Genomic DNA, 106596 nt, shown 5'->3' with positions numbered 1-106596 from the left:
TTTTTTTTTTTTTTTTTTTTTTTTTTTTTTTACTTCAGGCCCTTGCTACTTGCCACAACGCTTGTAGTTGTAGCTGGCGCCGGGCCGCCGGCCAACTCCGCTCAGTCAGATCACTAGCGTCGGTTCTGGTGTGGCATTATTTTCTTACGTCGAAACTAGTACCGTGGCCCTATTTGGATCCATGGATCCATGGGTTATTTTTTAGCCATACCTCAAATAGCTCTAAATAGCTTAAAAGTTTCAAACAGGTGAGCTATTAGAGCATCTCCAACAGTCTCTCCAATTCTGACTCTCCAAATATCTATTTGGCCAACTTTCTATCTAATTTAGCAAATCAAATTCTTGTTTACTCCAACAGCCTCTCCATCTATCATCTCCATTACAAGTCAATGACAAATAAGACCTATATGTCAGCCTCAACTAACCTTCTTCCATCTTTTTTTCCCCACACATACTACATCTCCCTTCTCCCTCCAGTACTACTACTCCTTCCCCATCGGCACCCCTACCTCGTGCGGCGACGGCGGACGGCGCCTACCTCGGTGCGGCGACGGCGGACGGCGACGGTGACGACGACTTGCGTGCCGACGGGCGGAGGCGGAGGCGAGGCGGCGGGGCGACGGGCGGCGGCTCAGCGAGCGGCGGGGCGGGCTGAGGCGGGGCGACGGCTGCGGCGAGTGAAGGCCAGCGGCTGCGGCGAGCAAAGGCCACGGTGGGGCTGGCGGAGGCGGGGCGACGGCTTGCGACGGCTGCGGCGAGCGAAGGCCGCGGTTGCGACGAGCGGAGGAGGCGGGCTGCGGCGAACGGCGGGCGGCGGCGAGCGGCGGGGCGGGCGCCGTCTAAGCCTCCCGTAGCAATGCTCCTCCTCGCATCGCCTGGTTGCCGTGCTCGAGCTCTCAACGTCCGTAGCAGTGCGCCGGCGTCGATGGGGGAGAGACGGATGCGAGAGAGAGAGGAGAGAGGGGGATGGAGGAGATTGGCTGTGGGGCCCACCAATGGCCAGGCAAATAGACTGGCCAAATTTAGCTAGTGAGGAGGAGGATTTGGCCAGCCAAATAGCTTGGCCAGTGAGTTAGAGAAGCTGTTGGAGCTTGTTTTTTAGATAGAATAGCCAAAATTTAACTTAGAGAGCCATTTGGCTAAGCTCTTGGAGATGCTCTTACGGGGCTATTTGGAAATAACCCACCCAAAAAACTATCCTCCTCAAGGGGTGCTAATTGGGGCTATTTCGGGTGGGGTCCATTGGAAAAGTGTCCTTTCTCTCCCTCTCTCTCCATGGGAAAGTGCATTAAATACCAAAATAGCTCTTGGATCCAAACAACTTAGATCTATTTTATTAAAGGGCTATCTTCTTGTGCTAAAAAATAACTCTCAAAATAACTCTTGGCTAGTTCTCTAAACAGAGCCTATGTCCTGTTGTTTTCCGATTAAATACATATTTTTATTTCGCTTTAGGTTAGCATATTTTTTTATACTAAAATGTGTATTTTTTTTATGAAAACTTACTATTTTTCGAGTTTGTAATAATCAAAACTTTAAGGGTTGTTTGGTTGACATACCTACAATCCCACGTTGCCAAAGCGTGCCATACTTCTATGGCTAACATGGCTAATATGTGGCAAAAAAAAATGAAGTCACACTTCAACCATAGAGCAAACTTGTCTCACTTTAGTGCCAATGACATAGAACCCATGTCATGATGAAACAATCTTGTCATAAGTGCGATATGAACCGAACGAACATCTAACTTGGTCAAACTGTTTAACTTGAGCTGTGACATGGTGAGGCAAATTGTGATAGTGAACTAAACAACCCCTTAATAACTTTCTTGTTTCTGTGTCCTAATTTCACCTTCGGTAAAAACAGAGAACACGACCAATGCCCGATCTCCCTCCGCCTTTGACCTTGTCCCACACGCAAAGGCTGGCTTGGCCTACCTGTCCCCACCTGTGTGGGGCGTTTCCTCCTCTAGACACCCCGGTGCCCTACCATGACAACCCTAGGGGCTTTGCTCACTCGATGGGTGCCGTCACGTGGATCTCCGTGGAGGCTGCTTTCATATAAATAGGTGATGCATTAGGTTTTGATTATTCAGAAGCTTATCATCATAAAGATGAGCTGTTTAGGGTTTTCGTTCGTACCAAACTAAGCTAAGTGGTGCTCACTAGGTGCATAATGAAATCCCCACAAAAAAAAACAAAACAAATCAAGTGCAATAAATTTGTGGAAGAAGATCAAGGGCAAGGAACATGCCTCCTCATAAGGGAGCAGGCCAATTGGAACCCGGGTGCAGAGTTTAACCACTACCTCAACACCAATCACACAGAAAACGATAGAACACTTGATGGTGAAAATGTTGATATCCTTGAGTGGTAGAAAGAGAAAGAACGAATTCTTCCTGTGCTACCTCAGTTTGCACAGGATGCTCTACTAGTTCCATCGTCATCTGTCTCTTCAGAGCATGCATTTAGTGAGGCTAGAATAATTATTGAAGAATGGAGGTCATCCCTTGCACCTGAGACGGTTGAGGCAATCTTTTGCCTTAAAGACTGGATGGAAGATGATGCAAGGATGCAATGCGGACCAGAGGATTCAGAGATTGCCGATGCAGCGGCAGACGCGTTGGTGGAATTTGGCATCAACACTAATAGCGACGGTGTCAATCAAATTTAATAATTTAATATATGTAATAGTACAAGCAAGTTGTTCACTCTTTTCCTTACCGGGGGAACTCTAATAGGGTGTAAGTTTTTTTAACGAGGCAACAACTTTGTATCCATGTCATGAATAAATTTGTTTTCCCCCAATTTTTATGTCAGTTATTTGCGGTCAATGGGAGAAAAAAAATACAGTGCATATTTTTTAATTAGGTAAATCAAATCTTAGAATTGCTGAGCCGGCTGGGAAAAAAAAGTGTGTGGCCATCGTTTTCCCTATCAAAATTTCCCTCAATTTCAGATTACAGGCAGCAGTACTTGGTCACAGCCCATCAGCAGGCAGCTGGCAGCAGGTGAGCAGCGAGCTCATCGACATCGGGCATTGAGGCATTCAGCCATTCAGCTTGAGCAGCTTTGACTGAATGACTGCTTCTATTCCACGTGAGAAGCACGACGACGAAGCCGCACGCCGCCGTGATCAACACCAGCAGCAGCGCCGCCACCCAACCTCATCCCCGGCGTGCCTTCGCGGCGCGGTCCGCGCGAGCTGCTCCCGGCTCCACATGTTCTGGGCCGTGCTGGCACGGTACGGCACGACGAGCACGGCCCATTTTGGCACGAAGCACGATGGGCCGTGCCGTGCTAGCCCGGCACGGCTCTAAGTTTGGAAAAAGTACACCGAAGGTCCCTCAACTTGTCATCGAGATACAAAATCGTCCCCCAACCATAAAACCAGATATGTAGCATCCCTCAACTTACAAAACCGTTCACTTTAGGTCCTTCAGTGGTTTTAACCCCGGTTTTGTCCGACGTGGCGGTTGAGTCAGCGCGGGACCCGCGTGGGCCCCACATGTCAGACTGTCCACGTCAGCTTTCTCTTTCCTTCTTTCTCTCCCTTCCTCGTCTCTCTCTCTTCTCTCTTGGCATGGCGTGCGACGGGTGGAGAGGAGGTCTGGCGGTCGGGACGCTGCGGTAGCGGCGACCGCAGGTCCATCGCGCGGGAGCGCTGCTGGCCGTGTCCCGGCTGTGCTGCTCGTCCTCGCCGGCCGAGCCCTCGCCCACACCGGCCGAGTCCCAGCCGCGCCGCTCACCCTCACCAGCCGAGTCCCGCCCACGCCGTTCGCCCTCGCCGGCCGCGTCCTGGCCATGCCGCTCGCCCTCGCCGGCGCCGGCCCATGGGAGGGGGTCGCCCACCAGAAGCGAGAAGCTTGGAAGAGAAATGGGGAAGGGAAAGATTAATCCCTCGTTGTCGCCGCCGGCAGCGGTGGGTGGTGGCGATGGCGGTGCTCGGGGCGAAGGGGAAGGAGGTTCTCACGTCGAAGGACGGCGGCCGACGACGAGCGCGCAGGTCGAGCGCACCGGAGCCTCCAAGCACGGCTGCGGCGGCGCCATCGCCATCGCCGTCGTCGTCAGGGGCGGCGCCCTTGGGGACGGTGACGACGAGCTCGCCGTCGGCGTAGGTGGCGGTGGCCATGGTGGGGAGCGTGCATGGAGGGAGGCGGAATCACGACCGGTCGAGCTCGAACGCGGTGACGCCGTCGTCCCGACGACTTTCTACTCCCCACCGGCGAGCACTTCAACTCCTCCTCCTCCTCAACCCTCTCCGCCAAGCCGCGCGAGAAGAGGAGGACCATCACCGCGGCCATGCAAATCCGGTAGCTGAGCGGCGGGATCCATATAGCGGTGGCGGAGGAGGAAGAGATCGGGAGATTGGCCGCCACGCGCTGCTCCTCTCCTGGAAGCTGCCGCGCGCCGCTACCTCCTCACCGGTGAAGAGTCGGAGGAAATAGAGGTAGAGAAGGGAGAGGTGGATGCCGTCCCGCTGCACACCGCCGCCCTGCCACTCCTGCTCGCCCTCCACCGTCCTCGCCGCGTCGTTTCCCCATCCGCCACGCCGCGCCGCTTCCCCATCCGCCACCCCGCTACGCGGCGCCGCCCCTCAAGCCCGTCTCCTCAAGCGCTGGCCGCTGCCCGTCTCCCCGTGCCTCTGCCGCCGCCCAACTCCAAGGTTTCCCCCACCGGTGTCGCAGCCCTCACACGGCCGCAGCGGAGCTCCGCCGGGCTGCCGCTGTCGCGGCGCTGCCCTCCTCTCCCGCCGACCGGCCTAAGGAGAGAGAGAAGAGAGAGAAGAGGGGAGAGATGACTCAGCCTGACATGTGGGGGCCACGTGGGTCCAACGCTGACTCAGCCGCCACGTAGGACAAACCGGTGTCAAAACCACCGAAGGACCCGTTGTGACCGGTTTTGATTAGTTAAGGGACGCCGGATATCTGGTTTTGCAGTTTGAGGACAATTTTGTAACTCGATGACAAGTTGAGGGACCTTCGGTGTACTTTTTCCCTCTAAGTTTCACCCAGCTCTACTCCCCGCCATGGCAGCCCTAGCCCCTAGGGGCCTCGCTCGCTTGCTCAATGCCACGGCAATAAGTTTAGTTTAGGTCTCTCAATTTGTTTTCGAATCCAAAATTCGTCCATGCACCATAAAACTGGATAGGACGTATCCCATAACTTCCAAACCAGTGTAAACTAGCGCAGTTGATTGTTTCGCCGTGGTTCGCATCAGCCGACGCGAGTTCGACTCCTAGGGAGCGAATTTTCCTGTTGCCTCATCGGGATTTTTCCCCAGCTCCCAGGGATCACGTTTAGGTGGTCCCATTAGGGACTAGGGTACACAGGCGTGCGTGTTTAGTGGTATTGCACGTTTCCCGTGTACTTTGGCCTAGTGCCTCCAATCTAAATCCTATTGTGTGTTAGGGACACGGACGGATGTGTGCACGTGTGTTGTGGTATCTAAATCCTAGTGTGTGTTAGGGACATGGACGGATGTGTGCACGTGTGTTGTGGTGTGAGTGTGGTGTATGTTTGTGTGCGTCCTAAGTTGTACCCTCTCAAAATTTTCTTTCCTTCCCTTTCTCTCTCTCTCTCTCTCTTTCCTCCTTTATTGCATCTTCTCCTCTATCTCTTCATCTCTTAGTGACCGCGAGAAGCAACGCGACAACTCGGCCACCGGCGAGATCCAAGGCTGGCACCCCAAGCAAGAGAGATCCAATCACTGACAGGACCGAATTGCCGACACGAAATAGCAAGATTGGAGAGGGAACCCCCGAAGCCCCCACCCACCGCGTCCGCCGCACATAGCACCTCTGCCGGCAACAATGTCGAGTTCTCCGCAATTGCGCGTAGGGGTGCCAACGCGCCGTGCAGCGCTGTGTTTTTCTTGGATTTCGGGACGGCGTTGCTCCAAACCCCCCTCCTCTCCTCTCTTCTCCTCCTCTCCTTTTATGCGTTTGCGAAAAAAAATTCTTCTCCGCTCCCTCTTCCTCTCCTTTTTCTCTTCTCCCTCTCCCTCCTCTCCCTAAGAAGGGGGCACATCTGCTTCATCCCTGCTCCTTCAAGGGATGGAGAAAGAAGGTGAAGGTGGAGGTGGAGGGGAGCTCGTGGTCCACGTCCTGGTAGAGCGAGCCGCCTCAGGCAACGTTGACCACCTGAGACATCACACAAGCTTGTAAGAATGAGGGATTCTTAAAAAAAAAAAATCTGGAAAATCAAAGTTCCTTTGAAAGTCAGGATTTTTATGTGGTTACTGATCAAGGAGAGTATTTTAACCAAAGACAATCTAATTCAAAGGGGGTGGAAGAAGGGGAATGATCTGTGTCAGTTTTGTGAACAAAAAGAAACAATCCAGCATTTGTTTTTTTTGAATATCCTAAGATTTATTTGGAATGTTGTGATTTGTGCTTTTGATATGAAACAGATTAAAGACCTGAAGCACATGCTAAGTTTTTGGATTCAAACATGTGATAAAACCACAAAATAATTAATGTTAGTGGGTGTGGCAGCTGTAATCTGAGCTATTTAGAAAGCAATAAATAAAACCTGCTTTGATCATATTTTACCAAATAGTCCTATTGATATTCTTATAAAACGCTTGCTCTCTAATGTCGGATTAGGCCATTTTGCAGAATTCGAGGGAAAGACAAGGAAAGTTGCAATGGGGAGTATAACTGCTAAAACAAATAGTAAGTGAAGTTTTCAAGTCACAATTTGGATGGCGCTTTGGATAGTTGATCCTTCTGGTTTTTGGATAGTTGATCCTTCGTAGGTCTGAATAGCAGATGTGGGGGTCTTTTTTCAGGAAAAAACTAGCTTGTGCTTTAGGCACGATGTTATCCTCTGCTTTTGTTGAGCACCTGGGAGGTTTACCTCTGAGGTTCAGACTCTGCTCTTGTAAAGAATCTCTACATTTCTCTAATGGAAATGGAGGGCTTTGCCCTTTGCTTAAAAAAAAATTTATGTTTGCACTAAATTGTTATCAATCAATCCAAGAATCTCCATACACTCTGCAACTATCAACTAATCATTAGTTTTATTTTCAATTTTCACACGCAGATTAGTTTGGTTGAGTTGTTTAACTAACGCGTACTTTTCAATTTGACCTTACATGTTTGTGGAGTAATATATTTTATATTAATCTATATTGTTATTTTTTTAAAATCTTTTTATAACTATGTAGATGACATGCAAGCAACGAGAGGATATCCCCTCGAGGGATGAAAATACACATCCGAATAAACGGAAAAGTGTTTTCATCCTTTGAGGGGATATCCCCTCGTTTCGTGCATGTCACATAAATAGTTATAAAAAATTTAAAAAAAATTCACAAGATAGAGTAATATGAAATTTATCACTCCATAAACATGCATGTTAAAATTCAACTTTTACAATTTGTAACAAAAAAAAAGAACAAATATAACTGCGAATGTACGATAATTATTTTTAGTTTAATTTGTTGCAACTTATAGAAGTCGAATTTGACCTTGCATGTATGTGGAGTGATATATTTTATATTAATCTATGTTGTCAATTGTTTTTAATTTTTTTATAACTATTTAGATGACATGCAAGGAATGAGTAGATATCCCCTCGAGGGATAAAAAAATCCACATCCTGAATGAACTGCTGATCAATGGATGGAGGTGGGTACCTGGGCGGTTGGGCGTAGAGGAGGTGCAAGAAAAAGAGCTTGGGGGCATGCACCTTGTCATAGCAAAGTTGGCGGAGGCGATCGGAGAAGTCGTCGCGGAGTTGAGGGCGCGGTCGCACTTGACCTTGCGATTCGGACGCCACAGTTGTGAGTTGTTGCACTTGATGTAGGGGCGACGCGCTGCGGCAGCGAGGGCGTCGACGTGAGGGATGCAGCTAGCGACTGAGAAGTAGGCGTCGAGCGGTTCGTGCTGATGGAGTTCCGCTGCTGATGCGATCCCACCGCGGCGGTGCCTGCCTCCTCGCCCACCTCTGCAACCATCGCTGCGGCGGTCGAGCGCCCCAAGAGCACTAAGATGCAGGTTCCATGTGGGTTTTAATTTTTAACTTTTTTTTGCTTTTAATATCATATCAACGGCCACATCAGCTAAAATCTGGAACAATACTATCTTGGGACCTAAAGTGACCCGGTTTTAAAATATTAGCGACGCGTTATATCCGACATTCTGATTCAGGGAATGATTTTCAAACTCGATAACAAGATAGACATCGAGTGAACTTTTTCCTAAGATGAAACAGCTCAGCAAGCGAGCGAGGCTAAAACCCGCTACGCCCGGCGATCGGAGACAGGGACGCTGCGTGATTTATCGGCCGCGGTTTCCGCACGAAATGGCGATGTGGGATAAAGAATCAGGATCCGCATGTACTGGTACAGTAGTAAGCTTCAGCTCAGCGTCATTCCCTTCATCCATGGCCGGTCGACTGGTCGATCGAGCACTAGAGCCAGAGGATTGGGATTCGGTGACATTCCCCATGACATTCTCGGTGACATTGAATCACTGACATGTGGATCTAGGAACATGTGGGTTACACGTGTCAGTGACTCAATGTCACCGAGAATATCACGGGAGAATGTCACTGAATCTGCGTCCAGAGCCAGGGCCGGTCCTAGGACAGGGTGGGCAGCCCCCAGGCGTCAAGGGCCCACCAGCCAACCGGCCAAATACAGCTATACATGCTTGTATAGTTAGCCGCTTTGTGCTGTACTTTATTAGTTAATCTCTTTCCAAACCATGCGTCTCTATTAGTTAATCTCCTTCCAAACTATGTGTCCATCAGTCCATGTCATTAATTTATTTTTAGCACGTTATCATGCGGTCTATGCTTACATAGCATCCTGAATAAAAGAACCAGAATGAACTCATGGTAATTAGTGTCTTCGTATATTTATAGTCTAGAGAGCCTGACCAGTGAATGCGTGCGTACGTGCGCGTGGCCGTCCGGCAGGCGAGCATCGCTACAGCTCGCTGCCTGCATGCGATGATCTGATTAATCGCACGGGCCGAGAGTCCGAGAGGCTCACTCGCGAGGCCGTACATTAATTAATTCATAAATGATTAGTAATATAAATTTGACGGTGACAATATTTTTAAAAGCTACTCCCTCCGGTTTCTTATTTGTTGACGTTTTAGGCTTGGGATTTGGGACCTGATGAGGACTGCTAATTCTTGATGCTTTAGGATCGATTAGCCTGCTGGTCATCTTAGACCTGTTTACCCGCTGCATGCATGAATTCCATTAGAACAGATCGGGCCGTCAGCCCGTCTCCAGCCATCCATCTTCAGCTAGCTAGGCTGCTACATATGCATGCATGGACCCATAGAAACAGAAATTCCTTCCGAATTCAACTGTTAGTTTTAGCCATGATTTAAATATGAGGGGGCCATGGACAGGTGACAATAATAATAAAAAGCAACAAATACACACTTCAATTTTTTGATTGCACGCAAATAATTGAGAATTTTTACAGTACATATATGAGAGGTATCAAGTTTCTTTTACTGTAGATTGAAAAGCACAAAAAAAAAAGATCTTGACAAAACGAAGCAGCAAGCAAATATTCGATCTATATTGTTTATAAGTCTGATATTTTAAATAGTAAGCACTAATGATATATACTGAACTAATGAGATTAAAACCTTTTTTTGCGGTGATTTGCAAACAAGGATTAGCGAGAAAATATTTACAACAAATAACCGGCTTTAATTAGTTTGTGTGCATATAGTGCAGATTTTAAAACCAATCAGGTAGCACAACCCATGTCAGCCCTGGGCAAGACCAGCACACAACACACGACAACAATCAAAATTCAGAAGGCCAAAGCCCCATAAACTTACTTCGGTTGCCTCCCTTGGTAATAGAAGGAGGGCCAATTAGCGAATTACTAAATCACATTACTTTAATCAGTAGATAGGGATATAGAATTTTCATTGGGGAGGCCTACGCTCGCCCCCCATGTGGCTAGCTCAAGTAGTCAAGTACATGATCGATTCTATTTCACCTTTTCTATTGACTGTTTCATTTGATCTTAAAATATAGCGCAGCCAATTTTTTCAATTTAGTTTTCTTCCTATGATTTTAAGATATCTGCACGGATGCATTCACCATTTTAACGCAATGTGCATATGCTCATTGTGTATCTAAAATTATTTTACCCTACGTACATACAGTGAGCATATTACAATATTAATGCAGTTGTTCATGACACAGTACTTGCCAGCATCAACATATGTATGGCATATTCGTTTTTTGAGGAATTTCAAAGTATTTAGATTTTTAATAATTAATTCATATGAATGCAATTTGGTTTATAGGAATATAAATATACAAAAACCAAAAAATATTATTTTCCTATAAAATGTAGAGAGAAAATATAATTTGTTTTCTATCCACTCAAATCTCTTGAAAAATTCCTGTGGATTGAAGTGTGCATGCATTCCTATTCCTCCACTTTTGCTATTTCCACGGGTTGAAATTCCTTCAAAACAAATAGGCCCCTACTGATATAAATACATTTGATTACTTAAAAAAATATGTGTTCCGTACATTGGCCGTGTAAATCTATTTAGGGTAGCGTAGAGGCTGGGTTATATAGTCCATTCTGTAAAAAAAAATCTACTCCCTATTGTACTATATATAAATAAAATGGTACACATATACAAATACTATCATCTTCATTACTCCTTACGGGTTGATAATATTTATCGTTTTGGATATATAAGACTATATGCAAACTTTAAAAACTTTGACTATAAATAACATCTAAAATATTTGTCTTACAAATATGATGACCATATGTATAGATTAGTTTTAAAAAGTACTTCAATAAAATCAAATATTATATATATATATATTGATATTTCTATATATATTGTAATAAAAAGTAGTGGTTAGAGTTTTGTTTTGGAGATCATGTCTTTGTCCAAAATAAGTATTATCATCAGAGGGGAATAGTAGTTTTTCTGACCTCATTATGGTAAGAACCAAGATCAACGACATTCACATAACATAAAATGAAGCTAAAAGTGTCATCAAGGTTACATATAACGATAAAATTAGGGGACTTCATGAAACTGCACGAACAATTTTGCATGAGCATCTAATTAAATTAAATCAGCAAATGCATGCATGCGGTAAGCTGGAAATGAGAACACACGACTAATTGAATAAGTTAAACTCTATGCAAGAGAAATGAGAGGATTTCAAAGATTCTAAGTAACATCAGATTGAAGAATTATGTCTGGTATAAATAAAAATATACTTCATACCAATGTACAAATGATTTTCTGAACAATTTAAAGTGAGGAACCAGCACGCAAATATATAATCTGAAGCCTGAACTATATCATAGTTCTCCACTAATTCCAAGTGGAAAAATCTGAAGACAAGTTTACTTCAATACACAAGCTTTTGTGATAATGAAGAAACATTTTGTGACCCTAAAGAAAATTCTAATTAATTAAACCAAATGTTCAATGATTGTTCTAAAAATAATAATTTTGCTCAAAAAAATGTTCTGTGGTTTTGTAGTACTATACCAGTTTCAAGCAGCTGCTTATATATGTAAGAGAGTTTGTTTTTTCTGAAAATTGAAAAGAGTTTAATTTGTAAGAGTAAAGACATGTACTACTAGCTACTTCCTATGCATAGAGTTAGTACATCATATATTTCCGACAGGCACAAGATCAATGTTGATGCATTTCCTTATATCTTACTATTCAAACTAGATGGGAAGAATAAGCTATCCAAATGTATGGATCATTTGCGTGACCTGGATACAGAAAACCTGTCATTTGGTCTATTCCTTCTTTGCTTCGTTGATGTAGTAGTGGCCTTTCTTTGCTGTAAGTTTGGTATGACGTCATGCATATCCACATATTGCACACAACGCTTCCTTTTCTCTGGATAAATATATATTGAAAGGTTATGCACAATTAGACCATTTAGCGCCACTACGCGCCAGTAATAACAATAATATCAAAATGTGAATAGAGAATAAATTAACTAACTGTTTTCAGCTTCCTGGTAGGCATCATTTAGCTTGCGCTTTGTTGCCTCTAGTCGCAAATCAGCTATATTGGTGTTGTTTCTCTTCCCTATACCTACCTTGCAGCCTTCTAATATTGTTGCTTGCCTTTCCAACTTCTGAAACCAAATCACACTACTATTAAAGCCTTTCGAAGAATCACAACAAAGTAGTGATTAAAATATTAAATATGAACTTACACTCACATGATCAGGAAGTGGCTTTCTGACAACAGCAATAGGACGTTGTTCTGTTATGGCTATAGCATGATTTTGAGCCTGTTTTGGTTTCGTGCCAAGACCATGTTTATTCTGAGTTTCTTCACTAAATTTACTCCTTGATGTGTATTGACTATGTGTGGGTTTATTAGGCTTGGTTGTTACTACAGAAAACCTAGAGGCTGGCTTGATATGTAATCTCGGCCCTTGTGTTTTTCCTAGTTGTAGGTTTGTTTGTCTTAATGGCGGGGTTTGTTTTATTGGTAAACCATGGATTTTGGGGATAGTATTTACATTAGGATCTACCAGTTTCATCTGTAGATTTGATTGCCTCATTGGAGGACCATGTTGTCTTGATAAATCTTGCCCCTTGCGCAATATGTTTTCATCCATATTTGCTACAGGTTTTGCAATCTCCATCTTGTACCCGCCAAAACCACAATCATTTTTAGCATTGGGTATTAGACCTATTACATGATATGCAAATCCTATTAATCAATGAAACATAATATACTTTACAAAGGTTTGCAAGTGATAATTGTTGTACTCACTTTCGTCATCATCATCATCCACTTTATGTAAAAACTTCATGTAGTGGCAATAAAAGAAAATGGAAAGCAACAAAAAATTGATTAGCATCTTGTTCAAGAGCAAGATTATCAACATCATTCATCAATATGGAAAAATTAGTTGACAAATTATAGCTGCGTTAAAATGCACTATAGCTAAAAAAGAAGCATTTAATTTACATGTAAAATTACCTTAGATACATATTGCTCGGCAGTGGACTGGGGCAAAAAGAACGCTCCCACATCCATTGGTGGAGTTGGAAGGCCGAAGTCATCTTCCACGGTAGATGGATTTGATATGTCTGGAGAAGTGTCTGCAAATTAATAACAAATACAATATTATTCAGTTGTGTTGGGGATGCAAACCATTTCCATTACCTAAATAATATTATTTAGTAGTGTAAGAAACATAATTAATGGTTTAGAAAATGTTGAGACACAACACAAGAGAATTGAAGTCACCTAGCTAGTTTACCTGCATTTGCAGAAGAAGCTCCTATCCAGTCTGCAGCTACTCCTTTCCAGCCTCTGAATCACAGCAAATATGCAAGCAAGTAGGTCCAGGTGAAACACAGGGTAGCACCGAATGGGAACTTCAGTAGACATCACTAGCTTTATGAACATATAAAATGCTAGCTAGCTAGGAATAGTTAGCACAGTTGCAGCACGCATATATATATATATATATATATATATATATATATATATATATATATATATATATATATATATATAAACACACACACACACACACACACACGAACAATTGAACTGTGTAATATGTGAAAATTAAAAAAAGAATGATTTTATGGTGGCTGTAAAAGTAATCTGATCAAGCAAGCACCATAATTTTGAATGTAAATTTCTGTAGTACCAAATTTAGATTAAAATCGTGCTACTTCAATATTACTACCTAGCTTCTCAAGTACCATAGAAGTTTTCTTCTAAAATATTCCAGATCTTGCTAATCATCCTGCATACTCAAGCCAATCGCCCTTTTCTTTCTTTAAAAAAGGGATAATACCTCAGGTTCTATTGAAAGTTGAATATATGAGTTTAGCAAATGCATCACAGCGACTGTCATTTTCTAAAAAAAAAAAAATCACAGAGGCTGGTGTTAGCAGCTTCATGATGGAGCTCAGTAGCTCATAGAACTCAAAACCTTTTTCTTTCGACAATAGAATCCAATCTCGCCTTTACATCGAAGATGCCAACAAAAGCTCAATCTTACTACCAAAAGCTAAACCATTATATGCTAATCGCACAATCACAGGACATTGCCACACAAGAGTTTGTATTTACTATTGAGAGGAGTTGAGAATTAATCTACATAGTAAGGTTCCTTAATTTTACATCTCTAAACAGTAAACACAACCTAGTGAAGGAGAAGATTAATAAATAGCTAGCCCTAGCCTCCATGTCATGTATATATACACAGGTCGCAGACATTGCATATACTTAGCCATTCTGTTATTTTGGCAGTTGCACAAGTATATATAAACATCAAACTGGAATTAATTAACTAATAGTGCAGCGAACTTACTTGGCGAGATCACGTGCTATTTTGCATATTACCGGTGACCTATGCTTGTTCAACGGAGCAACAGCTTCTGCAATCTGAGTACTCTGCAAGAAATATAATCGGTGGTTCAAATTCTAATATCAGTAGAGCAAACGAAAAATAATGCTCATTTGATCTTGATGCCTTGATAACACTGCTTTAATTCAGAAAAAAAAAAGATCTTCATTTCGTTGCACTACGTACTACCTTCAGCACCGAGATAGACAGCCGCATGAGCTGCAGCCTCCTCAGACCGTCGAACAAAGTGTCAACCGACTGCAAATGGTCACAGAAATGAAGATATAATTAATTAATCAATCAGTGATATACTCTAAGAACATCCTCAATGCTATGTAATGAGTACAGCACTGGATGGATAATGGATGAAAAGTTTTGTTCTTTTCAATTTCGTTTCGTCTGGCTGATCAAGTGATGAACAAGAAATATATAGATAGATCACCTGCTCCTTGTAGTTGATGAGGATATCCTTGATGCGGAGCACCTCGTTGATCACCTGCGTATCCTCCTCGATCTCGTCGTAGAGAGCCTCGAGTATCTGCTGATCGATCAGCGAGGTTTGTGCCTCGGCGGCGGCGAAGTTGCCATCGTTGTCATCATGGTGATGGCCACCTCCGTCGGGGATGGCTGCTGGTGGTAGGCGATTTCCGGCGCCGTCGACGACCCTGCCGCAGGCGAGCGGCGCCGGCACCGGCACCGTCACCGGCGCGACGGCGAACAGCCACTCGATGATGCCTTGGCGGCGGCGGAGCAGCTCCCGCGGCGAGTCGGCGCCGGCGATGAGGATGGCGTTGCGGATCACGTCGTAGATGTCGGCGCCCCGGAACATCTCGCGCCACCTCTCCATGCCGCTTCCGGCGCCGCCGCCCTCCATTCCCGACGAGCTAGAGAGATCCTCGCGTCTATGACCTCCGAGCTCAGGCGGCCCGGCGCCGGCGGAGATCCCGAGCTAGCTCCTAGCTTGCTCTCCTCAAAACCTTACCCAACCCTAGAAAATCAAGAACCGGACGATCACGATCCCCCAAAAAATCAAGATCCCAAGCAAACCAAGCAGCAAAGAACAGCGAGAGGATCGTAGCTAGCAAGCCAAGATCGAGCCCAAGATCCAAACCCCCTAGAGCTCTCGATCTCCCGTTCCCCCAAGAACCCCCCAACACCACCCACGCAGTCGCTGCGACCCCTAAGCACCTAACAAATCGCGAGCTAATCACTCTAACTCACGTTTCCCTCGATCTCGCCCTCGCCGCTAGTGAAACGGAAGGGAATTAGGAGGAAGAGGACGCGCGCCTCAGAAAGCAAGCGACCTGATGAAAAATAAAAAAAGAAGAATAACGGCGCCTCGATCTCCGCGTGGTTGGATAGGCAGATAGCGACACCCCTACTCGACACACGGGTCACGAGACAAGCACGCGCGCGGCACGCACCTGTGGGATGAGGACGATGGGCGACGGCGACGGCGACGGAGGCGGTGACTACTCTAAGCTGCACGCTCTCGCCGGCCGGCGGTCGGAGAGACGGGCACACGGCGGTGGCGGCGGCGCGCGGGGGAGGGGGGGAGATGGGCGGGGGCGCGTTTGGTTTCGTTTTGGATTTTGGCGCTGCGTTGAATTTGCAAAAGACGATGTGCTGTGGGCTGTGGGCTGTGGCGTGGGGTGTGGTGGTGTCGTGATGATGCAAGAATTTAATGCGGCTCTATGACGCGGCTGGCTTGGCTATGAATGGAATGGACGGCAAAGACAGGGTTTCGGGGGAAGTTTTCACTTTGGCCCCTCAAGTTACTGCTATTTGAATCGAAAGATATACTCCATCCTTTTTTAAAATATTGTAAGTTTTGGTCTTTGATATGGTTGTAAAATAGAGGGGGTAAAATGATTTGATTCACTTCTCAGGGTGGGTGAGATATATGGCTGGACTAATTAAGGATATAATAAAGACAAGGAATGGTAGGGGGCAGTATGATGGGTATTTTGGGGCTAAAATTCACCTTTTACAAATATGAGGTTGCTATATTTAGGATAAATTTTAAAGGTCAAAAGCTATTACATTTTGCAAAGGAGTGATGAGGGCTACTCCCTCCGTTTCACAATGTAAGTCATTTTCGCATTTCCCACATTCATATTGATGTTAATGAATCTAGACATATATATCTATCTAGATTCATTAACATCAATATGAATGTGGGAAATACTAGAATGACTTAAATTGTGAAACGGAGGAAGTACTATATATCGGAATACCGTTGCAACGGTATAGCACGTCATCTGCATACCGACCGCGCTTCGCACGACGTGTGCTTTGCCTGAGCACGCGTGGACTGGGTGAAATACTCGAACTCGAGGGGGAAAGCTGTGTTGGTGGGGAGAGTCGGATCCGGCGCCTGCCTCCCCACCGGCAGCGGCGGCGATGCTCGGGATGCGGCCATGCTCGGGAGGCCTGCCTCCCCACCGGCAGCGGCTGTTAGAGTCGGCTCAGGGAGGTGGCGGCGGCGCGGGGGAGGGAGCGGCGGATCCGGCAACTGTGTTGGTGGGGAGAGCCGGATCCGGCGCCTGCCTCCCCACTGGCGGCGACGGCGGCGATGCTAGGGAGGGCTCTCGGCGATGCTCAGGAGGCCTGCCTCCCCACCGGCGTCGGTTCTCGGAGTCGGCTCAGGGAGGGGGCGGTGGCACGGGGGAGGGGGCGGCGGATCCGGCGGCTGTGTTGGTGGGGAGAGCCGGATCTGGCGCCTGCCTACCCACCGGCGGCGGCGGCGGCTCTCGGCGTTCGCGCGGTGGGTAGGGATGGATCCGACGGCGTTCGCGTTCATCTCTCGACGACGGTGACGAAGATCCAGTGGATTTGTTTCTGTGATGTAAATTGTGATGACATTTGGATTTGTTAACTGTGCTTGATTTGTGGATTTGTTAACTGTGATTTGTCATGCAAATTTAAATTGTGGATTTGGGAATAAATTTTTCTGTGGTTTTTGGGTGTGGATTTTTGGGGGGCGGCAGGGGTAGGTGGCGGCGGGAGCGGCCGGCGAGCTCGGGCGGCGATGCCACCGCCTGCGGCTAGGGTTTGTTTTTTTGGAATTTTATTTTTTATGTGATTTTTTCTCATCCGTGACGGGCCTACAATTTAGGCCCAATTGAGATTAGAGTCATCCGTGACGGGCTATAGTTTAGGCCCGTTTGAGATGAGAGTCATCCGTGATGGGCTTTTATGTTAGCCCGATTGAGATATGTGTCATTCGTGACGGCCGGATGCCCGATTGAGATATTTTACCACATCACTGACCTTTGCTCTGTGACGGGGGTTCTACCCGATAGAGATGAGGCTTGCCGCCCGTTACAGATGGCCAAACCTGTGCTAATGTGTAAACGGGGTGCTGGAGATGACGATGGCATTGTGGATCATGTCATAGATGTCAGCATTGCAAAACATCTTTTGTCACCTCTCCATGCTGTTGTTGTCCTCCATATGGATTCAGATCCCCACCCTCGACAATATCCTCATCGCCAAACCTCCGAGTTCTGGCGGATGATTATTTCTGCCGGGCACTTGGCACCGGCGGAGATCATAAACTTGCTCTCCTCGAAACCCTACCCACCCAACAAAATCAACAACCAGATCAATGATCCCCCTCTTAAAAAAAATCATGATCATGCAAATGACCCAACAATAAGATGGGAGCATGTAATACCCCGAATTTCGAATTAGTATATTTCGGGGAATATTAGAACAAATGCGCAAAACATTAAATTTTAAACCATTGTTCGATTAGGCGATCAGGAATCGTGGGCGCGTAGAGCTCGCCGAGTAGTGCAAAATAGACTATAAGTTTCTAGTAATCAAAGTCCGAACGAAGTCCCGGTGACCGAATTAATGTGGGACGTTCGATCTTCATTAGTCTTTCTCTATTTAAACAACAAAAGAAAAAAAGAAAGGAAAAAAAGTATCGCTAGCAGCTAGGGCTAGATGATGAGCCAGCTCGGCTCGGCTCGGTCGAGCTCGTTAAGATAACGAGCTGGCTCGACTCGGCTTGTTATCCTAACGAGCTAGAAGCCTAGATCGGCTCGACTCGTTTGAAAGCTCGAGCTAGCTCGTTTGGCTCGTGAGCCATGGGGAAAGAGAGAAGGGAGCTCGACGACGGAGGGGATGAGCTTGACCTCGTCGGCACTGCGAGCCCGAGGAGGAGCTCAACGACGAAGGAGATGAACTCGGGCTCGCCAACGACCATGGGGAGGATCTCGACGGTGGAGGGGATGAGCTCAAACCTCGCCAGTACTTGGGCCACGCAAAGGAGCTTGGTGGCGGAAGCCTCAAGCCTCCCGGCGACGGGCCTCTGCTCCACTCCGGCAGAAGCTGGCCTTTATTAAGTGCAAATGAATTTGGATCACAACTCAACAAACTCCACCTTGAGACAAATTCCTTCTTGTAGCTGAAACAATCCTTCACCCTGAACACAACAAAGACAAAAAACACTTTCGGCGCCAAATAGCCTCTTGGGCTAAACCACTATACCAACTAAGCTTGAGAAAAGCTCAAACTTAGCAACAGGAACAGACTTCGTCATCATATCAGCAGGATTATCATGAGTACTTATCTTGCATACCTTTAGCTTACCTTGCGCGACTACATCGCGAACATAATGGTACTTGATGTCAATGTGCTTTGTCCTCTCATGAAACATCTGATCTTTAGTGAGGCATATAGCACTTTGACTGTCACAAAACAAGTTAATTCAAGAATCAACTCCACAAAGCTCAGCAAACAATCCTTTTAGCCAAACTGATTCTTTGCATGCTTCAGCAGTAGCCATGTATTCTGCTTCAGTGGTAGACTGGGAAACAACAGGCTGCAATGTTGCCTTCCAATTCACAGCACAACTATCAATGGGAAACACATAACCTGTGAGTGACCTTCTCTTATCCAAATCTGCAGCAGAATCTGAATCCACATATCCAACAAGCCCTTTATCAGTCCTGCCAAACTTCAAGAAAGCATCAGCTGTGCCCCTGAGGTACTTGAAAATCCACTGAACAGCTTTCCAGTGTTCTTTACCAGGATTAGCCATGTATCTACTAACCAAACTCATAGCATGAGATAAATCTGGACGAGAGCAAACCATGGCATACATCAAAGAACCAACATCACTAGAATATGGAACTCTAGACATGTATTCTACATCCTCATCAGTACTAGCACATTGTAAAGCTGATAATTTAAAAAGAGGTGCAATAGGAGTACTAACAGGCTTTGCATCATGCATGTTAAAATGCTGAAGAACCTTCTTAATGTAACTTTGCTGACTAAGAAATAACAAACCAGAATTTCTGTCTCTAGTGATTTCCATACCTAGAATTTCCTTAGCAGCACCAAGATCCTTCATATCAAACTCACTACTCAACTGTTTTTTCAATGTAGTGATTTGTTCCTTGCTCTTGGCAGAAATCAGCATGTCATCAACATATAACAACAAGTATATAGGTGATCCATTAACAAATTTAATATACACACAGATATCAAATTCAGACCTCTTAAAGCCATGTGACAACATAAATGAATCTCCGCTCCACTATGGCAGAAGCTGGCCTTTATTAAGTGCAAATGAATTTGGATCACAACTCAACAAACTCCACCTTGAGACAAATTCCTTCTTGTAGCTTGAAACAATCCTTCACCCTGAACACAACAAAGACAAAAAACACTTTTGACGCCAAATAGCCTCTTGGGCTAAACCACTATACCGCTACGCTCCGGCCCAAGCCTCCCGGCGACGGGCCTCCGCTCCACTACGGCAAAAGCTGGCCTTTATTAAGTGCAAATGAATTTGGATCGCAACTCAACAGTTCATCTTCCTTTACTCATGTTAATGTATTCTCTTGCTATGTCCTTCGGTTCGGCCAATGAGTACGAACCAAGGAGTTATGTTCTTGCCATGTTTATAGGCTTGGCCATCATGAGTACAAGCCAAAGGAATTTTGCCTCTTTTGTTGTGTCCTTCATCTTAGCCAATACGTATGAGATAAGGAAGTTCGCTTCATTTGATAGCTTTTAACATGATTTCACACTTTTTCCTATGGTCCGACCAGATGAATACGGGTCTAGGAGTGGTTTCCATGCATACTCTTTTCATGTCATCCTACAATACCCTCTGATTTGGTCCCGTTAGTGGATACAAGCCTAGACGAGATTCGCTCTCAGGTTCAGTCCCCTACGAATGGATACAAATCACGGATACAAACATGAAATTTGCATAATTCACCATAAATTAAACAAGCACTTGCTTCGGTCACGCTCATGGCTTCAAGCCGTGTTAGTAGTGATACAGGCATAGTGATAAACAAAAATCAATTGAGCATATTAATTAGCACGCATATCTGCTAGTTTTGACATGTGTTCAGCCATGTTTCTCTAAATTAAAATAATGTGCCATTCACTTTGCCATGATCAGGAATAAGAAATAGATGCATGGTTGCACTCGTTTCCCCTGAGCACTTTCGTAAACTAAACATAAATTTTGCATAATTCTCCTTAAGTTAGACAAACACTCGCTTCGGTTACGCTTCACGGCTCCAAGCCGTGTGAGTAGTAATACAAACGGAGTAAAAATTAAGATAATTCAAAAGTGGCATGAATTCACTGCACCCATATGTTTGCTCGAAGCGATATACATTCCCTGCGTCATACATAAAGCGCAGTAAAAAAAATGATATTCATGCATGCGTGTTGTAGGTTCATAAGCCTCAAAAAAAAATAACTGACAAGGTTAAAACATAAATATATGCAAATTTCTGACAATATGTTGATAATAAGTATCAAATATCAAAGTGAACAAATACTCGCACGGTTACGCCTTCTGGTTTAGATCGCACTGGTAGTAATACATGTGAGTATTTTAAGAAAATCAGACAGGAGTCATATATGCTGCATATATTAAATGATAATACTAATTAACATATCCAGCTATATGTTATGTGCATAGGCTCCAGGAAAGCGAGTAATGTGCCATAAATACAAGCACTAAATTTCGCTCTACTTATATTATGCAAATACATCAAGCATGATAAAAATACATGCATGCGCATAAAAGCCGCTTCATAGCATTCAAATTAAATAAATGATAAAGTCATGAAACGTACGCCGTATCTAAAAATAGGGCGTCATCGTGATGAAAGAAAATTAAATGTCTAAGATATGCATCTGCTGGATTCCGCGCTTAGATCCTAAGGGAAATATACAAAAAAAAATATAATAGCATGTGCTAAAACATATACAGCATGAGCAAGGAGATCCACGCTCCCTGTATATACATAGACAAAAATGCCATGCCATCACGAACACCTGCCGGCAGAGTAAAAAACCAGAAATTATAAAATTACATAGGGCGTTCCATATTCTTGCATGTCCAAAATAAACATACAAATGAAAATCTACAGAAGATTCTACGGCTACGACATCTAGAGCTTTAGGATAGATTTTCCTTTTTAGCTTTATAGCGGTCATGTAATTTTATTCTATTTTTATGTTGGAATTCCTAATCAGGGGTTTTCTCTATGGAGATGTAATTAACAGAGTTTCTATGTAAATGTATGAATTCTGGAAGTAATGGACTCGCAATTTCTGATTTTTATTTATTTATTGCATTTAAATTAAATTGTCTCTAACGATTTGCGGATAACGGACCTACTATTATGGCTGTCCCGGTTTTCCTGTTGTCAATGGGCAATCTGAGTTGTTTTGTTTGGTTTTACTTGCATACTTATTATTCAATTGCTTGATATTATTAATCGTATGGCTCTGATGTTATGCTACTTATTCATGTTTCACTTTATATCCAAATTCACGATATTATTCATGTTTCATTATTTCAAATGTTTTATTTATATTATTCAAGGACCATACGTAGTCATGGGAGTGCAATTTGGATCTTTATTCATGATCCTTGAGAAGCGTTGATCACGCTTGCTCGGCTTACTGGTAATGCTAAGAGGATATTCGCACCTGCCCGGGAGGGAACTACTATCTTTTGACTTCTTTGGTTTAAAATAAAGTAAATCCAACCCTTCATATTGGTTTCTTATTGTATTAAACCTGTGTATGTTTTACTAGTTCAATATTGTACTTGCTGAGTATTATTTACTCACTCTTGTGCTTAATTTGGTTTTTAGGTACCAAATGATATTGATCGGCATGGAACGGGAGTAGCACCCCTAGACCACACAATATTATTACACACTATTGAAATTTAGTTTCAGACTATGTTTCTGATTAGCATAAGTTTTGCGTAGAACTTGTAAAGGTCATTTAAAGTTTTGGTCCTTATTTTCACGTGGAATTTATGGAGCTAGGATGGTTTGGATTGTGTGGATTATATCGTTATTGAGTTATCTTATAACTGCCTGTCGTTGATGTTCGTATTTTTAGGGGAGACTGCCGAAATTTCTAATAATTTTGGGAGTTAGTGGTTTTGAGTGTAGTTTTGGTGGCACTCTAGGTACGTGGTTACCTGGGGTGTTACAGAGCAGCTGGAATACTGGAGGCAAGACTTAGATTTTGGTGGAAGGAGGAATGACAACCATACTCTCTAGTGAGAATCTTGACTATGGTCAGGGAAAAACATGTTCCCGAGGTTTAGGAACTCGTTTGCGGATTTGTTGAAGGAGGAAGTGGACTGGAGTGAGCTGGTGACATTGAGGCACAAATCCGAGCAGAGGGACCTCATGATAAGGTGATGGGGAGGAAAGGGAAAGTCAGGTGAAAACCTCACCACCTCTGGGTGGTGCTGGTGGCGTGGTGGAATTGATGGATGTGGCATGTGGCACTATATTTGACTTGGCAACCAAAAATCTTATTTCCACACACAACGAGTCCATTTGCTTTGCGAAGTCATAACTCGAAGAGAGAATTAGGTCAATCTCTAGGGGCAAAATAAAATGCATAGTTTCAAAGGGAACTAAAGAATTAGACGGACGACAGACAAAACAGAAATAGAATTCGTGTATGCGCGCCTGCTTGTGCCACGTCAAAGACTTGTCGGAGATGAGCGATGGACAAAAATCCTAGTTGAAACACTATAAATTCTTATGATGCTCCCTCCGTCCTACAAAGACATCATCTATCCCCATTTCATTTGTCCCGCAACGACATTTTTTAGAGCAATCAATCCATTAGAGTTTCTTAAAATGGAAGACAAATGCATTGGGATTTACTAAGTGTAGGACAAATGCGTTGGTATTCGTTAAAGTGGATAACATTTGCATTGAAGTTTGGTAAAGTGAAGGGCATTATAATCTTTTTAATTTTGTATTAGCATGTGTAAAATGATGAAAAGTTAAGTCATTCTAGGATTGAGGTAGTAGTAGAGATGTGAACTTGTGATAAATGGATGGCAAGAGGTTTTTTTAGGGGAAAAAGATTTATTGGTTTAGTCGTTTAGCGATATTTTCACTTTGGCCCTCTCATGATATGGTGGTATTTTATGGTTTAGTCCTTGTGCTTCCAAAGAAAGACATGTATATTTTTCAACTCTTAAGGACTTTGTAAAATTCCACCGGAGATGGATTTTAATGTGAAACTACTCTCTTACTGATATGTTGCAGTAACGTTTGTTTAGTTCTAATTGTGCTTCCAAAGAAAGATATATATTTTTTTACTGAAATCCTATTTGTGAGTTAGTTACATGTCTAACATGGAATAGAATAACACCAACTTATTTTCTTGATATTTAATTTTCCCGCGTTCCAGTCCAAAAGTGTAGGGTGATAAAAAAGAAGAATAAAAGTGTATGGTGCACTTTTACATTCATAAGTGGTCATGGCACATTTAGGAGAACAAATAATCTAGTGTAATGGCTATGACTTATGAGGAGGCCAAAATACTTATGTTAGTATATTGAAACATACACCAGTTGTGCATGTCATGAGGAAACAACAAAGAAAGGCTGCCCAATCCTTGACTTACAGAAAAGATTTGTTAAAACAATGAACATATTGTACAAGGGACATGATTTTTCAAGGAAACATTGATCCTCCACTTAGGCGAGGAACCCACAGAAACTAGCAAATGCTAATGGAAATATTGTGCCCAAATCAAACTAATCCAAGGTTTGCTAACAAGAAAAGCCACACCTCTAAGGCGAACAAACTTGCAGCTCGAAAAAACACAAGGGCCAAGATCACATATCAACCCTTCTACGTCTAGTATACTAACAACCAATCCTAATAAACGCACTGGTACTAAATATGGATGCATTCAAGAGTCAATCTGATGAAGAAACTCAGAAGAAACACAATGTTTACATTTTCTGAACCAATCTAATGGAAAAACTCAGAAGGAGTCAATCTGAATATGTCTATGTAACATTTTCTAAACCATTATTCTGCTTGCACAATTAAATAATATTTTTAGGTCATGAAAATGGTTTACATCCCCAACACTACTAAATGATAATTTATTTTTAATTTGCAAATACTTCTCATAGAGTTCGACCATCATAGATATCCAACGAGCACACAAGGAAATGATTATGCATATCCAATGCTTATAGTTACTAATTATTCTAGCCAGATAGGAAAAATAAATTATCCAAATCTATGGATCATTTGCACGATCTAGATACACAAAACCTGTCGTTTGGTCTATTCCTCCTATGCTTCGTTGATGTAGTAGTGGCCCTTCTTTGCTGTAAGTTTGGTATGACGTCATGCATATCCACATATTCCACACAACGCTTCTTTTTCTCTGGATAAATATATATTGAAAGGTTATGCACAATTAGACCCTTTAGTGCCACTACGCGCCAGTAATAACAATAATATCAAAATGTGAATAGAGAATTAATTAACTAACTGTTTTCAGCTTCCTGGTAGGCATCATTTAGCTTGCGCTTCGTTGCCTCTAGTCGCAAATCAGCTATGTCGGTGTTGTTTCTCTTCCCTATACCTACCTTGCAGCCTTCTAATATTGTTGCTTGCCTTTCCAACTTCTGAAATCAAATCACACGACTATTAAAGCCTTTCGAAGAATCACAACAAAGTAGTGATTAAAATATTAAATATGAACTTACACTCACATGATCAGGGAGTGGCTTTCTGACAATAGCAATAGGATGTTGTTCTGTTATGGCTATAGCATGATGTTGAGCCTGTTTTGGTTTCGTGCCAAGACCATGTTTATTCTGAGTTTCTTCACCAAAATTGACTCCTTGATGTGTATTGACTATGTGTGGGTTTATTAGGCTTGGTTGTTACTACAGAAAACCTAGAGGCTGGCTTGGTATGTAATCTTGGCCCTTGTGTTTTTCCTAGTTGTAGGTTTGTTTGTCTTAATGGCGGGGTTTGTCTTGTTGGTAAACCATGGATTTTGGGGATAGTATCTACATTAGGATATGTTGTTTTGTTCCATAGGTTTGATTGCCTCATATTGGAGGTTCGTGTTGTCCTGATAAATCTTGTCACTTGTACACTATGTTTTCATCAACATTTGTTATTGGTTGTGCAATCTCCATTTTGTACCCATAACCACAATCATTTTCAACGTAGTGTACGTATTAGAACTATTACATGATATGCAATCCTATTAATCAATAAATCTAAGTGAAACATAATCTACTTTACAAAGATTATCTAGTGATAATTGTTTTACTCACTTCCATCATCATCGTCCACTTCATGCCGCAGCAATAAAAGAAAATGGAAAAGCAACAAAACGTTGATTGTAATCTTATTCAAGAGTAAGATTATAGGGACATTCATGTATATGGAACAATTAGTTGGCAAATTATATTGTGATGAAAAGCTCCATGGCTAGAAATGAAGCTTTTCATTTACATGTAAAAGTACCTCAGATACGTATTTCTTGGTAGTGAACTGGGGCAAAAAGAACACTCCCACATTCATAGGTGGAGTAGGAAGGACAAAGTCATCTTCCACATAAGATGGATTTGATGTGTAATCAAGTCACCGAGTTTACCTTCATTTTGTGTGTGTGTGTGTGTGTGTGTGTGTGTTTATTTATTTATTTATTTATTTGTGTGTTCTACACTATCTCTTATCAAATATGCATACTACAATTACAATATCTTTCAATGATCGTACTTGTCTAAACATTTTCAAACATGCATCCTTGGGAAAAAAAATATATGTGTGTAGTTTCTACACTATCTCTTAGATAATCGTTAATCTATGCCCTTAAAAAAGGAGGAAAAGAATGCTCAAATAACCGAATTTTTGTTAATTTTTTATATAATCAAAATTAGGATATTTCAACTAACTTAAACCAAAAATAAAGGAGGAATGGATAGGCAATAGTTGAATTAAAGTTTGAATGGCCAAACTGAATTTTGATTTTAGGTGGAAAGACTATTAAACATATAGTGGTTTTCAGGAAAGTGATCTGTGACTCATGGTCAAAATGTGGAATGGACATTTATATAGGGACTAAAAACAAAACCACTTAAGAGGTTACAAGGAATATCGAAAAATAATAGCGTATATGAAATAAAATAAATTGAATACAAGGCCTTAGAAACAAATTCTCCATCACAATCCATCATTACTACACATTTAGTTCTTAAAATGGAAGACAAATGTATTGGGATTTACTAAAGTGTAAGACAAATGCATTGGTATTCATTAAAGTGGATAACAAATGCATTGAAGTTTGGTAAAGTGAAGGGCATTATAATCTTTTTAATTTTGTATTAACGTGTGTAAAATGATGAAAAGTTAAGTCATTCTAGGATTGAGGTAGTAGTAGAGATATGAACTTGTGATAAATGGATGGCAAGAGGTTTTTTTTAATTAGGGGAAAAAGATTTATTGGTTTAGCCGTTTAGGGATATTTGCACTTTGGCCCTCTCACGATATGGTGGTATTTTATGGTTTAGTCCTTGTGCTTCCAAAGAAAGACATATGTATATTTTTCAACTCTTAAGGACTTTGTAAAATTCCACCGGAGATGGATTTTAGTGTGAAACTACTCTCTTACTGATATGTTGTAATAGTGTTTGTTTAGTCCTAATTGTACTTCCAAAGATATATATATATATATATATATATATATATATATATATATATATGTGTGTGTGTGTGTGTGTGTGTGTGTGTGTGTGTGTGTGTGTGTGTGTGTGTGTGTGTGTGTGTGTGTGTGTATTTATGAGTTAGCTATATGTCTAACATGGAATAGAATAACACCAACTTATTTTCTTGATATTTATTTTTTTCCCGCGTTCCAGTCCAAAAGTGTAGGGTGATAAAAAAAGAATAAAAGTGCATGGTGCACTTTTACATTCATAAGTGTAAAAAAGAAAGAATTGAATCTAGCTTGACTTTACATTGAAGATGCCGACAAAAGCTCAAACTTACTACGAAAAGCTAAACCATCATAAGCTATTCGCACAATCACAAGACATTGCCACACAATAGTTTGTTTTCACTATTGAGAGGAGTTGAGAATTAATCTACATAGTAAGGTGCATTAAATTTAAATCTCTAAACAATAATCACAACCTAGCTAGAGAAGGAAAAGATTAATAAATAGCTAGCCTCCATGTCATGTATATATACAGCTTGCTGAGATTGCATATACTTAGCCATTCTGTTATCTTGGCAGTTGCATAAGTTATATATAATAATCAAGCTGGAATTAACTAAGAGTGCAACGAACTTACTCGGCGAGATCATGTGCTATTTTGCATATTACTGGCGATCTATGCTTGTTCAACGGAGGAACAACTTCTACAGTCTGAGTACTCTGCGAGAAATATAATCGGCAGTTTAAATTCTAACATCAGTAGAGCAAACGAAAAATAATGCTCATTTGATCTTGATGCCCTTGATAACACTGCTTTAATTCAGAAAGAAAAATATCTTCATTTTGTTGGACTACGTACTACCTTCAACACCGAGATAGACAGTCGCATTAGCTGCAGCCTACTCAGACCGTCAAACAAAGTGTCTTCCAACTGCAAATGATCACAGAAATGCAGATGCAATTAATAATTAATAAGCCAGTAATATCTATCCCAAGAACATCATAATGCTATAATATCTAATGGATATAGAGGCCGGATTAATGAAAGATCCATTATGTAAAAAAAAAAATCTAATGCAACAGTACTGGATGGATTATGGATGAAAGTTTTTGTTCTTTTCAATTTTGTTTTGTTTGCTGATCAAGTGATGAACAAGATATATAGTTAGATAGATCGCCTTCTCCTTGTAGTTCATGATGATGTCCTTGATGCGGAGCGCCTTGTTGTTCACTTGGGTATCCTTCCTCGATCTCGTTGTAGAGAGCCTCGAGTATTTGTTGATCGATTAGGGATGACACCTTGCTGGCAGCAACGACGTTGGCATTGTCATGGTAATGGCCACTACCTCAGTTACATGCTGCTCAGCAATGGACTGGGGCAAAAACAATGCTGCCACATCCATAGGTGGAGTAGAAAGCCGAAAGCTAGTCATCCTTCGAAGTAGAAGGATTTGATGTGTTTGGAGAAGTATCTGCAAATCACAAATACTAACCATTTAGTTGTATTGGAAATGCAAACACATTTTCATTACCTAAGTAATAGTATTTAGTTGTGTAAGTAGAATAATAATGGTTTACAAAAATTTTAAGTACACATAACACAAGAGTATTGAAGTGGCCTATTTTACATGCATTTGCAGAATAAAAGTATTGCATGCATATCATGTAAAGGATTTAATATGTACCTCGTGCTGAAATGGTGGAGCTTCTAAGTACAATAGCCAAAATAATGAGGTGAATATTTCAAACCTACACCAGTTGTACACTTGCACATATGATGAGGAGGCAACAAATGCAGAGACTGCACAACCCTTGACAAATGCTGATGAAAAGATATTGTACAAGGGACAAGATGTGTCAAGAAAATAAATGTGTCTTCCACTTAGACAAGCAAACCCATAAAAATTGGCACGTGCTAATAGAATGTTGTCCCAAAGATTTAAGGATTGCTAACAAGATGAGCCCCACATTGAGGCAAAGAAGGCTAAGATTACATGTCACGCCCTCTACGTTTAGTGCATTAACTACCAAACCTAATAATCCCGTAGGAATTGAATATGCATTTATGTGTGTTTATTTATTTATATGTGTGTTCTACACTATCTCTTATCAAATATGCATCCTTAAAAAAAATCATAAATCACTTACAGTGTCTTTCTATGATCATACTTGTCTAAACATTATCAAACATGCATCCTTAATTCCTTAGAAAAAAATGTGTTAAAATTATGTAGGTGTGTGTGTTGTACACTATCTCCTAGACAATCGTAATAATACTTATGTGCATACCACCAATAATCTACTCCCTTGAAAAAGAGAAGAAAAGAATGCTTAAATACCAATTTTTTGTTAACTTTTATACAACAAAAATTAGGCTGTCTTGACTAGCATAAATAAAGAACGAATGAGACGAGGAAAGACAGTAGTAGAATTCAAATTTGTATGGCTAAACTGAGTTTTGATTTGGGTGGAAAGACTGCTAACATAATTATGAATGAGAGACAATATATTGATCCCGAGAGAAGCAATCTCTAACTCATGGTCAAATTGTGGAATGGTCATTTAGAGACTAAAAAGAGTTGAGGCATGTTTAGATCCATTTGAAATGGCAAATGGCAAAAGTTTTGGCATTGGAAAAGTACTAGTTGGTGTTTAGATGCATCCTAAACTTTTACCATTCTAGCACTTTTTGGTGGGGAGAGAGTGTGTGTGGTCCCAAAACACTTTTTGTCATAATTTGCTACTATAGACTAGCAAATGGCAAATGGCAAATTGCTAACTTTTGCTACTAGTGTTTAGATCCAGAATGGCAAAAAGTGCTCCAAAATGGCAAAACTTTTGCTATTTTGGAGGATCTAAACAGGGCCTGAGTGTGTTTCATTACATTTGAACTACACTTTTTGTATGAGTGATACTTTGTAATAATTGGTTGTAGCTCTTAAAAACAAGGAATAGAGCAAAATAATGTATATGAAAGAAATAAATTGAAAACTCAAGGGCATAGAAAAAATATCCTTCATAATCCATCCTTACTATACATTCAATTCAGTAGCTTCATATGTAGCTATTATTAGCCTATGGAGAAATCCTATAATTGGAAGCACTTTAAACACCCGTTTACCGCTTTAAACGAGATAAGAAACTGAAGTCTCACAAGGTTAATCCCTTCCTGGATTTACTTCTACCTTCGATCAATCAACCGCCAGTTTCGAAATTTTTTTGACCTCCGTACCCGCCCGCCCCCGCCGCGAGGCGCGAGGCAAGCAAAGCAGGCCATTCACGGTGACCCGGCCCACGGCCTGGTCACGAGTTGGGCCTACAAGAAAATATCGAAACGGCCCATACTTTATTGGGCCAAAACCACGAAATGATCTCCGCCTCTTCTCTCCCAGCCCATCTAGCGATTGAAACCCTAGCGAGGTTGGGTAGCGAGCGCACGGCGCGGCAGCGAGACGAGGTGTTCAACGCGGAGGTAGACGACGGCGGCGAGGTGGGGAGAGAGAAGATGCTTCTGGAGGAGCTTCTCCGGTGCCAGATCCAGGAGTGGTACCCCGCGTTCCGCCGCCACACCGTCCCCACCGTCATCCTCCCGCTCCCCGCCGCCTTCCTCCGCTACCTCGCCGGCCGGCCTGCCTACCCGGACACCGGCGGTGAACACCCCGAGGGCCGCGACGACGACGCCGAGCCGCTCCCCTTCTTCCTCCCGGCCATCACCTCCGGGCGCAGCGCGTTCCCGCCGGCGCACGCCCACCACCCCGACCCGGTCTCCCTCCTCGACCGCGACAACTCCGACCTCTTCTTCGACTCCGCCGACGATGACGACCGCGACGCCGACAGCCCGCTCAGGCCAGCCTTCCCGGAGCTCGAGGCCGCGGTTGACTCCGCCGTCGCGGAGCTCGGCGGCGCCGCGCTCCCCAAGCTCAACTGGAGCGCGCCCAAGGACGCCGCCTTCATGTCCGCCGACGGCACAATCCGCTGCACCTGCTTCGCTGAGGTCGCCATGCTGCTCCGCTCCTCCGACTGCGTAGCCCACGACCTCGCCTGCGCGCGCCCCTCCTGCAAGGACTTCGCGCCACCAGCAGGTGTTCGACGGAATGCTGCTACTGGTGCTGACGAAGGTGCTCGACCAAATGTCTACAAGAACACCAAGGACACTACTGAAGAGCAAACTGATCAACACGAGGCACTAGAGACTAGTGGTACGGGTGCTCCACCGAATGGAGGCGAGAGCAGCAATGATGCAGGTTCTATGAGTGATTCCAAGGAGAGCGCTGATAAGGGAGGCAACCAAAGTGCTGTGGACGGTGAAACGGATGATGCACCACAAGAAGACGTTGGAGAAGAAAGTAATTGGACGTGGGTCAATGATGGGTTCCAGTACTACCTTGCACTCCGAAAGTGGTACCCAGGCCTTCGTCCTGAATCAGAATTTCGATGCTTTGTGCGGCAGCGGAGGCTGATTGCTATGTCCCAGAGAGATCCATCGGCCTACTACCCATCACTGCCTGGGTGGAGTGCTGAGGTGCAACCGAAGATTGAGGCTTTCTTTGAACAAGTAATCGAGCCACAATTTGCTTCAGAGAATTATACATTCGATGTGTATGTGAGAGCAGATGGGCGGGTGAAGCTGATTGATTTCAATCCGTGGGGTGGGTATACCTTGCCACTGCTGTTTACATGGGAGGAACTTGAGCAGGAGGAGAGAGAGGAGGTGGATGTAAGAGTGGTGATGCAACATGGTGCTGTGAGGCCAGGATTAATGACAGCAGTGCCGTATGATATGCTGGATTGGGGAGAGGGCAGTGGCTGGGATGTGTTCCTGAAGAAGGCTGATGATGAGCTCAACAAACAGATGGCTTCATTAGGTGCCGATTCGTAATCGTGATCTGTAGGAACATGTTTGAAACTTTGAAGAGTCCAGTATGTCAATAACTTGAAGTGATGAATGCTGGTATTATTTCATCAGTTAAATACTACTGTAGCAACCACTGTAATCATGATGCTACCATGTTATTTCTTCAGAGAACTTCTGCTGTACTAGCTTACCAACATGTTTGACCTCTGAATGCTTCATGTAGCAGCTGTGACTTCGAACATCCAAGATATGATAACATGTGGCTGAATTTACAACAAACTTTTAGAAATGAACACATTGTCATTTTTGTGGTTTTCTCATGACTTCATCAATACTCCTGTCGTATCTACTTGTTTGTGTGCACACTTCAATTGAGAGCTGAAGCACTGGCTTTTATCTGAAAGTTACTAATTTCAGCTTCATTTTGATAGCTTGTACTGTGGACCTCAGGTGATTATATTAATTAGCTTTAATTTTGTTTTCTGAAGGGCATAGCCATTAATTTGATCCCCTGTCCTTACTTTTCATGATTGAATTGAGTTAGCCCATAGACAGGTTCCTGATGGTCACTCTTATTCATCTTGTTGCCATGTTTTTTCAATTGAAACGAGTGAAATAAGAGTTTTGTGGAAAGGCTAATCAGGAGATCTGGACTCACATTTTGATTTTGTAAATCATACTTTGCTAACAATTCAAACACATGGGACCAGATTGATGACCGTGTTTTTTTTCTTAGTTACACTACCACTACCAGCGCCACATTTCTTTGTAGCTGACAGCCAAATTTCCTACTGCCTTGGGGTTGGGAATTTCCAAATTTTACCCCAAATAAGAAAGATGGTGCTTTGATTCATGTAGGCTTGACCTTGATTTGATCTAGCTGGTCAGAAACACGGCCATTGTTGCAGAATAAGTGCATATGGTCTGCAGTTTTTTTCAAGGGAGCATATGTGTAATCTGTTTGTTTTGGCCTGTTTATCAGGCTGGGTGAGTAAAATTGCCTGATACCAAAAAAAATATCATAAGTTTTCTAGCTCTGTTGTTGCAAGTACTTTTGTAAACCTGTTTGTTTTGGCCTGTTTATCAGACTGGGTGAGTAAAATTGCCTGATACCAAAAAAGATATCATAAGTTTTCTAGCTCTGTTGTTGCAAGTACTTTTGTAAACCTGTTTGTTTTGGCATGTTTATCAGGCTGGGTGAGTAAAATTGACTGATATCAAAAAATTAATATCATAAACCAGCGTTCATTTGATCCAGTTTGCTGCTGCTGCTGCTTCGATCTGTTTCTGACCTGCTGCTGCTGCAACACAGCAACAGCCTGTAGTCCCGTGCGAAAGCTGTCTTTCGCTTCAATGATACACCACGATGTCAACCGACTAACCACATGGAGATATTTTTCTCTTCTTTTCTTTTGAAGGCCATCACATGCATGGGAAGGGAAGATGACGCTCTAATCCCTTGGTCATGGGCTCATGGCGACCAGGATGTACGGGCAGAAGCAGAATATCTCCCAATCTGGATATTATGTGGTCAAGACTCATGAGGTTACCAGGGTCTAAACTCAAAGGCCAGGTGACCTTAATAATCCTGATAGTCATCTACCAGCAGGGCAGCTAATATGCAGGTAATGTTAACAAGCTTATACAAGCCATTATTTAGCAAGAAACAAGATGGTTCAATAGGAGCCAATGAAGAGGGTCAAAAAGTTTCAGTTCAGTTACAAGATGGTTCAATAGGAGCCAAAGAAGAATCAGTCATTCAGTTGTTATATACTCCTTGTCCTTGGTCCTTTGGCAGCTCTGCATATCTGAACTGAATATATGAAACGGATACTTTGTCGGTAGAACAGCTGCAGAAAATCTGTTAGTCAAAATTTACGTTCTACTAATTATCAAGTTCATATCTGGAGGTTTACCTGTCCTTTTCGTCCTTTTCCCCCAAAAAATATTAGAGATCAAGGGCAGCTAAGCCGTGGAATCAACTGAAAACACTTGGGGAACTGGCAATGATTTGGTTCATGTTAAACAAAAGCATATCTACACATATTATCAGTCAAGGGCATATTCAGCTCCGCAGTAGTGATAAGCAGGTACAGATGCACGGAACAGATCACAGCTGTGCTCCATCTCCATGTCTTCAAATTCTATTATTTCCAATCCAGCCGCCGTGTCCATGTTACATCTGTGTTGCATCTCAATCCATATTCTTCTTTCTTTTCTTTTTGAGATGACAAAAACGAACAAAGCATTGGCTTTCCGTGGAACTGGCCGTGGATGCTGCTATCTTTTATCCCCAACATCATACCCAATAATCTCCCGTGTATGATTCCCCGATCAACTTTTGCAGTACTACTACTGCCCCTTTTATTTACAAAAAAATACGAGCAGTAGCTAATCGCATCCACTGTTCATACCCTAGGACATTTGCTGTTTGTCATGCACTGCTGTCAGAGTTAGGATAATGATAATAACAATAGTGATGTGCTCCTTGTGTGGAGTAGGCTGTGAACAAATTCCTCTGGCTGCGTGTCGATCAGATGCTGCACCGGGCTTGACATATTTACGGCCCTTTGAATCGCAGGGTAGAAAAAGCAGAGGAATAGGAAAAACACAGGATTCTGACAGGAATTGAAGTGTAAAACAGAGGATTGCAAAACACAGGAAAAACACAGGAATGGTCGTTTGATTGGAGCGCAGGAAAAACGCAGGAATCGGATGAGAGAGATAGACTCAAAGGAAATTTTCCAAGAGGTTGGAGCTCTGGCTAAATTTCCTCCAAAATCCACATGCAATGTGCCATTCCATAGGAATTTCATATGATTTGAAAAGCTTCAATCCTTTGAATCAAAAGGCCAAATAGGAAAATTTCCTATAGGATTTGAATCCTATGAAATTCCTATATAAATCCTTTGATTCAAAGGGGCCCTTATATTAGAGCAAGTTTAATAGGATAGCCCACTACTAGCTCCAATTCATCTTTAGCCAATCTAATAGCCAAGTCATACAATAGTTGCTTACTACCCTTAATAAATGGTCTCACATATCACATACGCATTGCGTTTTGAAATCCGTACTGCAGCTGACTACAGATCTGTAGCTCGCTGCTCTGCTCTCTTATCTTTTTATCTCATTAAAATATGTTTATAGCTGACTATAATAGTATACTATTGTACTTGCTCTTGTGCACTCCATGGATTAAAACTGGCGGACGTGCACCAGATCCAATGACGCGACGCCGCAACCGAAATGGATTCATCTCCTCTCCAGGACTCCAATGGCATCTCACATGACCGGTGCAAAAAAGTGCAGCGCTACCGACACTTATCGACGTGCCAGCGCGACGCAATATGCTCCGATCCGGGCCACTGCTGCTTGGCCACGCCACGACGAGGAGCCTTTATCCGAATATATATATACCTAAATTGCCCTTTGGTTATGACAACTTCGAGAAGACGTTATGATCTGAATCCGTGTCCAATTAAGATTTTCCAGTAGAAGTTTTTACACCGTTATCTCCTTGTACGTGTATTAGGATTTAGGAATACATATCGTACAAACATGATGATGATATGAATACTATATAGCTTATTCTTTTCGTCCTATAAAAAATAATTTATTACTGGATGTGACACAATTTAATACTATGAATTTAATATATCTATATCTAATTTACTGTATTAGAATGTGTCATATTTAATTTTAGGTTTATTTTTTTTTCTATTCTTTGTAGAGGGAGTACATCTCACTGTAATAGTAAACAAATAAAAATAGAAATGGACTTCGAAGTTCGAACCATAAAATTACCTGCAACCACAAGTGAACTGCGTGCAGTGGGCACTGGCACTCTTGAAATATATGGAGAACACCGTGTTCTTTTCCAGGACGCCACTATAAAATGAGGCGCGCCACTAGCTGAGCCCATCTTGTTTGCTTGCTTGCCGCTCTCAGCCTCTCTCTCGGCCATCACTCTCTTTAAAGCTGCAGCCAGCAAGCTCAAGAAAAAGGAAGAGATAGAACCGATCGATCAATCCAGGCTACTCCAGCTAGCAGCTGCAGCCTGCAGGCCACAATGCATCGACAGAGGAGGAGCATCTCCTCCCCGGGAGGCAACCTCTCGCCGCCGCTCCTCGTGGTAGCCGCCGCCGTATTCGTCGTCGCCGGCCTGAGCGCCGCCGTCCCTGGCGCCGCCGCGTACAAGAACTACACCGTCGGCGACGACAAGGGCTGGTACGACGGCCTCACCCACCCCGGCGTCGACTACCAGGAGTGGGCCGACGGCAAGAACTTCAGCCTCGGAGATTTCCTCAGTGAGTATACTTATATTTGTTTGTTCCATATGTTTACTGAATTCTTCTTCTTCTTCTTGGATTTTGTTTGCATTATGGTTCCTGTTATATATACTTTCTTCACTTCTTTATATTATACTTGAGAAGTTTAGTGCTGCTGCTTGTTTGAAGTCTGGACTCTGAAAATCTGAAACGAAATAATTGCACAAGAACTTGAGCATGGCAATCCATCAGACTGATTCTCGTAGTTGCAATATGTCCATCATGATCTTCATTTTCCTTGTTCTAGCCAAGCTTACCATGCAACTGAATACCTCAACCAGCTTTGGAATCTGCTTCCTCTCTGGCTCCCAACCGTTCATTGGGGGAACCATGCACTGTCATTATCAAACCGCCAAAAGTGTAGTAGTCAGTAGTCACCTTTCTCAATTTCATCATGCACATGGCTTGCGGGGAGAAGGGCAACGCACCAACATCCTATACTTAATCTTTCTCTGGTTGCTTATCCATCGCAATCTGATCATGTTATCTGAAGAACAATGTCACAGAAGAGTACATGGCACGCAGCAAGGAGCTAGTGTGATTTTCTTGGAATCTGAAAGTATATATATTTTTTACTATCTGGATCAATGATCGTCAACTGATCATTCAGATCCAAAGCATGTATACTTCTGTTCACTGGTTAATTTGCGTTAGAAAGACTGAACCGGCCGGTTTCAGTATAACGTGCCAACTGCATATAGCTAATGCGCTCTCTGTACCGACCAACCGGTGGTTGCACTAAACACATCATAAATTATAACCGTGAAGTAACAGAACAACAACTGAAGTCAACTTTCTCTGCTAGAATATATATTTCTTGCAAATCTCGCTTATTAAACGCTTCAACCATTTAAAAAAACACTTGCAAATATCCCATTTGAAATTAATTTAAGCTGGAGCAGTTTCTGTCTTTCTGACATGTTCGTTGCTGCTGCTGCTGCTGCTGCAGTATTCAACACGGACAAGAACCACTCGGTGGTGCAGACGCGGAACGAGACGCTGTACAAGAGCTGCGACTACAACGACTCCGGCCCGGACGACACCGTCGAGTGGTCGGCCGCCGCGCCGGAGTTCAGCAAGGACGCCGTCACCGTCGCCGTGCCGCTGCTCAAGGAAGGGAGCAGCTACTTCTTCTCCGGGAACTACGACGGCGAGCAGTGCGAGAGCGGCCAGCGCTTCGCCGTCGCCGTCGCCCACGGCCAGGGCCTCCCGCCGGACCTCCGCCCACCGGCGGCCGAGGCTCCCGGCCCCTCCTCCTCCGCCGGCGCCGCCGCCGACGCGCCGCCCACCTTCGACTTCAGCCACCCCAAGAACGTGTCCAACTCGCCGGCCGACACGTCGACGACCGCGCCGCTGGACGACGCCGACGACGCGCCGACCACCGGCGGCGCGGGTCGGAGTATAGCCAGGCTCGGGTCCGGTCTGGCGGCGGCGGCGACTCTGCTCTTCTTCGTGGTGCAAGTGTAGTTCACACACATGGGTGCTCACATGGCGCTTGATTAAGCTTTTGCGCCTGATTAAGTTATGGGATTTGTTTAATTTGTTGTAGTTTATTTTTTTGAGCTGTTTGAGTAGGAAGAGTGTTGTACACTATACCACCTGAGATGGAGTATATGATTTGCTTCTTTACGTGTAAAGTATTTATCTTTACTGGACGGTACAGAACGGGGCTTATCAGCATATGGCTAGACTGATCGAGGTATACGAGAGAGAAGATTTGATCATCTGCCATAGTAACTAGCTACGGATTCTTTTCTTTTTCAAACTATTTTATTTAGAATTCATAAAAAAACACACCTTTTTAAAAGGATTTGAGAATTTTAACCATGTCGCGCTCCGAATGTGTACACACCATGTCACCTGTCTCACCGCTCGCTCACGCCTGACCATCCCCCCTGCCGCCCTGCACACTTGGCTATTCGTGCATACTATGTGCTTGTTTAGTTATCAGTTTTTTCTTCAAACTTTTAATTTTTCCATCACATCAAAACTTTCCTACACACATAAACTTCTAATTTTTTTCTTCAAACTTCTAATTTTGACGTGGAACTAAACACAACCTATGTGTGACTATGGTCCTGTTTAGGGAGCTTAAGATTCTGAGAATCTGCTGGTTGGTAGTCAGCTTATGGGTTGTAGTTTATTTTCTGAATTCTACAACTAGAAATTCTAAGAATCTAGGTAACAATATGAACTGTTTAGGGGAGTTGGAGACGCTGGGAGAAGCCGCAGCAGCTAGAAGCTCATCCAAACATGCATTTATCCACACGTTGTGCACAGTGTTTCGCTAATTTGGCTAGCGACATTCGTCTACTACCTCAATTTCAAAATAATCAAACCACATCACATCTGTTATTATATTTATAATATTAAGATGTGTTACATTCCATACTACATTTGTTTATTTTGAAGCTGAGAGAGTATCTCCCAATAGATGAGCGACAACGTGCATATAGTCCAGTTGGCCACGCATCACAATATTCTTTTTAAATTTTTTAAAGACGGTATACTTTGCAAATTTTGAGAAAAATATATATTTTGAAAAAAAGAATCCTAGTTGGGTCTATAGTACTAGGCATTTGAGCTAAATCCACACTATCCAATCAACACTTGATTCAGATAAATAGGTACAGTTCAATTATATATTGAAGTTTCTTAAGTATAAATAAGTTGATTTTAAGTTTACAATGATTTAATACTTAATAGTCTGCGCTAATCACATGTCGTGTTTTTTTTCCACCAAGTGCTTAGTCAAGCAACCCAATCAAATGGGGCCTAGTCGCCTAGGTACTCTATATTGTTACAGGAGATAAACCCATAGAGTATCCAAAGGAATGAGTTTATCTCCAATTCCTTTGGAAATAGAAACCGAAAAATTGCTATTTAGCGATGCTGTATTTTTGACACACACATTAAGATGAAAACATATTTTTAGTGCAAACTTATTGTAATTCGAAATCAAAGTTTTTAAAGCCACTGTTAAAAGTTTCGTATAATCTATCATCTATCTATTATATACTAAAAGTCCATTAAACTTCCTACAAACGTTCTCAAGCCGCCACGTGGGATTCCTATAAACGCTCCTAGGCCGCCACGTGGCTCTGTTAAATCTAACCGTCGATTTTCACTTAAATTGGTGGACCGATATTTTAGACCTTTACATTAATTTTTTATAGCGAGGCACATTGACCCAGCGCCCGCCGCCCACAGGCCCCACCCCACATGCGCGTGTACGGTGTATCTAATCGATCGTAATTCAGAAACCGAAGCGTCGCGCCGTCGCAGGACTCTTTGTCTCTCTCCTCCTTGCCCTCACGAGTCGCGACGCCGACGCGATCAGTGATCTGATCAGATCGTGAGAGCGAGCGCCGCCAGGCCACGCGCGCGCGTCGACGCCTTGGCCGGCTGCTGCCGCTGCGCCTTGGCCGGCTTGGCCACCGCAGCAGCCCACACTGCCGCACTGGCGCCGTAGCCTGCAGCAGTCCGCCGCCTTGGCCGGCTGCCGCTGCAGCCGCAGTGCCGCACTAGCGCCCTGCTGCAGACCTGCAGTGTGTGCCGCCAATGCCCGCCCGCAGTGACGCAGTCCTGCACCAAGCCAAAAAAAAGGTTTTCTACTTTTTACTTTTTTTCAATTTTCAGTTTTGAAATTTTGAACTCTTTACTCCTGTGCATTGTGATATTAAATGATGGTAGCACTGATGCATTTACTAATGATGGTTGAGAAATAAGATGGGTGATGAGCTTTTGGATGATTGTATAGTCACATTCATTAAGCGGGATGTTTTCTTAAAAATGGAGGAAGAAGATATGATGAACACTTTCGCGGTCATTAGAAGGCGTAGACCCGATAAAAAGAAAAAATAGTATGGTAATTTTCTTTAAACTTTTATAGCCATGTAAGCTTCTTTAAGTCAAAATTTTAGGTAATTACTAATTTTATATGCTTTAAGATGTTTTATTAATATAGCATGATACACTTTTGGTCTATTCTATTATCTATACTTGTATACTTGTATAGTATATATTACCATCGTTAGATTTAGTATGTTTAGAAAAAATAATTAGGTTGGACCACCTATATTGTAAATCCTACATCCGTCACTGTCGTTAGTGGACCTGATATTTTAGGCTATTAGATTATATGTATTTTATTTTAAAGAATCTAACTCCCTTACTCTGTTACGTATTTATGTATACGGAAAAAACCTACGTACGTACAACTGAAGAAACCAATGAAGCTTACGTACCTACTGTTTGCGTCAAAAGAAAAAAAAACATTACGCACAGAATTATCATAAAATCAGTAAGCAAAAATAAACATATGTACTTAGTACTATTGGAAAAAAATTGATGATATTTAAAATAGGATTTTATATTATTTAAAGATAAAAGATATTACTTTATAAATTTACATAAATATCACCGTCGATTTTCATTTAAATTTGTGGACCTGATTGGTGTTTTAGAACATTAGATTAGATGTCTTAAAAGTCCATTAAACTTCCTAAAAATGCTCCTAATTCACCATATGGCATCCTACAAACGTTTCTAAGTTGGCATGTGATGCTCTAATAAATAAGTGAAATTATTAAAATTCTAAAATAACAAAACATATTTTCATTAAATTTGGTGGACCCATTATTTACAACCCTTAGATTAATTTTCAAGAAAAAAAATTTCTCTCCTAAACCCGGGCCCACCTAAGCCTGTATATATAAGTTACTTTTTTTACAAAACCGAACATACGTATATACACCTCCTCTTCCTTCAATTCATTTCTCCACTTTTTCACCTATTTCTTCTTCTATTTTCATGCCTTATTAGTTAGATAAGTAATAATTTTGTGTTAAACAGTTAAGCTTCTAAATCATACAACTAATTCTTGATCCGCGTAAATCTTTAGATTATTTACAACTACAGTTGAAGACCATATTTCACTGTAATTTAGCTTTGAAAAAAAATGTCATTTTGGTTTATATTTCTGACTTTTGCGTGCCATTCAAGCAATTATAAAAACATATAAAATAATGATAATAATATAGATTTTATCATCATGCATAACTTTATAATAATTAAATTAGGTCTACAATCATAAAAGTAAAATGAATATACTATGAGTAATGTTTACAAAATATGTTAGTTAGAAAGCAAAACTTATGCAACAAAATAAGCAACTATAACATCTAACTCACACTACTAATATTTGATGTACTTACATCTTTAGATTATTTTACATTTAAAGACCCATATCCACTGTAATATTGACTTTGAGAAGAAATATGTCACTTTGGGGCTATATTTTCTAATTTTTGTGTGCCATTCGAACAATTATAAAATTATAGAAGGATAATGATGTAGATTTTATCACCATATATGTCTTCGGAATAATTAAATTATATAACTACTCCCCCATTATAACATTAGAATAAGTCAAAATAACATTATTAGATTGTAATAGTGTTCGTATTTTTAATATCTACTGCGAATATACGGGAAAAGACAAGTAAAAACGATAGATTTTAATCAATCAATAAATCAGTTTTCAATTTTTAGGTACAAAAGTAATAGCAACTAAAACACTACAACCTGGTAAAAAGAATTATTACAATTATATGCACGCATAATCTCTTCCCTTCAACTCTTTCTTCCTCTCCTCACTCATTTAATTCCTTTGTCTCCTAATTTTTAACTAAGTAAAAAAACATCAATAATTAGAAAGCCAAATGATAATAATTCTAAAGTTAAATCATAATTTTAACTTATTTGAATTTTTGTTTTATTTATAATTAAATAGATAATTTAAGATCCATGTTAACCATATTTCACTCTATAAAGATGAAAATTCGTCATTTAAGTATAGACACCGTTCCTTTGCATGGTAACCAAATAGAAAAAAGACATACCATAATACAAAATGAAAATAAGTACTATATTATCGTAAATCATTGTACATCCTCTGAGCGCACTTAAGGCGTCACGTGTTATGCCTTTAATAAAAATAAAACTTTATAAATTGGAAGAAAAATCATCTGACCGTCGGTTTCTACTTAAATAGGTAGATCCATTATTTTCAACCAATAGATATACTTTTAAGAAAATCTTAAGCCGCAATGTGTTACGTCTTAAAAATTAGGAAAAATAACAAAAAAAAGTGAGAAAAAAATATATCATCGGTTTCACTTAAATCATTTAGATAAAATAGAAAAATTCACCCCTCCACTTCGCCCTCCCCCCCCCCCCCCCCCAAACATACGCAAAATATGACACTACTCGTCCCATCCCTTCTCGGCTTAATCTCTCCAATCTACCACTTCCTGTTTATATAGCCAAAAATAATCAAAATATTAAAACATGTCTTTATTAATTTATATATAAGTATGTAACAACTTGTATCAACTTAAACCTACGAGAAGGAGAACTACTTGATGGTACAAATAAAACACATTTATTAACAATATAGTTCTTTAGAATTTGTAAAAAAAGGCAAGTAAACATTTTATTAAAAAAAGGACAAAATGCCTTACTTCTAATTTACACTTGATTTGTTAGACATGTTTTCCAAACAAACTAAATCAAACTTCCTTCTATATAATAAAGAGATCATAGATAATTATTTATACAGATGTATCAAATATGATATATATATATATATATATATATATATATATATATATATATATATATATATATATATATATATATATATATATATATATATATATATATTTCAAACGCAATGTACAAATCAGGGTTGGAAATTTCGATCATTTCTGACCCCTCAGATACGATATTATTTCGGCCGAAATTTTTCATTTTTTAAATTTTTCATGAATTTTGGTAATATTTGTTTAAATTCAACTAAATTTTGTTCAAAATTTTGGAAATTTCAGACTGAAATTTCGGTATTTCGGTGATGCCCGATCAAATCGGCTAAACCGAAAAGTTTAACCCTGTGTACAATACATCTCTGCACGAATGCGCTGGCTACCTTCCTAGTTTAAATTCAAAGTTGTAGACGGTGAATTGAAATTTTATATGAAGTTGCTACTAAAATACAAAAGAAGTGTGTGTTGGCAACACAACTACGGTAATTAGCTATCCCCAATGTAAACAAAAAAGAGACAAGTTCACTTTAAGTATCTTAATTTGTCGCAAAGTCTAAAATTCATCCCTGAATTGAAATAACAGGTATAATTCATTCCCCAACTCACAATATCATGTCAATTTTGGTCCCTCGACAATACACTGGTTGGTTTGGTTGACGTAAAGAGTGGGACCCACATGGACCTCACATGTCGGCGGCGACTCTTCTCCCTCCTCTCCCTCTCCTTATCCTCATCGGTGAACACCTCCCCCACGTGGCTCGCTCAAGGGCACTCCACCTTGCCCTCCTCGGAACAAGCTGCTAATATGTCTGACAGATGGGCGGCCTGGCACGGATACAAAACCCCACTTAGAGCAGGTACAATAATGGGCGGTAGTAGATCCACGTAGGATTTTTCGCTGAGCTGGAGGAGAGAAGGGAAGAGAGAGAGAGAGAACGGACGGGCGACTAATTTGCCGCCCGGCTACACACGCGGCCCGAGGTCGTGGGGCCCGCAGCGATGGAAACCGTCCTCCCGCGCGTCGTCCTCTTCCTCCGCGGCCACGGCAGTCAGCCAGTCGTCCTCGCCCTTCTCCGCCGTTGTCACCGTCAGCCCGTCCTCGTCCTCCCGCGACAACCTTCGTCGCCCGCGTCCATCCCGTCGTCGTCGCCCGCATCCGCTACACCGCGGTCGCCGTCCTCGTCCGCATCCGCCACCCAGAGGCCACCGTCCTCGTCCTCAGCGGCTGTCGTCGTCCTCGCGCACATCCGTTGCGCCGTGGCTGCAATCCTCGCCCGCATCCTTCCGCCGTCGTCGCTCGCATCCGCCACGCCGCGACCGTTGTCCTCATCCTCAGCGGCTGCCGTCGTCGCCAGCGTCCATCCCGTCGTCTTGCCCGCATCCGCCGTGCCCCGCTGTCCTCGCCCACATCCGCCGCGCGCCCACGCCCCGTTGTCCTCTAACGCGCCCGTCCCGCCACCTCGTCCACGCCTGCAGCGGCCGCCGTCCCCGGCCACCACAGCCGTCGCCGTCTCCTGCGCCCATCCCACCCTTCTCCCGCGGTTGCCGGCCCTCTCCCGTGTTTGTGGCCCTCGTCCTCCGTGGCCGCCACCTTCGCCCGCGTTCTCCGTGGCTTCCGTCGCCGTCGCCGCCGCCGGTGTCCACCACACCCGCCGTCGTCTCCCTCGCCTCCGGCTGCATGCATGCGTTGGCTGGGAGCCTGGGACACTGCCTCGTCCTAACCGGGAAGAAAAAAGCTGAAAGGGAAGGATGGGAGCAAGAAAAGGAATAGAGGGATGGTGGGCCCATAAAATAAAAAAATATTTGTGTTGCAGTAAGTATAATATGTCTATTGTATCAGTTGGCTATAATGCTTACTCCAGATGATATGTCCATCTATTGCAGCCGATAGTTGGCTATGTTATTGACCTCGCTCTTAGCTACAAACTGAAATTGACAGGACTGTTTCGAAGAACAAACTAGAAAAATAGAAGAGACTGCTATTCTAAAGTCAAATCCCACATCTCGAATCAAGCAATCATTAAAACTCCCCTCCCTCCGAATCGAATGTATACACGCTCCGAATTCAAATCCTCCATTAATCCAAGCCAATAACATGAAAAAGCTCAAGAGGGACTTCAGAGATTGAGTAAACGCAAGCATACATGTTCTGAACCGAGCAACACAACGAGAAAAAAGACGGTGCTTTCTGAACCCAATGCGGCTCCCCGTCACGGTGGTAGTTGAGGACGGCGACCTGGTGCTTTCGCTGGCCCCACACAACCTCCCGCACCCCGGACACGGCAGTGCGGTCGGTGTCCGCGCGCTGGAAAAGCCTCGTACTACGCCCGAGCTGCCAAGCACCTCCCTAGCGGGGTACCCTGAGTGAGGCAAGGCCCATGGAGGTGCAAACGATGGGGTGGCCTAGCATGGCCGGGTCGGTCAGAAAAAACCTCCTCGAGAGCTCGTGTAGTGCCTACACCACCTAGCCCGAGTACCGCGCTATCAGCAAAGCCGATAGCCTCTGCTAGCCTCTCGCACGAGCGAAGAATTGCGTCTCCTTATAGGGGGGGGGGGGGGGGGGGGGGGCTCACGAAGGATGCAGTCCGGCTTAACACGTCTCCTAGCTGGCATAAGGAGGTAACGCTCCATATAGGAGCACTGTGAAAGGCTTCAGCGAAGCCGCTAGCCTCCGCTCCCGGTGTCCCCGAGGAAAGAGAGAGAGAGGGAGATGAGTTGCCACTAACATGTAGGGCTTACATGGCTCCCACTCACCACGTCAACCAAAACCGATCACTATACTACCTAAGGGGCCAAAGTTGACATAGTACTGTGAGTTGGGGTTTGAGCTATTCCTGAAATTTCAGTTCATGGACGAATTTTAGATTAGGCACAAATTTTGAGGGCCCTAAAGTAAACTTATTGCAACAAATCATCTTCTATCATACTAACGGGCTATAAATGGGCCGTGCACCATTGCTCTCCACACTCCAAAAACGGCAGCAAAAGCTGGGCTTCACCCACCGCGGAGTTAGTCAACCCCGGCCCATCCCAGCCCATCTATAGGCGGATTTCAAGCCTAAATTCTCGCCCAACAAACGCGCATCAAATCCTTAAAACCGAAGCAACACCAAGGCCTCTTTAGCCTTCCATCCGTCCCACCACTCCTTCCACCCACCCCTCAGATCCCGATCCAACCCCCCCTCCTCCGCTGCCCAGATCCAGCCGCCGCCGCCGCCGCCGCCGCCGGCGGGCGGCGTGGCCAGATCCGGCGCCATGGAGAAGCCGAGCACGCTGCTGGTCCACTTCGACAAGGGCTCCGCCGCCATGGCCGGCGAGATCAAGGCGGATCTCGAGGGCAGCGACGTGGCCGCCAAGGTGGACGCCATGAAGCGCGCCGTCATGCTCCTCCTCAACGGCGAGACCCTCCCCACCCTCTTCATCACCGTCGTCCGCTACGTCCTCCCCTCCGAGGACCACACCATCCAGAAGCTGCTCCTCCTCTACCTCGAGATCATCGACAAGCGCGACGCCGCCGGCAGGGGCCTCCCGGAGATGATCCTCATCTGCCAGAACCTCCGCAACAACCTCCACCACCCCAACGAGTACATCCGCGGCGTCACCCTCCGCTTCCTCTGCCGCCTCTCCGAGCCCGAGGTGCTCGAGCCGCTCGTGCCCTCCATCCTCGAGAACCTCGACCACCGCCACCACTTCATCAGGCGCCACGCGCTCTCCGCGATCTCCTCCATCTACCGCCTCCCGCACGGCGACCAGCTCGTCCCCGACGCGCCCGAGCTCGTGGAGCGCGCGCTCGCCTCGGAGCAGGACGCCTCCGCGCGCCGGAACGCGTTCCTCATGCTCTGCGCCTGTGCGCAGGAGCGCGCCGTCGCGTACCTGCTCTCCAACGCCGACCGCGTCGCCGAGTGGCCCGACCTCCTGCAGATGGCCGCCGTCGATCTCATCCGCAAGGTCTGCCGCTCCCCGAACCGCGCCGACAAGGGAAGGTATATCAAGATCATCATCGCCCTTTTGTCATCCCCCAGCACCGCTGTTGTGTATGAGTGCGCTGGTGCGCTCGTGTCGCTCTCCTCGGCGCCCACTGCCGTGCGCGCTGCCGCAAACACGTACTGCGAGCTGCTGTCGTCACAGAGCGACAACAATGTGAAGCTCATTGTCCTGGACCGCCTGAATGAGCTGCGCACCTCGCACCGTGATGTGATGGTGGATGTAGTGATGGACGTGCTGCGTGCACTCGCCAGTCCCAACTTGGATGTTAAGAGGAAGGTGCTGGATTTGGTGCTCGATCTGCTCACCGCTCGTAATGTGGAGGAGGTTGTTCTGTACCTCAAGAAGGAGGTGGTCAAGACGCAGGCAGGGGAACTTGAGAAGAGCGGTGAATACCGCCAGATGCTGGTGCAGGCGATCCATGCCTGTGCTGTGGAGTATCCAGAGGTGGCTGGGTCAGTGGTGCACCTACTCATGGATTTCCTTGGTGACACTAATGTTGCTGCTGCAGTTGATGTTGTGTTGTTCGTGCGTGAGATCATTGAGACTAATCCCAAGCTGCGTGTGTCCATGATCCAGAGATTGATTGATACATTCTATCAGATCCGGGCATCCCGTGTGTGCTCGTGTGCTTTGTGGATCCTTGGGGAGTACTCTCTCTCCTTATCAGAGGTTGAGAATGCTATCTCCACCATTAAGCAATGCCTTGGTGATGTACCGTTCTATACAGTATCTGAGGAAGGGGAGGCAACTGACTCAGCCAAGCCAGCACAACCAGTGGTGAACTCTGTTACCGTGTCTTCTAGGCGGCCTGTTGTTCTTGCAGACGGCACTTATGCCACACAGAGTGCTGCCACTGAGGCCATTTCTACTCCATCAGTTGCTCCTGGGTCATTATCATCGACCCAGAATCTCAGATCACTCATTCTGTCAGGCGATTTCTTCTTGGCTGCCGTTATTTCCTGTACCTTGACCAAACTTGTATTGAGGCTGGAGGAGGTTCAGCCCTCAATGGTTGAAGTGAACAAGGCTTGTACTGGGGCTTTGCTGGTCATGACATCCATTCTGCAGCTGGGACAATCATCTTACCTTCCACACCCAATTGATAATGATTCATATGACAGGATAGTGCTTTGTGTGAGGTTGCTTTGCAATACTGGTGATGATGTCAGGAAGGTCTGGTTACAGTCATGTAGGCAGAGCTTTGCAAAGATGCTTGCTGAGAAGCAGTTCCGGGAGACAGAGGAGATGAAGGCAAAGGCACAGATCTCTCACGCTCAACCAGATGATCTTATAGATTTCTACCACCTGAAGAGCAGAAGGGTAAGAGACCGAATTATCTCTTGTGGCTTTTTTTTGTGTGTGCATGCTGATAGCTTGGTCTCTTGAGGATAATTGGTAGAATAACCTGACACTGTAGCAATAATAACTTTGACAACAGGTTCACTCAAACATGAATGGATGAGTTATTTCACACTGCAAATTTAATAATGCAAAAATGCACTTGTTGCATTTTATCAACATTATGAAGCACATATCATGTCTTGTGTAGGGTTAATAGAATGTTCACTGCTATGCAAGCAAGCTCAAGTGTGGAATCCTTAGTGCTACTTTTAGTATCTCCTGAGTCCTGAGTACCTAAATTTGTAAACATTGTCTTGATATTTCTTTGTTTCCTGGAGCCTAATTACTGACATGAGTCATAAGATCAAAGGTCTGGGAAACACATAATATTTTTTCCCACTAATATGTCACTCAACATGTCTTAAGCAAGTTTTGACATCCTCATTACAGTGCGGCCCTGTTTTGTTTTTGTTCATTGTCTAATCCTTTTTGCTGCCATTCTGTTGTGAACTGGAAGTCTTATTTGAACATGAAAGTTTACATCAAATTATCTTGATATTTCTATAGTACTCTGAAGCTAGTTAATCTAGAGAATAAAGTTTTCTTTGGTTATAGGTAAAGCATGATATAACTTTAAAAGGTTTGCAAAGATGTTGTGAATGATGAACTACACTGTTGCTGCGTATGAGTTTTTCATTTAGTTTAATATGGAAGTAGTGATTCTTGCATGTTAGGTGTCGATCTGGTTGATAACCTTTCCTTTCCTGAGTGCAAGTTATATGCTGCCTTATTTATGTCTCCTTGTTTGTAAAATGTGACATTGTTTTTCCTAGGGCATGAGTCAGCTTGAGTTGGAAGATGAAGTTCAAGATGACTTGAAGGCTGCAACTGGTGGGTTTACTAAGGATGCAGATGATGCAAACAGACTTAACCGCATTCTTCAGTTGACTGGATTCAGTGATCCTGTGTATGCTGAAGCATATGTGACAGTTCATCATTATGATATTGTACTTGATGTGACTATCATTAACCGTACAAAGGAGACACTTCAGAACTTGTGCTTGGAATTGGCTACAATGGGAGACCTCAAACTTGTTGACCGCCCTCAGAACTACACCTTGGCTCCTGAGTCAAGCAAACAAATCCGTGCTAATATCAAGGTTTCATCAACAGAGACTGGAGTAATATTTGGGAACATTGTTTATGAAACTTCAAATGTGATGGAGCGATCAGTGGTTGTGCTAAATGATATTCACATTGACATCATGGATTATATCTCACCAGCAACTTGCGCTGATGTTACTTTCCGTAACATGTGGGCAGAATTTGAGTGGGAAAACAAGGTACATACTTATTCCTGCTTTGATATTTTGTTAGAATGAGTTTACTTTGCCGTATGTTATCCGCTCCAAGTTTTGTAGTCTATATTTGTTCATCTGTTTAGGCAGTCTCTCCTTGGCAGATTTCAATTTACTGAACTACTTTTGTATCTGCATTTCCATAGTTATCTGTCAAAAGTCTTTTTTCTTATACATGTTTGACGTATCATTAATCTGAGCCAACTGTTTATTGAGTTTCATGGACCACCAATTGTGATGCCTTGCAGATAAGTCGTATATTTCTCCAACCAAAACACAGATAGAAAACTCATGTTGGGTTGTAATTAAATGCTGAAATAATATCGAGCATTTCAGCTCCTTATCTCTTTGTGTAGTAGGCAAACCTTTTGAAAATTGTTCATTGTTAGTTTCTTTCTTTTAGTACCATGCATTGGATAAACAATTTTGTTTTCTGGTGAAAAGAACTTTTTTTGGAGAGTTACTTTTGCTTTTGATGTTGCACCAAGCACAGCTATGTTTCAGTTCATGTATGTTACGTTTGTTCGATACTTTGATCTAGTTCCTTTTGCTATTCTTGCTCTGGTTGTCCTAAAATGCACTGGAATTGTGATGCTGTGCACTATTTTTTTATGTGTGCATTTGTGAACTTCTGTTTGTGCATTATAACAGAAGAAGTTCTGGTTGTCCTAACACCTTTTTAACTCGATTTTGTTACCATTCATCAGGTGGCAGTGAATACTGTCATTCAGAATGAGAAGGAGTTTTTGGATCATATCATCAAGTCAACAAACATGAAGTGTCTAACACCACCGTAAGTTTCCTTTGTAAACTGTCCTTTCATGTTGACTTGCTGGCAAGAATTTCTCGCTTAACATGTACTTGAGTGTGTATTGTGTGTCTAGGAATGCTTATTTTAGGTTCCTTGACTATTACAAACCTCTTTCCTGCACATTACCATTTTTAAATTGCCTTGATCTTGGATTCAAAAAGCTTGGCTAGTTTACTTGACTCGAGGTAGGTAAAGTTTGATATGAACACGTGTACGGTTCTGAAGTTCAATGCCTGTTGATGGCAATGCTGGTAGGCCTGTTCTATATAGACGGTTCAACATCTACTAATTTCTAGACGAGAAATACTCAACAAAAAATTTGAGCTTCTTTGTCACATAATAAGTCATTATGAAATGAGAAGAACTGGATAACATTTCATTCCAACCATCAACTTTTAGTCGTGTTTGATATCCTTCCCATATGCTGTCAATGCCCATGCATGGATAGCAATGCCCATGTTGTCAAGCAATGTTTTACTATATTGCAGTGCAAGCAACTGTGTGAATCAATGAATTAGTTAGTTATGATTTTGAAGTAAACATGCATTCGAACAACTGCTTGTGATGCGACAGCATCGTGTTAGCCAGATAACTGGAAAACTGTTGTCCCGTACATTCCACTACTTGTCATATTAATAATATTTAACCACTCTTCTAATTCATAAACCTTATGCCAGGTCTGCGCTTGACGGAGAATGCGGTTTTCTCGCTGCTAACCTTTACGCAAAGAGTGTTTTCGGTGAAGATGCTTTGGTAAATATCAGCATCGAGAAGCAGTTTGATGGCAAGCTCAGTGGTTACATCAGAATAAGGAGCAAGACCCAGGGAATCGCACTCAGCTTAGGAGACAAGATTACCCTCAAGCAGAAGGGAGGCAGTTAACTGCCATGACTCTGTCACGGTTGTATCATCATTTTTAGTAAATTCCACGCTTTAGTGGGATTGAATTGTTGAGTAAAGTTCTTTTTTGTACAAAAGATCAAAGAAAGGAAAGAACCGGGATGATGTTCCCAGTTGGATAATGCTCCAGAGCTATTGAAGGACGACAAGGTTTAGTTCAATCCGGATTTGCCTCCTGTCCCTGTTATTGGAGTGTTAGTCTTTTTGATAAAAAGAAATGACGATGTAGAAATAGATGTGAAGTTTTTGTTGATTATTATTAACAGGCAGAGCAATTGGGGCCTTTGTGTTACGACCGCCTACCTTGTCTTGTGTTTATTTGTTCGGTTAAAGTTCAAAAGGAGGTATATCGCACATTCACACTTAATTGTTGTTTTCAATAATCCATTTGGGTTCGCTTTTGTTTTGTTTAATTTTCATGTCTTTAAACAGAACGTAGCAAATTGTTTCTCTTTCCATGTGATGGGATTTTCTAAGTAAGACATGGTGTGAGTTATGCGAGTTCGCTGCTTTGGTGACTTTATTGCCAGTGATTTCTACCATCTGTTGCCCCAGTTCTCGCCGCACTCCATACTCCATATAAGATTTGGGGAAATTTCAGGAAGCAGGAAAGCTGCAGAAACAATTTACTTTGGGTGCGTGTTGGATTAAGCTTTGGTGCGTCTGAGATTAAGATGCTTGATGATAAGCAAGCCAATGTACGTTTGATTAAAGAAACAGCAGGCGACATTCTGCGCACCCGCCAAACTTTTTGATATAACATACAATAACAAGAGAAAGCTAGGCGTCAGGCTATTTAAAGGAGCCCGGGTAAAGAAAAGAAAACATTGCCTGCCACTACATCTATCCATGATGCATCAGCCTCTTCCAGATTTCAAGCCACATTTCTTGGGCTGCAGACAAATGCTTCCATTCTCTGCCACCCCTCTCGCGTGAAAGTCTGATAATGTAATGCCATCACCATCATCTCATCTCATCTCATACATATAGGTTTGACGGACTGGCAATTTTAATTATCTTTTAAATTATCCCGGCCTAAACCTATCAAGATAACATGAATATATACACGCTTGCTCAAACATCAAGTTGAGTAGCTCACACGAAGTAGTACATTGTATTCAGTGGCTGCTGGTACAAGTAATTAACTTAATACTGCTTCATCTGGATCAAAAGCTCATAATATTTCTCAAATCCGAAAATCATCTACAAGCAGCTAGTAATCTCCTGATGAAGGAAACTGGCTAGCAACCAAGCCAATCATTGGTTACTTAGGTCGTAAACTATTGTGGTCAAAAATCTCATTTTGGGCCGGAAATGTGGCCACTTTCCCTCCATTCCCAAGCCACCACCATCGCCATGCCACTGTGTCGCTCGCCATATATATCGTCGCGCGCGCGCGCATCCAATCCATCCCATCGATTTGCACGCAGCCATGGAAGACCTCGCCGCCACCCTCATGTCGTCGTTCTCGCACCGGCACAGCGCGCCGCTCTACCTGTTCTACAACGTCGCAAGCTTGCCCAAGCATCACGCCGGCCGCGGCGGCGGCGGCGGCGGAGGAGGAGGAGGACGAGGAGGAGGAGGAGGAGGCTTCGAGTTTGCTACGGCGGCGGGCGGTAAGCAGCAGGGAGGAGTTGATGATGGAGAAGACGGCGGCGGCGCCGGGGTGCGCGCGTGCTCCAGCGACTTGTCGGCCGCGGCGTTCGCCGACGAGCTGTTCCGGGAAGGCGCGCTGCTGCGCCCGCTGAAGCTGCCACCGCGCCTGCAGACGCCCTCGGCGTCGGCCGCGGCCTCCGCCGCGACGTCGCCGACGGCAGCCAGCAAGGCGGCGTCGTCGTCGCGGAGCCCGTTCGCGAGCAGGAGGAGTAAGCACGAAGGCTTCGACCCGTTCGCCGCCGCGCTGGAGAAGGTACGCAGGGACGTCGCCGCCGCCGCGCCCATCCGCCGCGCGCGGTCGCTCTCGCCGCTGCGTGGCCCCGCGGTCGCCGCCGCCGCGCACCGCAAAGAAAACAACCCGTACGCCGCGGCGGCGCCCGCGCGCGCCGTCACGGCGAGCCGGCCGCCGTGGCGGAGGAGGAGGAGGGGCATGAAGCACCTGCTGTGCGGAGCGGCGATGGCGACGCGGCCGCACCGGGGGGACGGCGGCGGCGCGCCATACCGGCGGGGACTCCTGGTTTGCTTTGGGTTTTAAGTGTGTCCAACACACATGCTCTGGGAAGGTTGTTTCTACGTGGTGCTCGAGTGCTTTACTGTTTTCGTTTGTATTTGATGGAATTTATGCAAAAAAAAAAAGAGATGAATTTGTGTTATCTTTAGCATCCAAATTCATCATATTTGGCTTTACTGCTAATCCTTGTCAAACTGTATTAGTAACTGTAAAGCCACCGTAACTGCATGACGCTGGTGCGAAGGCAGTCCAAAGAAACGAGAAGATCGGTCATTAGCTAACAAAACAACTAATGGCTGGACCCACATGTCAGCTCGCTCCTCTTCATCTTTCCCGTTCTGAGCGTTCTCTTCGGTTTCTCTCTCTCTCTCTCTCTCTCTCTCTCGCTCAACTATTGTGTTTCTAACTTACTATTTGCCATCAATTAATTGGTAAGATTTTAAATTTAGATTTATAATTTTGCACTATAATTACGAGTTAAATCACAATAATAGTGTTGATTTTTGGGTGAATAACTAACATTCATTGAACTTTCGCTTAAGGATCATTGCGCACTGGACGCTCTAAAAATACCATATGTACATACCACATCATCTATGCATGCAAATTATATATTTAAGTGTCCCTTCTACCATTACGTTTTCAGATGAATAAAGAAAAACTATTGAGAAAAAAAAAGATTTTGGCCACCGGCAAAAAGATGTAGCATTGGTAACTAAAAAAATTGGCATTTTCCTTTGTTTCATGATTGCTTCTTCTTGTTTTTCCCTATGTTTTATATAAAAATGTAAGGTTAAAATGGACATTTAAATATTAACTTTACATGCATGAATGATGTGCCATGTCCACGTGGCATTTTAAGGGGTCCAAGGACTATATTAAGTCGCATGATGATCTTTAGGGACTTGTTTGGACATTATAAAACATCAAGGACTAATTAAACCCCTGAGCAAAAGTTGAAGGACTGAACAGGCTATTCACCCCTTTTTTTTATGATTATTAGGCCATGTCATCGAGAAAGTATGCATCGGGTAGCGAGAAAAGGTTAAATCGTTGGCAACTTTATGCATTGAGAAGAAATTATTGGATGAAATTAATATTGGTACCATTATCAATGACTTTCTCACCTAGAAATGTCAGAAGAAATTTTCGAGGTAACATATATAGTTTATTATATGTATCTATTAATTATTATTATATAGTATGATAAGAGTCTATATATATTTAGTTTCGCACTGAGGCTGAAAAGTCAGGACCGGCCCTGTCGCCACGGAACGGCGATGGCCAGCGGCGAGGTTGGGGGAGCTCGGGTTGTCGGCCTCTGCCTCCCTCCCGCGTCGGCGTGCTCTCCCACACCTCCCTCTGCGCCTAGCGAAAACGAACTCCCACGCCGCATGTCTCCTGCCCTCACTCCGCTACAACCAGTGGGTATTCTCCCATCTCCCACGAATTTTCACGATGTTTAGGTTGACCGTGGGTATTCACCCACTCTCACGAATTACAAGAGGAACAGTTAAAAACCATGAGAACAACCGGCTTTAAAATAGTAGATATAATCATTATTTAATACTAGTAAAATACGCATGCGTTACAACCATTATTGATAGGGTGGATGAAGTGACCCCAACAATTTATCAAAGCATCCGAATTTAACTATAAGCATCGACGACGTGTATAATTACTACAAAGATATATTTGTGTTTGGACAATCGCTCTATACGTCCGGGATGTGAAAGATGTTTGGGCATGTTGATTTAGCGTGGGAGAAACAGATGGGTGTGAATGACCTAGTCCTTTGTGCAAGATCGAGTTAACAAATGAAAATTTAGGTCGGGCTCATTAATTATTTTCGCATCACATCTATCTATTATATTATTAAAGGAATAGAAAAAGGAGCCTCCACGTTCGCTCTCATGGCCTAGAAATTCCTACATTAATCAGAGAAAAAGAAAAAGCAGAGTCCATATAGAAATATAATTTAGAAATAGTTGAAATTCGGAATTAAAAAATAAGGAATATTAGAACATGAGACTAGAGTCCATATAGGAATACAATTAGGAAATAGCTGAAATTCGGAATTAAAAATAAGGAATATTAGAAGAGGAGACTAGAGTCCATATAGAAATACAATTAAGAAAAAAAATAGAAATTCGGAATTAAAAACAAGGAATATTATAAGTAGAGTATAGAGTCCATATCGAAATACAATTAAGAAAAAAATAGAAATTTGGAATTAAAATAAGGAATATTAGAAGTAGAGAAAAGAGTCCATATAAGAATTTAAAACTAACTAAAATTTGGAATAAACATAATAAAATTAAAAGTAGAGTTTAGAGTCCGTATAAATATACAATTTACAAATAACTGAAATTCGAAATTAAGAAAAACATGGGAAGAAGAGTTTAAAGTCAATATAGGAATACAATTTAGAAGTAACTGAAATTCGAAATTAAAAATTAAAGAATATTGAAAGATGAGTTTAGAGCCCACATAGAAATACAATTAGAAATAATAAAAATTCAGAAATAAACATAAATATTATTGGAAGAAAAGTCTATGTAGAAATACAATTTACAGAAAATTCGGAATTAAAAAAAAGAAATATTAAAAGACGAATCTAGAGTCCATATAGGAATATATATAATTTACAAATAAGTAAAATTTGATATTAAAAATAATTAATAACTAACACGTATATAAAATACAATATGAATATGACACATTAGTAGTTTTGTGAAGTTATTGCAAAATTTAAAATTATATTTAAATATAAAAGTTTAATATATTTGAATAATATAATGAGAAAACATATATGCTATTATATGAGAGAAAATATAATGATGCTAGCCGCGCAATCTGCGCGGGCCACCATGCTAGTTTTCTTTTAGGAACGTCTATATATGTTTTTCACAATGGATTTTTTTTTTTTTGCGAATCACAATACAACAGTGCAATGCTACGCTCTATTTTCTTTTTCTTGTTGGTTTGCACCTCGCCATGTACACGTTGAGTTGGCCGGCTGGGCCACAGGCCAGCGCAAGCAGCTAATCAAGACTTGTCGGTTCATTTCTCAGCCTCCCTCCTTGTCTCTTGTCAGTGCCAAGAGAAAAAGAGAGAGAGAGAGAACGGAACCGTTTCCCCTAATCCCTTCCTCATTAGTAAAATCCGTTTGCTAAACCTAAATCGAGAAGAGTAGTCGTCGGCTGCTGGTTTGCCTCCGCCTCCTCCCATCCTCTACCATTCTACCTCTAGCCTCACATCCTCTCCACTCAAGGTCCGCGCTAAATCGACGGCGAGCAAGATGGAGTCCCACAGCGGAGGACAGCTAGCAAGACGGAGGCTAGTAAAGGGCGGAGAGTAGCGAGCAGGGTGGAGGTCGGCCACCACCCCATCTTCTCTGGATCTGGGCATAGGTGATGGCGGAGAAGGAGTGATGACATGGCCATGGCATCAAGCGGTCCCTCAATGCGGGGCCAGACGCCATCGATCAATGGCAGGCTTGAAGGAGGTTAGGATGGAGTCGCAAGCCTCAGGTCCGATTTGTTGATTGCTCTGTTGGGTTACCATCGATTTCTCTGTTGATTTTATTGGGGGTCGATTGGAGTTCTCCCTATACTGATTTTACTTGGACGGATTTGAATTCGATTTGACAAATCGAAGTTTATCACCCCTTTCAGTTTCGTGTTCGAGTTGGCAGTTTAGAATCAGGAGATGGTTCGGTGGAATTTTTTTTTAAAGGAGGTTTGGTTAGATTAGATTGCCAACATAAGAAAGCCGTGGTGAGTTGTGACCTTCAAAAATCAAAATAAACCACCAGTACAGCCACCATATGGCCCACACGTCAGCCACGTACAAAAAAACAACCAGCGCAATAATAACGAAACATGAAATTTTCCTCGGTGCCCCTATCGAATTTACCACACCACACTTTCCATCTCTGGGGCATCCCACTCCCAACGTATTTTCACACGCAACTATTTTATTTTACCGTTGCAGGTCTCATCCCCTCTATTTAAACGGCTCAAAAAACCCGGAGCGGTGAATCTCCACCGTCCGATCAGTGATCCGACCGCCGATGCGCCGTTTGTTCCCCATTAATAAAAATTTGACCGTTGGAAAGATAGACGCCACGGCAAAATTCCTCAATTCCCCACCAAAAAAAACCAACCCATCGCCTACAAAGCCATAGCCCTCCCTCTTCTTCTCCTTCGAAACCAATCCATCTCGAGTTCTCGCCGTCAAGAATCGGAGGAGCAGAGGAGAGGGAGGAGAATTCGAGAGAGAGGAGAGGAGGAGGAGGAGGAGGAGGCGGAGTGAGGTGTAAGGGGGTGGTGGTGACGCGTCGCTGATTCGTGCGGTTTGCTCTGTGGACGCCGATCCCGGCCGTTTCGGGCGATGGCGTCGAGGAGGCAGTGGGGAGCCGGTGCCGGCGCCGGCGATGTTCCTGCTCAGGAACGCAAGGGAGGTAAGGCGGCCACCGATCATCTCCTGCGCGCGTTCTTTGCCGTGTTCTTTGTTCTGGGGGGGGCTCTCATGGCGGCGGCGGCGGCGGCGCGGTGGGGAGGGGGTTTTCTTGCTGCGATACGTCGCGTGCCTGCTTTGCCTTCGTAGGTTTCTCCCGTCCCCGGAGATTAGGATTTTTAGGATCGATGGTGTGTTCTTGCGGGGTTCTTTTACGGTTTCTTGTCCGATCGACGCTTGATAGCGAAATTGTATGGGTTCTTTGATACGGGTTCTTGTTCTGATTCGGCGTAAAGAGAGCACCTTTTGAAAATCATGTTCATGTGTGGATTATTTTTTGGTCCCAAAATATGATCGGAACGCATGTGCCCGTGGTGGAAGCAGATGTTTGTCGCGTTGGTTGATTTATTGAATCGATAGGAATTTCGCATGGGTTCTTTTGGCATAGAAATGATCTTTTGCTGGCGCTGTGATGGTTTCTGCGTTGTTCTTTGGGTTTGCTTCGATAAATCTGGCATCTTCCCAGAATTGCGTTTCACCTATTGAATCGCGTTTCTTGTTCTGAATCATGCGTTCGCTTTCACCTATTTCCGTGCAAAATTTCTCCCTTAGCGATTCTGTGCTTTATCTTGTTACTGATCTGAAATTTCGACTTTGTGCAGAGGCTGCCAAGATTGCGAGGAGGCCAAAGACCACGACGGTTGTTGCTCAGCAACCGCCAAGAATCCGTCGAGCCCTCGCCGACGTCAGTAATCTCGTCAATGGCCGGGCTGCTCTGCCTGTCGTAAATCTCCAGAAGGCAGCAGCAGCAGCAGCTGACAAGTGCAGGAAACCAATCAAGCAGCGCAACGAGAACAACAAGGCGGCCAAGCCAGAAGTCATCGTGATCAGTTCAGACTCCGAGAAACATAAGAAAAATCCAGCCCAGAGGGCAGCCTCCCGGAGGGCGCCAATCCAAACGCTCACCTCGATTCTGACCAAGTGCAGCAGGGTATGTGTTCTTTGGTGTTGTTTGATTCTGTAATGTTGGGAAATTTTTGTCTGAAGAATCCTTTTTGTTCTTCTTTTGCTGAACTTGTTCTGAACACAGGCTTCTGACGGTGTGATCAGCCCGAAAAAGGAGCTGATATACGACATCGATGCATCTGATGCTCACAACGAGCTGGCAGTGGTTGATTACGTCGAAGATATCTACAGATTCTACAGGAACACCGAGGTGAGCTTAGCTTCCTCTTCTTTTATGCCAAATCAATTGGTGATGGAACGGTGATTGATTACTCTTGCTGCTTGATTTGTCCAGAACACCTACCGGCCTCTCTGCACCTACATGGTGTCACAGACCGAGATCAACGAGAGAATGAGAGCAATCCTGACTGATTGGCTCATCGAAGTGCACTACAGGCTTATGCTGATGCCAGAGACACTGTACCTCACTGTCTACATAATTGATCAGTACCTGTCCCTGGAGAATGTGCCCAGGAAGGAGCTGCAGCTTGTCGGTGTAAGCGCCATGTTGATAGCCTGCAAGTATGAGGAGACTTGGGCTCCATTGGTAAGGATTCCACTTCTGCACACCACTGATGCCGTTCAATTTTGCATATGATATGCTCTACTTGCTATTGTGTTCAATGCTGTTCAATTTGCATATGACTTTCAGCTTGCACTTGCTTCTTGTCTTACAGTTGAGCTGCCATTTTTGCAGGTTAAGGACTTCCTTGTCATATCAGACAACTCCTTCAGCAGGCAGCAGGTCCTGAGCACAGAGAAGTCCATACTTAACAAGCTCCAGTGGAACCTGACTGTTCCGACAATGTACATGTTCATCCTTCGATACCTGAAAGCTGCATTGGGTGACGAGGAGGTAACTAACAAGCACAGTCCATTTTCAGTTGTTCTTCTGCTGGTGCTATACATCTTCAATGTGTTGTAATGTGCCATTCTTTTTTCTGTCAATGCAGCTGGAGCACATGACTTTCTTCTACGCAGAGCTCGCACTGGTTCAGTACTCCATGCTCTTTTTTGCGCCATCGGTGATAGCAGCCGCTGCCGTCTACGCTGCTCGGTGTACCCTTGGCCTGAGCCCACTATGGAGCGATCTTCTGGAGTACCACACCGGCTTAGCTGAGCCGCAATTGCTGTATGTCTTCTTCTTCATGACTTGATCTTTGCCCATGAAATTTGATTACATATTGAATCTGAAGAATATGACCTGTGAATTGAATTGTGTTGACTGCGTTCCCAGAAAGGGATTTCAGTTATATAAATTTGGAATGCTAAATAATCCATCTTTTCACAATCGTTGATAACCTGTTGTCCTTAAGTGATTCAGAGGTGGTCTTTTTTCTCATTTGCTTTAGTTACTTAAATCTTGCCTATGAAATTTTGATTACACGTTGAATCTGAAGAATATGACTTGTGAATGATTTCAGTTATATATAAATTTGGCATGCTTAGTTACATTGTTGTGTCTCCACCAGACTGACTGAATTTTGTACTACTGAAAGTTTCAGTTGAATATTGTCCTGGACTAGTTGGTGATGTCCAAACTTTCTTTGTATGCAATGGCATGTTATGCTCTCTCTAGTCTAATCCAAGAACTTAATCTGTTCATGTGACTTGATACAGATAGTTGTAACCTGAAGAATGCTGAACAGATAGTCCTAACATATGCTTTGAACATAGAACAAAATATGAATCTACTACATGCGTATGCTGCTAAAATTGCTAGTGCCTAACCAATTACTTTGATCTGCACCATTCAATTAAAACGTCTGTATGCATAAATATGCTGATCAAGATTTTGATGACATGACTCTTATCAAAGATCTGCACCATCCAAATTATTAAAACTTAATCTGTTCATGTGGCTTGTTTTTTGAGCTTCAGGGAGTGTGCGAGGCGGCTGGTGAGCCTGCACGCGGCGGCGCCGGAGAGCAGGCAGAAGGTGGTGTACAAGAAGTACGCGAGCCCCAAGCTCGGAGCCGTCTCCCTCCACTCGCCGGCCAAGAAGCTTCTCCCGCCGCCGTCGCCGGTGGCGGCTTGAGCTCTCGCTGTTGGAATTTTGGCCTCGATTGGAAGAACATGTGCATAGATAGGATCGGATCGTCGCCGCGTCGTCGTATCATCGCTTTGATGTTACCCCCCGTTTCTGATTTGATTCTTCCAAATTTTGGGTTCCTGATTTGATTGGATTGCTACTGATTCGAATTTGGTGCGAATGAAATTATGAAAAATCATCTTGATGTTTATTCTTTTTCCCCCTTTCCTTTTTGAGAGGTGGTAATAGTATTTACATCTTTATATTACCTGAAAAAAAATGTTGCCACGGAAGGGTGGGACCCACGTGGACACGTGGCCAAACGGCAGCCAAGATTTTGATAGCCTCTGGCCAGATTCGCTTTCCAGCCACACGATTTCTTCTGTGACGAGTAGCGTGAGATAACTCACGCAGCTCAGCTGGGGCCGCTTCGTGGGTCCCACGAGTCCCATCCCGATGACATGTGGGGCCACTGGTATACGCGGGCCCACTTGTCAGTTTCAAGGGTGGTAGCATTTAAGTAGAAGAAACCACCACTCAATCTTCGACTCCTCCTGCTCTGTTTGTTCGAGTAATTAATTAAGCTCCGACCACGAAGCTGTCAGCAGTTGCTGGGCGCCGCCTACACGCTTCTGGCGATTTTCGGCGTCAAGAACAGCTTGACGAGCAGGCAGCAAGAGGATTCGTTCTTCTTCTGTGGAGGATCTTGATTGGGCGCCCTGTTTTAGTGTTCTGTTCTTCGCAAGAAAGGGGCCATTCTCTTTTGGTTTCTGCATGCAGGTTTGTGTTCTTCAGTTCTTGGTTTGTTGTTGTTGTTATGGGCATATACAGTAAGTTCTTTCATGGTTAGCTGGATGAGAAATGAAAGAAAAAAAATATTGAGAGGATCGGTGATGTCCTTGACGGGAGTTAATTGTGTGCAATTGAGTGATCTGCTTCAGCTTACTCCTCTGTTCTTCTTCTTTAATATGATCGGTTGTTTGTTCTTCTCAAGGAAGGCCATTCTTTTTGGTTTCTGCATGCAGGTTTGTGTTCTTCAGTTCTTGGTTTGTTGTTGTTATGGCATGTACAGTAAGTTCTTTCATGCTTAGCAGGATGAGAACCGAAAGGCACAAATTATTAGTGAAAAGCCACCGTGTGCGATTGAGTGATCTCTTCCAGCTTACTCTTCTACTACCAATTACTCTGTTTTCATCGAATTCTTCTTCTTTGATATGATCTTCCACGGTTCTGATCTCTGTCATGTTATGATCCTGTCTGCTAACTAGAATTCTTTTTTTTTTTTGGCTTTTCTTTTCTGAATATTGCTGAACTTTTCTAACTCAACTAGAGATGACTACACCACTAATTTTCGAAATGACACCATGCTCTTGCATAATTAATCCTGTTGCCTGCCTTTCGGTGCACAAGTATTTGCAAAGTAATCCTGTTAAAATATTCTGCCCTGTTTTTGTTTTCTTTCAGATGAGTAGCATGGCATGCCATTCCCTTCCAGAGAGTGGAAGCAACTTGTCAGCTGCTGATGAACTCTTTCAGAACCAAAGGTCAGAGCAGGGAATTTACTGGACACTCTGGGACTCCAGGCTATCTGATGATCTGAACACAACGACCGTATATTCAGACAATCATGGCAGCAACGGTGGCGGCACGCAATCTTTCGACACCTCTGAACATTGCAGTACAGTGCCTTCAGATTCAGATGAGCAACCTGGATATCCATCACAGTTTGAGCCTCTGCACATGGAGCAAACAAACGACATGTTCTTGTATGCAATTACTACACCACATTGCCTTACTAATCAAATGCCTTAATTGTGTGATTACATTGGTGATTACTGCAAATCATCTGTAAACTGAGAGAAAAAAATTGGGTCTGAACCTGTGTTTTTTCAGGAGCCAGTTTTCAGATGAGGAGGTGAGGAGGATGGATGCTCCGTTCCAGGCGCTGGACATGTTCCCGGACTCCATGCACAGGCTCATGTCCTACGAACACATACTGAACGGAGCTCTGGTGTCCGATTCCAAGAATCAGGAGGTGAACATGGATCAAGACGACATGGACACCTGCGGTTTCCCTCTCTACTTCAGCCATGGCCTGCAAGATGATGGCGGCTTCCCTTCTTTTGCCAAGGGGATGGTTGCTGCAGACACCTCCTCCACCATGGACAAGGTGATTTGTAGTTACACTATTTTCGTGCCTTTGGTCAAGAATTTCGAAATGAAATGTCCGCAATTTCGGGAATTTCGATCCCCCCCCACATAAATATTCTTGGGAGAATAGGCCATTTGATCCCTAAAGTTTCGCCTTAAGGTCAATATAGTACTTGATATTTTATTTTTGTCCAATCAAATCCTTAAACTTTGTCATACGGTCCAATATGAACCTTAGGTCCACCGGAAACGCCATGTAGGCATGCCATGTCATCATCTTATTAAAAATGGATGGTGAAATATCTAATTTGTCCATTTGTATGTGATACGAAATACTATAACTAATTAATCTTATATGAGTAGATAATTTAATCTAATCCCAGGAATTAATATATATACAAAATTGATTATGTTACATGTATTGATATGTATTGATAGACAAATCGATATATTTGGGTATTTGCGAATGTAAGTGTGTGTGACATTTTTCTTTTCTCTCTCTTATGTTGTATGTAAGGGTATATTAGACATTTCATGACAGATTTGTATAAGATGATGAGATGGCATGTCTACCTGACTTTTTTGGTGGGTCCAAGGACCATAGTAGACTGAAAAATAAATTTTGAGGACTAGTTCGAACAAACTGAAATATCAAGGACCATATTAACCTCGGAGCAAAAGTTGAAGTACCAAATAGGCTATTCTCCCAATATTCTTTGGGCCAGAAGTTCAATTTTGTTTGATTTAAGTACTGATTTTCCTTCAAATTTAACCATAATTTATTCAACTTTCAACCTTTTCTTCATTCCGAAATTTCGCTTCTACCGAAATGTTCTCCGATTTCTGAGAACCCGCCAGCTGATCATGTTGCAGGCTGGAGCGAGCGCGACGGAGAGAGGCGATCCGGGGAGTTCGCCGCCGGGATTCGAAGAAGCTGTGCTCGAGGAGCTCGAGGAGGTGATGGTGCAGGTATGGTCGGCATCCTCGCCGCCGGCGAACTGTGGGCACCGCAAATTCTCTCCTCTCCTGACAAAAATGGCTGCTCCTGTGTCTTGTAGATGGCGAGGACGACGCGGATATGCCTCCGCGACGCCTTCTACCGGCTGGCCGAGGGCTCGAGGTCGCCGCGCTCCGCCGCCGCCGCCGCAGACGGCGCCGCCGTCGCCGAGGCCACCAGGTACCACGCGCAAGCCGCCGTCGACCTTAGTCGATCGCTTCTTGAAATCCTCCAGCTCGTGATCCTGATGCTTTCTGTCTCCTCTTCTCCTCTCGCCGCGGCGAATCCTCTCCAGTGCGTCGACGACGCGGCCGCGCCGTCGCCGCGACGCGATCGACAGGACGGTGGTGAGCCTCACCTTCAGGCCGCCGCCGTGCTCGCCGGAAGCAGAGGCGGCGATGATGCGGCCCACGCGTGCCTGAGGAGGCCGAGCTCGCCGTCGCCGGATCACCGGAGGACAGGAGGAGATTCGCTTGGTCTTTCTTTCCAGTGCGATCTTGCTCGCCGCATTGCAAGCTCACTGGCTTGCCTGACGAAGGATACACTGTGTATGTGACCTGCAGCTTTGCCATGAGAGCTTTCTATGTTCAAGCATGTGGAATTTGATGCTTGGTTTTGATGTTGCTTTTAGTACATTTTTGTAATGGATTGACAAATTTTGACGTTTGTGGGGGCAAAAAAAATGATGGTGTATGATTTGCTCTGTTGATTTTAGTAGTAATCTGCACTGAAAACTGAAGTTTCTCCAACCCGTTTCCTGTGCTGCTATCCTTGTCAGATGAGAAAATTCACAAGTATTGCGGAAAGCAGGATCATCAATCCTGAACCTGAACCACAGTTCAAGGTTCAGAATCTGTCAACATACTGAACACTCTACATGGAATAGTTTCCACAATTTAACTTTTACTCAGCGAAAACATGTTTTTTAAAAAGTGCGTCCATTTGCAAAAAGAAAAACAAAGTTTCAAAAAAGGCCAAAATGTGAAAAAGCGCATGGATAGGGTAACCGTGAGACGGCATCCTGAAATGCCGTAAATTAAATTGGAGCTAACAATGTAATTTACATTTGATCTTTCTGCTCTACAGCTACAACAACATGCAGAGGCACAGGCTGCAGCAGTCACATACAATGCTGTAGACTTGATACATGTTCAGTTAACGCCCGTTTACAGAAGCAATCTGTGCATCCGTGCCTTACAGTAAGTTTCACAATTGTGTCCCAAGCTACCAAATTTTGTCACCTCATGTTCCAATCCTTTGTGTATACAGCTTGAGTGGAGGAGATGGGTGGCGTTTTCGTCAGGTTTCAGAATACAGAATGAGCAATTGGAGAGCATCAATTTGGCAACTTGATGAATAACAACAGTGGAATAATAATCTCTGTCCTTGCTACTCAAGAATGTCTGTTGGCCACAACTGTCTCCACTTTGAGATCTCATCCTTGCTGCGGAGCTTCCTGATTCCACCGTAGAAACCGTCGCCCTCGTTGCCCTCTTCCCTGTGGTCCTTCCGGTTCACCAGCGCCTGCCTCCATCTTGAACCAGGTGTGTATTGGTTGAACTCCAGAACAACAGTGTCTGAAACAAATGTTTATGCAGGGTTTTGTGTAAGTTTCAGAAGAGTTAAGGTAAAATGAAGTAGGACAGAATAGAAATCTTAGCTATTTATACTTTGTTATTATTAACTGGGATTCAAGTTGAAACTCATACGGGTTTCAATTTGTTCACTCAAAAGGAAAGCAATTAGTTGTAAGCATCTTGTATCAGTGGAAAGGAGTAAGACTCTTGCCTCATGACATTGGTCAAGAACCAGATTATATTTATTCAAAGAACAACATGCAGATCATGAATGACAAAAAACATATTAATGTAAGTCAATGAAAGCTAAGCCTTATCTAACAAATAGATGGTTTGTTATAGAACGAAGTAGTTGCATACTTGCATACATATACTATTATCAGCTGTGTTCACAAACATGCCAACTATGTTATCAACCTAACAGCGGAACTTAACATTGGATAGACAAAAATCCAATTAAATTAATGCATGATATAGAATGTTTCTTAAAGTGAAATTAAGGTCAAACATAAGCTAAAGTCATCATTTCAAGGGTAACACTTTGCTTTTAATCAATGAATGAGCAAAATGAGTCTGAGGCCATGATGTTGTTTTATAACATTCTTTAGACTTTGCTGGCATGTTGATGGGGTCGTGGCATCAAAAAGGCATATGTATATGCAACTAACTTTGTAATTATTAGTCAAGTCAAATAATTTAGTCCCTGGGATTAAAGATATTCTCACCACTAAGATGACACCGACAAAAGTGCTCACTTCCATCACATGACTCCAAGTGGCCAACAACTCCATACCACCAGCCTGCCAAACATAGCAACACATGAATGAACACACTGTCCACTGGTAAAATACTCCTCATCACTATCAGATAAGATTAGCATATCCCATATGGAAATGTTTATTGGTTCTTCTAGCACTGTCCAAAGCATTTGCGTTGTTGGGTGCTCGGGAACATACCATAGGGGAATTCCTTGTTCCTTCTCCATTGGATCTCAATGTTATCGCCTGGCCGGAGTTCGTGTAAGCAGTCAGAGGCATGGAGATCATGTGCGTGAGTGTCTACTGGAGGTGCCCTGACCCTATCCCAGTGTACCCCGTCCTCCAAGACTACGGTCCGTCGTCCGTGTGGTGGATACCTGTCAATGTTTTTAAGGCCAGTTAGATAACTTGAAGATACAATCTTCAGATGATATAAAATCTTTGTGCTGCTATGTGTTCGCCTCAAAATCATCAGGACATAACCACAATTTACATTCAACCACAGCTAAAATCACTAAACCAGTAAGAAGTTAGTACCTTGCACGGAAGGTATCACTGTGGAAATCATAGCTGAGCTCTGCATCGTAGCATGACATCATGAATCCAACATGCCCATGCTGCAAACAAACAAAAAGCCTCAAGATTGGTTCCGGTTGCTCAAACATAACTAAAAGTTTGAAGATAAGATCCTAAAGAAACACAAATGAGCTCATCTAGATTATGCCCAATTGGACACTTAGACGCAAATCCGCTAAACCAAATGATGAAGATATAAACTTCAGTATTCCTTTCCAAACTTCATCATCAACATAAGCATTTACAGAAACAAGGAACCAAATTAAGGTATAAAACTTCAGTATCCTTTCCAAAAATTCATCATCAACAGATTAATCACTAGCAACAATGAACATTAACAGACACTACAAATCATCCCAATTTGCATGCTTGGTGACAATAATGAAACTGCTAGCTATTAATTGCAAAGGGATGATAATTAAAATTGCTTGATTCCAAAGTTATACCTCACGGTTGTAGACCTGAGCCGGGAACCAGAACTTGCCACTCTCCATGGACAGATACCACGACATGATCGAATCATCGAGCACGGGGCCGGCCGACTTGCCGCCGCTGCCGCCGTCGGCCCTGGGACGCATCCAGGACACCACCGGGCAGACGCAGGACAGCGCGGCGAGCCACCTCCGGTGCCTGCCGCCGCCGGCGAGCGAGCACGACGCCGCGGCGCCGCCCGTGTCGGCCGCCGACGCGAGGTACGTCCTCCACTCCTCCCTCGCGGCGTGGCCGAGGACGCCGCCCCACTTCTCCGACATGTGGCGCTCCCAGAGGTGGTCGCCGCGGCAGCGCTCCCGCATGGAGCGGCAGACGCCGGCCATGTTCCGCAGCTCGGAGGGGGGAAGCCTCGCGAGAATGCACTCGATGGCGAGCTCCGGCAGGTCGAGCACCGACGGCTCGCCGCCGGCCTCCTCGCCGCCTCCTCCTCCTCCTCCGCCGCCGCCCTCCTCCACGGCCGCCGCGCGCTTCCTCTTGAAGGACGGCATCAGCGGCATGGTGGTCTCGGCCGCTGCGCCGGCGCCGACGCCGCCGAGCAGCCGGAGCCCGGCCAGGAACCCGAGCAGCGCGAGGGCGAGTTCTTGGCACAGCGTCGACAGGAACAATCTCATCTCACGCGCGCATGGCTTCGACAAGAACACGAGGCAGGCCAAGACGAAGGTGGCCACCAAGGCAAGCATCGATCAAACACCGCCGCCGCCGCCGCCGCGGTGGAGGAGCAGCAGCTCGGATTGGGCGCTGCTCCTTATAAATAAACAAAGAACGAACCAGTGAAGACGCTGCTGCTGCTGCTACGACCAGAATCGAATCAAGAACTCTCACTTTTTCTTCTTCAAGCTGCTTTTCGATCGGACGAGCCGTGCGGGTGACGCGATGGAATCCGCTTTTTACACAAAGGAGGGGTGGGAAAATAAATAAATTTGGGACGGGGATTCGAATTCGATCGAATCGAAGCCCAGAAAACAAGGGGGGAGGGAGGGAAGCAAAGGACACTTGTTGATTTTTCTCGGACTGGAGCAATTAACCAAGAACTCGCTCAAAAAACACGGAAGCTAAAAATCCAACTAACCAAGATCTCTGCTGCAGCTGGAAACGAACGGGGGGAGTGCTGGAGCTGAGCTTGAAAGATCAAGAAAATGATCCTAACAAGAACAAACAAAAAAAAAAGAAGAAAAGGGGTTGGGATCTTGGAAGGAGATAAGAGAGAGTTTGGTGAGAGGAGAGCGTGGTGAGTGAGCAAGAGGAGGAGGAGGATGCTGGGGCCCGAAGCTTCCCTTTCCTCCTCCAAAAGCCTCACCAATTGCCTCCCTCCTCCCTCCCTCTCTCTCGCTTCCAAGAACGGAGGCTCAGCTGCAGCAGCAGCAACCGGGGGGGAGAGGAAGCCCAAGCTGCAATAGGGAAATTCGCAAGTGGAGGGGACGACTATTTATGGCCCGAATTTGGCCATTTCCTTGGATTTCTTTTTATTTCTTTTTTTCAAAAAAAAAGATTTTTTGTGTGTGTGATGGATGGAAGGTTACAGGTAATTTTCGAAAAAAAGATTTATTTTTTTTTGTTGCCTGTTTTTAGCTGGTTTGCATCCATTACCTCTTGTTTCGGCTAACTGTTTTGTAGGGCAGGGGATTTAGGAGCGGTCGAGGTCCAATAATTGGGAGCCATGCGTTGTGCGTGCGACCAATCAGGGAGGGTTTCTTGGGCGTCGAGGAGGATGAGGTGTGAGAGCCAAAGCGAGAGGAGGAAGGGCGTCCATAGAAATCCCATGGCTAAATTCAGCAGGGAAACTTTTTGAGACAGTTCCATGAGAGAAAATAGTGAGCATATGTTTACTTTTGTAGTGAAAACTCTGTTACTCTATCCAATTTTTTTACGGGTAGTTATCGGTTTTAACTTTATATTATACTCTCTCCGTTTTATACTATAGGACGTCTGTTCTTTTTTTTCCTTATCAAACTTCTTCCAGTTCCCCGAAAAAAAATTCTTCTAGTTTGACTAAATTTGTAGAAAAATATAGTAATATTTTCAACACAACACAAACATATTATCAAAATATATTCGATGCTAGATTTAATGAAACTAGTTTGATATTTTATATGTTGCTAAATTTTTCTATAAATTTAGTCAAGCTTAACAAAGTTTGACTTAGAAAAAAATTAAACAACTTATAATATAAAACAGATGGAGTACTAGTTTTGATTAGAATAAAAGGTTTATATAGCATAAATTGGTGTGATAATATTTATCGCTTTTGACTTTATATTATACCAAGCTTTGGTCAAGAATAAAAAATCTGTGCAGCATAAAGAGGTGCATTACCCTAATTATCAAAATACCCTTACTATATCATCATCGTATATTTAAAGCATAAAGAGTATATTGCTTGGAAGGTATGACTACTAGTGATTGACCAATCTAGGGTGTAGCTGTCAAAGTATTCATAACTGTGCAAGTACTTTTTACTTTTTAGAGCTCAGACATTTAGAACTGCTATGAGTCACTTGACTAGGGGTGGACAAAAAGCTTGGGCTCGTGAGCTCGGCTCGGCTCGAAAGCCAAATGAGCCAAGCCCAAGCCTCCTTCCTAGCTCGTTTTCGAAACGAGCCAAGCCCGAGCCGGCTCACGAGCCGCTCGTGAGCTCGCTTAGCTCAGTACAATAGTGTCATATGCAAAAGTTTTATACCTTTTCTAACTATTTATTTGTTGAAAATGATAATTTTGATTGTCATATTATCTATTTATGTGTTGTGATGACATATTAAAGAAAAATATCACTTTATTATACATTCTATGTGGTAAAATGTTGCTCCATTTCTCTTAGACCTGCTTGAGATTTACTTGATGCCAGGCTCGCGAGCCAGCTCGAGCTAGCTCGAGCCCATAAACGAGCCGAACCAAGCTACAGTTTTAACTCGTTGTTTGTAGCGAGCCGAGCCAAGCCAAGCCGAACTTCTCTTACACCAAGCTTTCACGAGCCGAGCCAAGCAACCTCAAGTCAACATTTTCTATAGGATATAATAGAGAAAATTCTTTATTTTCCCTCTAAATATGTACTACATCTATCTCAAAATATATAGAATTTTATCCATGCGTGGAAAATTTAGGTACTATCTTTTGTTTGTCTTTCTAAAATCGGCTCCCTTTCTTACACCCTTCGTTCTTAACTTTTTATCATTTATTAACCCTCTCTGCTAGTTCTCCGTCTTTCTGTGTCAATCTATCATTAATAGATGTGTAAAAAAATAATTTTACCCTTGTATATTTTGTATGTACCAATAATGTGTGTTGATTTATCTATACCTATTTAAAAAATAAGTAAGGCATCCGGTTTTTCCTTTTCATCCGTTTTCTTTTTTTCGCTGTTTTTTTTCTTCGGTCTTTTTTCTCCGTTTTTCTTTTTTTTTCTCCAGGCTTTCCGTTTTTTCCCTTTTTTCCGTCCGCTTCTTTTTTAAGTCTTTTTCCCCTTTTTTCATCCGTTTATTTTTTGCTAATTTTTAGGCCACATTTTTTTTTCATGCAGAAGGGTGTGCGCACCGGTTCGTCGGGCCTAACCCTAACACCGTCACCACGTCGATCTGCCTCCTCATGCATCCCCTCCTCCAATTAATTGTAAAAATCGATTCCCTACTGAAATAGTTTAGAGGTTAAATGGACCATTGAAATAGTTCGGGGGTGTAAATGGACACTTTTTTTTTATAAATGTCAAACAATGTGATTACTCATGGTGCGAACCGTCTCGTAATCTTCTTCTCCTTTGAGGGTTCCTTTGGAATACAAGATTTTGAAACGCAAGAACACGAAAACCATAGAAACATGATGTCACATGCTTCATATTCCCACAGAGTTTCAGAATTTGGATGGCTTGTAGGGAACAAAAGAAATTAATTTTGGTGGAAGTAATTTTGTGGAGAGAAATACTAGAGAGAGAAATGACTTCTCAAATTAAAACAAAAATACGATGCATATATAGGAAAACTGTAGAAATATGATGTCACACGTTATGTTTATTTTCTTTGGAATTGGGGCATATATAGGAAGAAGCAAAATCTATAGGATTTTTTATTATCATATAAATAGGGAAAAAATCCAAAGGATTAATATCCTTCAAATTCTCTCTTTGAAATTCTTAAAGGACACCCTCGTCGTTTAATTTCTCTCACACGCACTATATGCTGGCCTGACCACAACTCTCCACTTATCGTGCACAACCTGTTAGAGCTAAATTAAGCTGGCATGCCTGGTTGGTTCCCATCCTTCTTATCCTTCCATGCGACACCGTGTTAGTTAAATTCTAGTATTTGAAACAGTGATCGAGTCACCGGTAATTAAGTTCATACACAATATACTGTAATAGTTATATAATTATAGACAGTTAGGAGAGACATCTACAACTATAATCCTTAATTAATGACAACGCACGTACGATCTCTTCGTCCATGTGCATCCTTCGTCAACAAAATTAAGGTTGTACTAAAAAGCTTTTATTTAATAAATAATTAACCATGAAGGATCGACGTCCAGGCCCCAGAAAGGAGGACGACGCTGACCGTGAAGATCTAACGTGGTTACGACCCAACATATATACAAGAGCGACGTGTCGGTAAAAGGACCATTAGCCGAAAAGCTGAATTGTTTTGTTAATCACCCTAGCTAATAAGCTAGCTACCCCATTAACCGAGAGATTTTTTTATTTAAAAATACACAATATAAACGCAGACACTTACAATAAGTACGTACACGTATTTTCACCCCTATAAATATTATACACTTATACCTTAGATGCCTCTCGATTTGGTCATACAAAAATTAAACAATTTAAACCGAGAGAGAATACGGGCATGTTCACTTTGATAAAAAAAAAACCTTATCAAAATTTGATATTACCAAAATTTTGACAATATTTCTTATATAGTTATCAAAATTTGACAGCAAACTAAATGTAGCCACTTTTTTAGCAACTTTACTAAAATTTGGTAAGGTTGAAAATGGTATCAAAGTGAACGGGGCCCTACCATAATATTGGCCATGCCTTCCTGCCTCCCACAGGCCATCTACGACAAGATCGAGCGAACCAAAAGCCGAAAGCGAGCGAGACAGGTAGCAGCAAAGCAACGCAGCTGCTAGCTGCAAATTGACGCATAAACATATGGTTTTCGCGTGGCTTTATCCCCATCAGATGTGGGAGCTCCCGTAGGCAGCCGTATCTTCCCCGATCTCATTCTTTCCCCTAAACTAATTTATATACAACCCATTATTGTTGACTCCTCTCTCTCTCTCTCTCTAGACTAGCTAGCTAAGATGATGTTGGGTTTGCACCTAATAATTATACTATTATTATTACTTACAAGATAGGGGAGGTGCTAGATATGGGAAGAGATACTGAGGCAATTATATAATTGGAGCTGAGATGGCAGAGTTTAGTGGGCTAATCTTGTATTTATCAGGGACGTGTGTCGAGAGGAGCAGATGCCCGGACACTCTGAAACGCCTCTCGGGTCGACAACGAGGAGGATTATTTTGTGTGCATGCAGCCATTTAGTTTGTTGCCGGCCGGCCTGGCGAATATATATGATGTAGGTTAATGATTTGGGTGAAAGTCGCGGCCTTTTTGTTGTTCTGTGGATCTTTTTTTTTCTTTTTTTTTTTCCGGGGATGTAGGCTTTGCGTGCACTGTGTCGTTTTGGATAGATGTTCTAGCTAGCTAGAACTATGACTCGGATGCAGCTACCGCTGCATGCTTGCCAATTTGAGTATTTGACCTAACGTCGTCGCAATCGAGTGAGTCGTTTGGTTCTTTTAGGGGTGGTAGAGCGAAGCTTCGTCCACGGATTGGAAGTAATCCAAGCATTCCGAAATGGACGTGACTAGACAGCTACCGGTCGCTGGTTTGTGTTATCCAGCGACCACTCCATCCAGTGTAAATCCACCTTTAACTTAAAAAAATACAAAAATATGTATCTTTTTTTAAATCTTTTTAATAACTTATATCTTTTAAATCATATATTGGTTTTAAGATCTATTTGCATCATTGTACTACACTCAAAATATGTGATAAAACGAGATCCATATTAAATATATTTAAACATTTTATTAATTTAAAAGTAATTTATTACATGTTAGGTAGTAACTTTTACATCTTATACATGATTAATTCTTATTAGTTACTTTACCTTCATCAATGTTATTTTCAATCCATCAAAGGTTTTATCTTCTATTCTCATACTACATGAAAAACAAAAGTGAAATCAATGCTTACAACAGATTTATAGAAAGTTACTTCTGAACCATGCAAAAGTTACTTCCAATTAACATTGAAGTTACTTTTAAAAATTATTAAACTTACTAGTGCTGATTAAATTTAATTTCTAGATAGAGTCATATTTTTATCCCTACAACGAATTTACTTCTAATGTCATAACAAAGTTACTTTCCTTTTGTTTTAAGTTACTTTTATAATATATGTAAATTACTTTAGACTTTATTGAATTTACTTTTATGTCTAAGAAGTAATTTAGTGAAATCTAAAAGTAATTTAGATATATTATAAAAGTAATTTGTATCATAATATAATCATGTGAGATCTTGTTATAAAGATTTAATTGTTACGAATACAACGGTGTAATCCGATCGTAGACTATATGAGTAGTTTAAGAGGAAATTTTATTTGAAGTATAGATGGTTCCTATTTACTTGATGGACTAGTAGTATATTTTCTGTAGAGTAATGTTTTCAATGGTGTCGCGTTGTAAGACTAAACCGAGAGGCTTCTCGGTTTAGATTTTGAGTTCTGAAATCTATAAGTATGTCTATTATATAAAATTAAAAAAATGAGAAATTGTACGATACTTATATATATGTACCTATAGGCATCAAAATTTTATATTAAAGATTTTAAGTACCATTAAAGATAAAATATGATACCTCCTTGTATTTTCTAAAGAATAATATATACCTAAAATAAACTAAAGGGTTTTCCCACGTGATTCCATAGTGAACTAATTTTTTAAGGTACAATTGGATTTCTTATACAAATCTTAGTGTCTGCGTACATAAAATATATAAGTTGTATGCAGTAGATCCTAAAAAGAGAATTTGATTTTATATACAAATTTCATATTCTATTTTCATAGATACTAGTTGAATGCCTATGCTTTGCTACGGATAAAAGAAAAGATATTATAATATTTTCTAAAATAAATAAAAATATCCTTGCAAAATAAATAAATAAATAAATAAATAAATAATATATTTTTTCATGAAATGTGTACCAATTTAGATTTATTGTGTTTTATATGTAGTTATCCATTTAGAGTTGATTGTGTTTTCATATTTTAAAAGTTCAGGGATAATTTATAAAATTTACAATTGGAGTATGTAGAGTGACAAATCTACTATCACCACCACTATCTTTTCCTTTAAGGATGTATATAAAATTGCACGATTTTTTATGCAATATGTCTGTTAACAGTGAAATTTGGTAAGCCCAAAGTTACCATCGGCTTAGAGTCAGTATCGGCTTCAAAGTTCTAGAATCGGCCGATGAGAGTCAAGTCGCCACGATGTCGTGTTCTTGGTGGAGTCGGATCAGTCAAAGGAAGCTTATCTAGAAGAGTCCGAGTTTAAGAAGGATGCGATATGACAGTTTATCTATTAATTAAGCATAGTTTGTTAGTTTCCTTTTATCTTTAGGAAAGTGTGTTTAGTGTCCGATAAGGACTTTATCTTTTCCTTTTTAGTTTCTAGCTTTCTTGTTCGACAAGGACTAGTATCTCCCTATGGGTATAAATATGTACACCCGGGGTTATTGTAATCTATCTTCATGATTAATACAATTCGGCGCATCGCCACCTCTTACCTTTTCTACTTTATTTTATCGTCCGGCGGGACTTGGCACCTGACGCGGGGCTGCATCGGTGTTCGATCTCCGGCGAAGGGGTAAGTCCAATGTTCCGTCGGCCCAGGCAATTGTATCGTCTACGTCGGCGTCGTTCAAGGCTGCATCAGTACATTCGACCTCTTGGATTGCTCTGGTTTGGATGATATATTTGCCTACCTATTTATCATATGTCTTTGTTAATCTATATCAATTTAGCTCTATCGGCTGCTTCTCGTTGTAGGATCGAGATATCGACTAGAGGGGGGGGGTGAATAGGCGATTTAAAACTAAATAACACCTAATCAAATCTAACCTAAGTTGCTAGGCTTGGTGAGGGTGAACTCTAACTAAGCAACTAAGTTATGTTTTGCAAACCTAGGGTGATAGTGGCTCAATTGTATCTCTAGGAAAGTAAATCACGCTCCTATGTCAAAGTTTTGCAATCCTAGGGTGATATGATCTCAAGTGTGTCTCTAGAAATGTAAATTGCACAAATGTAAATGCGACAATCAAATGAGACAATGAGACAAGAGATTTTTCACCGAGGTTCGGAAACTCGCCGGTTTCCTAGTCCCCGTTGAGGCGAGCCCAACTCCACCGCTCAACCACGAAGCCACCGCACGCCCCTTCGTCAAGGGGTGGGCAAGGCGGGAGCCGGCCCACGGAGAGGACTACCCAAGCCTCGATCACTCGGGGTAGTTCTTCCTTCACTCCAAAGGTGGTGAACTCCAAACCACTCACAAACCGGCGCCGAGCCTCCTCCACAATCTTCTCGGAGAGGTCACCGGGCAACTCCTCCACAAGCCGTCTAGGAGGCGGCAACCTCCAAGAGTAACAAGCAATGACCCGGTGTGGAGATGATCAAGTGCCACACTAGCTCTACAATGGAAGCAAATGCACTTGACTCTTGGCTAAACAACCCTCTAACACACTAGATGGATGAACACAAAGCTCAAGTGAGTGTGAGAGAGGTGCAAGGGGTGTATGCAATTGAATCGGGTGCCAAGCGATCCCCCTTGCTGCTGGTGGGGGAGTATTTATACTCCCACCCACCAAAACTAGCCGTTGGGGGCGAAATCCCCCAACTCTGTGCTCTGCCGGTCTGACCGGAGGTATGTGGCCGGTCAGACCGTGCTACTCTGCAACGGCTAGAAAACTAGCCGTTGTAGCCCTGTCAGAGGGCCCCATCGGCCTGGCCGGTCAGACCGACATGGGGTGGCCGGTCAGACCGGCCTCGGCTCGGTCAGACCGCCATCGGCTCGGTCTGACCGACTACGGCTCCGTCGGCTCTGTATCGGCCATCCCGAGCAGCATCATCTCGGCCTCCAGGAGGCCAGTCTGACCGGGAAAGTACCAGCGGTCAGACCGCCACTATGTAGCCGGTCTGACCGGCCAGGGCACGCCGGTCAGACCGCCACTATGTGGCCGGTCTGACCGCCCCTGGTCAGGCCGAACCCAGTGAATTTGTGTAATGAAAAAGAGAGCACAAATGAAAATGCAATGACCTAATGTGGCAATTAAAATCATCTCTTTGATAGGTCATTACCCCTCTTAATAGCATGGCGAAACTAAAATTAAACTAGCAAATTTGATCGCCCTACACCTCGATCAATTCTAAATTAAAGCGCTAGTTTTACTGTCTTCTTTCCCTTTGCTTTGCGCCGTCAATTTTAATCCATCGATAATCATCCATGCGCACATATGACGTGGACCTAACTTAAAATGTATAGCTCAAAGATAACGGTTAGTCCACAATTAGTGCTTGTCATTAATTACCAAAATTAACACCGGGGGCCCAGATGCTTCACTCGTTTTAGGGTTTCTGCCGGTATCGGCTAAATCGCATTGCTAGATTAGATTAGCCTAGGAATCTACCACCCTGAAAACTCAGTCAACAGCTTGATTGTCTAGATATTATGTTTCTTTTCATACTTAGTGCTGCATCAGTTAAGTTTGATCTACTAAGTCGTGCTTAGAACCATAATCTCTAGCCTGCTTCTTGATTGTCAATAAGGGTTTCATCGGGGTTTCAGCCGATGAGTTATTTGGACGTTGCATCGGCTCATAAGGATTGCATATACATATAAGTTGGATTTAGCCGATGACAACAAAGGTTTCACTGTTTAATCTAATCTTGTGGATTTCATGACATCGGATCTGCAGCCGATGTGTGCTTTAACCTTCGGATCGATGCTTATTTATCATATCATTGCTAGCCGATTGGTTTATACTGGACTATATTGTTATTTCATTACATCGTCATCAGTCGATTGCCTTTATATCATTATCTACATTAGACATATAGCCGATTGCTTAAACCCTATCGCTATCGGCTGGTATCGGCATCGGCTATTATCGACTATCGGCTGGAACTACTCCATCGGCTTGTCAGCCGATCGGCTGTTTTGATCTACTATTTTCATATCTTGTCAGTTGCAGGATCAAACTGACTGGCACGCCCACATCTCATCAATCTTTGGACCTGCACAGGAGTTAAGCAGATCTCCCAGGCCGGTGTGTTCGATTTTTTTCGTCAACAATGTCTTAAATTTTTTTATCTACAATTCTAGGAATGATTGTGTACATTTATGTCAATTAATTAAATTTGTTCTTGTAACCTAGGCCTACGATGAAATTTTATTTTTTTTCCCATCCCTTAGATGATAATTTAATGATTCTCATAACTGACCTATTAACTTATTACTTATCACATCATATCCAACTACTGGACAATAAACTATTCTAATATAAAAAATGTATAAGATTGCATGAAATAAACTTGTAAAAAATTACAAATTTACATGAGAAAAATTAAACTTAGATAAAACTAAAGTAAAACCACATATAACAACTAAATTATCGTTAAAATGAACTAAATTTGCACATTGCATGGCACCAAAAGTTTAGCCTTAGCCATGTGTGATTTTCAATGATAGCCAAAAACTTTGCAAATGTTTGTAAATCAATATCGTGAATCTTTCTCTTTCTTCAATGAAACCAAGCTTCTAAAGCGAACATGATGAATCTTTATTATCTGTCCTATCGACGTACACACTCCTTACTATAAAGAATCAAATATGACTATGAATTTAGACAAACACATATCTAGATTCCTTGTTAGGATTTGAATTTTTTTTAACGGATGAAATAATAGATAGATAGATAGGTAGATAAATACTCCATCCGTTTCATATTATAAGTCATTTGACTTTTTTCTAGTCAAACTTTTTTAACTATGACCAAATTTATAGAAAAATATAGTAGTATTTTCAGCACAAAATAAACATATTATCAAAATATATTCAATGTTAGATTTAATAAAACTAAATTAATATTTTAGATGTTACTAAATTTTTCTATAAACTTGGTCAAGCTTAATAAAGTTTGACTAGTAAAAAAAAGTTACATGACTTATAATACATAATGGATGATATAATGGATGATGGATGGGAAAATGAACCTCTCGCTTTTTTAAAAAAAAACACACACACACATACGACTTTAAATCGATTTAAAGAGAGAAAGATGTTGCCCTTTTATGGTCACTATAAGACTATAGATTGATGAGACTACTTATAATACTCCACATGTGCTACTAACACTATAATCATTTGAACAGTTACAAACTAAATTACCGGATCCGGAGTGAGCAAAGTTTATTACACCGGCCACACAAGAGGGCAGAGGCTGATCTTACGTGTACACTAGATGACTCCGATGAATGGATGAAAAAATATATATATATTGTCACTAGACCAACCTTCAAATGTTGAAGTAGTAGGAGTATTAATTAAGTGTAATGCCAATTCAGTTGATAATACGCGTCACATCAGATCACCTAAACAAAAGGGATTATCAAGGACTTCCTCGCTCCATCTCAAAATAAGTGCAGTTTTACACTATTCACGTTCAATGTTTAACCGTTCGTCTTATTTGAAAATTTTTATGATTAGTATTTTTATTGCTATTAGATGATAAAACATAAATAGTATTTTACGTGTGACTAAATATTTTTAATTTTTTCATAACTTTTTAAGACGGACAGTTAAACATTGGGCACGAATATCCACGGCAGACGGAGGTAGTACCGAGTTAGCATCAATGCATGTAGGAGTACACGTACTTAAGGCCATGTTTAGTTCCAGGGTAAAAGTTTTGGCGTGTCACATCAGATATACGGACACATATTTAAAGTATTAAACATAGACTAATAATTACAGATTTCGCCTATAAACTGCGAAACAAATTTATTAAGTCTAATTAACCCATCAATAACCATTGTTTACTGCATCATCACATTATCAAATTATGTAGTAATTAGGCTTAAAAAATTCGTCTTGCAATTTACTTAATCTATATATTTGATTTTTTTCTAATTTAAAAAGCTAGTAAACTTTTTTTTTCTACGATAAAAAATGTTTATGTTGGAAGTAAACATGGTCTTACCCCGTCTTGTGCGCTAGGTACTAGCTAGGCAGTTTACTATAGCCACTAGAATATTTGCGCATCGCCGTGGTGCCTGCTGTCAGGGGCCAGGTTCGTTGCATCGATCAAATAAATATCAATTCACGAATTTAGTCGACTTTCATTTCCACGTACCCCCCAGGTAAAACATGCGTCCAGTTTTATAATATTAAGATTTATTATATTATCTTTTTTCATTTAGGGTTATTTTTTAGTTTGATGTCAACATATGCCCTACCAAATTATTGATATTTTAAATAGTAGTTTGACTAGTGTTTAGTTTGCTATCAAAATGTATCAATAAGACGTATAAGTTGTCAAAATATTAAGGGTGTGTTTACTTCACGCCAAAATTAGAAGTTTGGTTGAAATTTAAATGATATGATGGAAAAATTGGAAGTTTTTGTGAGTAGGAAAGTTTTAATATGATGGAAAAGTTAGAAGTTTAAAGGGAAAGTTTGGAACTAAACTCGGCCTAACACTATCAAAATTTACCTATAGTTTAGCATTGCAAATATTTTGACATGGTGGCAAACCAAACAAGTGCTTACTTTTTGAGGAAGTAGGCAAAGGCCGAGTTTAGATATAAAGTTTTTCTTTCAAAACTTCCAACTTTTCTATCACATCAAAACTTTTCAAAACACACAAACTTTTAATTTTTTCATCACATCATTTCAATTTTAACCAAACTACTAATTTTAGCGTGAACTAAACACACCCAAAATATAAACAGGCGAAATGCCCAAGCTACTGTCGGCCTGCAGGCATGCTGCTCTGTGGCCGGCTGGATGTGGGACGCACCTGGACTGCCGGAGATCCAGGTTCACCTCCTCTCCTCCCTTCACTTTTGCTTTTCTTTTGTGCAGTGGGGGGTAAAGCCTGTGCCAATTCTTGTTTATGCACCAAGAGACATGCACAGAAACTTTACTTGACACGTGCATGGGCTGAAATTTTGGAGGATTATCCAAACAAGGCCTTACGGGTGGGCCTAATATTGCACGTTCTCTGGAATCCCGTTCCGGGCCAAACAATCACGGCCCTACACGCTTACGAGTGTCAGAGATGGGCTGGGGTCCGACAGATCACGGCCTAGCAGGGTAGCACGCTGCATTCGGCCCACAGGAGACCTCACCGGCGTTGAGAAACTGTGCCGGCGAGATGCCGAGATGTGTGCTTCTGAATCCGAGTCGCTCTTGTCGTAGAGAACTAAATGCGTGCAGGTTGCAGACTAGCTTGCAGTTAATGCAAATGACGTGCGTGCACTTTGAATCATGAATGGTAATTGATCTGTGTGGTTCAATTCTTCTCTCCCCTCGATCGATCAATCCAGACAAAAGTTTGAAGAACTTTTTTTTTTAAAAAAAATAGAGTTGGGGAGAGAAGGGTTTCATCTATACGGCGCGAACCCCCGAAGCTCCCGCGTAGGCGGAGGGAGAAAGCCTCCCCCAAACATGGCTGGCGTAATGCAAAGCACCGTCACAGTGCTACACACACACGCAGCACACGGGGGTTTGCCGGCAAGCCTCTCCGCGCAACCCACCTACGCCCATGGGAAAACCCGGCCCTGAAATCCCCTCGATTATTCCCTATATATCGGGCTCCGCCTGAGAGTTCCCTCTCCGGCCAATATAAATATCATCCCATCTGGGTGGCGCACACACGCGGCACCGGCAACACCGCGGGACGAACGCAAGCCGCGGGTGCACGGCCAATTGCCGGCGGCCAACCCACCCCTCGTTTTTTACCCCGTCGCGGTGCTTGGGCTCGCGACTTGACCGGGCCCAGTTGTGTGACACGATGGAATTTTTGCCTGACCCCGACGGCTCAAAGCGCCGCCTTAGACGAAACCCAGAGGGGGTGCTCGATCGATCGGGCCCCCTTTGTCGCTGCTCCCCAACCCTACCCTCCGAAGCCGGAGTTACAGACCTGCGCTACTAGGCCCGGCGATCGGAGATGCGAAGGGCGCGCGCTTTATCGTCAGCGGCTTCCGATCGAAATGGCGAGGTGGGACAAAAATGTAGCGGCTGCTACTCGATCGAGCCAATCGGGTTCAAACTTCCGCGGCTTGATCATGCCGCTCTATAAGTCTGCAACGCCAAGAGCCATGGCTATTAGGGTAGTCCCAACTCATAGTGTACATATGTAGTGTCTATGGTGCCATGTCAATAAGACATCACAATAGAAATTACACTCTACAACCCATGGTTTCTTAAAGTGGGCCATTAATAAATACATCATCTCTCTTCTCTACCAATCATATTTATTCTTCATCTATTATGAAGACACTATTCTCTCCCAATGTAAAACTTGATAGTGTCTAGTGCATAGGTTCTCGTGTTGAAGCTGTGTCTTGCATGAGACCCAGTTTCTTTCTCTCTTCACTCTCTCTCTTAATTAAACTAGTGCCACATAAGCTAAAAGTCCTACATGGCAATATAGTTAAGGGTAATTTGGAACCATGCCATTATAATTTTGTAAAGTTTGAGATATGTCATCGGTATCTCAATGACATGTAGGACCCACATGAGTCAATGACATGTGGGTCAGGATGGCATATCTCAAATTTTGCAAAATTATAATGGCATGGTTCCAATTTTTCCTATAGTTAATGCTATAGACACCATCCTAGATGGATGGTTGGGACTGCCCTTACTTATTTACTTCCACCAGGGTGATGAAATCGGAATGCAAGCTAGCGTGGGATTCCCATACATGTGCTCTAGTTTAGGCAGTGTCATGTGTTCATGTTTCATCAGTCGTATGGGACACAGACCGAACCACAGGTTTCAGCCTTTCAGGGCGCAAAATATTGGAATCCAACGCTGCACCAATGAACACGGTCAGTTGCTCTACCAGTCCACCTTATCTAATTACAGAAAAACTACCTAACGGCATCCCGTGGAGACGGGATAAGTGGATAACCATCCATTCTTATCCGTTCTCTTTCTGTCTCTCTCTCCCCGATCCTCGCTTCGTCGTCATCCTCCGCCCCACTCTCCCCCCGTAACTTCTCTTTTCGTTCCTAGTAGGGTTGGGACATGATTCCATGGCAAGCCCTTTAACAAGATCAGAATTGTCCAGTATTTCATTTGCTAATGTCGCGTCGCCGACGGTGGCCATGGGGCTCTCACATGCCAGGTCCGGGAAGAGATGCAACGATTTCAAGGTGGGAGGTGAGTTGAGGTGTGTCGCAGATGCATCACACTTGTGTGGGTATCGAGGATATGGGCAACGACGCTCCGGATCAAGTATGGCAACGATAATGAATGGCATCCCTCCACCTCTAAGGAAGTAGCCATCTCATTTTCACGCTTGCCTTTGCCTTTTTTCCTTTCTCCTCATGGCTCTCATCGGTGTGAAGACATGGTACTCGCAGAGTATTTGATGCATGGGTATCAAGTTCCTGATACCTAGGTATCGAGTAACTGGTACCCAGATTATCCAGATTAGTACCATAAGTAACAGCCCTGGTACCTCAGGTATCAGTGTACCAGGTACCTATATCAGTCTAGCACCCATAGGTACCAGACCTAGCACTGGTATCGGGTAGCTAGGTATCAAGTACTTGGTATCTAGATCAGTCTAATAATTGTAGGTACCAGGTACCTAGATCGGTCTGACACCCATAGGTACCAAACCTAGCACTGGTATCGGGTAGCTAGGTATCAAGTATTTGGTATCTAGGTCAGTCTGATACCTGTAGGTACCAGGTACGTAGATCGGTCTCACTCATAGGTACCAGACCTAGTACTGGTATCGGGTACCTAGGTATCAAGTACTTTGATATCTAGATCAGTCTGATACCTGCGTTTTGATGCGAAAAAACACACACTGGCCTGGAAGATCTGCTTAACTTTAGTACAGGTCCAAAATGTTGCTTTTAGGTTCGTGAGCGTGCTAGTTGATTTGATCCTGCAATCAATAAGAAAGAAAGACAAGAAAACTGCGGTTAAATCCATAAACAATAGCCGATCGGCTAGTTGCCGATGACATATCATTTATCTTTGAGCCGATGTCATATTGAGATCGATCGACAGTTATAGGAAAATAAGGTAAGGCTAAATCTACTCGATCGGCTGTAGATATTAACGATATATAATCCTTCCGTCGATGTATATTTAAACCAAATGATTAGGATAGATCAGTCGCCATGCCGAGACAGTATAAATCACTTAGATCAAAGTATACATTAACACAAAGATTATAAACATTTATAGCATAGCCGATCAGATAGATCTAGCATGTATCGGCTAATACTCCGATACCACTCTATATTAAGATATTAAAACAGGTAGAATATATCAAACAAGAAGCCTAATACACTTTAATACAATAAGATCTTAATACAAAGGGCAGATTTAGCATATCAGTCAAGCATATAAGATATAAAGTGGCTAAATCAGGTAAGATCGGCTAAAACCCCGATGCTATCTCTCTCGATGATCATAAAGCAAGCCAGATATCATAATTATAAATATTACTTAATAGATCGAACTCAACCGATGCAACATTAAGCATAAAGACAAGTATAAGATCTAGACAAGATGATGAAAACCTATAAGAGATGGTAGATACATGATATAATCTAGATTAATAACAAAACATAACTCTACCGATTGCTTCCTAACAGCAAGAACCAGTCGATAACAAGTTATAGAGCGCAATTAACAGAGGTTACAACGTGTATATGATAACTTGACGAATCACATACATAGGATTAGAGTGTCATAAAGATGGAAGCACTAATCCCGAGAACGTAAACCGCCATGACAAGTTTACCTCTAGTTGAAGATCGAATCGATGCAGCTCAACCCGAAAGTAAGAACTCGTCGAAATAGAACGAAATTAAAAAGGGTGGCGATGCACCGAGATTGTATTGAACTGTTGTTAATTGATTACATGGGTTCGGGTCATATTTATACCCGAAATACAAAATATGTCCTTGCCGGACACGACTCTTATCTCTAACAAACTCTAAGATATCATAAGTCTTTGCGGTAGACTTTTGTCCAAACATATCTCTAAGGAATTTACACGAAATGTCCTAATTAATAAATACAATTGCCTATCGAGAGCTTTATCTCTATCGTGGCAATCCTCATGAAGCACATTGATCGATTCTAGAAACAGCTCTGAAGCCACCGCCATCGGAATCGGCTGCATCACCTCTATCGGTTGTCCTCTGTCCGATCCATCTCAGCCGATGTCATCGCAGCCGATGCATACTCTGTTCTTCGAATCCATCTCTTTGCGAATTCGTCTTGATTCCAATGTCGAACCTGGTTCATATTTTACCAAATTTGGTCGTTAATAGTACCAGACCTGGCACTGGGTATCAGGTACTTGATACCTAGATCAATATAATACCTATATGTATCAGACCTGGTACTAGGTATCGGGTACCTTGTACCTACCTGGCACTGGGTATCGGATGCCTAGGTATCAAGTACTTGGTACATAGATCAGTATAATACCTATATGTATCAGACCTGGTACTAGGTATTGGGTACCTGGTACCTAGACCAATATATTACTCAAATTGGCCCTAGTGTTAGCATCATAACAATCGAAACAGGTGCGTTGTGTCTGAGAAGTTGTGCACTGACGTGTGGTCCCTTGTGAGGACACAAAGAGACGTGGGCTGACACATGAGCCCTCACGTGGGGTGAAGTTGATAAAATAATAGGAGAGGTTAGTTGGTCAAATAGTCATACTCATTAAATTATCTCGTTGGAACGGAAGTCCGTGCTCTAGCAGTCCTCTAATAATTAACACGGCATCAGCATCACTCATAGCAAGAATCGATCAATTATTCAATTGTATTCGAATTCAGATGTATGGCTGACCGGGAAATCTAAAATGAACGTGGCAGAGAGAGGGGGGCGCCTCCTCTCCCCGGCGCTTTTTCTTTTTTCGGGATTTTTTTCTTTTCAAATCTCAGCCGACACTTTTTTAACTTTTTAATGTATTTTAAAATTTAGATCTTTCATCTCAAGTTTTAAAATTTTCAATACAAAATTTAAAACTTGAATAAATCTTGAGTTGAAAGTTTTTAGATTTTGACTTCAAAGTTAATTTTAAGGTCATAGTTTTTAAATTTTGACTTAAAAGTTCAAATTTCAAGTTGAAAGTTTTAAGTTTTGGGTATGACTTTTAGGCTTTTAATAGAAAGCTTCAAATTTTATTTGAAACTATCAAATTTGACGTACAGATTTCTTAAACTTTTAGTAAAAAAAAAAGAAAATAACCTTAAAGGTTACCTTAATTATCGTCATTATCACTGTCCAAAAGAAATGTTACCTTAATTATCGTTATTATCTCCTAATTTTATTAGTTACACTAATTATTTTTAATTACCATTATTATTCAAACTAATTCGGATATATATGCACTTTTCCACGTGGCACTGGGGCTAGTGCGGGCTTAGAGCATATACAACAGCTGACTATAAACCAACTATAAACACATTTCGAGAAGATAAAAGAGAAGATAAAAGAGGAGAGAAAAGAGCAGCGAACTGCAGATTTGTAGAATTGTGGTCGATCGGGACGAGTATGTCGGTCAGAAAAGATAATGTTGGTCGGCAAAACTATAACACTACCATTTGATGATCAGTTGGCAAAAATATGTTGGTCGATAAATCTCTTTGCCAACCAGACTTCTTCCGACTGTATGTCTCTAAATGTGACCTTTGCCGACAGATCCTTCGTTGGGGATTTTGTGTCATGGTGTAGTCTGCATGGCCAAAGGCAAAGAACAAATCCAACCCCTATATGGAGCATGGTTCAATCTAGGATTTGTCTTTGCTTTTCCTCGAATCTATTAACTATCGTGGACCTCCGTCTGGACCAGTGGTTTAACTGAAAAAACTAGAACCAACTCTTGGTTCGGTCTAGTTTTGTCAAAAGACCGTCTAAACATATGAACAGTAAAAACTAGCCAGTTGATCTAGCGGTTTAATATAGAACCAGTGAAAAAGCTGAAAGGCCGCCCTCCAAAACCAACTGAGCAAAGTTTGTTGTTGGTTAAATATATAAAATAGTTCATTATCTCTCTGAGTAATTCATAAGAATCTCGGTTGGACTTGTCTATATCTGTCAATCTGTGTGTGAATGTTACATTCAGTTCTCATCGATTTGCCACACATTATTTATACGTAGATTAACAAGATTAAGACTGTGTTTTTCTCTCAACTTTCCAACCTCTACTTCTTCATTTTTCACGCACACGTGTTCCAAACTACTAAACGATATATGTTTTCTTTACAAAAATTATATATAGGTAAGTTGTTTTTAAAAGATCATATTAATTTATTTTTTTTAAAAAAATAGCTAATACTGAACTAATTATGTGTTAATAAGTCGCTTCATTTTGTGTACACGAGAGATGAGTTCTTAACTTACTGAGAAAGAACGCAACCTTAACAAAGAAAAGAAAAGAAAATGAAAAAAAAAAAGAGTTGGCGAGAGGGGTTGAAAGCGCGTGAGAGAGCCCAAGGCTCCCAAACCCCCAACGGGGAACGGGGAAATCCCCGGCGTGTTAGTTGTATTTACACGTTAGGCTCGCCGGACCGGAGGCGCCGGAGGCCCATGTCCTCAACGGCTCACACCGGTCACTGACTCGATTAGACGCTGCGATCTGACCCTGGGCCGGAGACTTCTCGCGCCAAACAAACCACGAGCTCGGGCTCCGCCACCGAAATGGCGTCCCACGGTGAGCCGAGCCTTGCCCTCGCCAACTCTACCCTCCGAAGCTGGAGTGACAGGCCCGCGCTACCAGACCCGGCGACCGAGTCGGGGATGTGGCCGGATTTATCGCGCGCGCATTCCGCGCGAAATGGCGAGGTGGGACTAAAGAGTCGCCGATCGATCCGCTACCTGAGGAAGGAAGAAACAAGCACACACAGGGTCCGTCCCCGTCGTCGTCCTAGTCCACCGGCGGTGGTGCACGGCGGAAGCGCCGCCGCTTCTGTTGCCCGGTCCGCCGCTTCGTGGCCTTTGGATACTTGGGAGGGAGTTGGAACGGATATGATCGTACAGCACACGATATACGAACCCGTGTACGTACGAATCCGAAATAGTACATCGTTATTAAGAGAACAACGTTTGATACCGCGAGGTGCGCTTATTAAGATCAAGTCGTTCTCCAAGTGGCAGTTGAGTCATGGATGTTATTCATCCAGTAACAGATTGTAATCAGCTAAAAAAAAAGTGACAATCTGATTACAATTCTTCCTCGTTCAATCTAGGAACGCGGAGTCGTATGGAACAATAGCCCGGCGAAATTTTGTTTTCGTAGTTGGATCAATTGACAGTTTGACACATATTACTCTAGAACATTGCTTTTCTCTAGTGATGCAAACTTTGGTTGAAAAAAGCCATGAAATCAGGGAAAAAATTCTTTGCGATAGTGCCGCACGACGCTTCTAGTGCAACACCGTATAAGCTGCCGATGCGTGTCTCGTCTGCTGCAGCCCGACTGCCTGAGGCCTTTCTTTGAGCCCAGCAGACGTCTCCCACAACACCACATAGATCAACCGCAGCATACCTTCTACAATTTCTATTTGTGCTAGATCAAGAACAGTAATTCCAAACCCAACTGCTATCGATCGATCAACCTCTTGTCGTCCCGGTCCATTCTGGTCCCTGGGAGCACACCACTATAGATGGCCAAAAGGCCCGAGGCTCGACGGCCCGGCCTAGGGCACGGCATTTTGGCCCAGCCCAAGTACGGCATGGCCCGACGGCCCGTGCCGGCCCGGCCCGACCACCCGGCCGTGCTTGGGCCCCTCCACCGGCACGCTTGATGGGAAAATAGACTTATTTAAAAAAAGGCACGATGGGCCATCCGTACCTTCGGGCCGGACTGGCATGGCCTGACTACTTGTGGGTCGTGCCTAGGCAGGAGGCGCAGCCCACGGGCCGTGCCAGCCCGATGGCTGGTGGGCCGTGCCTAGCCGTGCCGGACGGGCCTTTTGGCCATCTATACACACCACCATGTTTGAGTCTATCCCCGACGAGAACACCGACGGCGGGCGTAGAGGAGGACGGCGGGGCCCCGTAAATTCCGCTGTATGGATGTGTGGGTGGGGCGCCATTTGGATGGTGAAGGGCGGAGCCGCGTAGCAGCCGCCGGATTAAATCTTGAAACGGTGGAGAGAATAGTTGGAGCTAATTAAGCGCGTGGGGGAGGCGGTGGATCTCATGATGGAGAGCAGCGATAGAACTCACCAACGATGGTAGGCACGCGACGGGTAGAGGGTGCCTCGAACCTCGATTAATTCCTAGGCAGACTAGCTTGGCCGGTAGCTGTGGCTTGGTCTACGTGGTGTTACGGGATAGGTCAGCTCGGCTTGGGATGCAGCAGATGGGACTCGCGTAGCCGGTCTACACTGTGCCGCACGGGATCGTGTGGCAATGCCGCAAAGAATTTTGATTGTATTTCTCTCGCACGGGAGGAATTAAGCTTTATTCAGCTCACAAGCTGTGGAGATCAATAGATCATCTACCGGTCCAAAGTTTCTGATCCGAATGACAATTGGGAGAATACTGGCATGTTTGAGTCCTCAACTTCCACAGTTTAGTTAGGTTAGGTACTGATGTGTGATGGCGCCTTAACAAGAGTGCTGAATTAATAAAAGTATATTTTCAAGGTAATCAATGCCGCATATTTTCAAGGTAATCGATGCCTCTGTCTAGTACTATGACGCTATTTGCGTATATATAACGTTTAATCATTGTAGACATGGGTATTTTTCGTTTGTTCAGGTATCCACCACTTGAGAATAGCACCACTTGAGAATAGCATGAGACATGGGTTTTTTTTTTTTTTTGAGAATGACATGGGTATTTTTCGTTTGTTCAGGTATCCACCACTTGAGAATAGCATGGGTATTTTTCGTTTGTTCAGGTATCCATCATTTGAGAATAGCATTTACTCATAAGATGGTATTGAATAATAGGATTTACTCATAAGATGGTATTTGATTAATAGGATGGCATAATCATTTTGTATCACTTACGAAAATTCAGCGAAAAAGAGTTGGCGAGAGGGAATTTTATATTTGTTTGTCAAAGCGCGCGAATCCTCGAGGTACAAACACCGGACATGGGCTCAACCTAAGGATTCCTCCGGCCATTGGTTGGGAAGCCCGCCCGCATGGGCAGGAGGGCAGTAACGGTAACGAGGGCACGCGCGCATGGCGACACACGCCCGATGGCTGGTGGGCCGTGCCTAGCCGTGCCGGACGGGCCTTTTGGCCATCTATACACACCACCATGTTTGAGTCTATCCCCGACGAGAACACCGACGGCGGGCGTAGAGGAGGACGGCGGGGCCCCGTAAATTCCGCTGTATGGATGTGTGGGTGGGGCGCCATTTGGATGGTGAAGGGCGGAGCCGCGTAGCAGCCGCCGGATTAAATCTTGAAACGGTGGAGAGAATAGTTGGAGCTAATTAAGCGCGTGGGGGAGGCGGTGGATCTCATGATGGAGAGCAGCGATAGAACTCACCAACGATGGTAGGCACGCGACGGGTAGAGGGTGCCTCGAACCTCGATTAATTCCTAGGCAGACTAGCTTGGCCGGTAGCTGTGGCTTGGTCTACGTGGTGTTACGGGATAGGTCAGCTCGGCTTGGGATGCAGCAGATGGGACTCGCGTAGCCGGTCTACACTGTGCCGCACGGGATCGTGTGGCACTGCCGCAAAGAATTTTGATTGTATTTCTCTCGCACGGGAGGAATTAAGCTTTATTCAGCTCACAAGCTGTGGAGATCAATAGATCATCTACCGGTCCAAAGTTTCTGATCCGAATGACAATTGGGAGAATACTGGCATGTTTGAGTCCTCAACTTCCACAGTTTAGTTAGGTTAGGTACTGATGTGTGATGGCGCCTTAACAAGAGTGCTGAATTAATAAAAGTATATTTTCAAGGTAATCAATGCCGCATATTTTCAAGGTAATCGATGCCTCTGTCTAGTACTATGACGCTATTTGCGTATATATAACGTTTAATCATTGTAGACATGGGTATTTTTCGTTTGTTCAGGTATCCACCACTTGAGAATAGCACCACTTGAGAATAGCATGAGACATGGGTTTTTTTTTTTTTTTTGAGAATGACATGGGTATTTTTCGTTTGTTCAGGTATCCACCACTTGAGAATAGCATGGGTATTTTTCGTTTGTTCAGGTATCCATCATTTGAGAATAGCATTTACTCATAAGATGGTATTGAATAATAGGATTTACTCATAAGATGGTATTTGATTAATAGGATGGCATAATCATTTTGTATCACTTACGAAAATTCAGCGAAAAAGAGTTGGCGAGAGGGAATTTTATATTTGTTTGTCAAAGCGCGCGAATCCTCGAGGTACAAACACCAGACATGGGCTCAACCTAAGGATTCCTCCGGCCATTGGTTGGGAAGCCCGCCCGCATGGGCAGGAGGGCAGTAACGGTAACGAGGGCACGCGCGCATGGCGACACACCCCCCTCGCCGCTCACTACCCTACCCACCACCAACCACAGGCGCGGCCCCCCTCCCTGTTGGGTCAGTGGTGATGGCCAAGGCAAACCCCTCCGGTGAAATCGAGGGTCACAGCCCGAAACGACCGAGATAGATCGACAGGGCTTCGCCACGATAACCAGAGGCGCCCGTGGTGTTTTATCTGTACCCCGGGGCCAGGAGGACTCAAGCGACGCTGAGCCAAACTTATATATATCCTCCCTCGCCAACTCTACCCTCCGAAGCTGGAGTGACAGGCCCGCGCTACCAGGCCCGGCGACCGAGCCGGGGATGGCGCCGGATTTATCGGCCGCGCATTCCGCGTGAAATGGCGAGGTGGGACTAAAGCGTCGGTCGATCCGCTAGCTGTAGCTGATGACGAAGAAATTAAACACAGGAGGGTCTTCGTCGTCGGCGTCGATCGGGACCGCTGGCCGGCGAGTGGCCTGGGCCGGGGCCTGCCCTCCGTCGATGGACGGAATCCGCGCCGCCGCCGCCGCCTGACGAGCTCAGGCTCAGCCAGCCGCCGGTGGACGGACGGCGATCGAAACGCCGCTGCTTCTGTTGCCAGGTCCGCCGTTCGATCTCGAGCTAAACTTTGCTCTGTTCTTGGGCCTAGTTCGGGCTACACATGGGGATGGAGAGACGATCGTGCCCGCTCGCGTCGTATACGGGCCGGACCGTGCACGTTTCGGAAGCAGTAATATACTTAACATAGTAGGACGACGTTTGCCAAGCCATATTGGAGTTCGTTTGTGGTGCTTCCTAAACTGAGTGTTTTTTTTAAAAAAAAGAAATTCTACATGAAAATTGTTTTAAAAAATTCATATTAATTATTTTAAAAATATTTTAACTAATACTTAATTTATCATACGACTAATTTGCTGCTCGTGCATGGGATTAGTTCCTAACCCACACAAAATAACACAGCCATTGTCTCGTTCCAAACTCACAAGTAGACAAAAAAAAAAACCTGGCTTAAGCTAGGCGGGTGAGTTGTGTTCACTGTTCACTGTTCAGGACTTCAGGGTTCTACTTGTTTCTAAGCCAAAAGAAAAAAAAAAATCGGGGAACACCGATAGACCTGGAATATCAGGTATTTCGAGAAATCTCAGAAAAAAAAAGTTGAAAACGGAACACACTTTGGTTAAATTTGAATACTTTTTGCTAAATTGGGAAAAAAAATTGGGCTGGAAAATATGATAAATGCAAAGTTAACTGAAATTGAATAGGCTTTGTCCAGATTCAAAAAATAAAAATAAAAACGGAATTTTCGGGTGAAATAGTATCATTTTGGTGTTTAAAATTTCGTGAATTTCAAAGCTCGCAACATGTGAAGGAAGTCGGCAACCTTGAACTTTTCCTGTAGCAGCTGCATGCGGCGCCGGCGCTGACCATCAGGAAACTTGGCACCAACGAAACCAACTCCTACCCCAAAAACAACAACGCCCCCAAAGGAACTTGGAGAAAACGTAACCGAGTCCAACCCAACAACACAGCTACTACTCGATCCCCAACGTGGTATAAGACGAGCACTGCACCGTCGTCATCTATAGTCGACCCAACACAGCGACACCACCAGCGCCCACCTCCATCGCCGCCGCTCCCCTCGCCTCCCGCGGTTTACGCTCGCGCGCAGGAGTTCTTGGTTGGCTGACTGCGAGTAAGCGAATCATCCGGCAATCATGGCGTCCCGTAAGTCTCTCTCTCCCGGTGATCTCGTATCCTGCTTCTTTTTTTTTTTGTTGTTGTTGTTCTTGTTGATTTTGCCAATTCGAATCGATCGGTGTATGATTTTTTTTTTCAAAAATCGGTTCTGCATTGCAGGCGTCAGGTTTGAGAATTCCAGCGAGATTGGAGTGTTCGCGAGGCTCACCAACGCCTACTGCGTGCTCCCCGACGGCGGAGCAGAGAACTTCTTCAGGTTTGCGTAGCTGCATTGCATTGGCGCCGTGTGAATCTTGGATTTTTAGCATTGGTTTGAATCCGATATTTGTTATGGTGTAGCGTGTTCGAATCCGAGCTCGCCGACGTCGTGCCGGTGGTCAGGACGTCCATCGGCGGCACGAGGATCATCGGGAGGATGTGCGTCGGCAACAAGAACGGCCTCCTCCTGCCACATACCACCACAGACCAAGGTATCAACACTACTCAGTACTCACCATGGATGCCTCTGCTTTACTCTGCTTGTCGTCCCGGAATATTTTCTTCAGTCAAATTCAGTTTCAAGTACTCAGATTTTAATCAAACTGAGATAAACAAGAGATCTGATTTCACCACCAGGATTCACTTGTGAATTACTCCAATTTGTAAATAATGGGGACAACGAACTGTTTTTTTAAAAAAAAAATTTAAAAAAACAAGAAGTCCTCTTGGTGGCATATCTTCTTTCTGATAAGAAATTGACCTGACATGTTGTTGATGTTTCCAGAGCTCCAGCATCTGAAGAACAGCCTGCCTGATCAGGTGGTCGTCCAGCGCATCGAGGAGCGCCTCTCCGCCCTGGGCAATTGCGTTGCCTGCAACGACCATGTCGCCCTCACACACCCAGACCTGGACCAGGCAAGTCATCTCTTTGGAAAATCTACTCCAAAATCACAGAGTTGAGCATATAGGAGCAATTAGCAAACAATGCCACAGCATAAGCCCATCTGACCAAACTACATTGCCTGTAAACAGGGAACCGAGGAGATCATCTCAGATGTTCTTGGTGTGGAGGTGTTCAGGCAAACCATTGCAGGAAACATCCTGGTGGGGAGTTTCTGCGCCTTTTCCAATAAAGGGGGCCTTGTAAGTTTCTATCACAATTAAACTAATCAACATCACTAATCACTGGAGTACTAGTTATTAGGCCATGGCACTGGAGCTTGCAGTTCTCTGAAACCTGTGAATGATGCAGGTTCACCCGCAGACGTCGGTGGAGGACCAGGCGGAGCTGTCGACGCTGCTGGAGGTGCCACTGGCCGCCGGGTCCATCAACCGGGGCAGCGAGGTGGTGGCCGCCGGCATGGCGGTGAACGACTGGGCGGCGTTCTGCGGCGCCGACACGACGGCGACGGAGCTGTCCGTGGTGGAGAGCGTGTTCCGGCTGAGGGACGGACGGCCGGGGGCGCTCGGCGCCGACATGAGCAGGTCGCTCGTCGTCAGCAGCTACCTATAGAGAGAGGAGGAGGGACCGGTTTTTGCTTTGGGGGATTTTCGGTCAGAATTCAAGAATGCTTAAAGCCAAAAATATCCCTTGCTGTATCTTGAGTAGTGACAGTAAATGTTCGCGTGGATCGATGCAGTTTTGATCCTGTGTCAAAGATGAATTTTGTATCTTTGCAAATCTGGAACGATGGAAGTGCTTTTTTGAAGTCAAAATATAATTTAGTATTATGCTCAGCTCAGGAAAGAATGTTGTCTTAAACCAGAATATTAAACAAAGTGAAGGTAGCCAACATATGTCAGATCACAGTGCAGCAAAGAGTATTTTCTCTATCAGTAAGGACTTGTTGGTAGAGTACAACACAGTGCAACGCAAACAAACATAAGTTCATAGGGCAAAATCGTTAAGAATGCCTAAAGAAAACATAATGTATCATTAGCTGAAGGACTAGCAAGCACTGGCAAAACTGACATTTGTTTGCTAACAAGTCAAGAGACAGTTGACACGCATAAAATGTGACCAAAGTAACTCTTCATTCGTAGCACGTCAATGAAGCAGACAAAATAAAACTAAGATTAACATTCATAAGATTCCAATCCTACTCGCCTGCTCGGTAAGGCAATAGCCGCAAAAGGTTATCCAAGTGCAAGCAAACACTACTAGTTCATTACATCGCTAAGGCATTATTATCTCATCGTCATATATATTTTGGCAGGACATAAGCAGCACATGTATTGGATGGCCACAAAATAAACCTAACAGAAGAACCTAATCGAGCAATTCAGACATTGCGTTCTTCCTGTTGAACGGATCGGTAGCAGCAAGCAAAGATGCCACAGCCCTATTGGGGAAAATGTCATCAGCCTTCATCCTCTCCTTGAATCCATAAGGTGGGGTCTTTGCATTCAGATATGCCTCAAGAAGCAGCTGATACTGTCTAATCCTCCCAGTATAACCCATCTGCCGCACCTTGCTGAACAATTTCTCTGCATTATGGACGTCTCCTTTCTTGGAATAACTATCAAGCAGCATCAAGTATGTGGTGTACAAAGGCTTAATCTTGTTCTTATATGATAGCTTATGCAATATGGAATCAGCTTTCTCCACCTCTCCTGCATCCGAATAGAGCTTCACAAGTGAATCCAATGTTGAGGGCCCTAGTCTGCAACCATCATCACCCATCCGCTTTGCTAGCTCTTTCCCCTTGTCAAAAAGCTTTTTGTTGGCATACACCTTCAGCATAGCATTGTAGTATTTGAACGAGAGTGTCTTCCATGTCTTGAACATATTCTCAAATATCTCCTCGGCCTTTTCAACATCTCCAAGCTTACCAAAAGCCTCTATAGCAGACATGCACTCATCTAGACGAGCATTGACCTCACAAACCTTCCAGATCCTTTCCACATCAGCTTTTTTGCCAAGAAAAGCATACAGGGGTAAAACAAATTTGCAAGCAGAACGGTTTTCATTGATATCATCCCCCTCTATTTGCTCCAAAATTGCCTCAGCTTTCTCACGATAACCACCAAATATGTAGTGCCTTGCAATTGTGGCTTGAATCAGAAGATCTGGTTCAATTCCATCTGCTTGCATTGCCTGAATGACCTTCTCCATATCTTCAATATCTCTAGCAGCACCCTTGGTGTCTACAAGGAGCTTATAAGTGAAGAGGGAAGGCTTCACATTCTCCTTTTCCATCATTGTGAGAACATCACCAAGCTTCTTCTTGTCCACTCTCTTGTAGAGTAGCAGAAGCTGATTGCAAGAAAATACGGTAACTGGAAATCCAAGGTCCTTCATCTTATTGAAGACTTGTTCTGTTTTTTTCACATTGGCTATAGCCACACAGTTAGCCAAAAGAGTCCTGTATACAACCTCACCCCTATGAGATGCAGGAACATTCTCAATATACTTTTCAGCTTTGTAAATACCGTGGACTTTAGCTACCAAATCCACACGTGAAGCATAATCACGTTCTCCAAGATCAAATAGTTTGGATTCTTCAACATACTCCAGAAGCTGCAGAAAATGAAGTAAATATCTTCTGAGTTAGAAAACACAAAGACCGAGGTAAATAATTACAGTGAAAGAGCACCTTTCGGTCTCAGGCTAACCTAGATTACAAAGCTTAAGTGTTTTAGATATGAGGTTGTTCACATGAAAAAAGTTTATGTAACAAGTTCCATCAAAGTAAACACCGTGTACAGCTACAAATAATCAAAGAATAGTGAAATTTTGAAAATTGGTAACATGCAGCGGTACAAATGCATTCGGAAGGAAGGTGGCTTTGTTATTATCTAAGACAGCTATAGCTGCATGACTAAGATCTATTAGATAGCTACATTGGTCCACTAAGTTACCAATAAGAATTTGTTTTGTACATAAGAGTATAGACAGTTGACACAATTTTGCTAGTAATTTACAAAGAACGGTAGCATTCATTTCATCATGACACGATAGATTGCACATAAAAAGAAACAAGTATGGCTATGCTATTTCAAACATCATGTATAACCAAACATGAGTATTACAACGAAAGATTAAAAAGCACAGATGGCACAATATGTATGTTAAGGGGTAAACATGCTTGGAATGCATAACAGTAAAATAACATGGTGGTCAATAAAAGCTGCAGCATAAAGAAGAGAGAATCAAAGAAATGGAGTAATACTCAAAACGTGCATGGAATGAACAGAAAAAGACAACGCCCTTTGACAAACAAAACCAACACAAGCACTCTAACAAATTTCAGAGTCTGATACTATAGAAAAGAAGAAGCAGTTTGCACACCATTCACATGATCTGCAAAGTAACAATAACATTCTCATACTAAATTAAGTTTAGGATGTAATATAGAAGTACAGGTGGTGAACTGGTGATATCTCAACAACATTGTATTTTTCAACAGTCAAGGAAATTATGTGTGCTTCTTATATCCCTCTAGCTGTCTAGCATCATTCCCATAGTAAGAGACTAAGAGTACTTCATCACTTCTTCTTTTTTTAATACTCTAGGACTTCAAGAAGAAGCATATAGACATATCATTCTAAAGTGCCCCTACCTCATCTAGTGCATGCTACATTTTACAAGGCTATAGCTCTTCATTTATGTGCAAAACCAAAAGCTCATTCACCATTGACGTCGCAAATATGTTTCAGAAAGTAACATTCTTAACACATGCCAAGCTAACGAGCATAACAGCCGCTACATGCATTATCGATAATTATAAATGTGCAGAAAGGACATAACGTTTGCTATCATGGAAAAAACTAAAACATGTAAAGGCCAAGTTAAACACCTGCAAGGCTTTGGTGTAGAGCTTCCGCTTCCGAAGACTAAGAAGGACATAAAAGAGCTCACTTCTTTCCAATGTATTGCCATCATTAAGCCATTTTTTCGTTGCTCCAGCGACATCAACCCTTGGAGATACCAGCAAAGCCTTAAGAAGAGTGGATTGTGACTTCTTTATCGGCTCCTCAGGTTTTGCATCAGCCTCCACTTCAGACAAGCCAATTGCATCAATGGTGTCCTCATCAGAACTCTCATCGGATGTCAAATCTAAATCCTTTTTATCAGCTTCTGGTGGAACCTCCAGATCAGAAAACCCTTCCTCCAACTCATCCTGCTTATCACCAGAACTTGCACCGGCCTGAGAAGAGAAACCCCTACTCCACATGAAACGGCCTGATGAGAATGATGATTGGCAGACCAATGGTTTTGGTTGATGACAGCAATCCAATTTCTGACAGTCCCGCTCATGATGCTCTTCTACATTCTTTGCATCTGCATTTAGAATTACTTCAAGGTTCGCACAACCACGGGCACTCAAAGCTTGGTAGGCACGGACCCTAAAACAGCAGCAAACAGTTAGCCAAGCCAAATATCAGTATTAACAACGCATGAAACATGGGATGATAGGTACAAGTTATGATCCTGGACATGGATTCACATGCAAACGAAATACAAAATATCTGCTTCATTTCACAATAACATGACCAGATGATTGAAACAAGCAGAGGTGTTGTTCCATCTTCCAACATATCTACTATCGTTCGTACATAATGTTACACAAAGTAATAATCATGTCTACATAGACAAACATCTAAGATCGGTTACTTCTTCAAGCACATCTACACACAGTAGATACACAGTCATGTCTCTCACATACATCCAACTGATATATTTCAGTCAAACCCAAGATGATAAGACTGCAATTTGCATAGAAATTCAATAGATTACAACAAAACAGAGTCCCAACCTCAGGTGGATAATACAAACAACTCCATACTCCCCAACTGAAAAAATAATAAATCACTAGCAATGATCAACTTTCTCCCCAAGCAACGCCTATGGCCATTAATTACAAGAAACCGTGTCCTGTTAACGGGGGACACCACACATTTTGGCACCGAGGAAATCACACAAATAAACCCCCCAAGAACTAACTAAACAAGGCATGGATGGATCTACTTGTCGCCACCACGCCCCCAACAGGGACAGAAAATAAGAGTGGGAGAAAGGCACGGATAAAGAACAAGATAAGCCACAGATTTATTATATCATTAATCATCTGTCAACGAAATCCCACATGAACAGCGGCAGAGGGGGGGGGGGGGGGGGGGAGAGACAGGGGAGGCGCGGGCGGCGGTACCTGAGGGGGTTGCCCGCGCGGCGGAGCGCCCACATGGCGGCGGCGGAGGAGACGGCGGGGTCGTGGCGATGGAGGGATTCCGCGATGGAGAGGGGAAGAGAGAAAGAGAGGGGCAGAGGCGGCTAAAACCCCAGGGGGAGGGGGAGGCGGCTAAAACCCCAGGCGGCGACGCGAATGGAGGGGCGCGGCGGGTGAGGTGAGGTGGTGGTTTCCTGTTGCGGGCTTTGTGGGTTGTGGCTGGCCTGGGCCTTTTAGATATTTCTTTTTTTTCTTCTTCCGTGACGGTGGCTGCGGTTACGCGGGGAAGTGCACACAAGGAATTAATGGTAATATATTGCGCGGCGACTGGCGTGTTAAAAAGTTGGGTTTTAGGGCATTCTCTAAAGGGGGAATAATCATTTTTCTGAAGATTTATCTCTTCAAGTTGGTCTCTCTTTTTTTTTTTGAGATAAAGGAAGTAGTTTTATCATTTGCATTGTTTTTTTTTTAGGATTTGTACAGCTTAGGTGGTGCTAGGGAGGAGAAATTGGACATTCTGCCACTGCCAAGAGTGGGCTTCGCCACAATGCCATTCCGCGGAATGGCATCGTTAAAATGCCACTTCCAACCGATGACAAACCGTTGCTTTGCCATATTCACCATTTCACAAGATTTTCACCATTTTCCACACTTCAACTGACCAAAATAACCCTCTCTCCGATGAACATGTGGGAGTTGTGGGCGAGGAGAAGGGGAAGGGGCGGCGCTGTTCCGGACGCCGTCGCCGGCGAGAGAAGGACGAGGCGGTGACCGTCGCCGGTGACCGTCCCGGGGGCGCGGCGGGCGTGCTGCTTTGCGGCGGAAGAAGCCTGCGGCTCGCATAGCTGGCGACGAACCACGCCGCGAGCAGCGGGAACATGGCGCCAGCGGCGAAGGACAGCGTCGACGCGGCCGTGGCCTGGGAGGATGGCGACACCGCCGCCGCTTGCAGTCGCAAGCCAGCCGGAGCCGACGCCGGAGCCGAGCCGCGTGCTCGATTTCGGCCAGCTAGACATCGAGCTGCGCGTGGCCGGCGACGAGGCCGGTTAGCCCGGACAGGAGGACGGCTTGCCGATGGCCAGGCGACGGCGACGAGGCCGGCCAGCCCGGACAGGAGGACGGCACGCTCGTCGGCGGGGCACGCCGCGCCGATGCCGAGCATGAGCGACGCAGTGGAGACGAGGTCGTCGCTGGCGCCTAGCACCGCGGCGCGCAGCCACTGGAAGTGCATGCCACCACCGTCGTGGGTGCCTTCCTCTTCCTCCTTGGCCTCTGCCACGGTTAGCTCGGTGTCGCCACTGGCAACCACCACTCAGATCGAAGGGCATTTTGGGTAACCCCAGGTGAAAAATTAGGTGAAAATGGAGTGAAATGGTCCAAATGGCAAAACAAATGTAAGCCCAGTTTTGGCAGTGGCATTTTAACGACGCCATTCCGCGGAATGGCATTGTGGCGAATCCCACTCTCGGCAGTGGCGTAATGTCCAATTTCTCGCTAGGGAGTAAAGAAAACAGATAAAAGTACTACTCCCTCCGTAAAAAAAAACTCAACATAGGCAAAGAATGTGACACATCCTAGTACAATAAATCTATTTACATCGGACGATGGAGAGAGAGGAGGCTTCCTGAAGCGACCAGCAAGTCGGAAAAAAAAAACTTTCTCCCCCGACCCCTCTTCCCCGGGTTTCCGGCGGCTCGTCGCCAGCGACGATGGGAGGAGGGGTCGGATCGCATCCCTTTAGGTGTCTAGTGTAGGTTTCTGGTTGGGTTTTCCCGTAGTTTAGGCCGAGTCATTCTCGTTCTATTCCTTCTTCCTCTCCAGCGCTAGATCTATGGTGATGTGACCATGGCTACTATAGATACAACCGTCGTTCACATCAAGATCAAGCCGTCTAAGTTCTGCAATCCAGTTCGGCCACCTGCTACAGTGTGGACTTCAAACGGCCGCCAAATATGCATGCAAGCTCCATTTTGGGTCCATGAGTACTTGATGGAAAGCTCTCAGAGTCATCTTTCCAATGATCCAGCTTCATCGCCAAATTCCATCCCAGTCAGCTGAAATCACAAAAAGAAGGTGCTGCGTCACCTATAATGGGCCTATGGGCCTGTAACTTCTCTGGGACCCCGGCCCAAGTGGGGCCCATGTGGGGTGCGCCCCAACCAGGTGGAGCACAACCCTAGGGTCCCCTTAGGTCGTCCTCCCACCTCCTTAAATAGTTAGGTACCCCTTTAGAGTTTCTTGGGTTTTGATAGATTAAAGTTTAGCCATTGCTACTTGCTTGCAGCGCACATGTCAGCTAGACCGTCCGTGCTTGCTCTTCGGAACCCCAACTTATCTTGTGTATTCATTCCTATTTGCTATTCAGATTGTTTTTATCTTGTTCTTGCTTGTTTCTTCGATTTGCTTGCAGGAATAAGGTTGATCTGCACCGGCAAGATCAACAACCCACGGAGAGGTGTATTGATCGCTAAGGCGCAACAGAACGTCTTGTACGGTTGTAGTCGGATCGTCAACGTTTCTCCCAAATCGTAGTTATCACAGCTCACCGAAAGATCAGGCCAACAACAACCTTGAGTGTCGAGAGGAACTCAGGGTTCATCAGGTGGTATCAGAGCTTTCGTTACTCGGTGAGTTTTTATCTTCCTATAACCAGAAAATAGCCATACAAAAAAAATCCGTATCATTTACTTAGCCATATTGTGCCATTGCATTGTTCTTTTCAGTTTTTGCTTTGTTGAATTTTGTGTTGCATCGTCTCGTCGTGTTGCTGGTCTTAGCGTCTAGTTCGTTTAGAGTTTCGAGTTCTGGTCACGTTTTATACCAGAGTCGTCGTCGCCTCTGTGTCTCTGTTATCGTCGGGACCTACGAAAACGGAATCGGCTTGCTGCCACGATTCTATTTTTGTAGTTTTCAAAAGTTTCTACCGGTTGGATTTGGAGTTGTTGAGTTGCATCTTGGGTTTGCTGACTGCCGTGCTTCTGTTTTGGCCGTGCCTATGTCGTGCACGAGAGAAGGAAGGTGAATTACCATATCTGATTTTGGAAGTAGTCAAGTTTGTTTTGGAAAGATATAGTAGATTGGATTGGTTAAAAATCAGTTTCCTTTTTATCCCATACACCAAATCCTAATTATCGGCTACCATCCACTCCACCTCCTGGCCGACTCCCACTCGCCCCTTTGGCCGAGTCCGACTCCCTCCCTCCCTTTCACGGTTCTGAGTTGTGTCAAACACCTTGGTGAATTTTTGTTTGGCGTCGGTTTCGAGATCTGTTTGGAAAAACGGAACCGGCATAAATTCAGCATTCCATTTTTGTATAATTTGAATTTTGGGTTTAGACTTTTACATTTGAGTCCCTGTAAATTTTATATTTACGTTTGAGTCCCTATAACCTTACATTAAGGTCCTTGAGTCAGTTTTTGTTAAAAAAATCAAGAAAAAGTGAGAAAAAAGGCAGAAAGGTGCATAGAAAAAGAAAAGAAAAAAAAACCGCACCAAAAAAAAACAGAAAAGAAAAGGAAAGAAAAAAAAAGAAGAAAGAAGAAAGAAAGAAAAGAGAAAATACTGTTATGTTTGAGCTGAACTTCATATATCAGAGTTGTGCATGAGTTGTTCCTAGTGCTATCTTGTGGTATCGTTTGTGTCTAGGCTCGCGTCTCTAGTACGTTCTAGCCTAGGACCAGCACGGTACTTGAGTTTGAACCATTATTCAACTTTGCATTATCTGATTTGAGCATTTGCTATCCCTTTGCTACATATTTAAGCCTACCCAGAGCTCCACAGATCTGATTGCAGCCGTACAGCAAGTGTTTCCTAAGGCATCGATACATCCAATCTCCATTGGGGTGCTTGGTTAAGTCGGTGTACATCACCATTCCGCTTGCTTTGGTAAGAACTTGTAAGAGCTTCGTTAAAAGCTTGAGTATGTGTGATATTTGAGCTGCCACTACCTAGTAGTTGATAGGAGCGTGCATATTTTTGTGTGTTTCTTGTTTGCTTCTAACCATGGCAGGATTGCGTAAGGGAATATGAGAACATCGACTTCTACACCTTCGACGAGATATGACGACTTCTCCATGTGATGCATATGAGGTACATGACTATAATTTTGAACAAGTTGCATCTAAGTTACCATTCTATGATGGGAAGTATGATTCTGTTGCATACATTGATTGGGAGCTAGCAGTAGACAATGAATTTGATATATATGATTTTTCTGATGCTCAAATGATTAAGGCTGCTAGTAATAAGTTTACCTCTTCTGCATTATTTTGGTGGACTTATGTTAGTAATAAACTTGAAACTTAGGATGAATTGAAAACCATGATGAGAAAACGCTTTGTGACTTCTTACTACAAATGTACTCTTCGGGAGAAATTAGAACATCTGAAACAAGGTGATAGAACTGTTAGGGAGTACATTCATGAATTTAAGGTCTGTATCATCTACAGTGGTCTCAAAGAGTGCAATGAAAATACAATGCGTAGATTTTTCAATGGGCTTAATTCTGAAATTCAGGTTTTGCTTGATAATGTGACATATAATCATATTGGGCACCTATTCATGCTTGCTCGTAGCATTGAGAGTTAGATCATATCAAAGGCGAGGATGCATGACCAATGTGATTTATCTCCTATTTCTGAATCCCCAATATACTAATGTAATGATGATGTGCAAACATTGGAGGAGCAATCTTTTGTCTCCCCTGTTACTAACGTTTTGCAGGAAGATCAGCACATCCAAGAAAAGGAGAATGGTATACTTGAGAAGAAAGAGGATGAAGCACCTGCGATGTCTGAAGAAAGTTCGCAAGGTAAATTAAATGGTGCTGAGAGAAATGAAGGTGAGTATTCTCAAGGTGAGCTATACTTGTCCACTTTTCATGCTATAGTAGAGCAACCATTAGTGGAATCAATTGCTGAGTTGCCTTTGTCACAAGTTGATTTACTTGCTGTTCCTTGTGATAAAGAAGAGTTGTGCGATAATGCTTCACTTATATCCATGCCACAACTAGTGAATGAACATGCTATTCCTATTGTTAATATTAACTGCGCTGATTTTAAGCATGTTGTTCACATTGCTAATAGAGTAGAGGAACGTGAATTGACATCTTCTTTAAATACTTTGGGCTATATTCAGTTTGCTGATTTTCATGAGCTCGATAATTTGAAGGAGAAATTATTTGCTAAGTCTGATTTGCCATGTCCAAGTAACGCTATTTTTCATCTCTTTGGTGAATATAATGATAGAGGAATATATTTGGTACATAGAGTTTACATCTGTTTAGATTTAGAACCTCCTGTACTTGTGGATAAAACATGCAAGCTAGAGAGAAATGTTATTGCTAACAAAATTATCTCGAGTTTGTCTTGTTGTGATTGGAAGAAACAAGTTGTTTTAAATAGACTACACGAAGAGCACCATATGGAAAAACCGAGGACGGTTTTCCGTGAAGAAGGGGAGGATGATGTGACCATAGCTACTATAGATACAACCGTCGTTCACATCAAGATCAAGCTGTCCAAGTTCTGCAATCCAGTTCGGCCACCTGCTACAGTGTGGACTTCAAACGGCCGCCAAATATGCATGCGAGCTCCATTTTGGGTCCATGAGTACTTGATGGAAAGCTCTCGGAGCCATCTTTCCAATGGGTCCAGCTTCATCGCCAAATTCCATCCTAGTCGGCCGAAATCACAAAAAGAAGGTGCTGCGTCACCTATAATGGGCCTATGGGCTTATAACTTCGTCTGGAACCCCGGCCCAAGTGGGGCCCATGTGGGGTGCGCCCCAACCAGGTGGAGCACGACCCTAGGGTCCCCTTAGGTCGTCCTCCCACCTCCTTAAATAGTTAGGTACCCCTTTAGAGTTTCTTGGGTTTTGATAGATTAAAGTTTAGCCATTGCTACTTGCTTGCAGCGCGCGTGTCGGCTAGACCGTCCGTCTGCTTGTTCTTCGGAACCCCAACTTATCTTGTGTATTCATTCCTATTTGCAATTCAGATTGCTTTTATCTTGTTCTTACTTGTTTCTTCGATTTGCTTGCAGGAATAAGATTGATCTGCACTGGCAAGATCAACAACCCACGGAGAGGCGTATCGATCGCTAAGGCGCAACAGAACGTCTTGTACGGTTGTAGTCGGATCGTCAACATTTCTCCCAAATCGTAGTTATCACAACTCACCGAAAGATCGGGTCAACAACAGCCTTTGAGTGTCGAGAGGAACTCAGGGTTCATCATATGGCGGCGGAGTTGGTTGGAGAAGAGGGCGGCGGAGATTTTTGGAGATGGCTTGGATGGCCTTTTGACCGAGAGAAGGACCGGTGGCCTCTACTGCCTGCTTTTGGCAGATCAAGTGGAGGCAAGTGGCAGGAATCGATGTGGAGGAGCCAGCCCCAAATCCAAGATCTAGGCAAGCACTTTTCCTATTGTTTTCCTTGTGGCAATAACCATGCAGGGTTTTTCGTTCAGGTTGAGCACAGATCGCATGTTCAGTCCTGATCAACAGGATTGCAGTCAGTGCTCCTCAGATTCAACGGAGAACTCCGTGGAATATTTATGTTGATCCCGGTGAAGCACACCAAAATCTATGGCTTAACAACAAACCTCAAAATTGTGCCGTTCCCGTGGAGGCAGCCGAAGAGGATTACCAGTTTGTCAAGTAGGGTGTATGCTAAAAGAGGTCTTTGGATGTAATCGTCGCGGCAATGCCGCGGCTCCCTGCTGATCACATCTTTTTACAGCCCCATGGTTTCATTAGGAATTATGTTTCCTTTGTTGAACTACCCTTCCTCTCTAGATGGATGGTTAAGTACTTTATGTTTCATCTTTTGTTGATGTACCGGGAATTATTTCCCTAATGCTGTCCTCTAATAAAAGGTTTGTGTTTTCAAAGAAAAAAAATAATACAATGAATCTAGACAGCCTTTTGTCCAGATTCATAGTACTAGAAAATGTCACATCCCCTCCTAGGTTTAGTTATTTTGGGACGGAGGGAGTAGGTGGCAGGGAGTAAGAAAAATATTACTTGTTGAAACTTGCAAACTTGTCAAAATTGGGTTTGGCGATAACTAGTTTTGACTAGAGTAAAATGCACCAGCGGTTCTTAAACTTGTCATGATGTTTCACTTAGGTCCACGAACTTGTAAAACACAC

The 106596-nt window shown here is 43.3% G+C and overlaps 10 protein-coding genes and 1 pseudogene across 13 annotated transcripts; 6 read left to right on the top strand and 5 right to left on the bottom strand.

The window, feature by feature from the left end:
• Positions 1–11737: 11737 nt before the first annotated feature.
• On the bottom strand, positions 11738–12643 carry LOC127771547 (uncharacterized). Its single transcript, XM_052297475.1, has 3 exons — positions 12212–12643; positions 11989–12124; positions 11738–11880 (listed from the first exon to the last, which is right to left on the bottom strand). Exons 1-3 carry the CDS (start codon positions 12641–12643, stop codon positions 11738–11740), a joined length of 711 nt encoding a protein of 236 aa, XP_052153435.1.
• Positions 12644–14331: 1688 nt separating this feature from the next.
• On the bottom strand, positions 14332–15245 carry LOC127760206 (probable mediator of RNA polymerase II transcription subunit 26a). Its single transcript, XM_052284426.1, has 3 exons — positions 14814–15245; positions 14561–14629; positions 14332–14418 (listed from the first exon to the last, which is right to left on the bottom strand). Exons 1-3 carry the CDS (start codon positions 15243–15245, stop codon positions 14332–14334), a joined length of 588 nt encoding a protein of 195 aa, XP_052140386.1.
• A 9705-nt stretch (positions 15246–24950) lies between these two features.
• On the bottom strand, positions 24951–25859 carry LOC127771538 (uncharacterized; annotated as a pseudogene).
• A 4878-nt stretch (positions 25860–30737) lies between these two features.
• On the top strand, positions 30738–32430 carry LOC127760506 (uncharacterized). The gene has a single exon (XM_052284781.1). The coding sequence runs from the start codon at positions 30753–30755 to the stop codon at positions 32262–32264; it is 1512 nt and encodes a 503-aa protein (XP_052140741.1). The 5' UTR covers positions 30738–30752; the 3' UTR covers positions 32265–32430.
• A 3720-nt stretch (positions 32431–36150) lies between these two features.
• Positions 36151–38292, top strand: LOC127768376 (blue copper protein-like). Its single transcript, XM_052293939.1, has 2 exons — positions 36151–36547; positions 37518–38292. The coding sequence occupies exons 1-2, from the start codon at positions 36310–36312 to the stop codon at positions 38033–38035; spliced, it is 756 nt and encodes a 251-aa protein (XP_052149899.1). The 5' UTR covers positions 36151–36309; the 3' UTR covers positions 38036–38292.
• A 7999-nt stretch (positions 38293–46291) lies between these two features.
• LOC127773544 (coatomer subunit beta-2) lies at positions 46292–51971 on the top strand. The gene is made up of 4 exons (XM_052299648.1): positions 46292–48480; positions 49335–49844; positions 50567–50652; positions 51348–51971. Exons 1-4 carry the CDS (start codon positions 46429–46431, stop codon positions 51550–51552), a joined length of 2853 nt encoding a protein of 950 aa, XP_052155608.1. The 5' UTR covers positions 46292–46428; the 3' UTR covers positions 51553–51971.
• A 5882-nt stretch (positions 51972–57853) lies between these two features.
• On the top strand, positions 57854–61446 carry LOC127767798 (cyclin-B1-3). The gene is made up of 7 exons (XM_052293245.1): positions 57854–58202; positions 58861–59189; positions 59289–59414; positions 59499–59750; positions 59901–60059; positions 60157–60335; positions 61085–61446. The coding sequence occupies exons 1-7, from the start codon at positions 58133–58135 to the stop codon at positions 61239–61241; spliced, it is 1272 nt and encodes a 423-aa protein (XP_052149205.1). The 5' UTR covers positions 57854–58132; the 3' UTR covers positions 61242–61446.
• A 224-nt stretch (positions 61447–61670) lies between these two features.
• Positions 61671–65087, top strand: LOC127767771 (uncharacterized). Of its 4 annotated transcripts, none has more exons than XM_052293238.1 (6): positions 62026–62260; positions 62700–63001; positions 63129–63405; positions 64260–64355; positions 64445–64563; positions 64679–64947. In XM_052293238.1, exons 1-6 carry the CDS (start codon positions 62078–62080, stop codon positions 64803–64805), a joined length of 1104 nt encoding a protein of 367 aa, XP_052149198.1. In that variant the 5' UTR covers positions 62026–62077; the 3' UTR covers positions 64806–64947. The 4 variants fall into 4 exon arrangements, with proteins under 4 accessions (XP_052149183.1, XP_052149175.1, XP_052149198.1 ...); XM_052293231.1 differs by having other exon boundaries at positions 64245–64355; XM_052293223.1 differs by lacking the exon at positions 62026–62260 and adding an exon at positions 61671–62015 and having other exon boundaries at positions 64245–64355; positions 64445–65087.
• Positions 65088–65386: 299 nt separating this feature from the next.
• On the bottom strand, positions 65387–69192 carry LOC127767806 (F-box protein At2g32560-like). Its single transcript, XM_052293256.1, has 5 exons — positions 67741–69192; positions 67256–67335; positions 66917–67095; positions 66686–66760; positions 65387–65960 (listed from the first exon to the last, which is right to left on the bottom strand). Exons 1-5 carry the CDS (start codon positions 68464–68466, stop codon positions 65773–65775), a joined length of 1248 nt encoding a protein of 415 aa, XP_052149216.1. The 5' UTR covers positions 68467–69192; the 3' UTR covers positions 65387–65772.
• Positions 69193–93065: 23873 nt separating this feature from the next.
• LOC127760081 (eukaryotic translation initiation factor 6-2-like) lies at positions 93066–95188 on the top strand. The gene is made up of 6 exons (XM_052284291.1): positions 93066–93324; positions 93457–93553; positions 93637–93767; positions 94061–94191; positions 94309–94419; positions 94529–95188. The coding sequence occupies exons 1-6, from the start codon at positions 93315–93317 to the stop codon at positions 94787–94789; spliced, it is 741 nt and encodes a 246-aa protein (XP_052140251.1). The 5' UTR covers positions 93066–93314; the 3' UTR covers positions 94790–95188.
• A 103-nt stretch (positions 95189–95291) lies between these two features.
• LOC127760080 (pentatricopeptide repeat-containing protein At1g80270, mitochondrial-like) lies at positions 95292–99643 on the bottom strand. The gene is made up of 3 exons (XM_052284290.1): positions 99429–99643; positions 98076–98625; positions 95292–96796 (listed from the first exon to the last, which is right to left on the bottom strand). The coding sequence occupies exons 1-3, from the start codon at positions 99461–99463 to the stop codon at positions 95546–95548; spliced, it is 1836 nt and encodes a 611-aa protein (XP_052140250.1). The 5' UTR covers positions 99464–99643; the 3' UTR covers positions 95292–95545.
• Positions 99644–106596: the final 6953 nt, after the last annotated feature.

Source organism: Oryza glaberrima, chromosome 1 (genome assembly GCF_000147395.1).
Source record: "Oryza glaberrima chromosome 1, OglaRS2, whole genome shotgun sequence".
Classification (NCBI taxonomy): Eukaryota; Viridiplantae; Streptophyta; class Magnoliopsida; order Poales; family Poaceae; genus Oryza; species Oryza glaberrima.
The sequence above is the reverse complement of the archived record's forward strand: the minus strand, read 5'-3'. Positions and strand labels throughout refer to the sequence as shown.

Coding starts and splice junctions, on each gene's coding strand:
- LOC127771547 (XM_052297475.1), bottom strand. CDS start 12,643: ATGGAGATTGCAAAACCTGTAGCAAATATGGATGAAAACATATTGCGC. Junction 12,125..12,211: donor GAAAGCCACTTCCTGATCAT/GTGAGTGTAAGT, acceptor ATTTGGTTTCAG/AAGTTGGAAAGGCAAGCAAC. Junction 11,881..11,988: donor CTACCAGGAAGCTGAAAACA/GTTAGTTAATTT, acceptor ATATTTATCCAG/AGAAAAGGAAGCGTTGTGTG.
- LOC127760206 (XM_052284426.1), bottom strand. CDS start 15,245: ATGGAGGGCGGCGGCGCCGGAAGCGGCATGGAGAGGTGGCGCGAGATG. Junction 14,630..14,813: donor TCATCAACTACAAGGAGCAG/GTGATCTATCTA, acceptor GACCATTTGCAG/TCGGTTGACACTTTGTTCGA. Junction 14,419..14,560: donor TGTCTATCTCGGTGCTGAAG/GTAGTACGTAGT, acceptor TATTTCTTGCAG/AGTACTCAGATTGCAGAAGC.
- LOC127760506 (XM_052284781.1), top strand. CDS start 30,753: ATGATCTCCGCCTCTTCTCTCCCAGCCCATCTAGCGATTGAAACCCTA.
- LOC127768376 (XM_052293939.1), top strand. CDS start 36,310: ATGCATCGACAGAGGAGGAGCATCTCCTCCCCGGGAGGCAACCTCTCG. Junction 36,548..37,517: donor CAGCCTCGGAGATTTCCTCA/GTGAGTATACTT, acceptor CTGCTGCTGCAG/TATTCAACACGGACAAGAAC.
- LOC127773544 (XM_052299648.1), top strand. CDS start 46,429: ATGGAGAAGCCGAGCACGCTGCTGGTCCACTTCGACAAGGGCTCCGCC. Junction 49,845..50,566: donor AATTTGAGTGGGAAAACAAG/GTACATACTTAT, acceptor ACCATTCATCAG/GTGGCAGTGAATACTGTCAT. Junction 50,653..51,347: donor ATGAAGTGTCTAACACCACC/GTAAGTTTCCTT, acceptor ACCTTATGCCAG/GTCTGCGCTTGACGGAGAAT.
- LOC127767798 (XM_052293245.1), top strand. CDS start 58,133: ATGGCGTCGAGGAGGCAGTGGGGAGCCGGTGCCGGCGCCGGCGATGTT. Junction 59,190..59,288: donor TTCTGACCAAGTGCAGCAGG/GTATGTGTTCTT, acceptor TTCTGAACACAG/GCTTCTGACGGTGTGATCAG. Junction 59,415..59,498: donor GATTCTACAGGAACACCGAG/GTGAGCTTAGCT, acceptor TGATTTGTCCAG/AACACCTACCGGCCTCTCTG.
- LOC127767771 (XM_052293215.1), top strand. CDS start 62,078: ATGGTTAGCTGGATGAGAAATGAAAGAAAAAAAATATTGAGAGGATCG. Junction 62,261..62,699: donor TTTTTGGTTTCTGCATGCAG/GTTTGTGTTCTT, acceptor GTTTTCTTTCAG/ATGAGTAGCATGGCATGCCA. Junction 64,356..64,444: donor TCGAGGAGGTGATGGTGCAG/GTATGGTCGGCA, acceptor TGTGTCTTGTAG/ATGGCGAGGACGACGCGGAT.
- LOC127767806 (XM_052293256.1), bottom strand. CDS start 68,466: ATGCTTGCCTTGGTGGCCACCTTCGTCTTGGCCTGCCTCGTGTTCTTG. Junction 67,336..67,740: donor CTCAGGTCTACAACCGTGAG/GTATAACTTTGG, acceptor GTTTGTTTGCAG/CATGGGCATGTTGGATTCAT. Junction 66,761..66,916: donor GAACAAGGAATTCCCCTATG/GTATGTTCCCGA, acceptor TATGTTTGGCAG/GCTGGTGGTATGGAGTTGTT.
- LOC127760081 (XM_052284291.1), top strand. Junction 93,768..94,060: donor ACATACCACCACAGACCAAG/GTATCAACACTA, acceptor TGATGTTTCCAG/AGCTCCAGCATCTGAAGAAC. Junction 94,192..94,308: donor CACACCCAGACCTGGACCAG/GCAAGTCATCTC, acceptor GCCTGTAAACAG/GGAACCGAGGAGATCATCTC.
- LOC127760080 (XM_052284290.1), bottom strand. CDS start 99,463: ATGTGGGCGCTCCGCCGCGCGGGCAACCCCCTCAG. Junction 98,626..99,428: donor CGCGCGGGCAACCCCCTCAG/GTACCGCCGCCC, acceptor CTGCTGTTTTAG/GGTCCGTGCCTACCAAGCTT. Junction 96,797..98,075: donor TCTACACCAAAGCCTTGCAG/GTGTTTAACTTG, acceptor CATTTTCTGCAG/CTTCTGGAGTATGTTGAAGA.